Below are 138362 nucleotides of genomic sequence, written 5' to 3'. Positions count from 1 at the left end.
GCAAGCAGTGGAGGGAGCCCTCATCCCATAGCTCACGTGACAGGTCAAACAGTTGCCCTCACACTGAAAGCAGTTGCTTTGGGCCGGTGCGGGCTGCAGCAAGTCTCTGGAGGGCCACAGGCTCATTGGAGACTGGGAGCTCCCTGAGGGCCACATTGGGAGTCCTCAAGGGCCGCAAGTGGCCCCAGGGCCAGGGTTTGGGCACCCCTGCTCTATGCCATCTGAATTTTTTTTATTTCTCACCTATGCAAACTAGTTTGACTCCAGTTATTAAAAATTCAGGGTTCCTATCTGCAGGTATATCTACCCACCACTCCGGCATAGCTTCTCTATAGCTTATTGAAGCCAGCTACCCAAGACGTTCATATGTTGGGTAGTATGAATGCCATATTGTAATATATGTGTCTTCACTCCTAGCAATTGACATTTTGCAAATTATGCAAGTTCTCATTTTTCTCCCAAATTTATTCTGAAATTTCTATTGCAGTAACCAAACTTACCATTGAGAAACAAGCTCAAGCTGAAGCTCCACCCCACGTACCGGCAATCTTCAGCCACACCTCTGGCTTTGACAAGCCACATCCCTAGCTTTGGCAGGGATTTCCCATGTGCTTTTGACTATGGAACCGTAAGGACTAGCACATCACATCACCTTTGAAAACTGACCACATACAGACTAAGGCCTTGCTAGGCTAGGAAGTTGCCGTTTTGCTATTCCCATTACTGAAAGCCTTTCATTGCAGCCATAAGGACTAGAACACTATTTTTTTTTTAATTGAAAGCTGAGATGCGCAGGAATTTGAATGCTGCTCCATGCCTTATTTTGCCTGCCTGTGGCATATAGGCATGAACATGGCCCTGATGGTATAGAACAGAAGACAGAGCTCCCAGTGAAATTCTGGGTTCGCCTCTAATGTTAGAAGCACATGACCCCTTTCCCCTTTTGGACTTCTCTGGCCACAGGATATGGCTGTGTGCAAACCACCAGCCCACCCACATATCCCTGTTGTAGCCTAGGCTCCAGATTCCCCATGAGAAGCATTTCACAGCTTTTTCCCAAAATGTCTTCTGAAAACAGATGGGTTGGTGTCACGCTGCCTTTGCAAAAAGAAACTTAGAAATCTCAGGATACGCCTGCTTCTCTTTAGTGTGGTCAGCCCCTCCCCCTTGATAACATTGAAATGATTTCACTCCCACCCATTCTTTTTTTTCCCACATGCCCAAAATATTCAGTGTCATCACTGTGACAAGTAACAGGTAAGCCTAGTGCCTGAAACGTCTGCATTGGAAGTAAAAAACTGATGCCTGCCACAATATGACTTTCCTGCAACACAAAATCAAAAGGAGAACGTATATGTGGGTTCAGTTGCGCCCGTCAACCTGGAACATTTATACATAAGAAATGTGTTTTTCCAGCTGTAGGAGTCACTTGAGGTGACCCTGAGTGTGACACCTGGGGCGGCCTGTACTCCCCTTCCCCCCCACACACACACAAACACTTGTACTGTGACACTACTGGTAGTTGCTCTGAAATGTGCGCCTGGGAACGCGTCCTGAGTTCACACAGCCCCTTACTGCAGTGGTGATTGTGCAGGTTGACCAATGGATCGGAAAACAAGGGCTTGGGCTTCTCTTGTGCCTTTTATCATCAGGTTAAGGCAGGGGTGTCCAAAGTTTTTGGCAGGAGGGCCACATCGTCTCTCTGACACTGTGTCGGGGGCCAGGGGGAAAAAAGAATTAATTTACATTTAAAATTTGAATAAATTTGCATAAGTTTACATAAATGAATATATTAAAGATGAACTTATATGCATGAATGAAGGTCTTGCAATAGCTCAAGACCCATAAAAGGCCTTGCACAAAGCAAGACTGGCCTTTCCTTTGCTGCCACTACTGCATCAGCAAGCAATGGAGGAAGCCCTCATCCCACAGCTCACGCAAGAGGTCAAACAGTTGCTCTCATGCTGAGAGCAGTTGCGTCGGGCCAGTATGGGCTCCAACAAATCTCCAGTGGGCCAGAGGCTCATTGGAGACTGGGGGCTCCCTGAGGGCCGCACTGGGAGGCCTCGAGGGCCGCAAGTGGCCCCAGGGCCAGGGTTTGGGCACCCCTGGGTTAAGGCACAGAAAACAGCAGACAAAAATGTTCACTGCACTGGTAAGCATTGTCACAGATTGAACACAGAAAGCTGTCTAATATACACAGGGCCCAATCCAATCTAACATTGCAGCACCACTGCAGCCATGCCAAGGAGATATGTGCTGCATCCTGGGGTGGGGCGGCAGTCATTGAGGTCTCCTCAAGGGAAGGGAACATTTGTTCAGTGCTGCATTGTGGCTGCATCGGCACCGGAAAGTTGGATAGCATCAGTGGCGACACTAGGGTTTGCGTCACCCCATATGGGAGGCCAGCATGTTACCCCATGAAGGACCTCCTCCCATTCAGTGGCCCGGGCAATGCCTTGGGCAGGGGGTGTGGTGATGTACCCGGGGCCTCTGAGAGGAATTTTATCAGGGGGTACAAAGTTTCTTTTGGGCCCTTTTGCAAAGGGGGGGGGCGAGTGAAACAGCATGGTGGAGGGTGGTGATAGGCAAGCAGAATAGGGATAGGGAGGGGAGAAACAGGGTACAAGGAAGGTAGAGACAGCTGGAAAAGTCTTTGACGCCCAGGTCTACCAACCCATGTGGCATCAGTAGTGTCCCCAGCATCCCCAGTCATGGTAGTGTCCCCAGCAAACAGCAAGTCTGAGTAGATAGGAAAACGTAAGATCCCAGGAAATTTCTGGGCCCCCTCCTTTGGCTTCAGGGCCCCCCCTTTCGACCCTGGGCCCGGGTACAAATTACCCCTTTTACTCCCCTCTCCTAGGCCCTGAATGTACCATAACCCCACCTCTGCTGGGTTTTTTGGCTATAACTTTTGATAGACTAGAGATATATCAGTGTGGTTTGTTGCATTGCATTCTGCATGAAATTACACATCAAATGATACATAACATGATGATGTTGTTCAAAAATACCAAGATTTAAAAATTTTTGACCAGTAGTGGTGTCACCCCCCCTCCCCCCATGCGTGTCACCCTAGCGTGCGGGCTGCGCTGAGTGACGCGCACAGGGGGATGACACATTACTGGCCAAAATTTTGGGCCCTAAGGCTGCAATCCTATAACACTTTCCTAGGAGTAAGCCTCATTGAACTTACAATGGGACTTACTAGTAGACATGCATCCAATTGTACAGAAAGGGCCCAGTCCTAACCAGCTTTTCAGCACCGATGTAGCCACAATACAGCCCCAAAGAAAGGGAAGACATGTTCCTTTACCTCGAGGAGGCCTCCGTGACTGCCCCCCACCACAGGATGCAGTGCATGACTGCATCAGTGCTGGAATGTTGGATAGGATGGGACTTAAGTCTGCAAGTTACATGCTGGCTCTGTTCCGGAGGTTCCCTGCTTTTCTACAGAGGTCCCAGGTTCAATCTGTGGTATGTCCATGTATGGTGGGGGGAAATGCCACCCTGAAACCCTGGGGCAGCTTTCAAAAGACACTGAATTTCTTCTGGGGGAGGAACCAACTGGCACTCTTCAATTTCCTCTCTCTCCATTCCTCTCTGCTCCATTAATGAGGCCTAGATTGTGTGACACCCTTTGGCACAAACGTAACACGGAGAGTAAAATGCAACATTTATTATCTGGAAAAACCCTCGCCCTCCCCTGAGGGCTTCTTCCACAGCAGCTGGCAGACGGTGACTTCATTCGGCCTACCGAAGCGCATCATGCTACACTGTCAGCACCAGTAGTAGCGGATCAAGCGACTGGTCCCTCCTTGGAAGGCCTTCAGCCACCTCTGAATGAGGGCAGTGGTTCTCATTGGCTCTTGGCAGTCCTAGCCCATTTAGGCTGCAATCCTATTCACACTTACCTGGGAATAAGCCCTATTGACTATAATGGGACTTACTTCTGAGTAATACATAGGACGGGGCTCTCAAAAGTCTTTGTGGAGAGGCAGTGGTGTAGTTAAGGTATTTGGCATCTGGGGGCACAAAATTTTTTAACACCCCCCCCATAGTAGTGGAGCTAAGGGGATTAAGGGGGTACATTAGTCCAGGTACCACATCTTGACGGGGTGTCTTAGAGCAGTGGTTCTCAAATGTTTTTGCACCCACTTTTTAGAATGATAATCTGTTGGGGCCCACCAGAAGTGATGTCATTAATTTGGAAGTGATGTCATGGCCAAAGGTGACATCATCAAGGAGGAAAATTTTTGACACCTCCATATGACAAAATCAAATCCATTAAGTAAATTAAAAGCTTATAGTAAGTATAAGCTTAAAAATTTATTTAAAATAAAGAACACTCCAAACTCTCCAAAGCAGTTACTGATCTGTTTTTTTAAAAAAGTCCCCAAACATTCCAAAGGATGCAATCCTATCCACACTTACCTGGGAGTTAAGCCCCACTGACTACCATTGTTAAAAATCTATACATAGTAGCCCATGAAAAGTACAGATCTGTAACATTTCCCCAAATACAGTCACATACCATGGCAGCAACAAGTCTAATATATTACATTGAAATGAATGGGAACCCACCTGAAATTGGCTTGTGACCCACCTAGTGGGTCCCAGTCCACAGTTTGAGAAACACCGTAGAGGTCTCCAAAAAGCACTTCTGGTTTTCACCAAAAAATCATAAGTGGTTTTCGGAGGCCTATAACACACATCCTCGAGGCATGGAACCCAGGGCAATGTACCCACCTGCCCCCTCTTAGCTATGCCACTGTGGGGATGGGAGATGTGTGTGATCACCCAGCACAAAACTAGCATGAGACACCATGTCTCATACGCATTTTATTGTACTGTGATCTCATATGAGGGATACAGTCAGCCAGTCTTGTGGAATCAAAGGAAAAAGCACGTGGCAATCTCACTCCGTGATCCCTATCAGTGATCTCACACGCCACCTGGGGCTGCAGGTTTGGGAAGCAGGGAAGCAATTGGTAACTTTGCCAGCAACAAAAAAAAAGTTAGGGGTGCCAAGATTTGGAGCCTGCCTTGTCAGCCACGTGCAGTTTGAGCTGTAGGGAGGACATCGAAGATGACAAGTTGGCAAGACGAGACGGAATAGGAAAGGATAGGATGGAAGAGTCACCAGCCTAAAACCGCAAATAGGACTCCACAAATACACACTCCCCACTGGCAAGCTGTATAGTATCCTACAATCAGGTGAACACAAAGTCAGAGGCGGGGGGAGCGCAACATTTCACAGCAACATTTCAAAGGTACCCACAATGAAGTCCAAAGTGACTGTAGGCATAAGCCCAAGCAGAATTGAGAGCCAGGGTGATGTAGTGGTTCGGGCTGAGACTTGGAAGATCCAGGTTCAAATCCCCGTTTGGCCATGAAGCTTCCTGGGTGACCTTGGGCTGATCACTCTCTCTCTCTCTCTCTCTCAGCCTCACCTGCTCACAGGGTTGCTGTGAGGACAAAAGGAAGAGAGGGACTATATAACTCACCCTGAGCTTCTTGGAGAAGAATAATGCCCTTCTGCCAGGGTCAGGAGAGATGACTGCAGGTTTAGGAGGCCATCAGCAGATTGCCCACCATGGCCCCCCTCTCTGAGAGAGTTTGGAGATCACTCACTAGTCTTTGCTGTAGGCCCCTGACTACTGCCCAGTGATGATGCCCTCTTAGCTCCAGCCTCAGTGAGAAGAGTAGACCATTCCATCTTCACAGCCATGCTTGGCGGGGAAGCAACCACACTTCTCATCATTGAGGCTCTGTACTTTTCCCACATCCAGGTTGACGGCAGGGCCTGCAGTACAAAATGCTACTCGGGGTCGGTCCATCCATGAGGTCGACTGAAGAGGTTGCCTCAGGCTGCAGGTGGGGGACACTCCTGTAGCCTGTGTGCCCATTGCTGTTGTTGATCCCCACTCCTTGGATTCATAGAGATGGGTACAGAGCAGAAGAGGAAGTATGGACACTCTAGCCCAACACTCTCACTCCTCCGCACTCTCTTCCTGTTTGAGAGTGAAGGGATAGGCATAAAGGCAGCATCTGATACACCAGAGCTTCTTGGGCTAACCTTGATATCAGTCCCCTCCCTGGTACTCTCTTGTACCCAATCTGCACATCTGCCAGCAATGCTCAAATTACAAGGAGGCCAGAGGGGGCCTGACCTCTGAGCTGCAGTTTTTAGAAGGATTCTGGGATTATTTGGCTAAAATTGACAGGAAGGAACTAAGAAGACTTGTGGATATTGCTGGCACGTGTATCTCACCCCCCCCCCCTTCCAGCCCTGTCCTGGAAACTCAATACCTATTTGCACATTATGCTATACAAACATGCGCATGGGTTTTCTTGTTATTTTGCGCCATCGCCTGTGCATGTGTGATGAGCTCACTTTAAAAGTGAACTAGGATATCAGAGCCCTTGAACATAGGGTACAGACTGCCCGTGAGTGGGCATCCTGGATCACTTTGGGTGCCACATTTCTGAGTGGTCCTGCTTTGCACATTTGTAAAGATGTGCACCAAGTCGTGGGGGGTGGTGGTACTGGTGGTTCAAACCGGTTCCTCCACCCATCCTGCTCAATGGGAGGGATAAGCTTTGCTAACTAGGCACCTTTTTAAGCAGGGGAGAGCAGCTATACCTCTGCACCCCAGCATGGCATCTTTTCTGGTGGCTTTTCTAGGTGTCTCTTCTGTTTTTTTTGTTTTTTTTTTAAGATTGTAAGCCCTTTGGGGCAGGGACCAAAGATTGATTGATTTCACTATGTAAACAGCTTTGAGAACTGCTCCTGTTGAAAAGCGGTATATAAATACCGTATTGACAACAACAAAGAAGAAGAAGAAACTGCTCTTCATAAAATCCCCACTTCATAAAGTCCCAAGAGGCACCTGAGAGGGGACACGACTGAGATGTACAAAATTACACAGGGGATGGATAGAATGGATAGAGAGACGCTCCTTTCCCTCTCACACAACATCAGAACCAGGGGACATTCACTAAAGCTGAGTGCTGGGAGAGTTAGGACAGACAAAAGTAAATACTTCTGTTCCCAGCATGAAATTCATCTGTGGAACTCCTTGCCACTGGATGCGGTGATGGCATCTGACCTCAATGTCTTCGAAAGGGGATTGGACAGATTTCTGGAGGAAAACTCCATCACAGCTTGCAAGCCATGATGGGTATGTGCAACCTCCTGGTTTTATAGGTAGGCTGCCTCTGAATGCCAGGTGCAAGAGAGTGGCACCAGGATGCAGGTCTCTTGTTGTCTTGTGTGCTCCTTTGGGCCACCATGAGATCTAGGAGGAGGCTGGACTAGATGGGCCTTTGGCCTGATCCAGCAGGGCTCTTCTTATAAGAGGGTGTGTGAGGAGTGCCTCTGAGCATGGTCAGAAAAGAGGGTGTGTGAGGAGTGCCTCTGAGCATGGTCAGAAAAGAGGGTGTGTGAGGAGTGCCTCTGAGCATGGACAGAAAAGAGGGTGCGTGTGAAGAGTGTCTCTGAACATGGACAGAAAAGGGAGTGTGAACTGCTCTCAGCATGGACAGAAAGGGGTGTGTGAAGAGTGCCTCTGAGCATTGACAGAAAGGGGGCGTGTGAAAAGTGCCTCTGAGCATGGACAGAAAAGGGTGTGTGTGAAGAGTGCCTCTGAACATGGACAGAAAGGGGGTGTGTGGAGAGTGCCTCTGAACATGGACAGAAAGGGGTGTGTGAAGAGTGCCTCTGAGCATGGACAGAAAGGGGGCGTGTGAAGAGTGCCTCTGAGCATGGACAGAAATGGGGCGTGTGAAGAGTGCCTCTGAGCATGGACAGAGAGACGGGCTCCCCGAAGCCTTCCCAAGAGGATGGGGCTGGAGGGGCAGCCCGCGAAGGTGCTGGGACGCCCCCACCCGCCGCACCAGCCTCCGCCCGCCCGCCCGCCGCTCCGGCCGGGCTCCTCCCTGCGGGGCGCTACGTCGCCGCTATTGTGGCTGCAGGCAGAGCGGAGGGCGGGGAGAGGCGAGCGGAGGAGGGGCCGGCAGGGGCGGGCGGGCGCGCAGGCAGGCTGGTGGCGGCGGCTGCAGCCGGGGAGCGGCGGCGGGGCGGCGGGCAGCGGCTCCTGTCACAGCCCAGCTGGGAGCCGCAGCGCTTGCTCGGAGCCGGTGCCGCAGCCGCGTCCCTCCGACGGTGCGATCGCGCCCGCGGCTCCTTCCTCCACCATCCCCGCGGCCAGCAGCGGAGCGGGCGAGCCGTGGCCATGGCCCGGCCGGCGCGATGCTGCCTCCTCTGCCTCCTCCTGGCGCCCCTGCTCCTGCTCAGCCCCGGATCCGCAGCCAACACCCAGGTGAGCCTTCCGCGGAGGAGGGGGGTCGCCTGCGACAGCCTCTGCGGAGCCTGGCTGGGGAGGGGGCTGCCCGAGGGGACCACCCCAGGCAGGGACCTGCTTTTCACCCTCCACCCACCCCTAGTATGGAGGAGGGGAGGGGGCGTCCTTCAGCCACGGCCAGGCAAGGGGGGGCTGGCTGTCCAAGGTGGAGAGAGCGAGCCCACCTCCCCACCCACCCACCTCCTCGGGCAGCCATCTTCAGCATCTTCCCATCCTCCCATCCTGCAGCCAAGTCTGGAGAGTAGCAGGCATCTTTTTTTTTTTCGTTGTAAGGCTGCCACCCTAGCCACACTTTCCTGGGAGTAAGCCCATTGACTCTAATGGGACTGACTTCTGAGTAGACATGCCTAGGGTTGGGCTGTAAGGCTGGCAAAGGCAGGCACGGATCTGCTCTGCTGGGCGTTGGGGCAGCTCCAAGATAGTGCGAGAGGGGGGGGTGTACCAGTGGAGAGGGGGGGTCTCCTCTGGACCCCAGACGTTGCCAGCTGTAGTTCTGCAGGGGCCAAGATTTGGTGAAGGACCCCATCCACCGACTTGGGGCATTGTGGAAGCAGTCTCTTGGTCTCCTTGGGGGGGGGGGGTGCTGTGAGCTTCCCTCTTGGAGGCTCTGGTCTTGTTTGCTTGCCTGCAAGCTGCCCTCCCATGGAGACAAATGTTCCACCACCCCCCACCCAGGTTGACAGTCCCCTGTGGCACTTCAGCAAGACGCATCCTTGTACCCAGAGACAAGGCACAGCCTTGAGAGCAGAGCTGGCATTGCCGAGTACCTAATGCAAGATGAGATGCCCTCCATCCCAGAAGGATGGGGCCTGCAGCCTCCCCCGACTTCATAGCAGCTACAGCCTTGCAGGTGCCCATTGGAGTCATCCATCTTACACCCGTCTAGGCTGTCAACTTGCTGTGCTCTTTGGGGAACAGCCTACCTTCCCACCCACCCACCCACATTATCAAAGCTAGATCATGCCATGTCTTCCCTGTCCAGGACGCAGTAATGGGTCACTGCCCTTCTGGAGTCTTCTGCCCCTGTATTTCCCCCCCCCCCATGATGATGAAACCAATAGTATCTTTGGAGGGGGACAGATTAAACAGCCCCCCCTCCCAGTGCATTTGCACTGATCAAATTTGGAGTCCCTGTGCCTGTTCTGGGTCTTCATTTTAGGTTGCTAAATCTCCCCTGTCACATGTGGCTTGGTCCTTTGTCATCAAATCATAGCTGCCTTCTCCTTAGTCGGCCCACTTAGTTCTGGATACTGACCTGGCGAGGGCTTTGAGAGCCTCAGACAGGGGTCCTTCCCAACCCTACCTGGAGCTGCCAGAACTGAATCTAGGACCATGAACATTGAAAGCATTTGCTGCTGAGCTAAGGCCCCCTCCTCAAAATGATTGTGGATCACAGCATCTAGCTTCTTCTCAGCCCAAAACCGCTTCATCCTAGGTTGCTCTGAAATGATGTTCTAGGGTCTGTTGGTTGTGAGGCTGCAGCTCTGTCAGTAGCAAAAGAGCCCCGCAAAAGTCCGTTGTATTTTTTCCCCATGTCCCGCTTGGGATGTGATTCAGGAGTGGGGACTCCTGCATGGGTCTAGTTCATAGAATTAGAGAGTTGGGACCCATAAGGTCATCTAGTACAACCCCCTAGTTAAAGTACCGCACCTGGTCCTCTTGGTACCATAAGGTCTCTATCCAAACAAGAGCTGTTGTCTCCTTGCTGCTGGCGCTTTTGTGACAGAGGAGACTTTCAGCACAATCCTAGGCGTGTCTACTTGGAAGTAAGTCCCACTGTTGCTCCCAGGAAAGAGTGTTGAGGGTTGCAGTTCTTTCCTGGCTTGGCTCCTTAGGAACGTGAACTGAGGCTTCTGCCATTGCATCAGAGAAGTCCTGATTGTGTTTGCAATTGTGGTGAAATTTACAATGCTAAATAGCCTCCTTCACCCCCCCCACCCGCTGGCCCCCAGCAAATTGGTCATCTTTTCTCCTACTCTGTAGCAGATTTCAGGTGTGGAGGGACATTTCAAAAGTGGGTGGATGTCAGTGAAGGAAGATGTGAATTATTTATCTGAGACATGAAATGCCCTGCTCTCTGAGCAGACTGGCCTGTGTCCATGCATCAGCTAACCTCTATTCCCAAGGGAGTCTGGTACTTATTGCATCTGTAGAGTGGTGAGGGCCTCCAGGGCAGATGTCTTTGGAAAAAACAAATTTAGATTGCTTCAGATAGGCCTTTGGAAGAGCATTAGTCATGAGAAGCTTGACGGAGCCTCCCTGTTTAGAGGCAGTGTACCTCAGTGGCAGAAGCCAGGCACAAACAACAGAGCATGTCAATTACATCATGCGCTCCAAAGCGCAGCTGGCCATGGTCAGAGAGAGAGAGAGAGAATGCTGCACTAGAGGGCCCCTTGGTCTGATCCAGCAAAACCCATGCTCTGTTCTTATTAGAGGGGAAGGAGACCAGATGGGCCTCTTGCCTTTTTTCCCCCTATCCCGGGAGAATCAGGGGAGATTAGCAGGCAGGATCAGCAGGGGCTTTGCCCAGAGCATCCCGCCCACCAGGGTCCAGCCCTTGCTTGGTTTGGGGTCTAATCTTGTTTTCAAGGGGGGGGGGGAGGGAATTGTCTGCAGCTTAGACTAAGTGGCTCTATTAAAAAAGAAAACACACATGCCACTACCCTGTCCTTATTATTTTAGATTCAAGTTTGTTACCATTTTTCTTGCATAGTTTGGGGTATTTAGAACACAAGCCATTTCGAATAGCTCTCCCCCTCCCCATACACAGAACAGCCTACATCAGGGCTACAGGGATTCATCTGTCTATAGCAGTGGTATTGAACCTTTTTTGGTGTGTGCCATGACCCCAATAAATAAATAAAGTATGAGAAGGGGGACCCACTGCAGATCCTGCCCCCTCCTGGGGCCCAATCCACCCACCCCAACCCCCGTCTGCCCCATTTCCCCTTCCCTCTTGTGTCTTCACAATGACCCTATGAAGCAGCAACCTAAGCAGGGTCAACCTTAGGAGCTGTGGGGCAAGACAGCGAGAAGAGGCTGTGCAGGATTAGATCAAGAACTCAGTTTTGAGAAGGCACTGCCATTATTGGATTGGATCCAAGCCCTCTCTTGGACAGGCTTTGAAAGGTTGCCATGACCTCCCCAAATGAGGCTTTGCGACCCCATTGGGGTTACGACCCACAAGTTGGTCTGTAGGATTCACCGCTTTCTGGACACTGCTGGGGTTACGGCTATATGGTCAGAGAAAGCGGAACTTCTCCCTCCCGCTGAACAGGCCTTGCTGGGGCCGAAGCAAACATGCCATATGGATGCTTCCACACACCCCCAGGAGGGGCTGTAACTTAGTGGTACAGCCCCTGCTTTGGCATCCATCTGGCTGCCAGGCTGCATGGATCCCAGTCACTCTCTCTAGTCTGTTTTGGTGGAGAGCAACACACGACTGGTGTGTGATTCTCCAGAAATGTGGGGTGCTTCCCATCATCTCCGATTCCTTCAGCTGCCAGAAGTCAAGGATGGCAATGCTGGCCGTGCACACTTCTTCTGGGTTTGGCGACAAGCCCACCCTTCCTCCATCTCGGCACAGCCAGCTGGTGCTGTGATGCACTCAGCAGCCTGAATCATCTGGAGAGGACAGAGGGATGAAACTCAGAGGGGGGAAGGGGGGGGAAAGACAAACCTTTTCCCTTGTCTTCCTCTCTGTGCCTCCATCCCAGGGCTGGTGCCATCATTAGGCCAACTAGGCGGCCACCCAAGGTACAGACCCCAGTGGTGACTTTTGAGGGGCACAGTTGAATACAGATTAGTATTTTTAACCCATGTAAAAATGCAACTGACAATTTATATTTTTTTTAAATTTCATTTTTATTTTTTCCACGAGACGTCTGTTTTTGAAAATTGAAATTGGCAATATTTGGGAGGGGAGGGGTGCAAGTAGGTAGCTTTGCCTAGGGTGCAAAATAGCCTGGCACCCGCCCCGCTACTCCCCCAGCCCCCCAACATCTCTGCTCCTTTGCTTCTCCAGGGTTACGTTCCTCCCTTGCTTTCCTGGCAGTCTCCTTCTGCAAGAGGCTGGCTTGGGCTGGCCATGATCCCCTGCCCACCCTCCCTTCCACCTTGCATTTTTTTATTCCTGCAGCATTTCCCATTTCTGAGATTCTGTGGTGTGGTGTGTGTGTGTGTGTGTGTGTGTGTGTCGGGAGGGGGGGCAAACAGGTGGAGGCTTCCTCTCCCCTCCATCTCATCTCGCTAAGTGCTGCGCAGGGGGGGGGAAGCAGGAGAGGGGATTAGTTTGGTGTTTATTAATTCCGGTGCCAATTAACCACTTCCCTGCCACTCCAGTTTCCATCTTCCAGCTCCCCCTTTGCCATCATTCCCCACCTCCCCTCCCATGTAGAAGATTCTGGGGCAGGTAGCAGTTGGGGAGGCTGGTCAACCCTCTTTGTTCCCCCTTCCCTTTTTTATCAGGATGTCTGACCCCGCTCCACCCTGGCCTGGAGGGAGGTCAACCTGCAACCAAACTCCAACAGCTGTTTAATGGCTCAGAGCAGCGGCTTAGCCAGAGGATCCAACTTAATCCGGGCCTGGCTTCTCCATTGTCCTCCCCCCTTACTCTGATGCACACCCGCCCATGCAATTTTTCCCAGCCCAATGGGAAAGTGCAGCCCCCCCCACGGGCATTGCACATGCCCCCCTTGCTCTTGTTCCCTATCCCCTCTTCTCCCACCTTGTGTTTTCAGGCCGGATAAGGGATTCCTCATTTCCAGCCATTGCCTCCTGTTCTCATTTTTGCCCCATGGCACTAGCAGGATTCTGACAGCCTTAGTTCAATCCCAGAAGAACCAAGACTGCAGGGGAAGTGGGAGTGGCATGAACCATCTTGGAAGCTAAGCAGAGTCAGGCCTGGTTAGTACTTGGATGGGAGACCGCCTGGGAATACCAGGTGCTGTAGGGTTATGCCATAGTCTTTCGAGACTGAAGGTTGCCAACCAACCATTCTGCCAGCCTGATCCACATCCATCCTGGGCCTCTCCTGTGTCCCTCCCCACCTCCCGTCATTGGGTGCTGCTGCTGCAGCCACCACCCTCAAAACTAATTCTCCAGCCACCTTGTCTTTTCTCAGCCCATGCTCTGGCTGGTTCTCATCTTTGGCTTTGAGCCACCCCTGGCGCGGCCACTGCTTGTTTCTCAAGCTTTGCACTCCCATTAGTGCCCTTGCCTTCAAATGCTCTGCCTAGCACCAGCTGGAGTTCCCTTCTGCATTCTGGGTGCTTCCTGGTCTGTGGCCCTTGAGCACCAGCTCCTGTAGACATGCAGCGTGGAGCAGCAGCATCGCTAAGAGGGGCAGAGGGGTGCACTATCCTGGGTACCACGCCTTGAGGGGGTGTCAGAGGCCTCCAGTTTTCAGTAAAAACTGGAAGTGGCCTCTAAGACACCCCCTCAAGGCATGGTACCCTCCTGCCCCTGTCGGTGCACCGCTGATATAGGGGATGTTAAAATTTGGAAGGGGCATGGGTTGCAATGGGGGGCATGGCGGTATTAAGACTTTTTGTGCCCCTGAATGCCAGGTACCTTAGCTTACACCACCGGCATCGAGAGCTTCTTATTGCTGTTCTTTTGGTCAGGCTGGGTGAAGTCGTGAAAACCATTTTGATTCCAGAGCTGGGCAGTGGCATTGCAGGGGCCACAGACCGGGACCCCTTGGCAGGTTGGGAATCAGGAGTCTGGGACAGTACCTGCTTCTCAGCCCTGATGCTGGCAGGTTGAGCTGCTCACTGCCAGATGTGGAGGCCCCATCTGGACTTGCCCTGAGGGATGATGTCCTGGGAAGAGGCGGAGATGCTCTGAGACACTAGGACTCATTAAGATGGGAGGGATAGATCCAAGATGAGAGGGGTGCTGGGAAAAGAACAGAGGGGAAGGCCGGAGAGGGGAGGGAGAGGAAGATAGAAGGTGAAGCAGGGTGGGGGGGGAGAAAAGGAGGTACCCGGCTAGTGGGAGTGGGCCCAAGCCGAGCAATGGCTAAGGGAGGGGCTGGTGATGCAGTATTCATTTCCATCTGGGAGCTGGTCTCCATGGCAACAGAGAAGATCTGGCAACTCCGTGGGGAGTGGTTACCACAGCAACAACATCCCCGTGGTTGCCGAGGAGCAAAGACAGACCAAGTGATGGCGGTGCAAACAAAGAGGGGGAGGGGAAGGGAGGAGAAAGAGTGGAACGGCAGGTGGAGGTGGAGATTTGGGTTGGCGGGGGGGGGGAGCAACAGCAGGAGAGGCCTTTTCATCCTTGCTCTTGCCAGGCATCGGACTCTCCTGGCACTTGCAAACACACCCACGTGTGCCAGGGAGCGCAACAGGAGGAGGGGGCGTCAAGACATGAGCGATGAGCGTTTTGGATTTTTGAAACGTGTTGGCCTCTTTCCCCTCCCTTTTGTGTGTTGCAGGGGATGGGAGCGGGACTCAGGCCAGCGCTCGGGGACCCCCAAGTGGCCATGTTCTGTGGGAAACTGGTCTTGCATCTCAACGTCCAGACGGGGCACTGGGAGCCCGACGCCTTTGGGACCCACACTTGTTTCCGCACCAATGAGGAGATCCGCAGCTACTGCCAAGAGGTACATCAGCACCACACACCCAGCTGGACTCCCAAAGCTCACTCAGACCCTCTTCCCCTCGTCCCTTTTCAAATCCTGCTCCCCGTACCTTTGCCTCCACCTGCACACCTGGCCTTGTCTCCTTTTGCTGCTGCTATGATGATGATGATGATGATGAATACTGCTTTTCAACAGTTAGTTGAAAGTGGTTCAGGTAGCAAAATAAATCAAGAAATGATTTCCTGTCACCAAAGCGCTCACCGTCTTAAAAAAAATACGGAAGAGACACCAGCAATAGCCACTGGAGAAGATGCCATGCTGGGGTGAAGAGGGACAGTTGCTCTCCCCCTGCTAAATACAAGAGGACACCCCTTTGAAAGCTGCCTCTTTGCCCAGTTAGCAGGGTTAGCTGTTCTGACTCAGCCCTAAGGTTCCACCAGCACGGAATCCCCACTTTGTCCCTCTCGTCCCAACAACGGCTGTTTCTCTCTCTCCTTCCCACGTGTGCCATTGGATCTGTCCAGATCTCTGTGGGTTCAAAACAAGGGTCTGATGGCACTGATACAGCTGAATATAGGTGCCCCCCTGAAGCTTAGCAGGTTGGGTAACCTGGGCGAGGGACCAACTGGAAACCCCACATCCACTGAGCTGAGCACCTTGAAGGAAAGACAAGCTGCAACGGACCCAGTTGTAAAATAAAGAAGCACAGTTGATCTGTGGCGTTGTTCTTGTTTTGCAAGCCTGTTGGAATGCCACAGTGGTCCACATTATGAGATTGGGGCAACTGGGCTATACAAGACTTGCTGGCATACAGAGCTTGGGTCAGGTGTTCCCAGACACCACACTTGGGTCAGGTGTTAGCAGTGCGCACTTCCAGTCTCACACGCATTGATATGAACCCCCTCCAAGCATGCAAACATCTCAAGCTGTTGCCACCTGGTTACACACACACAGAGTAGTGATGCTTTGGTGTACTATTCCTGCACAAGGGAAAACCACTCCCCCTTTATTCACAACCCACGTGTTACACCCTTCTCACAGCCCGTGCTTATTCCCATGAGTGTCAGACCAGCACATGAGCACCACCCCATATGAGCATTACTGGCAATGCTACCCCTTCTTGAGGCACATACTCTCTGCAAGGCACATCAGAGCCTGCTCATCAGCCATTTGTCCTAAGGCAGGGTCCTCTGTCTGGAAGGCCTTGATCCTTTTTCTCCTACTCCTGTTTATCCCACCCATTTAGCTGCACTCTCTGCGGTGTCTCACTGTCTTTGCACAGTTCAGTGCTCTCCTTGAGCACGCATACTCTCTTACCCCACAAATGCGTATGTATTATATGCGCATGCTGAGTGCTTCCTTTAGGAATCCCATTCATGGATACCCATAATATTTCACTTTGATCCCACCCTCCCACCAAGTAGCTCACTAAATAACTCCAGGTAGCAATACGTAGCTTCACAGCAATCATGTGAAGTGGGGTATGACTAAAAGTAGCCCGAGGTCACCCAGTGAGTTTCATTGCTGTGTAGGAATTGGAATCCAGATCTCCCCTGGTCCTGGTTTGACACCACACCTGTTAAGTTGCTTCTCATTCTGGAAGTCCAATCAACCTCATTCGATAGCACTGAGCCCAATGTGTAGCCTGCAGGAGCCGGAGTTACTTCCATCTCTGAAACTGAGCAGGTCTGGACTTGTCCAGTTTCTGACTGGTAAACTGTTTAGGGCAGTGGTTGTCAACCTTTTTCATCTAATGGCACACAAACATGTGCTAACATTTCAAGGCGCACCATTGATTTTTGGGCAATTGACAAGGCACACCATGCTGTTGGATGGAGGCTCACATCACCCAATGGCCATACCAATAAATGCCCCTTCCCCAAACTCCCACAGTATACCTGCAGAACTTTCGTAGCACCCCAGTGTTGAAAATGCTACATGAAAATCACTGATTTAGGTGATCCAGGTATGCTGCTCTGAGTCACTTTGGAGCAAGGAAGGTCAGCGTACAAATGTAACCTTGTTCCTTGTCACGCGTAGCGGAAAGGGACAAGAGAGAGGGTTAAGGGACAGGGAGCCATTAGTTATTTGATTTTTTTTTTCTGTAAACCGCTTTGTGAACTTTTTGTTGAAAAGTGGTATATAAATACTGTTAGTAATAATAATAATTGATAATTAAGGGGCACCCATTTGACCCCTCCCCATTCCTCAATTTCCTGCTGTGATGATTATCCTCTTTTCCATCAGGTGTATCCTGAGTTGCAAATCACGAACGCCGTGGAGGGGACCCAGCCAGTCACAATTGACAACTGGTGCAAGAAGGGGAGGCCCAACTGCAAGGGTCATCAGCACATTGTAGTGCCCTATCGATGCCTGGGTAGGTGCCTCTGATGCAGAATGGACCCCTTGTGGTCCAGAGGACAGTGAAATCTGGATTCTTATTCCCTGCCCACTCTGTGGGATCCTTAGTCTCTCAGTTTGTAAAATGGGCATGAAGATGAACTTTGGTGCTATGCGGATAAAGGTAGTTACTTTCAGGGTGCTGCAAGTGTTTGTGCCTTATGGGGCAATTCTGCACATCCCTTATGGGGCAATTCTGCATGTTTTTGACTCTGAAGGAAGTCCTGCTGAGTTCAGTGAGGTTCACTTCTAAGTATGGAGGCATAGGGTTGCAACCTGAAATTGCAAGACTACCCATATTAACTCAGAAGTGAGTCCTACTTTGCCCAGGGGGGGTTGCTCCTGGTTGCATGTGTGTAGGAGTGCAGGTTGAGGCTGCAATCCTAACCACACTTTCCTGAGAGTAAGTCCCATTGAACAAAATAGAACTTACTTCTGAGTAGACCCGGTTAGGATTGTGCCCTAAGTCCCTTTAATGTGGACAGCTGTGAAATCACTTCTGAGGAGTATTTCTGATGTATAGAGCTTCTCTTGCAAAAATGGTTGTGTATTTCCTGTTGACAAATTGGTACTGATGGCTGTGTGCCATCTTACATTATATTCTGGATGGTGGTAGCTTTCTTATGGGGCAATTTTACACATGCCTTACGGGGCAATTCTACACATCTTTCTAAGGCCTTTGGTAGCTTTCTTATGGGGCAATTTTACACATGCCTTACGGGGCAATTCCACACATCTTTCTAAGGCCTTTGGTAGCTTTCTTATGGGGCAATTTTACACATGCCTTACGGGGCAATTCTACACATCTTTCTAAGGCCTTTGGTAGCTTTCTTATGGGGCAATTTTACACATGCCTTATGGATCAATTCCACACATCTTTCTAAGGCCTTTGGTAGCTTTCTTATGGGGCAATTTTACACATGCCTTATGGGGCAATTCTACACATCTTTCTAAGGCCTTTGGCCTTCTAATCCTATTTTTCTAAGGCCTGGGCAGAGACACTCTAGGCTACCACGCTCTTATCTTCCACACTTCTGCTCTGTTCCCCATTTCCTTTTTGAATCTCGGGAGCGGACAAAGGCGTAGCAGAGCTGGGTTGATGTGCACCTTGCCACCCCTTACCAGTCCACAACCTGAAGCATCCATCTCAGCTGGCCTCGTGGATGGGCCAGCCCTGTCCTCTGTCACAGAGCCTTGAAGGAGACAACAGCTCTGTCTCTTGCTTTCTCTCTTCCCCAGTGGGCGAATTTGTGAGCGAAGCCCTCCTTGTGCCCGACAGGTGCAAATTCCTGCACCAGGAGAAGATGGACTCATGCGAGAGCTACTTGTATTGGCACAGTGTGGCCAAAGAGGTGAGTGGTCTTGATTTTCTTTGTGAAGGACGGTGGGTGTCTACCCATCAAGCAAACTCTGCTGGGGGCGGGGTGTGTGTGTTTGTGAAGAGCCTCCAAGTCTGTTAAAAGATGCTGAGAGCACAGCACAGATGGCCCTGCCGGCATGGAAGTGATTTCAGCTGACTGAACTCACAGCTTCCTTTGAATCAGGTGCCAGAAACAGTGATTTGCTGAGAGTTTCCTGTTAAAAATCCCTGAAAGGTGCCACAATGCTCCATGTGTGCGTGCCTGCCTGACATCAGGAAAGCAACAGAATGTGGTGTTAGTTGTGCAATTCCAATGAAGAACATCAGTTTTGATTTATTTTTTTTTAAAGCAAGTTTCTGGCCCTTAACGAAGGCTAAGATACCATTGGAACAATGCCTGGAACCTAGAAAGGGAGGGCAGCGTATCAGTGGCACTGGTCAGAAGGGTGGAGGGTCTGTATAGCTCCTTGCCCTTCCCCATTAGTGGCAGAACCATCACCACATCCTGTGGCAAGGAGTTCCACAGACCAACCACACGCTGAGTAAAGAAATATTAACTCTGCCAGCGAGTTAAAATGTCAAATATAACATGCGCAGATGACACTTTGGGGGCTTGAACCTGGGGCTTTTTGTGTGTAGAGCACACACTAAGTGTACGGTCTTTTTTTTCTTTTAGTGCTCAAAGAGATAAAGCATGTGTAAACTATGCAGGTGGAACAATTCAGCACAGTTTGTGTTATGTTGATGCACAGTTGTTTTTTTAAATTTGATTTTATTTGTCTTTTGAGCATAGAGTGTGCGCCACCCAGGTGGCCAAAACCAGTGTTGCTCTGCGAGGGTTCTGATGTTGTCCTCCAATTCCTAGGCCTGCAGCAGAGAGGAGCTGGAGCTTCACAGCTATGGGATGCTACTGCCCTGCGGGGCTGACCACTTCCGAGGGGTGGAATATGTCTGCTGCCCCGCTCGTCCTTCACCGGTCAGAGTGGAGCAATCCACCGAGGCCCCCCCGAGCCTTGCTCACCTGAGGGAAGAGGCCTTGCACAGGTGAGCATCTGTCTCGCTGTTGTGACAGCCCCTTGCAGGGGTTTGCCAGGTACAGGCTACTTCTTGATTTGGAGCTGGGGAGAAGCTTTGCACCTGCTAGGAGAAACACAACCACATTTGCCCAAACGTCCTTCACAAATGTGTTTGCTTAAAGGGCTGGCTCGTGACATTCAAATTCTTGTTTGTTCTTGTGTTCCAAATGGTGAGACCTGGAAACTGTTCCTGCATTTCAAGATAACTCCAGCGCTACTGGATTCTCTCCCCCTCCCCCTGCCACTCATAGTTCAAGGCACTGCCCTAGTGCATTTGCTTTCACCCTGGTAGGATTCGCACCAGAGTCTTGCCAAAAGGAAATCTCCTGCCTTGTTCTACATGATGCCTCCCCTGTGCGTTCCTTCCTTGATCTCAGTGCTTCTTTCAACAGCAACAAGGTTCCGACTGGGCAGATCCCAACAGAGGAGAGCTTGGAGATGGAGGAAGAAAGGGACCTGGAGGATGAGGAAGAGGTGGACGAGGAAGAAGAGGAAGAGGAAGAGAGCCCGGGAGATAGTGCCTCTGACCCGGATCCTTTCCCTGCCGCCTGGGATGACTATTACGTGGAGCCAGGTTACTATGACGATAGCATCACTCAGACAACCATCACCACAACAACGCAGACCACTGAGGAGGATGTCAAAGGTAAGCTGGTGAGGTCACCGCGACCGGTTCGGGGCAGCTCGAAAGGAAGAAGTTGGTGGAATCCCCGCTGCAGACAAGTGGTTCTTGGCACATGGGATGCACGGAGCCAGCAACTGCCGGGGGGGAGGGGGGAGAGGAGGAAATGCTCAGCTTTGCCCAGCTCGATCACGTCTCCTGCTCCTCACAATGGAGCATCTGTCTCCAGGCAGCTTGGAACCTGGCTCTCCCTGACACAACAAGGACGGGCACATCCAGCCAACACATCCCTCGGCCAACAGCTTGGAGAGGGAGCACGAGGAGGCACTCCTGCTTCAGCCGCACTGCGTTATGCTGGGGGGGGGAGGCTGGGTTGTGAGGCACTGGGGACATTCTTGACTTGTTTCCGCAATGTGGAGCTGTTCCGGGTTGACACATTCCCAGTTCGGTGACCCCCCCCATCCTGTGGGGCACACCTGTCTATGGGTTGAGACGTGGGGCTTGCCTAAACCATCTCCACCTGCCCCTTGCAGTGACCCCAACCCCACGGCCCACTGATGGGGTGGACGTTTACTTTGAAATGCCCGGAGATGGGAGCGAGCACGCCAACTTCCTGCGGGCCAAGATGGACCTGGAGGAGCGACGCATGAGGCAGATCAATGAGGTGTTTATGAGTTTGTTTCTCCCCTATCTGGTGGCCCTGTCAAAGTATGGCTTTGAACCCCTGTAATCCAGCACCGTATCTCACTGCTTCCCAAACAGGGAGTGCCAGAGCATCGTTTCCTACTTCTTATCTTAGATGTAAAATGTCTGTTCCACCTTTCTACCCAAAATGCCACAGGTCTTGTCCCCCAAGAAACAAAAATGAAATACAAAGGGTTAACTAAATGGGAGCCACAGATAGCCTGATCCGATGCAATCCATTTTCAGGCTGCAATCTTACACACACTTACCTAGGAGTAAGTTCCACTGAACTCAGTGGGGCCTACTTCTGAGTAGATGTGCCTCGGATTGCTGCTGTAAAGGCCCTGGCAAATCAATGTGTGGTCTGACAGCCGAAGGTGGTCTGAGAGCCTGACGGGCCTCGCTTGGTAGGGATGCTCCACAACCAGAATACAGGCACGCCTGCCTCTCAGCCAAGCACAGCTGTGGAGGTATCATCACAACCTCATAAGAAGAGCCCCACTGGATCAGGCCAAAGGCCCATCTAGTCCAGCTTCCTGTAGCTCACAGTGGCCCACCAGATGCCTCGGGGAGCACACAAGGTAGCAAGATACCTGCATCATGTTGCCATCCCTTGCGCTGCTCAGAGACAGCCTTCTTCTAAAACCAGGAGGTAGCGCAGACCCATCATGGCTTCTAACCCATGATGGGTTTTTCTTCCAGAAATCTGTCCAGCCCCCTTTTAAAGGAATCTAGGGTTCCACAGACTAATTACAACCTCATTGCTTTGTTCCCGTTGACAGGTGATGAAGGAATGGGCTGAGGCCGACAACCAGGCGAAGAACTTGCCCAAGACGGACCGACAGGCACTCAATGAGGTGAGATTGGAATGAGGTGGACCGGCTGCCCATCCATGCACCTGTTCTCTCTCTTGCCCATTTGTGGCAAGTGTGGCTGGAGCTATCCTTGTGCCTTTGTGTTTGGGTCTTCTTTGTGTCCACTGATGACTGTCAGTTCCCAGACTTGCCTGTTCCCTGACCCGCCATTGCCCTGTTAATAACTCCCATATGTCGAGTGCTTCTGGAAAGGTCTTGCTGATTTACGCTCCCCCAGTCCTACATCACATTGTTAATTTTTGCACCTGCAAATGTGGGCTTTAAATGGGTGTTTTTTAAGACTGTAAGCTACCCCAATGCTTGGAAGAGATGGCGGATAAACCAACTCCGATATGAACCTCACTGTCCACAAGGTCATTTTCAGGCACCCCCAATAGCTGCAGCAAGAAAAGGACCTTCTCGGTGGTAGCACCCCAGTTGTACAATGTTTCCTATCATAGAAGTGCCTGGCAGGGCCTATGAGAGGAATTTTATCAGGGGGTACAAAGTTTTTTCTGGGCCCCTTCCCAAAGGGGGAGGGGTGCAATGGGGGCAGCAGAATGGGGGGGGCAAAATAGGATAGGGGGGAGGGTTCTGACAGCCACAATAGTCTTTGAAGCCCAGGTCTACTAGCCTTCTTGATGCAGGGCCTCAAGAACTCACCTCAGCAAGTTCATGTGAGATAGGAAAATGTCAGATCCCAGGAAATTTCTGGGCCCCCTCCTTTGGCTCCTGGGCCCCCTTTCTGACCCTGGGCCCCGGTACAAATTACCCCCTTTACCCCCCCCTCCTAGGCCCTGGTGCCTGGCACCAACCTCGAGATCTTTTTGGTGCCAGTCAAAGACCTGTGTATCTTCCCCAGTCTTTTAACTCAAGTTGAAGTTTTAATTCTAGTTCTAATTTTAATCCTAGTTCTAAGTTTTAATTTAAGTTCTAGTTTTAATGCTGCTTTCATTGCTCTTTTGAACTGTTTTTGCTATTTAGGAGAGGGGCCATAGCTCAATGAGAGAGCTGATGGTTTGCATGCAGAAGGCAGTGACACTACTACTGGCTACAATGTTTTAAATCTTGGTGTTTTCGAATAACACCAACATGTTATATATCATTCGATGCGTAATTTTATGCAGAATGCAGTGCAACAAACAGCATTGAAATAGCTCTATTCTATCAAAAGTTGTAGCCAAAAAACTAACGGGGGTGGGGTGATGGGGCATTGCCCCCCCTAATGCATGGGAGGAGGTCCTTCATGGGGGTGACACGCTGGCCTCCCGCAGCAGGTGACACAAACCCTAGTTACACCACTGGCAGAAGGTTCCAGATTCAGTCCCTTTTACCTCTGAGTTTACCGGTCTGATGGCTTTTCTTTTGGCAGTGCTGCAGTATTAGCACTGGGTCCCAGCATGTACATCAACTTATTGTACCTCTTCCCCCTTGGCTTTTGCTGTCCCAGCATTTCCAGTCTATCCTTCAGACGCTGGAAGAACAGGTGGCCAGGGAGCGACAGAGACTGGTGGAGACTCACTTGGCCCGGGTGGTGGCCCTCCTCAACGACAACCGCCGGGCAGCATTGGAGAGCTACTTGACTGCTGTGCAGAGTGATAATCCCCAGGTAAGCAAAGGAATTGCTCTCCTGGATTGAGAACTGGTTGAAGACCAGGAAACAGAGAGTGGGTGTCAATGGGCAATTTTCACAGTGGAGAGAGGTGAAAAGCAGTGTGCCCCAAGGATCTGCCCTGGGACCGGTGCTCTTCAGCCTCTTCATAAATGACCTGGAGACAGGGTTGAGCAGTGAGGTGGCTAAGTTTGCAGATAACACCAAACTTTTCCGAGTGGTGAAGACCAGAAGTGATTGTGAGGAGCTCCAGAAGGATCTCTCCAAACTGGCAGAATGGGTAGCAAAATGGCAGATGCGCTTCAGTGTCAGTAAGTGTAAAGTCATGCACATTGGGACAAAAAATCAAAACTTTAGATATAGGCTGATGGGTTCTGAGCTGTCTGTGACAGATCAGGAGAGAGATCTTGGGGTGGTGGTGGACAGGTCGATGAAAGTGTCGACCCAATGTGCGGCGGCAGTAAAGAAGGCCAATTCTATGCTTGGGATCATTAGAAAAGGTATTGAGAACAAAGCAGCTAATATTATAATGCCGTTGTATAAATTGATGGTAAGGCCACACCTGGAGTATTGTATCCAGTTCTGGTCGCCGCATCTCAAAAAGGACTTAGTGGAAATGGAAAAGGTGCAAAAGAGAGCAACTAAGATGATTACGGGGCTGGGGCACCTTCCTTATGAGGAAAGGCTACAGCGTTTGGGCCTCTTCAGCCTAGAAAAGAGGCGCCTGAGGGGGGACATGATTGAGACATACAAAATTATGCAGGGGTGGACAGAGTGGATAGAGAGATGCTCTTTACACTCTCACATAACACCAGAACCAGGGGACATCCACTAAAACTGAGCGTAGGGAGAGTTAGGACAGACAAAAGAAAGTATTTCTTTACTCAGCATGTGGTCGGTCTGTGGAACTCCTTGCCACAGGATGTGGTGATGGCGTCTGGCCTGGACGCCTTTAAAAGGGAATTGGACAAGTTTCTGGAGGAAAAATCCATTACGGGTTACAAGCCATGATGCGTATGTGCAACCTTCTGATTTTAGAAATGGGCTATGTCAGAATGCCAGTGCAAGGGAGGGCACCAGGATGAGGTCTCTTGTTATCTGGTGTGCTCCCTGGGGCATTTGGTGGGCCGCTGTGAGATACAGGAAGCTGGACTAGATGGGCCTATGGCCTGATCCAGTGGGCTTATGTTCTTATGAAAGGGGCTTGGATGAGCGAATGGAGAAGTTGTCCACTGGAACTCCTGGACACCATCTTCTCCTCTGTCTCAGGAAGTTCTTCCTTCTCCCTCACCCAAGCATGGTGGCATCTCAGTTAAAGTCTCAGACCAGGATTGGAGAGACCCAAATTCAAGTCTCCATTTTGACTCTGAAGCTCAGTGGATGAGCTTGGGGCTTATTCATGCCCTCTTGGCCTAACCTACTTTGCAAGGTTGTTACGAGGATAGAGCAAGGACCACTCATGCTGCCGTGAGCCCCTTTAGAGGCAGGACAGGATAAAAGTAGCATTAAAATAGGGCCAGGGGCCAAAGGCAATTCTGAACACCCTTCACTAACACCCTAAGAAAAGATGTGGGGAACCCTTGGGCCTGTGAAGTGTGGGAGGAAGACTTACAGGCAGTAAACCATTGCCTACAAAGGCATGGCAACAAAATAGATACAAAGGCAAGTGCTCTCTTGGCACTTTAGGACCTGCAGGTGTGGCCACCACCCATGGAAACATGGCAAAAAAATGTTTTTTTTAAAAAAGGAAAAGACAAGACCTCATTGCTGCTCTCGCCAGCGAGAATAAATAAGTACACACACACACACACCCAGCAAATGACCAAGTATTTTTGCAGGTGAGGAGATTTGAGGGGCTTCAGAAGCCCTGATATCGCTGCAGGTGCCCACAAAGCTATGGCAGAACATTCCCTTTAACCAAAAAGTCAAATGCCCTCCAACAGTCACTTGTCCGACCAGGTGAGTGGTTAAAGATGAGAGTAGTACAGTAGGTTTGGTAGGTAGATACCTTACAACAGTGGCTGTCAAACAAATTGCCACCGGGACCCATTTTTTAGAATGACAATCTGTCGGGACCCACCAGAAGTGATGTCATTAACCTGGAAGCGATGTCATGGCCAGAGGTGACATCATCGACGTAGGCTTCAAACCTAAGCCACAATCAGCCAAAGGCCCCTTTACACAGCCTCACGTGCTGTTATTTTGCGTAGAATTCGAACATTCCAGCATGGAAGTCAAAGAAGAACGCGGACTAGGGTCCTTCTCCAACCACACAACCCTCCCCCCTTTCCAGCATCCCACCTATTCAGGGCAAAACCTCCCTCCCACCGGGAGCCTGTCCTGCTCAGCAGCTCTGGACCCTGTATGAAATTGGCTCGCGACCCACCTAGCGGGTCCCAAACCACAGTTGGAGAAATGCTGTTGTAAAGCAAAGAGAGGACACTTGGTTTCCTGTGGACTCAAATCTGCTTTTGTTTTAGGATGAATGTGAAATGCGCTCTTGTGGAAATCTACTTTGCGGGACGGAGTTTGTGCCTTCCCCCTCCCTTCAAAATGCACCTTCTTTCCCCCTCCCCAGCCACATTTATTTTCTGTTGCAGCATTTGCCGGAAATGACCGAGTGACAGATGTTGAAAGATTAAAATTGCAGCCCAGTTCATGCTCTCGTTCATTGTATTGTTTTTATTCTATGCGCTGCTCGGCGCACGGGAAGGGTGGGGGCCTTGTTTAAACAAGCCGTTGGGCAGCTATGAGCTGCTTTCCCCTTTGCGCAAAGTCCCTTCCTGGCACCTGTTTGCTCAGCCAAGCCTTTCTCATCCCCGCTGCCTCCTGCTACGCAGCCTCCAACCCCAGGCTCTGCTTTCTGTCTTGTTTGTCAAAAAGAGAACGTCAGTCCTCTGGATGGGGCTTGAGTCACTCCGATGTTCTGCCACTGCATCAGTGTTGTGATGCTGAGTGAATGGCGAACAAGCGGCAGGCGGGTGGTTGAGGATCATGAATGCACATTTCAGCAGCGCTTAGGCACTGAAACGGAGGTTGACGGAGGAGGAGAACAGACAAGCCCTGGCCGATGTGTTCTGAGCAGAGGAGGATGGAGTAACCTGGAGTACGTAGCCTGGAATCACCCAAGGCAGGTGCACAGGAGAGGAGATGCACAGCCCTGTTGTTCTGTAGGACATAAATGACGCAAAGGTGAACTTGCTTTAAGTAATATAGGCCAACACTGCAACCCAGTGCTGGTGTTACCATATGGAATGAGCTCCACCTTACAGGGCCCCCAAATGTTCAAATTCAGGAGACAGGAAAAGCAAGAGAGTGGCATCTAAGGCCTGGCTTGCAAGGCTGGCGTTCAAAGCAAGTGACCCCCCCTGGGGCTCATGGGACAGGGTACGGCCCCGTTGCTGACTCTCTACCCATCTCTTTACTCAGCAGCTGCAACTGCTTGTACAAACAGCTCCTTTTCACAGCCAGCAGGCATCCCATTTATGCTCTCCTGTTTTGACGCAGCCGGAACGGGTCTTATCAGCTCTAAAGAGGTACGTGCGGGCCGAACAGAAGGACCAGCGTCACACCCTCCGCCATTATCAGCACGTGGCTGCCGCCGACCCTGAGAAGGCAGAGCAAATGAAGTTCCAGGTGATATGGCTTCCCCTCCCCTCCTTCCTTTCTCCGGTTGGCTCCCACAGCCATCTTGGGTGGTTGTCTATGACCACGTCTCTAGTGGGGAGCGACCATGGAACTCATAGTGAATTCTTCCCCCTAGGTGTACACCCACCTCCACGTCATTGAAGAGCGGATGAACCAGAGCTTGGCGTTGCTCTACAAGAACCCCCAGCTTGCTCAGGAGCTTCGAGGAGACATCGGTGTGTACCCCAAAGCCTTCATGGCCCAGATCATCCATTCATTCCATTCATTCATTTTATTTAATCTACAGTAAGTCCTCACTTAAAATTGTTGATAGGTTTCTTGGGAACTGCAACTTTAAGCAAAATGGCTTATAACAAAACCAGTTTTACCATAGTTCCAGTTTGTATTTTCATGGCTTCTTTAGGCCAGGTTTTACCATAGCTTCTGTTACCCTGCACATGCCTGATCTCGTCTGATCTCGGAAGCTAAGAGGGTCAGGCCTGTTTAGTACTTGGATGGGAGACCGTCTGGGAATACCGGATGCTGTAGGCTTATACCATAGTCTTTCGAGACTGAAGGCTGCCAACCATTTTTTTACCATAGCTTAATAACACTCTCTCAAGTGGCAGATTCTCTGTGCGCTTTCCTGTTGCGAACAAAGCCTTGTCATGGCCCAGAATGCCTTGCAGAGGCCAGGCATTCTGGGGCACAACCAGACCAAGAAAGTGATTTGTGGGCCCAGTGCAACCCAGAAGTGGCTTCCAGTAGCTCTAAAATGTGCCGCTGCGGAGGGCGCAGAGGTCAGAAGGCTGAGAACCGCTGAACAACTTTTAATCGGAACAATGTTAAATGAAACAACTTTAAGTGAGGACTTGCTGTGTGTGCACTACCTTTCTGGTTTAGAAAATGGAAGCTCTGAAGAGGGTGTACTTGGGAAGCATCTCCCATCTCCTCTTCAGTCTGTCTCCTCCGTTCTTCCAGAACAATCTATACTTCATGTCCACTTTCCTCCCCATCCCATTTCATGTGCCGTTTCCATGTATCCATGCAAGCCCTGCACATGCCCAATCTTGTCTGATCTTGGAAGCTAAGCAGGGTCAGGCCTGGTTAGTACTTGGATGGGAGACCGCCTGGGAATACCGGGTGCTGTAGGCTTATACCATAGTCTTTCGAGACTGAAGGTTGCCAACCATGCAAGCCCTTTTCATTCAGCAGACTAAATCATTGGTTGCTCATTGATCACCTGAGAAAACAGGTATTTCAAGGGGACCATGGGCTAGTTTTTCCCCCCTGTTTGGTACTGGGGCAAAGAGGACTAGCCTCCGTTCTAGGCCAACGGCCCCACTAGGATTTGCGTCACCCAGTGCAGGAGGTCCACGTGTCACTCCCATGACGGACCTCGTCCCATACTGTGGGCAGGGCAGTGCCCCAGGTGGTGGGCATGGTGATGCACCATTGCTCACTGTTAACTTTTTTGGCTGTTAACTTTTGATAGAATAGAGCAATTCCAGCATGGCTTGTTTCATTGCATTCTGAATCGAATTACACATCGAATTACGCATCGATACGTAACATGATGGTATTATTCAAAAACACTAAGGTTTTTTTTAAAAATTTTGGCCAGTAGTGGTGTCATCCCTCCTGTAGGGTATCACCCAGTGTGGGCCTGCACCTCCCACACCCCTAGCGACGCCATTAGTCTAGGCTCTTGTGACTCATGCCGTGCTCTTGCAGAGGAGCTTCTGAGATCAGAGCGGATAGCTACCAACGACCTACTCACCACATCCATCTCGGAGACCCGCACCACGGAGGAGTTCCTGCCGATGGACAGTAGTGAGGACCTGGTCGCTGAGAGCCATTCATATCCCCGCGATGGAGAAGGTGAGCAAGGCTGTGGCAACAGGAGAGGGAGCCTGGCCGAAGCGGCTGACAGGATTCTTTGACTCTTCCCCCCTCCCCACTTCTGTCAAATTCGCAAATCTTTATCCTGACCAAAGCTCCAAGTGCCAAACCCTTCACTGAATCCCAGGCTTGGGAATTCTCGGGAGGCGGCAAAAGCACCCAGAGGCAGGCCTGAAGAGAGGGGGGCAGGCAAAATCCACAGGGCCAGAGCCATGACAAAACTATATAGTGGGCTCCGCATTCACAGATTCCATATCCATGGATGCTGCGTCTGTGACTGAAGGCCTCAGAGGATCTCCCAGACCTGACCAGAAGGTCCTCTGAGGCCCTCTACCCACAGACTTTAATTACCTGCTGAATTTGGTATCTGTGCGGGGGTCCTGGAACGGATCCCCCACAGATACCAAAGGCCCACTGTAGTACAAAACAAATTTACAAAGGGACGGCCCAATCGGACATCTTGTCCTGGGCCCAATGCCAGCTCTCAGCAGCCCTGCCTAGAGGGGACCTCTGTTTAGATTGGAACAATAGCAATTGGAGGGCACTTTCAACAATAGCAGCTCCCCATGGCACTTTCCTGCTGAAAATCCCCTGCCCCACAATACTGTTTGGGGCACCAGCACAGGGTGGATTTGGGTTAACTCCTACCTCATGGTCAGGGTCTGGATCGGTCCCACTCCACAGCTTGTGGTGGTGGGAGAAAGGGCACCTTGGGGAATCCCAACCGTGGGATTTAATAACTCTTTCTGTATCGCCTCTCACTTGTCCCAAAACCTTTTTGATTTTTAGACCTGTGTTTGCAAAGCTGTGCTGTACAATTGTGTGTGTGTGTGTGTGTGTGTGTGAGAGAGAGAGATAGAGAGAGAGAGAGAGAGAGAGAGAGAGAGAGAGAGAGAGAGAGAGAGAACAGATGCTTCAGGGAGAGAGGCCTGATGGCCTTTCTGTTTTAAAACCTCATGCACGGAATAGTCATCCATTCTGATCCTTTCCTTTCAGCCCCTCGTGGGTGAAGTAGCAATAGGGGAGCTTTTTCAGCCCCTTTCCCCCCAAAACTTGAATGAGTCCATTAAATTTTAAAACCAGGTCAAATGAAGAAAAATGGAAAGCATTTATGATTTCACGATATCTGGTCATCTTGAAGTGCAAGCTTGCAAGGATGGTCTCTCCTGTAATGTAGTCTTTGCTTGGAAGCTGATGTTGGTGTGGTGTTACCCCGTCAATCTCTTGACCACCTTTTGCAAAAAGGATCTTCTTGATGTGTGCGCTTGGGGACGTTACTGAGACTGAATGCTTGTGGTGCTTGTTCTCTTACCCTTCTCTTACCCTCCTTCCCACCCCTCTACTAGCTCACTCTTTTCTCCCCTTTTTGAATCTGGATTGTACTCCCCACCTTCCTGGAAACCCTTTCAATTGGGGTCACTGATGCAGTGTGCTTTGATGGATTCGTCTGTGTGGCTTTGATGAAGGTTTTCTGTAAGAAACAGACAAAAAATGAATTCAAAAATGCACCTGCCCAATATCCCTAAGAACCTGGATGGTGTAGCAGAATGGCTAAAAGACCAAGCCTAGAGATTAGGTCAGGGCTCCACAGCTGAGTCTCACCTCAACCCAACACTTGGGTTGTCCCAAATACGTTAAGCCTCCAATTTAGGGGCCAGTTCCATTCCAAAGGTCTGTACGGAACTCAGAAAGTAGTATAAGTACCTCAAAACAGTCAGTTCTTTCCAGCCCAAAGCTATCACATGAAGGACTTGCTGCACGTGAGTGAAACATGGACATCTATAACTGGGGCATCCATCACTCGGGAGGGGGGCCAGTGTGCCCTTTAGTTTACAGAGACCGACAGAGGTATCCCAACATTGCAAAGGTTCCAGATCTTGCAATTTAATAATGATGGTGATGGTGGTTGTTCTACTTATCAAGCACTTGAGAGACTTCGGGCGCAATCCTGCCCTGCGCTTGGGCCGATGCAGGTCCCTTGTACTGGCCTGAAAGTGTCGCAAAAGTACCTCCCTTTGCCAGTGCGGGCCCTGGAGGAAGGGTGAGTTGTGTTGGCCAAGATCGGCCAATGCAGGGGTCTTGGGGAGGTGTGGGGAGGAGGCAGGAAGGAGGCATTTTGGGGTGGGGGAGGGTGGGCAGGGAGGGGAGGTGGTTAGCACTCTGGCCTGGATGCCTTTAAAAGGGGATTGGACAAGTTTCTGGAGGAAAAATCCATTATGGGTTACAAGCCATGATGTGTATGTGCAGCCTCCTGATTTTAGAAATGGGCTACGTCAGAATGCCAGATGCAAGGGAGGGCACCAGGATGAGGTCTCTTGTGATCTGGTGTGCTCCCTGGGGCATTTGGTGGGCCGCTGTGAGATACAGGAAGCTGGACTAGATGGGCCTATGGCCTGATCCAGTGGGGCTGTTCTTATGTTCTTAACTACAATTCCCAGGAAGCCTTGCAGGTCTCTTGTTATCTGGTGTGCTCCCTGGGGTATTTGGTGGGCCGCTGTGAGATACAGGAAGCTGGACTAGATGGGCCTATGGCCTGATCCAGTGGGGCTGTTCGTATGTTCTTATGTTCACCTCTCCCATCCCAGGGAGCAAAACACCAAAATGAGATCAACCTTTTCATTGTGGATCACTCAACATTCAACCATTGAGATTTTTCTTCCGTAGTGGCAAGCGGCGCATCCTTTATTGAGTGAGATCGTAATTAGCCTGCTGAAGGAATATTTTAATCCTTTCTTCAATGAATGAAATGATGAGAATGTGAGAGAGAGGGAAGCTATAAAAAGCAGCAAATCCTCTCCTTCAGAGACCAGTGAATGATTTAGCAGGAAGAGGGGTTGGGAGAACATAAGAACCACCATGCTGGGTCCAACAAACGTACCGCCTCATCTGACAAGTCCGATCATTGGTCAGTCGGACTCCCCAGGAGGTTTAGGATGGGAAGTCATAAGTTGCGACTCTAGTGCTCTTCCCAGTCTGCTGCAGTGGTGAGACCGGGAATTGGGTCCCATCAGATTTGCCACTGCCCGAGGGCCCAATCCTATCCAATTTTCCAGTGCCGGTGCAACTGTGCCTATGGGGTGTGCACTGCATCCTGTGGCGGGGAGGCAGTCCCAGAAGCCTTCTTAAGGTAAGCGAACATTTGTTCCCTTTCCTCAGGGCTGCATTGAGGCTGCACCGGTGCTGGAAGGTTGGATAGGATTGGGCCCTGAGGCTCAGTACTATGGCAGCTGTGTTCCTCAGTACTTTGGTAGTCAAAGATATACTGCCACAAAACATGGAGGTTCCATTAGGTACCATGTCTAGAAGTTCCTAGTAGATCTAGACTCTGTGGATGTAACAATCCCTTTCTATAAAGCCCATCTGTCCTTATAGCCATAATTGCATCCTGTGACAGTGAATTGCCCAACACTGTCATGCCTTGTGCAAAGGGGTCCTTCCTCTTGTTTGTCTGAAATTTCATTTATAAACAGCCCACAGTCTGCGTGTGTGTGTGTGAATGACTGCACAGTCCTAAGCAGGTCTACAAAATGTATTGTGTTCAGTGGAGCTTGCTCCCAGGAAAGTGTGTGTAGGAGTACAGCTTGAGAGAGATTCTCTCAATCTTTCCCTGCACGTCAGCTGTGGAATCCTTGTGTGCTGTGTATGGTTCAGGTGCTTGTTCTAAAGCTTGGCTCTGGTCAAGTCTTCCTATGTGCACTAGGCCTCCTGCTTGGAGCAGTGGTATAGCTGCCTCCTCTGGAATCTGGGGCCAGTATTCTCCATGCCCCCCTCCCGAAGTGCCTGATCCAGAAGTAATTGTGGCAGCATGATGAGGTCACCGCCAGTAACTTCTGGGTTACGGCACTTGAAGTGGTTGCAAGCTGCTTTGAGCAGCTGACCAGGTGTGTTTTTTTTGGGGGGGTGGGTGGCAGCAAGGAGGCATACTCCCTACCGCAGTACCTTTTCCTGCACCCCCTTCCCCCCCACCATGGGTAGGGAGACACGGCGGGCAGGCCAGCTCCAGCTCCATCTCAGGATCCACTGTCGGGGGTGTGGGTTGGCACCACAACAAGGCATCGTACCTGGGGCAATGTACCCCCCCCGCCGTCCTTAAGTTATGCCACTGGCTTGATTGTCCTCTCTTACAGAAGATCTCCTTGAGGAACCCCTGATTTAAGCATCCAGCATGGCTGGAAAACCACTGGTGCCTGAAGCCTACTTTATCAGACCACTGTGCCCTAGCTGCAACCTTGTCTACGTTCTGAGATGCCCGACTCGGGTCTCTTCTGGTGCTATTCAGGGAAATCAAGGATAGAGCCTGGGACACACAGAGCAGGGGCTCCACCACCAAGCCCTTCCCCAAAGTTACTGAGCCACGATGGTTCAGGAGTTGGACTTCAACCTGGAAAGTCCAGGTTCAAATCCCTGCTCGACCATGAAGCTTCCTGGGTGACTTTGGACCAATCTCTCCCTCCCTCAGCCTCGTCTACCTCATAGGGTTGCTTGGCTACATCCCTAGTTGCCAGCGTGTCTCCTACTTCCTCAGTGCCATGTTGTTCTGGTGTTTTGCTTGTCTTCCTTTTGAACTCAAAACTTTCTTTTTCTGCTCTCTTTCTGCCGTGCTTTCTCTCCCTCTCTCCTTCGGGTGCTCTGTGGGGGATGGGCAGATTCCGAACAAGTGGACAAGAAAGGTGAGTGCCCAGCTCCACGCTCGGGGTCTCCTTCTTCTAGTGTTCTCCGGGTTGGGAGGGAGGAGAACGTGGGCAGAGGTGTGGGCAGCCCCAAGTGGGTAGGCCTATTCATATTCACTTCTTTTCAGAGAGGCCTTTAGAGTTGTCTGCCTTTCGAATAAGGACATCTGAATTTTATAGGCTCTGTCTTTTCATATAAGGCTTCTGCTCTGCTTGTGTGTTTTATTGTAATTGTTTTTAAAGTTGTGCTTTGTGAATTTTTAGGGTCTTTTTATTTGTGACTTTATGATTTCTTGTATTTTTTTTTAATGATCTTTTGTAAGCTGCTTTCGGGTTCCCACCTGAGGATTAAAAAGTACAGTAAATAAATAAATACTGAATGCTTGAGAATTGGGGCTTCTATCCCTTCGTCATTCACTCGAGCTTCATTTCTCAACAGCTTCGGGGCTGGCCGAGTATGACTACCCTACCAGCGACAAGGCCCTGCTATATGAGTATGAACGCAAGGTAGGTTTGGGGGGGGGGGCTTGTTTGATGCTTGATGTTTTATGAATGGCAACAAGGTCATAAGGATACAGCCGTGCATGGCTGTGTTCACACCATTTGTAAATTCCGCAGTTGCTCTTGAGTAGAACTGGGAGGGTGAGTTCAGGCTGCCTGTCAAACTCTCGCCTTCTGTTGTAAGGAGTCATGATGCACCACTTTTCAACAGCAAGTTCACAGAGCAAAAGCTATGAGAAAATGGTGCGCTGCCCCAAAGGGGCTCACAGTCTAAAAAGAAACATCAGGAAGAAGCCAGAAACAGCCGTGGGGGTGATGAGAGATGGCTGCTCTCCCTGCTAAATATAAGGGAATCGCTATAGATTGAACCTCGGTGTCCATGGGGGATCGGTTCCTGGACCATTCACAGATACTGAAACCCATGGATAATGGAATCCGTGGGTGGGGTTCAGCAGGACCTCTGGAAGGTGCTTCTGGTTGCCTCCAGGAGGTCCTCTGTGGGTCCTCCAGGCGTGGGTTCAGAACCTGTGGTGGATCAAATTTGCGGGTTCCAAAGCTGTGGATAAAGAGGGCCCACTGTACTGGAAAGGTGCCCCTAAGCTCAGTTGGCAGGGATCAGATCTCTGATCTGTTAGCTTTACACTTGCGGCGCTTTCAAATAAGCTTCTCCATGTGAATTCTGGAGTGTGGCTGTTGTGTAGAGGACGATACCACGTTTGCGCCTGTGTCTTTGAACCGGGTCCATCAGGCTCCAAAGGGGAAATCCTGGCTGCTTACTTTCTGTCTCTAGGAAGGGAAGGACAGCAAAGCTGACCTCTGCTCTGTGCGGCTGGGGTGGTGTTTTGATGACAGAGAAGAGGTGACTTCCCTCCCCCAGAGTGTCCTGCTGCCTTCCCCTTGTGGCTGTCCCTAGCTCTGAAATTATTTCCTCTGCCCTGCCCTAGGTTAACGTGTCTGCCTCCGACGTCAAAGGCATGGTGTACAAGTCCCAAGAGATCCAACGTGACGAGCTGGTAAGTGGCTCTGAAGCCAGCCACAAACAACTGCACCTCGCCCTCCCACCTGGTCAGGTGTGCATCCAACCCCAAACCTTCCCTTGTCTGCGTTGTCTGCCCCTCCATCCCTTCCATACTCATCCCTCCAAACTCAACCTGCACATGCCTGATCTTGTCTGATCTCGGAAGCTAAGCAGGGTCAGGCCTGGTTAGTACTTGGATGGGAGACCGCCTGGGAATACCGGGTGCTGTAGGCTTCTACCATGATCTCGGAAGCTAAGCAGGGTCAGGCCTGGTTAGTACTTGGATGGGAGACCGCCTGGGAATACCGGGTGCTGTAGGCTTCTACCATAGTCTTTCCAGGCTGAAGGTTGCCAACCAAACTCAACCTTCTCTTATCATGACCTGAGAACTGCAGTTTATTGTCCTTCTCCTTCTCTCCATTTCCAACACATGCTTCGCATTACACACACCCAACCCTCCCTTTCGTTCAGCTGTTGTGTTGCATGTTGTGTACGTGTGTGTATCTGAGAAGGGCGTGAGGGTGGAAACTTCAGCATGTCCCTGAAGGCATTGTGCATTTGAATGATGAGCCACCTAGAGCCCATAACTGGCTTTTCAACAAGGAAGCTGGGCCCCGATACCTGGGTGTAAATCTCATTGATCTCAATGGGCCTTACTTCTGAACAGGCCTGCGTAGGTTTGTGTCTGTAATGTCTTATATTCCAAGGTTCCACATCGAAAAGTCAAATCAGTGAGAATAGTCTGGATGGGTAAATGTTGTCATTAAAGTTCTTATTCCAGTAATTTATAAGGAGCACCCATTCCTGGGGAAACTTAAGTATTGCGTTGTCTTTTCTTGCGATTCCATAATATTTAGTCTTTTATCATGTGAATCTTATTCCACACCTGTTTCAACCAATCCACAAGAGCAGGTGATTTGGATCTCTTTGCGTGACTGTCATCCTGTTTGATACTATCAGCTTTGAGAGTACTAATTGCCCCTTTTGGGTGTGGGGGGAGTGCTTAGATTCAGCCCTCTCCTGCCCTAAAAAGAAAGTTAGCTATTTTGTGTATGTGTTGCACACACTGCTGGGTTTTTAAGCATTTGGTGGTGGCCTGGTGAAAATTATAGCAGTAATATTTCGTTCTATGTATTTTTCTTCCGCCCTTCCTCCTAGGAGCTCAGGGTGGTGTATGTAGTTCCTTCCTTTTGCCCTCACAACAACCCTGTGAGATAGGTGAGGCTGAGAGACAGCGACTGGGCCAAGGTCACCCTGGAAGCTTCCTGGCTGAGTGAGGATTTGAACCTGGATCTTCCTGGTCTGAGTCCAACTCTCAAACCGCTACACCTTCAAGTTGCTTCATGCCAAATAGGTTGCCACAAGCAGCGTTTGCCATGCAGCCGTTTTAAGGGACGGCCCACTGTTCATGTAATGTGAATCAGTGGCAGTTCCAATGCCTGGGTGTTGCAACACAGCTCCATCCCAAGATGGCTTCTGCCTGGTTGGGGCCCTCTGTGGCTGGTGCAATGTCTGCATAGGATTTTTCCCATGTGAGCTCCCAACCTACGCCCCACTGTCCCCAGTGCAGAAATCATTGTTTGTTTGGCCTGAGACTTCCAGGCTCACATCTAGGTACTTTTATAAGTTCAAGTTGACCCTTGGTATCCTCAGGAGTTCTGTTTGCAGAACCCCTGCAGATACCAAAAACCATGGGTGCCTGAGTTCAGCATCTGATGACTTATCTGAGGCCTCCAGCGGCCATTTCCTTGGCTTTCACAGGCCTGGTGCAGGGGCAAGGTGAACCCTTAGCATCCGGGGGTCCTATGTCCACGGTGAGTCATATCCACCGATATGGGACCGCAGATGCAAAGGTCCACTCTGCTAGAGAATCTCGACAGCCTCTGATAGAAGCATGGAGGCACTGATCCACAGACTAGCAGGACACATAGATGAGGCTCCCTACCAAACAGATGTTTGGTACTGTCAACTTTGACGTGATAGATTGCCTCTAGGGGGAAGGGGAGCGCCCCCCCATCTCCACTCCCACAAGGTAATGAATGCTGTCATCACGGGCAGTGCAAAGCATCTGTCTGCAAGGTGCGTGCAAGATCCCTCCCCAGCAATAAGACAATGCACGGCGCATAATTTTTGTGCTGTGCCCAGCATCCCATTTGCCTGCAGTCAGCATTCAGCAAGGCAATCCTCCTGAAGAATCTGGGCTTCGGAGCACAGCTTGCTCTTGCTAGCTCCAGGTGCTAATGTTGCAGTTATTTCATTTCTTCCTTTTTTTAAAAATTTTTTTTTAAAATTTTTAGTTCCTTTAGAACTCTTTGGGAGAATTCCATCTGCTCCGGCTGATTTATGAGTTTAATCTCTCCGTTTGCTCTCAAATGTCCTCTGAAGACGATTTGGTCAGTGTCATTCCTTCAGATTTATCGCCTGCCCGAGAAACAGTTCGGGTGTCTCTTTCCAGCCTTGTCTTTGTCTGAGACAGATGCAAAGCACTCATTTAACTTCTTTGCAATATTTCTGTCTTCCTTAAGTGTTCTTTTTACATCTTGATGGTCTAATGACCCCAGCAAATTTGCCCTGGCAGTCTTCCTGCTTCTAATGCAATCCTTTAAAAATTATTTTCCTTGGCTTTAATGTCTCTCTCTCTCTCAGTGCTTCTCATCTCTTTCACCCCCACCCTCTTCAGTTCAAGCCTATTAAGCTTTTTATTACGTTAAAACCGATAGAATTTCAGCCCTTTTTTTCCTTCCTTCCTCTTTTAGAAAGGGCTCTTCTGAATTCTGTTGATGGTACGTGCAAATTCTGGATCATTATTATGACAGCGCTTTTAAAATTGGGCCTCTGTACAGCTTTCAAGCACGTCCCCTGACGAATTGCTCTTTTTAAATTATCCTTTGGAATTTATTTCTGGATCATTCTCTTTTGTTCATTGAGCTAGGCAACGAGAGAGCTAGCATCGGGGCAACCCATCCATGAAGGGGGGGCCTTTTCCCTTTTCTGGGAAGGGGGTTGGGGGGGCTTCTTCCTTTTCTGCTGCTGCTGCTCCTCCCTCTCTCAGCATTTGGAAAGAGGGAAATGAAGCAGAAGAGGAAATGGGCTAGAGAGTGGTGGGCTAGAGTGTCCCCGATACTCTAGCTCACCCCTCTCCTTTTCTCCACACTAACTCTTCCTTCCCCTTTTCCTTTTTGAATCCAGAGAGGACGAGGAGGGATAGTGGAGATCGTGTCTGGCACATGACTGGGAAGGGGGAAAGCATTTACACAAGAGTGATGGTGAGCATTTGGGCCCCAATCCTAGCCAACTTTCCAGTGCCGGCGCAGCTGCAGTGCAGCCTGGAGGTAAGGGAACAAATGTTCCCTTACTTTGAGGAGACGTCCGTGACTACCCTTCCACAACAGGATGCAGCACATACCCCATTGGCACAGCTACGCTAGGTCTGGAAAGTTGGAATAGGATTTGGCCCTTAGTCATTGTCTCAGCCACCAGGAGATCTTGGGCACCCCTTGCTAACACATGTTACAAATAAATCAGGGCTACACCATTTAGGCTCCAATCCTAAGCACACATTCCTGGGAATAAGTTCTGTAGAATACAGTGGAACTTACTTCTGAGTAAATGTGCACAAGATTGCTCTATTAATTTAAAGGGAGTAATAATAGCAAGAATATTTTATCATTATATATAATGAATCATTACTATATATCATGTAAGTATGCTTACTAATAATAATTCTGAGGGTGTAATCCTAACCAACTTTCAGCACCAAGGGCAATGGAGTTCCAAAGTAAGGGACTGAATATTCCCTTACCTTGAGGAGGCCTCTGTGACTGCCACCCAACTGCAAGATGCAACACATGCCCCATTGACACAGCTATGCCAGTGTGGAAAAGTTGGTTAGGATTTGGGCCTTAATAATATATGGGAGGGGGGGGCCTGTATCCGCAGATTCACTTTTCTGCGGATCAGGTCCATGGGGCCTCCCTGCACACCTCCCCCCCCCCCAGCGTGAGCCCCATCTAGAGGCTTGGGGAGCTCTGCAGTGCCCTCCGGAGTGTTCACTGAGGCCAGCAGAGGCTACGGTCGTCCGGGACTTCCCCAGGCACCCTAATGCCTTTTAAGGCATTAAAAACGTCATTTCTGGTTTTATGAAAAAAAAAAACAAACATCTGGAAGTGACATTTTTCCCCTCTAAGGGGAAAGAACAGCCCCTTTTTCCTGAACCCGGCAGAGTCTGAGCCTGGCAGAGACTGCAGTGGAGTTCATGGCCTTTCCTGGGCTCAGAGGACCCATATTAGCCGCCCTGGGTCCCTTTAGGGAGAAGGGTGGGATACAAATAAAGTTGTTTATTATTATTATTATTATTATTATTATTATTATTATTATTATTATTATTATTTCTGGAGGGTTGGGGAAGGAGTCCTCTCATATTCTCAGATTCAGGTATCCACGGAGGGTTCCAGAACTCCAGTGGATACAGGGCCATGAATTGGTACTTTGAATTGGTGTAGCACTTTTTGAGTCCAACATCCTGCAAGTATCATTATTCCACCATTGCAGATTGAAGGGTTGAGACTGAGCAGGAACAACTTGCCTGGAAGCTGCCTTCTGAGCTCTCATCAGAGATTGGAACTGGGGACAGTGGCATAGTTAAGGTGGCAGGGGGGGCACATTGCCCCAGGTGCAACACCTTCAGGGGGTTCCAACCCACACCTGCAACGGCAGATACCGAGGGGCAGGGGGTGCAAGAGAAGGATGCCTCCTCACCACCAGAGTACTTTCTCCTGCACCCCCCCAACCCCCGTGGGCACTTTGCAAGCGCTTTTTCTTGGCAAAAAAAAAGCAAAAAAGCCATTGGCTGCAACCTCTCTGAACATGCAGTAAACACGGAAGTAATCGGCAGTGACATCATCACATTTCTGCAATTACTTCCACTTCTTGGTGGGGGGGGAGGTGGCATCATGATTGAGAGACTTGTTCTCTTAACCTCCTTTTTGGATGAAATCATTTTGTTGGCTCAAGTGCTCCCAGCTGAGAGCAGATTGAAAAGATATCTACAGTATTTGTAATGATAGAGTTCGTGCAAACCGTCAATGGCAAGCATCACCTTAATCGGCATTCTCCGTTCTCTCTCACGCATGCACACGCAGGGGAAAGAATGCCTCTCCGTCTGTCACGCACATGCATGCTCACAAAACAAAGAAGGCATGCCTTTGGCTGTATATACCTTTTCTTTGCCTGAAAGACGCTTTTGGGGTTAAAAAAATGAATTGCTCGTACTGGTGGGCCCTTCTTATCCATGAGTTCGGAACCCACCAATTTGACTCACCACAGGTTCTGAACCCACACTGGAGGGCCCCACCTGACCTCCTGAATGTGACTGGATACACCTTCCAGACATGTCTGGGAGGCATTTTGAGGCCCTGGGGGGCCGTGCACATGCCTCAGAAAGCCCCCCAGAGGTGTCAAAAAGGCACTTCCAGTTTTCACCCAAAAAAACGGAAGTGTTTTTCCAAAGTGACACCTCTGGGGTCCAGAAAGACCATGTGGATCTTCTCCGGGCCTCAGAGCACCTCCAGATGTGACCTGAGAGGCACATCTGGTTGCATCCTGAGGTCAGCTGAGGGCCCTGACCTGCGGATTCAGTTATCCGCGGGTTTTGGCATCCATGGGAGTTCCGGGAACGGAACCCCCACAGATACTGAGTGCCAACTGTATTTATTCCTCGACTTGCCTTACTAACATAATTGTGTCTGCCGTTGAAAGCCAGGATTTCATTTCCCAGCATCTTTGCTGCTTCAGTTATCCACTTGAGCACGTCCTTTTGGTGCTGCCATTTTTATCAGCACCTTCAGAGAAGGTGGGGTTGTCGGGTATAATTCCCCAGGGCCCTGGTATTAAATAGGTACCCAAGTAGGGTTGCCACCCGTCCTTCAGCGGGGTCTGGGAGTGGACTTACCCAATGGCAGTGGTTCCCAAACAGTGCAGTGTGGAGGCCAAGAATGCCACAGTGAACTCACAGGATGTCTCCAGCAGCCTCTTCTTACCAGCACTCCCGGGCACCGCCGTTGAATTGCGGGAGATGGCTGTAGGTCTTGTGCGATTCAAGATGGTGGTGTGCCATGACCGTGGTAAGTTTGGGAACCAGTGCCCTATAGGAACCAAACTGGAACAACCCACATGGCTCCCAAACTCCCTGAAGAGCGTCAAGGTTGCCGAAACAACAGGGATGCTTCATCTGGGAGCAGGAAGGATGGAGGAGGATCAACTGTGCATGTGTCAAAGGGCCCCTGTTAAAAACCTTCTCGGTGGCCCACCTAACCACTCTGTGGCCTTAGAGAGAGTGTTGGCAACCTTCAGTCTCGAAAGACTATGGTATCGCGCTCTGAAAGGTGGTTCTGGAACAGTGTCTAGTGTGGCTGAAAAGGCCAATCCGGGAGTGACAATCCCTTCCACACCGGGAGCAAGTGCAGTCTGTCCCTGGTCTGTCTCCCTGGCTATGGGCCTTCCTTCTTTGCCTCTTTGCCTCAGTCTGTTGGCCAAGTGTCTCTTCAAACTGGGAAAAGCCATGCTGCACAGCCTGCCTCCAAGCAGGCCGCTCAGAGGCCAGGGTTTCCCACCTGTTGAGGTCCACTCCTAAGGCCTTCAGATCCCTCTTTCAGATTTCCTTGTATCGCAGCTGTGGTCTACCTGTAAGGCACTTTCCTTGCACGAGTTCTCCATAGAGGAGATTCTTTGGGATCCGGCCATCATCCATTCTCACGACATGACTGAGCCAACGCAGGCGTCTCTGTTTCAGCAGTGAATACATGCTAGGGATTCCAGCACGTTCCAGGACTGTGTTGTTTGGAACTTTGTCCTGCCAGGTGATGCTGAGGATGCGTCGGAGGCAGCGCATGTGGAAAGCACTCAGTTTCCTCTCCTGTTGTGAGCTTCTGTGGCCTTAGACTTCAAATATATAAATGCCCAGTGCTGGATTCTGTCTTTGTCTCATTCTAGTCAAGAAATATAACCCAAAGCTGAGACTGCAGCTGAGAGCCAGCTGGGTGCACAGGGATACCTATTAAGTTACAGGGAGAACAAAGCAGAGCGAGGCTAAATTGGCAAGACATGGAAGAGGGAAATGGCTAGATCTTTTTTTTTTAACATCCCGGGATTTATTGGGGAACATTAAGAATGTGTTCTTAAGGGCATTAACAATTAACAGTTTTATAAGAAGTCATATTAAATGTCCCCCTTGCTGTCTGATTACTTTGTTCCAAATTCTGGAAATTCTATACTATCTCTTTAAAAGCTAATAAAGTTATGGGAAGCTTTCGTATTGGGGCTAAATGACACATTGTGTTGGAGTTCTGTAATTGAAATTCCCAATGTACTGATTTGCTTTTTCGGTAGAGAAAATCACTCCAATCAGGGCGGTTGAGGGGCAGTCAGAGTCCGATCCATTTTTTTTCTGTACCGATTCCATCACTTCAGACGTGCCTATCGGTTTTCTCCTCCACAGCGCCAGCTTCCAGGTGGGAGTGATCTGGTTTAGGACGGCTGGGTTAGATTCAGTGTTAAATGACGTTTAGCCTGTGTTTAAAGTAACCGTTTATCCAAAGTCTCTAACTGAATTTACCTCAGTAGGTAAAATGGTGGCAGGGGAATCTAATGGATTCCGCAATCACCAACTCAGTTTTGATGGTGGTTAGGCTTAACCTTGAAATGCATTTTGTGTTTCAAGGGAATAATTTATTCTCAGCTGTCTCTGAAAGTAGAACCAATGGTACAAACTGCAAGAGAGGAGATTTCAAATAGACATCAGGAAAAAAATTCCTGACAGTTAGGGTGGTTCGGCAGTGGAACAGATTGCCGAGAGAGGTGGTGGATTCTCCCTCACTGGAGACATTCAAGCAGAGGCTCGACAAGCACCTGTTGGAGATGCTCTAAGAGGATTTCCTGCCTAAGGCAGGGGGTTGGACTAGATGACCTATGAGGTCCCTTCCAACTCTATGATTCATGATTTTTTTCTTTTTTTCATTGCAAAAGCTGAGTATGATGCTTGAATGAAGAAAAAAGAAAAAAAACCGTGGCTGGCGGTCAGCAACCCAAAATTTGAAACCATGGTTTGAAGGGAATTTTCAGAACAGCGACCTGTGCTAACTCCGGTTACAGCGTGATTCCTAAAACATGGTTGTGGCCACTGTTCCACCTTCAAAGGCCGTTGCCCCTAGAGATTGATGTGCTGAGCAGGTGGAACAGAAAAGCACTTTGAAACCATGGTTTGCCCACACATTTTTGAACCTCAAACCGTAATCTGGGCTCTTAACTACGTTAAGCACAAATCAAGGTTAAGTGTGATGCCTAAATAGAGTCCTAACAATGAGTCCCAATAGTTTCAAATATTGATCATTAGCAATTGATAATGAGTTTTCTGGGGCTTAGGCCTGGGCTTTTTTTTTTCCTCCATTGCCAGTGGTCAGTAATGGACCATGTGATGAAGTGTCAGAGATAACTTCTGAGCATGTGCAAAGGTGTCTTTCCTCAAAGAGCCACACTCACTTGATTTTCTTTAGGCTTAGAACGCATGATTTTATTTATTCGTGCCTCTTAGCCCATCCAATTCTTACTTAAGTTTGTCTCTTGGTTCTATACAAAATTCCCTCTCCCCACAGAAATCTTTTGACTGTGCAACCCACACGTACATCTGTTGTAACATAACACTCCAACTACACCTTGGCCTCTTTCTTTTTCCCCTTTTGTTGAGGGCTGTTAGTTCAGCTCTCTCTCTTCTTTCCCCCCCCCCCCCAGTGGTTAGCTGGCATCAGATTACTCGGCAGGAAGCTGAGAAGTTGCAGCCATCGGCTGCTTCCCTGCAAAATCCCATCGCAAAGTCAATTTATCCCGGGGGAGCTGCATTTCTCTTTATAATGGGTATCCTCATTTCTTTGACTGAGGTCACCCTCTGCTTCATGTCACATTTCACTTCCTCGCTTCTGTTTTTTGGGAATTGCGATGCAAGGACAGGTCGTTTCTGCTTCGTTTCTTGGCTTTCTGGTCCCTGGCGGGCTTGGAAAAATCAGAGGCTGAAGCCGCTCAGGAACGGCACAACTGGAAAGAGTCTTCCAGTTCAGTTGGCCACCGATATATCTTGTTCTCTGTAAGAGCAGGTGACGACAAGCTCCAAGCTCAGGCTGTTTTGACAGGTGATGCTCAGAACGTGCTCCTCTGAAGAGCTTTCGAAACACAGTGGAATGGAACAGAAAGCGGAGATGCTGTTTTTGAACTCAGATGTCTGCTTGAGCCCTTGTACGTTTTACAGTCTGAATTGTGGAGGCAAGGACTGGAAACATTGGCTTAAGTATCATTTTGTGCAGAAGGCCTTGGGCATGTGAACAAATCCAGTTTCATTTCTGCAGTGAAGGCCTGACGAATGCTGCGGGGATCAAAAGCTTACTGAGCTGTCTTGAACTTTTGCAATAGGTGATGTAATCTTTCCGTAATCCATTTGCCTTCTAAGTCGCACCTTTTGTGTGCAGATTCCTCACTAGTCTTTATCCTTGCAACAGCCTTGTGAACTAGGTCACAATTCTCACTTTTCCAGAGGAGAGGGTGAGTTACTTGTCCCTGACTTCATTGTCCCTACCATGACGTGCATGACTGGCAGGCATTTATTTTATTTAGTTATAGTCCTTTTCTTAACTACATCAAACTGGTGCCACTCCCAGGAAGGCCCTGCTGTAGTGGAGGCCAGTTGGACCTCATTCAACGGCCATTTGATTAAGGCAGCCATTTTCAACCTTTATCATCTCGCAGCGCACGGACAAGGTGCTAAAATTGTCAAGGCGCACCATCTGCTTTGTGACAGTTGGCAAGGCATACTGTGCTACCGGTAGAGGGCTCGTATCCCCGACAGCCCTACTAATAAGTGACCCTCTCTCAAACTCCCGTGGCAAACCAGCGGACCATTTGAAGCACACCAATGTGCCATAGCACACTGGTTGAAAATTGCTGGATCCAAGGCAAGGCTTTAGCTGTTGAAGAGGAACATAAGAACAGCCCTGCTGGATCAGGCCATAGGCCCATCTAGTCCAGCTTCCTGTGTCTCACAGTGGCCCACCAAATGCCCCAGAGAGCACACAAGACAACAAGAAACCTGCAACCTGGTGCCCTCCCTTGCATCTGACATAGCCCATTTCTAAAACCAGGAGGTTGCACATACACATCATGGCTTGTAACCTGTGATGGATTTTTCCTCCAGAAATTTGTCCAATCCCCTTTTTAAAGGCATCTAGGCCAGATGCCATCACCACATCCTGTGGCAAGGAGTTCCACAGACCAACCACACGCTGAGTAAAGAAATATTTTCTTTTGTCTTTCCTAACTCGATTTTTTTCTCTAGTCACCAAACATACGGGAAAAGGTGGTCCATCCATAAACCAGGTCCCAAGCGAAGTGCTGTCCGCAATCAGAATGTACTTGATGAATATTGAGTATTATTCTTATTAGTTCATCAGCACTTGGACAGAATATCACCCGCATTTTTCCATTTATCTCCAATAAGAAAAAGGAGTGGAGTCTTCTTTTGTAATGAAAGCTTGAAACATTCAGGGAAGGGACCTGGAATGGTCATGCAAGGCCCACCCCACCACGATATCCTTCACACGAGGTTTTTTTATGATGTGTAAAATTATTGTACATGTATCCATAAAAGTAATGACCGAACCCAAACTTGGTCAGCATTCCAAACGGAAGAAAATGGTCTTTCTCTCTCTCTCTCTCTCTCTCTCTCTCTCTCTCCCACGCACGCACACAAGCAGAGAGAGAGAGAGAGCAAAATGGCCGTCACCCTATTGCTGCTTCCAATTATGGATAACCCACCTTGTTCCGGGATTGGCCACAAAGCACCGTCCCCCTATAGCTGTAGACATGCTCACAGCTGTTTCTCTTTTCTTTCATGGGCTCCAGACATCTTCCCTCAAGGCCACACTCCTGCTACAGGGATGTTGCCATTTTCTCCACGCTCCGTGCAGCCAATTCTGATCACGAGGTGGGGAGAACGCAGCCTGTTCCCCCCTCCCATTTGTTGCTAGAGAGTTTAGCTGAAAGCAGTTGTGTTGGGAAGTCCCCTTGGATCGTTCCTGGGATATCACTAACCCCAAGCAGTGCATGTTTTGCGACCTTTTCTGACGTTCTGAATTCTCGTTTTTTTAAAAATAATATCCTTGGTCTGGGGCGCATGTATGCTCCCCAGGTTATTGGGGGCCCAGAACCAGGGGGCATCCACTAAAATTGAGTGTTGGGAGAGTTAAAACAGACGAAAGAAAATATTTCTTTACTCAGCGTGTGGTCGGTCTGTGGAACTCCTTGCCACAGGATGTGGTGATGGCGTCTAGCCTGGACGCCTTTAAAAGGGGATTGGACAAGTTTCTGGAGGAAAAATCCATTACAGGGTACAAGCCATGATGTGTATGCGCAACCTCCTGATTTTAGAAATGGGATTATGTCAGAATGCCAGATGCAAGGGAGGGGCACCAGGATGAGGTCTCTTGTTATCTGGTGTGCTCCTTGGGGCATTTGGTGGGCCGCTGTGAGATACAGGAAGCTGGACTAGATGGGCCTATGGCCTGATCCAGTGGGGCTGTTCTTATGTTCTTATGTAAGTACATCCTGCACTCAGCATCCCACATCACCCCTTGCCCATCTGTGATGGCCCAACTATGTTGGCCCAACTATGTGGTGTCCCTGAGGCGTCCCTGGGTTCCTGAGCTTGCAAAGAGTTCCAAAAGCAACATAGCTAACCACTCCTATAGAAACTTACTGCTTCCAAAAGCACTGTCTCCCCCCCCCCCAAATCATTTTAGGTACAAGGGGTGCCCTCTCTAACTTTGTGAGCACTTGGAGTCGATAAAGGGGGGAGATGATACGGCTCTATTAAGATTGACTCTCTTCTTTCACAGGAGCCAGACACTTTGGTCACCATCAACAGGGGTGCTTTAATTGGCCTCCTTGTAGTGGCAGTGGCCGTTGCCATGGTGATCATCATCAGCCTCCTGATGGTTCGCCGGAAGCCCTACGGGACCATCAGCCACGGGATTGTTGAGGTACGATTGGAAAGGACCATCCAAATCCAACCTCTGTTTGAGAGTCCAGCCGTGGATTAGATAGCCTACACAAGGCAGGTTACAAAGCACAGGGCAGTTCAACCACCCGGAAAGCTCTTGCAAGACAGAAGGCTCAAGCTAGCGAGTCAAGCTGCAAATTGCATGGGGGGAGGGAAAGGGGGAAGGCAAGACATGAACAGAGAGTGCAAAGTTTCTAGCCAAAATGACCCGAGGAAAGATTTTATTCTGATTCCCCTGCCCCCAAGTATAGCAATTGAACGGATCCTGACTGTAAATAGTCCCATGTGCCAAGAGAAAAAAAAAGGGTGCTTTCTGTAGGACTGTTGTGACATGTGAAGCTGCCTAGAAGAAATGTGTATTGTGTTAAACTTTCTTAAAAAAAATTCATGGCTTCCCCCAAAGATATTTGGGAGTTGTAGTTTTGTGACGGTCCTGAGAATTCTGTTAGACTCCGTTCCCCCTACCCAAAAATTCACAGCATTCATTGATCTCTGAAGAGAGAAAATGTCTTTAAATTCTGAATCAGGGTAGGCGCATCCATTTATTTTATTTATTTTTCACATTTTTATTCTTCTTCCTCCAAGGAGCTCAGGGGGGCATACATAGCTCCTTCTCTCCTTTTTCCCTTACAACAACCCTGCAGGCTAGGTTAGGCTGAGAGAGAGTGAACCGGCCCGAGGTCACCCAGGCAGCTTCATGGCTGAGTGGGGATTTGAACCTGGATCTTCCAGGTCTGAGTCCACCTTCCAGACCACTACACCATCCTGATTCTCATTTAGCCGAGTGCAGTGGTCACTGAGGCAGCAGATTGGTGGGGAGCACACACCTCCAATGATTGCTTCATTGAAACTGCTGGTCGTCCTCCAACACGCCCTAGCTTGGAAAAGAGAGGGGAGGAAACAAGAGAAAGTGTGGCAGTGAAGAGAGTGGTGGGCTCAGGAGACTCTCTAGCCCACTACTCTCCTGTCCTCCCTGCTTCCTCTTCTGCTCCACCAACCTCTTCCTTTTCAGGGAGTTCAGGGTTTATTTTTTCAGGGTTCAGGGAGTGGGAGGAGCAGAAACTGGCCCATCCTATCACCAGATATGGACAGGGGGGCACTGTTTGGTGCACTGTCTCCAGTGTCGAGAAGTTTTGAGCCAGTCCCACCCTTGGCAACTCCCTCTTCGTGGGTTTGGTGGTCCTCCTACTGCAATTATGGCGAACTCCAATGTTGTGCTTTTAACCCCTTCTTCTCCCTCTTCCCACGGTAGGTGGACCCCATGGTCAGCCCAGAGGAGCGGCAGCTGAACAAGATGCAGAACCATGGCTACGAGAACCCCACCTACAAATTCTTTGAAGAGATGAACTGAGTTCCTCGATGCTAAGGGAGGGGGGCGAGGAATTCGGGTGTCACCGGGGAGGAGGGCGTGGCCATGCAGCTTGGGGGGGCGGTATCTACAGAGGGAGAGGGGGGTAAGTTCTACAAGCAGCTTCACACTGAACCCCTCTCCCTCTACCCTGACTGAGCCTCGCCCCCCCCGTCCCCTCCTCCTCTTTTTGTTCTTCCATTTGCCATATTCCCTTCTGGTCTCACAGCTCTGATCACTGGCCTGCTATTGACCATTCCTCCCCCCCCCATCACTGTCCTGTCCCAATTTCTAGAGTCTCCCCCCCCCCCAGAGCTGCTGGAATCTGGTGCCATCTCTGGGTACCTCGACCACGGTCATCTGGAACCCTCTAGGCTATGCGCAGGTGGAGGGTCTGTGGCCTCTGCAGCACTGTCACACAAGAGACTGGGAAGTGGCACCTAGACCCCACCCTCCCATGCAACCCTCAAAACTCCACAGGTGCACATCACTAACCCAATGCTCTGCCACGTGGGACTCTCCTGTGCGCACCATCCTTAACCCTCCACAGGGCTGACCGTAGTTTTGGAGTCTCTGCCCACACCCCGACCCGTGTGCGTTGCTTCAAGACTAGACAAGCGCCTAGCGCACTCTCCCCCAGAGCTGCCTCCTCCGCACATTCCGTCCACTGCAAGCACCTATTTGCAACCTCTCTTTTTGCAGGATTTTTTTTTTTTAAACGCCTGTCACTTCCGTGTGAGACAAGAGAGCCATGCACCTGCACATTGCTATAACCTCGCCTGCCTCCAGCGTAGGACTCGAAAAGGGCCATCTCAGCTTGCTTGCCATTTTTGTATGTTACGCTTCCTTTTTAAACCTCCTTCACTAGTTGCACTTAATTTATTGGAAAGCCAGCTAAGAGGGTGGCCTGGAATGGACAAAAACCCTCTTCTTCCCTTGACCCAGTTTAATGTTCATCAGCACCTTACTTACTAGTTTGGAGAGGGGAGAAGCAAGGATCCCAGCTCTTCCCTCCTCCTGCCTGTTCCTCCCTCTCTCCAACCTTGCAGGATGTAAGGAGATACCAGTGGAGGGCTAGTCTTTGTTTTGTCCATCCCAGCAAGACCTAGACTGGGAGCTCAGCAATGCTTGGGGGAAGCGGGGTGGGTCTGTTACTGGACTAGACTAGCAGGCATAACACCTCTTATTTTGCCAGCTACAGTGGGACATTTTTCTTACAGGAGAATTTTGTCAATTCCAAAGGGAGGGCGCGGGAGGGGGGGGCCATATGACCCCATCGCCAAAAAAGCAAAGCAATTTTGGGAAAGAGCCATCCTAGGGTCTGGAATCGGGGAAGGGGGGCAGCGAGCCACTTGGGGTAGGTTCTTTTGCCGCCTGGAACAGTTTGCGCCAAGTTCCTTCCTCTTTCATTCATTTTTGCAACTGGGGTGAAGCGCATTCCTGCCATAATGGTTCTCAAAGAGGGTTCACAATGGGGGGGAAAAAGCCAGATGTATGGGTAGGCAATATTGCCCTTCCAATAACAGATCCAGATTTCTCAGCTGCTGTTGCAGATGGGGCAGAGCAATGCTTTCTTGTGGCTTCTGGCTCTGATGGCAGTAAAGGCAGTGGTGTTGTGAGGGTTTGCGCCACCCGGTGCGGGAGACCAGTGCATCACCTCCTCCCGTACAGTTCTCTCACTGGTTTTTTGGCTATAACTTTGGACAGAACAGAGACATCTCAACATGGTTTGTTTCATTGCATTCTGCATGAAACTACACATCGAATGATATATGGTGGTATTATTTAAAAATACTAAAGTTTTAAAAATTTTGGCCAGTAGTGGTATCACCCCACTCCCCCATGCGCGTCACCCAGTGCAGCCCATATCCCCCCTAGCAACGCCACTAAGTAAAGGTATGTTTGGGGGGGGGGGGTGGCGGCAGGTGTTCTTTAGAATCCTCTCTCCAGTCCTCCAGCTCCTCTTGCCACTACTGGGGAGGGGGGTAGCTTCCTTGGGACTGTACCATTCTACTCGTATAGAGTTGCAGTCAAGTGAGTGGTTGCTGGCATCTATTCATAAGGATATTGGGATCGATTGGAAGGAAAGTCCATGGGGCTGATTTTGGTGGGGGTCCCCCTCTCAGATAGAGTCCCACTGGACAGTCATGGAAGCCTCAGCATTGAGGAGTGACCAGATCCCACCTCACACAGGGTGCATGTCTCTTTCCAAGTTGCATGGGAGGGAGAAGTTTGGCAAGTGCAAGTTCTGCCTTTTCCACGCTACAGTGGGAGTCTGTGCACCTGCAGAATCTCTTCCTGACTTGGAGAAACTTGATTCTTGTCCTGTGGAATCGCACAGTCCCACAGGTGGGCCAGTTCCCCCCCCCAACCCACCTGCCCACAACCCTCCCCAAGTCCCATCCACACTGTATTTTGGGAAAGAAGAATGTCTGGTTCTGCACCTTGACCGCACCTCTGCTCTGTCGTCCTGCTCTTGCTGATTCACTCCCTGCCCTTCCTTGCCCCAGTTCTGTTTTAGTTTGTGTTCCTTTTTAAGCTGACACTCTTGAAATCAAGATGCAAATGTCAATACAAGACAAACCAGGAGATGGATTTCAATTGCCAGCCCTCCCACCAAACTAATAAAATATTGTCACTTCTCTAACCCTAGTTCTGGGCTTGGACTCCTCTGTACGTGGGTGAGGACTATGGGGAGGGTCATAGGAAAAAATATGCTAAAAATGGAGTTGGTTGCCATTCTTTGCAAGAACTGTGTGAACCCTGGAAGGAAGGGGTGTGAGAGGGCCTAGTCAAGGAGGCTGGTTTAGGTCAGCCAAACTCTTCAGCCTGCATTGGATAAAAGCTTAAACCAGGGGTGTCCAAACTTTTGGCAGGAGGGCCACATCATCTCTCTGACACTGTGTTGGGGGCTGAATTAATTTACATTTCAAATGCGAATAAATTTACATAAATGAATATATTAGAGATGGAACTTGTATGAATGAATGGAGGTCTTGCAATAGATCAAGGCCTATAAAAGTCCTTGCACAAAGCAAGGCTAGCCTTTCCTTCACTGCCTTTGCTGCATCACAGATGTGAAACAGCAAGCAGTGGAGGGAACACTTGTCCCACAGCTCATGCAAGAGGTCAAACAGTCATCTTCACGCTGAGAGCAGTTGCATCAGGCCAGCATGGTCTCCAGCAAGTCTTCGAAGGGCCAGATGCTCATTGGAGACTGGGGGCTCCCCGTGGGCCGGATTGTGAGTCCCTGAGGGCCACAAGTGGCCCCCGGGCCGGGGTTTGGGTACCCCTGGCTTAAACCATGGTTTGGCCATTTGTGAACAGGCTTTCAGCTTCCAAACCCACCTAGTCTCAAATCTTTCAATTCTCATTTCCTGGTCTGAAAAAGGCATAGTTTGCTGTGGCATCCTCATTAGGCAAAATGCAGTTTACCCAAACCTGTGTTTGACCAATTCATACATCAGGGTCAGCTGTGAATTATGCAAGACAATGGCTTCCACTGTCAACAATAAAATTCTAGCAGTTGCTCTCACAAGATACCCATGTACCTTGGGATTAGTTGTGCCCTAGTCTTGGAAATGTTATGCCATGTTACTTTCAATTTTGCACGTCCTTGCTGCATGCTAAGGGAGTCAGGAAAGCAGGTGGCTCTGTCCAGGGATTGTCTGTTATGTGTTCTTTCAGCTGGGTGGATCAATTGTGTGGTTTTCTGTGACAAATGCCCAGAGGAAGGGACAAGCTGGTTGTGTTACAGGAATTCTGGATGTCTTTCTCAAAAAGTGACTGGGGAGAATGGGATTGGGGCCACAGTGGGTAGGGAAGGGAATGTAACCTCTCCCCCCCCCCGTACCAGAGCTATCCTATCGATTGCGAGGGATCCCCAATGATGTGCTTGAAGATGTCCAGCTGCCCAAAGTCCTGCAGGTTTAGAAGGTAGTATTATATGGACAAGACCAAGATGGAGAGAAAGGCCAGGTAACCAATGAAATGTGGAGCTGAGAAAAGTGGCAAACATACCCAACAAGTGAGACTGTTTAATCGGATCTTTTTCCACTGATAAATCAGATGATTTCATTGCTCAGGCCATTGGTCAGGGCAAAACCCACCCGCCCTATATGGTTCCAGACTTTGCACGTACAGCTCAACCTAAGGTTCTAAATGGATTTTCTCCACAGAGAGGGGATTACAGGATCTGTTGCATCAACTTGCAAATAATCCCAGCAATTGAGCATTTCCAACATTTTCACCGAAAGTTGTCACGGGGTAGCTGCATTGGTCTGTTAGGAAAACAAAACAAAAATCTCAAAGCCATATTCTGGAGGATACTTTGATCTCCAGCAGCTCATGGATCGTTTTAGCAAGGCCTGCCAAGATTTTGGACTGACAATCAGCCTGAAGAAAACACAGGTCATGGTTCAGGATGTGGACTCACCTCCCTGCATTACAATCTCTGAGCATGAACTGGAGGTTGTCCATGACTTTGTGTACCTTGGCTCAACGATCTCCGACACTCTTTCTCTCGATACCGAGCTAAACAAGCGCATCGGTAAAGCAGCTACCACGTTTTTCAGACTCACAAAGAGAGTCTGGTCCAACAAGAAGCTGACGGAACATACCAAGATCCAGGTCTACAGAGCTTGCGTCCTGAGTACACTTCTGTACTGCAGCGAGTCATGGACTCTTCGCTCACAACAGGAGAGGAAACTGAGCGCTTTCCACATGCGCTGCCTCCGACGCATCCTCGGCATCACCTGGCAGGACAAAGTTCCAAACAACACAGTCCTGGAACGTGCTGGAATCCCTAGCATGTATTCACTGCTGAAACAGAGACGCCTGCATTGGCTTGGTCATGTCGTGAGAATGGATGATGGTCGGATCCCAAAGGATCTCCTCTATGGAGAACTCGTGCAAGGAAAGCGCCCTACAGGTAGACCACAGCTGCGATACAAGGACATCTGCAAGAGGGATCTGAAGGCCTTAGGGATGGACCTCAACAAGTGGGAAACCCTGGCCTCTGAGCGGCCCGCTTGGAGGCAGGCTGTGCAGCATGGCCTTTCCCAGTTTGAAGAGACACTTTGCCAACAGTCTGAGGCTAAGAGGCAAAGAAGGAAGGCCCATAGCCAGGGAGACAGACCAGGGACAGACTGCACTTGCTCCCGGTGTGGAAGGGATTGTCACTCCCGGATTGGCCTTTTCAGCCACACTAGACGCTGTGCCAGAACCACCTTTCAGAGCGCGATACCATAGTCTTTCGAGACTGAAGGTTGCCAATACCAACTTTGATGAGGCGGACCAATCACAAAGTACTGAGTTCTCCAAAATGCTGGATGTATTGGATCCAGGTTGCAAAGCAAACATTGGGAATGGGGGTGATGGGGGGGTGCAGAAAGCAGGACACTTAGCCCCAAAATCTATCGCAGGGATGTCAAACTCATTTCACACAGAGTGCTGAAGTTACCATTCATGGTGCCTGCTGAGAGCTGGAAGTGACATCATTAAACAGAAAGTGACATCATTAAGCAGACAATGGCCAGAAATAAGCACTTTACTCTCCTATAGAAACTCATTAGCTTCAAATGACAGAAGAGAAAATGTGCAAATCTTGTTCTTATTTTCAAGATATGAGAGAATCAAATTATCATGCTGGGAAAATCCAGTTATAACAGGGGCTGGATTCGGCCCACAGGCCTTATGTTTGACACCCCTGATCTATAGCATGACTTTGTCAAGTTTTTTTTTCCCTTTCCCATTTTTTTTCTTTGCTTAATGCACAAAGCCCCAATTTAACAAATGAATGGGGGGGGGGGAAGGGCTGTCCATTAATGATGACATTGCATTAAATCTGAATGCATTTATGACAATGCACACATCACATGTCAGGACATGCACAAAACCTAGGACTACTTTTTAAAGGACATCTGTTTATTTCCAAAGTTTGTTAATGGAGAGATCACTGTATCCAGCCTGATCAACTCCAGATTTTTTTTTCCTTTCCGCTCCTCCAGTGGCACTGCCTGGGACCTTTGCATACATGAGAGTAAAGGAAAGAGCTATGTTGGCCCAGACCCTCTCAGAATCAGCATCTATCTCCAGGCACTGCTGCTCCAGCTTTTGGGGGGGGGGAGCTTTGGACAAAAGCGCTGCAAGCCTCTCTCTGCATAGTGCACTCAAAGATGCCCAACTGGGAGAGCTAAGCAGACAGCTGCAGGAGTGTCTCTGACCCTCTAGCCTACCACTCTCCTCTCCACACTTCCTCTTCTGCTCCAGTCCTTCTTCCTTTTCCAATCCAGGGGCTGCCACATCATTTGGTAAGGGGAGGAGCCTTTGTCCTGCTACCTCTGGCACCAGGAGGTCTTGGGTTCAAGTCTCCCTATTCTTTTCTCCTCCTGGTCACCTCACCTTGCAGGTTTCCAACAAACCTCCAAAAGCAAAATTCCTGTCCCCAGGTAACCATCTAGTTCCTACAATGCTAAGCAGGACGACCTCTGCTATGTCAAGGTATTCCTGGGTGGGGCATGACCTGGCTGACTGGGAGATAAAAGAAGGAGACTAATCCCTCCATGCTGGTCCTTCCAGATTCCAATTCTGAAAATCCAGTCCAGCTTTCTACCCCCATCATCCCCCCCCCCACCTGAGTAACATGTATAAAGGACAACCTGAAGCACAGTTGCAAAGCAGGTTGTGGTTGGCTTGCATGTGTGGCTAACAGGTGAGTAAAGGGTCCTCTGGGGATGGTGGCTTACTGCTTCTCAGAGCTGCTTGTTCTCACCTGTGTGTCATTCTTTGTGATGAGGTCCTTTCTAAGATGACTTAAGAGGCTTCTTTGTAGACTCTCTCCTCTCCTTGGGCTGGTATGAAGCCACTGTCTTAAGCATCTGCACAAACTTTGGCTGAATTCCATCTTTTCTGGTTTGTTCTTCTGATGGTCTACCAACAACTGTCCTCTAGGTGGATGGGATGGTTGTGCAAAGCTAGTGGAGAACAGCTGGGATGGAGGGTTGAAGAGCAACACCAGCTGTGTTGAAAATAGTGTTAACTTGGAAAAGGTGAAAGACATGCTGATGCTTAAACATAGGTAGAAGTTCCATGGATGTGCTTTGGTCTGTCCCAACCCTTCCCCAATTTGCAAAGCAGTGTAGACCTGAGAAAAGACAACAATCCTAACCAACTTTCCAGCACTGAGGTAAGGGCAATGCAGCTCCAGGGTAAAGGAACAAACATTCCCTTACCTTGAGGAGGGCTCTGTGACTGCCACCCAAATGCAGGATGCAGCATGTGCTATGTTGGGTTGCAAATACAGATGCAAATTTCTGAGACTGCCATGATCTTAAAATCTCTTTTGTAAACCCAACTGTGGGTGGATTCAGATTACCTGTTCTGTTCTCCTAACCCCAGTAGCCAAGTGGTTGGAACTGGGTGAAAGGCTGCAATCCTATACACAGTGACCTAGGAGTAAGCCCCCTTGAATACAATGAAAATTAACTCTGAGTAGACACATATAGAATTGTACTGTTTGTGTGTCTAAGGGTAGCCCTTGTTAGCATTGGCCTTGGTGGCTCCCACTGGCACAGTTATGTGTTTAGAGGAAATTATTAGTATCTGGATTGAGGATGTGCCTGATTTTGGCTTCTTGCCACTGGAATAAAAATGTGCATCAAGGTCTTGTGATCCCAGGTATTGTCTGAAGGTAAAGAATGCAGTCCCCTTGCTGAAGCTGAATAAGTTGGAGTTTGGTGGATGAGAGACCGCCTGTAAACCCCATATATTCCACCTTGAGTTCCATGATAGAATTTCCTACATATAGAAAGAGATGCACTTCTGACTATGGAGACACAGCTGGGCAGAAATACCAAGAAAATACCCCCTAAGTGGCTATTTGAGTGGTGGGTGGTTGAGTATGACTTTCCTTCCTCTAGGAAAATACAGAAAGGGAAAGAGCTCACTTCTCATAATCCCAGTTGAGCTTTTCCTTCCCCTACATGTTGGGCTGCCTTTTCTTTAATGAAAGAGGCCTTCTGGTTGTATACTCTGAACATGATTATGTAAACAGTTAAAACATTCTTCTTAAAAAGCTTAGCCCATTTTTGCCCCACCCACAGGTGTACACATTTGGTCTCTGTTATGTATATGCAACTTTGGGCAGAAATGGCTTAAACTCCTCCACTATATGGCTATGCTTTGTCAAGGGCTGGGCTGCATAAGAACATAAGAACAGCCCCACTGGATCAGGCCATAGGCCCATCTAGTCCAGCTTCCTGGATCTCACAGCGGCCCACCAAATGTCCCAGGGAGCACACCAGATAACAAGAGACCTCATCCTGGTGCCCTCCCTTGCATCTGGCATTCTGACATAGCCCATTTCTAAAATCAGGAGGTTGCACCTACACATCATGGCTTGTAACCCGTATTTTTCCTCCAGAAACTTGTCCAATCCCCTTTTAAAGGCATCCAGGCCAGATGCCATCACCACATTCTGTGGCAAGGAGTTCCACAGACCGACCACATGCTGAGTAAAGAAATATTTTCTTTTGTCTGTCCTAACTCTCCCAACGCTCAATTTTAGTGGCTGTCCCCTGGTTCTGGTGTTATGTGAGAGTGTAAAGAGCATCTCCCTATCCACTCTGTTCATCCCCTGCATAATTTTGTATGTCTCAATCATGTCCCCCCTCAGGCGTCTCTTTTCTAGGCTGAAGAGGCCCAAACGCCATAGCCTTTCCTCATAAGGAAGGTGCCCCAGCCCAGTAATCATCTTAGTCGCTCTCTTTTGCACCTTTTCCATTTCCACTATGTCTTTTTTGAGTTGCTTCCTCCTGTTGGCAGACTTGGTGCCAGTAGCTGCTTACTGGGCCACTGAGTTGGCTCCCCTACCTGCACCGGATTGTATATTGGGTGCTCCCATGGCCACCAGCTCTGAGAGTTCAGGGGTGGCTTGGCCAGCTGCACCCTCAGATAGGTGTAGGCCTTCTACCAATGTCTGGCCTGGCCTGACCAACCACTGGCACCACCCTTGGAGTTTGGTTTTGGGAGCATTAGCTGGGCTGTGTATATGAGTTGGGGTTAACTGGGTGCTATACACTTAGGGCACAAGCCTAACTGGGTCTACTCAGAAGTAAGTCCTATTTTGTTCAGTGGGGTTTACTCTCAGGAAAGTGTGGTTAGGATTGCAGCCTTCAATGTGTTTGTGGGAGAAACTGGTAAAGCTATCTTTCAGGGGTTTTTCACGTCCTGCTGTTTTGTTTTGAGGAACTCCTGGCCTTGTTGAAGGTCACTTCTGGTCTTGAACCTCCTGTTCTACCTGTTCCGGAACAGGTCTGTCATTGCATTATCCTCCAACCAAACCAGATGTTGTCTAAATGTGCTTGTTTCTTATGCTGTAAAGACTGACCAGACTGGGAGTATAACAAGCGGAGAGGGGGTGCTTAACCCTCTGCCATGTTTATGATCCATGTCTTCCCCCCCCCATTACTATTATGGGAGAGAAAATTCCCACTGGTTGTGGCCCCTGATCCAGCTTCCAATCTGCAGGGTAGGTGGGGGCAATTGGGAATAATGAATTTCTTATTTCAGTCCAATCACTTAAGAACATAAGAACAGCCCCACTGGATCAGGCCATAGGCCCATCTAGTCCAGCTTCCTGTATCTCACAGCGGCCCACCAAATGCCCCAGGGAGCACACCAGATAACAAGGGACCTCATCCTGGTGCCCTCCCTTGCATCTGGCATTCTGACATAACCCATTTCTAAAATCAGGAGGTTGCGCATACACATCATGGCTTGTAACTTGTAATGGATTTTTCCTCCAGAAACGTGTCCAATCCCCTTTTAAAGGTGTCCAGGCTAGACACCATCACCACATCCTGTGGCAAGGAGTTCCACAGACCGACCACAGGCTGAGTAAAGAAATATTTTCTTTTGTCTGTTCTAACTCTCCCAACACTCAATTTTAGTGGATGTCCCCTGGTTCTGGTGTTATGTGACTTGTCAACAGTCTAGTTTGGTAGTTCACGTTTTGTGTTCTGGAGCAATACCCAAAAGACCCTCTTATGCCAGAAATTTGGTGACACTAGTGGGAGGGAGCCTGCATGCGATAAGAAAACTGGTGTTCCCTGGAAAGTAGGGTGTGGCTGAACATGCAACATGAACTCCACTGGACAGGTGTGTGTCGCCAGAATGCTCTGGCTCAGTCCTCTTTCTCCCACATCTTGCAATCCAGACCCCCCCAGGAATCCCTGTAATGCTGTCTTCATAGGTGTATCCAACCTGACAGGTTAAACCTGTCCCTTGTTGAATCAACTGGGCAAGAATTGGCGTCTGGTTGGGGTAGAGCCAATCCCCTGCCGGAGACAGTTGTAGTAGACCCAGCCAGCAACTTTCCCGTCCCTTCTGGGGTCAGCAACACTGCTTGTTCTGTTTATATATCCTGCTTTAGCCACAGGTTTAGGCGGTGGCATCATTAGGGCGGGTGTCACCCTGTGTGTGGTCATGGTGTCACCTCCAAAGGGCAAGACTCTAGGAAAATGGTGCGAGAAGGTGTGGTGTTTCGGCCTGTCTGCTCCCAGTAGTCATTAACTGGGCTACTCCTCTGCCTGCTCTTGCAGCGGGCAGAAGCAACTGCAACATGGAAGCCCAGAATGCAGCAACTGTTACCCTGCACATGCCTGATCTCGTCTGATCTAGGAAGCTAAGCAGGGTCAGGCCTGGTTAGTCCTTGGATGGGAGACCGCCTGGGAATACTGGGTGCTGTTGCCATTGTTGGCAACCTTCAGTCTCGGAAGACTATGGTATCGCGCTCTAAAAGGTGGTTCTGGAACAGCGTCTAGTGTGGCTGAAAAGGCCGATGCGGGAGTGACAATCCCTTCCACACCGGGAGCAAGTGCAGTCTGTCCCTGGTCTGTCTCCCTGGCTATGGGCCTTCCTTCTTTGCCTCTTTGCCTCAGTCTGTTGGCCTAGTGTCTCTTCAAACTGGGAAAGGCCATGCTGCACAGCCTGCCTCCAAGCGGGCCGCTCAGAGGCCAGGGTTTCCCACCTGTTTCGGTCCACTCCTAAGGCCTTCAGATCCCTCTTGCAGATGTCCTTGTATCGCAGCTGTGGTCTACCCGTAGGGCGCTTTCCTTGCACAAGTTCACCATAGAAGAGATCCTTTGGGATCCGGTCATCATCCATTCTCACAACATGACTGAGCCAACATGGGTGCTGTAGGCTTATACCATAGTCTTTCAAGACTGAAGGTTGCCAACCAACCAATGGAAGCCCAGAGCCAGAGAAGGCTCCTTTCACCAACAAGGCCTCCTTCCTTTTGTTCTGCCTCATACTCCCCACTCTGCCAGCCACCAGTATCGGCAACCAGCTCCCGCCGCCTAGTCTCTCTCTTTCTCTCCTTGGTCACCTCCCACCATGTTCACTTCCCGCACACAGATCTCACCTGGCCGCCTCACCAGGAACAGTTTTAACAATCCTAGGTTGTAATCCTACCCACACTCACCCAAGAGTAAGCCCCATTGACTATCATTGTTAAAAGTATTTACATAGTAGCCTGTTAAAAGCACAGATCTGTAACATTTCCCCAGATGCAGTCACATCCCATGGTGGCATCAAGTGTAACCGATTAAAAATAAAGCATTGAAATGAATGGGGACCCACCTGAAATTGGCTTGCGATCCACCCAGTGGGTCCCGACTCACAGTTTGAGAAACACTGAGGTAGAGAGCACTGACCAAGACAGACTAATGGGCTGACTGTCTAAGGCAGGGGTGTCCAAAGTTTTTGGCAGGAGGGCCACATCAGCTCTCTGACACTGTGTCGGGGGCCGGGGGGGGAAGAATTAATTTACATTTAAAATTTGAATAAATTTACATAAGTTTACATAAATGAATATATTAAAGATGAACTTATATGAATGAATGAAGGTCTTGCAATAGCTCAATGCCTATAAAAGGCCTTGCACAAAGCAAGGCTGGCCTTTCCTTTGCTGCCACTGCTGCATCACAGATGTGAAAGAGCAAGCAGTGGAGGGAGCTCTCATCCCACAGCTCACACGAGAGGTCAAACAGTCACCCTCATGCTGTAAGCAGTTGCGTTGGGCCAGTGTGGGCTCCAACAATCTCTGGAGGGCCAGAGGCTCATTGGAGACAGTAGGCTCCCTGAGGGCCGCATAGAGAAACCTCAAGGGCCGCAAGAGGCCCTCGGGCCGGGGTTTGGGCACCCATGGTCTAAAGAATCTTTTTCTGCAATTTTTAAATGGTGTGCCCTGGCACACTGGTGTGGCCTGAATGGTCTGCAGCTGTGCCGTGGGAGTTTAGGGAGGATCATTTGTTTGTAGGGCCCTTGGGGATGTGAGCTCCCTGCCGGCAGCATGGTGTGCCTTGTCAATTGTCAAAAACTGTGATGGTGTGCCCTGAAAATTATAACGCGTGGTCAAGTGCGCCATGAGTTGGGAAAGGTGGAAAATAATTGTGGTACGTGCTCCTGCTCACAGCCAACACTCCCAGCTGGTCTTCTGCGTCTCAACAGATGCTTGGGTATGGGATGCCGGGGACGTAGAAGACCACGGTTTTGATCAAGCCGGCGTGCCCAGGCATCTTCTCCTCTAGCTGGGACAGAAAGATGCACAGTACTAAGTCCTCCTTGCTTGGTGGGATGAGCTCTGCTCCCACGCACAATTTGCCCTCATCCCATTGCTTTTTTCTTTCCTGCAGGATCTAAGCAGCTGGAGAGGAGCTAGGAAACATGGCCGAGAAAGGATCCTCATTCGTGGTGGGGTTGCTGGTGCTGGGTAACATTGTGATCATGGTGAGAGTCCTGAACAGGAGGTGAACATGACGATGTACCTCCCCTTAGAGATGGAAGGGGACTCCTGGATTTTGTCTGAGAAACCTGGGTGAGGGGTGGGGGTGACCTGATTCACCCATTGTCTCACTGGCAACTGTTACCCTGCACATGCCTGATCTTGTCTGATCTCAGAAGCTAAGCAGGGTCAGGCCTGGTTAGTACTTGGATGGGAGACCGCCTGGGAATACCAGGTGCTGTAGGCTTATACCATAGTCTTTCGAGACTGAAGGTTGCCAACCATCTCCCTATACTGAACACTATCTCCCGATCTCGTCTGATCTCAGAAGCTAAGCAGGGTCAGGCCTGGTTAGTACTTGGATGGGAGACCGCCTGGGAATACCGGGTGCTGTAGGCTTATACCATGATCTCGGAAGCTAAGCAGGGTCAGGCCTGGTTAGTACTTGGATGGGAGACCGCCTGGGAATACCGGGTGCTGTAGGCTTATACCATAGTCTTTCGAGACTGAAGGTTACCAACCAACCAACCCTTCTAATGTATGTGCAGCTTGCAGGGCTGGCGCTTTATGCCGAGTCTATCTGGGTCACAGCTGATCCGTACAAAGTGTATCCCATCATGGGAGTGACTGGGAAGGATGATGTCTACGCAGGAGCCTGGATCTCCATCTTCACTGGGTTTGCTTTCTTCTGTGTCTGTGTCTTCGGTATAATCAGCCTGGTGAACAACAACCGCCTCATGGTGTTATTGGTAAGTAACTCAAAGGGGAAGTGTAGATGTGTTTGGACAGTTTTTCCTTTAAGGGATCTTTTTAGTCCCTCACTGGGAGGTGCCAATGAATAGCTTTGATGCTTTCCACCACCTTGCAGAAATCCAAAAACATTTTCCCTTTCTCATGCAAAGATAAGGTCACTGTGGCTGGAGAAAAGGAAAGGTGAAGGCCATTTGAAAGAGAGGAAGCTGCCTAAGATAGACAGTGGACCCTCAATAGCCGTGGGGGATCCATTCCACGACCCTCTGCAGATACTGATTTACGTGGATAATCAAGTCTGCTGAAGGGCCTCAGAGGACCTCCCAGATGTGACCAGAAGATCTTTCTAGGGATAAGAAGACCCTTATGGTCATGTCCCAGAGGTCCTCTGTGGTTCTCCAGCTGTGGGCTTGGCCTCCGTGGATATTCAGATCCACAGATGCAGAGTCCTCTAAGGAGGGTAAACATACATCCTGCTGCACAACAGAATGATGATCTCCAACCTTGGTTTTCCTAATTGGAGAAGGCCTGGTTGTCTTGCTATATCTTTCATAGTTTGACATTACCCGCTCTCTTTCCATATCCTCAGTACCTGGTGCTGATCCTGGTTGTCTACCTGTTTGAGTGTGCCTCTTGCATCACCTCCTACACACACCGGGACTTTGTAAGTATGGCTAGGGCCCTCTTCAGTCTCCAGCTAGCAGAGTCTTTGGATCCCTTCAACATGGGGATAGGAATATGAATCTGAGCCGTATTCCAGCCTGCCTGGTCTTTGCCATCCCAGGGAAGGCAATCACATCTGATAAAACTTGTCACCTGTCCCAAACCATGACCTGAACAACATTTAGGATGCCTTGGGAGAAACATGCTGGACTAACTTCCATTTCATGGCTCTGGCCTTGGCATAGAGCCAAGGTGGTGTAGTGGTTTGGGAGGTGGATTCAGACCTGGAAGATCCAGGTTCAAATCCCGCCTCAGCCATGAAGGACCCTGGGTGACCTTGGGCCAGTCACTTTCTCTCAGCCTCACCTACCTCACAGGGTTGTTGTGAGGAAAAAAGGGAGCAGCTATGTACACCACCCTGATCTCTTTGGAGGAAGGGCGGTATAAAAATGTGATAAATAAATATCATCATTCTCATCTAGCATAAGGGACTTGAGCAACCATTATCCACCTGGGGGCCTATCAAATCTCTTGTGGCATCACCAGTGATGTGGAGAGCTGTGTATGGAGCATCTCCCAAACTCTATGGGGTTGTGGGAGTGTTTGTTCCTCCACATGGTTTTAGGCTACAGATGGCCACCTCTTTGTGGCTACTGCAATAAAACATTAAATTGATGTCTTTCTACAAGTGCTTGGCATGGTGTCCCTTATGGGACTAACTAGTTAACTCACCAAGCGTTTGAGCCTTACAAGGTGGTCCCTCAGATAAGGAAGTTTTGAGGCAAAGGAGATATATTTACTAGAGATATATTTTGCGTGTTTGAATTGAACCACACTTTCAAGGACCAATGTTCTCTATTGTTACAGAAGCTCACCTAAAGTTCACAGGGTTGTTTACCTTTAGAAAAATCTGCCCTAATGAATGAGACTCCTTTAGAATCTCATTCTGAAGGACAAAACTGAGAAATATGCTGGATATTTGTCTTTCTCTAGAACCACAATGGAAGGCGACATAGCCGCTCTTGGCTTTATGTTTTTAGGAGGAAAAAAAACACTGAATTCCTATATTTGGGATTAATTGTGCAAAATTAATGGTATAATTATGCAATTTATACAGTCTGGGGTTTTTTTTGGCATGTACAGGTAGGGCCTCTTTTTTAGTTCAAAGATTTGGCACCTGTGGACTTGACTTGGCGTGGGTGCCAGAGGCCCTCACCTGACCTCCTAGATGTGATGAAAAGTTCCTTTCTGGCACCCCTTGGGCTCCAGAAAGCCCTTCAGAGGTGACCTGAAAGCACTTCTACTCATATCTGCAAGTACTATGATGTTTTCACCTGTAGATTCCATTATCCGTGGTTTACAGTATCCAAGGGGAGTTGGGAAACAGACCCCCACCCCGAGGCTACAGAGATTCACCTGTATTTCCAGAATGTATGGGACTTGCAAAGATATTGCTATGGGGGGGGGGGAGGAATGTGACTGACCAATGTCTTTCTCCTCCTTTCCCCACCCCAGATCTCTTCAAATTCCAGGTTAATAACCAAACAGATGTTGTCCTTCTACTCTCGTGACACAGACCAAGGCCAAGAACTTACCCGTATGTGGGATCGCTTCATGATGGAGGTACTGTAGTACACCCCAGCCCAACAATGGGTAAGGTAGGGCCTCGGTCTGTTCCAACAAAACCAGATGGTCTATGGGGCTGCCAGGATGGGAGGTGGGAGGGATTCCAATAAGGTTCTGTGGTGGTACATGCGGTGTATTTTGCTATTAGCTTGTCAACAGTGAGGCTGCAATCTGGGTTGAGCATTTGCTTGAGAGACTCTTATTTAATTCTAAATCAGTAGTTCCCAAACTGTGGGTTGGGTCCATTGGTGGGTCGTGGCCTGATTTTTTTTTTATGGGTCCCATAGTAGCTGAGCAGAGTCTCCAGTGAAAACACGGATGAAATGAGGATCAGATAACTAAATTTCCTCAAGCCCTGACACTTCTCAAAAATCAGAATTGCGCTGCAAAGAGGTCCTGCAGTTTACAAGCATGTGTAAATACAGGGAGATGAATGTTGGAGCATCTATTTATGGTAGTTATTACTTGTTAATAAGTAAAAATATTATTTTTCTAGATTTTTTAAGTCTTGTAAACCTAGGTGGGTCCCGCGAGAGTGTTATTTTAAAAAGTGAGTCCCAGTGCTGAAAAGTTTGGGAACCACTGTTCTAAATGCATGCTCCCAGAATTTGTCTCTAGCTATAGTTGGTCAATCTTGGGGAGGGGTGAGTTGATGAAATAAAATAAAAAAATTAGGCACATTCATGTGCCTGAGGTTCGTCCAGCCCTAGCAGAACCTAAACAAGGTACCTTTTGAGCAGGGTAGAGATGAGCTTTGTATCTCCCTGTTGAAAGAGCTAGCAGGCGTATTCACACCTCCTCTTCTCTCTCATCACTAGCAACAATGCTGTGGCACCAATAATCCCATGGACTGGGTGAACTACACTTCAGTCTTTCGTAGCAGGTACCCAGAAGTGGTGGCCCCCTGGCCCTTCTACTGTTGCAAGCGTGACCCAAACTTCATCATCATCAATGAAGAAGGCTGTAGGCTGGGGCATGTTAACTACATCAATACAAAGGTACTGGAATCCTACACTCTTGCTTGCTGTATCTGGCCCATCTTTGTTAGATAGATTGAACTGGTTTTGCTGTGGGCCAAAACGGCGGCCTTTGGGGTCCTCTAGCTGGAACTCTAGAGGAGATAGCAGTGCCTCCACCATCTCCTTTTCTGAAAGGTCTCGCTGATTCTTTCTTTCTCCTCTTTAGGGTTGCTTTGAGCATATCAAAAACGCAGTTGACAGCTACGCTTGGGGAGTCTCCTGGTTCGGCTTTGCGATTCTTATGTTCACAGTGAGTCTTGGCTTATAGAGCTTCTTAGGAGGCAATGATGATTGACTGGATCAACAGCCAGGGCCCATGAGATCCAGGGGGTAAATGGTACCTGAGCCCAAGAGCCAAAGGAGAGGGCCTGAAAATTTCCTGGAATCTCAGAAAATCTTTGCATATATTGTATGAAGACAAGCATGCACATTTTGTGGAAGCCTATGGAGGAGAAGCCTTTGCCTATGGAGAAAACAGTTATATATAACCTAATTCAGTGATTTCCAAACTGTGGGTTGGGACCCTAGTGGGTCACGAGCTGATTTTTGGTGGGTTGTGAAAAGTTTCTGAAATACTAAAAAAAAACATTTGCAACCACCCTTGCCTGGTTGGTACAAGAAAATTGCAACACCGAGCAATCTAGATGGAGAGACTGGTCTCATGGCTGGAATGCTACCCTGTGGTATGAGGTCATCTTCATGCCCCAAAATCAACATTTTTTTGTCTAGTAAAGCTAGGTGGATCCCGATAGAGTGTCCTTTTAAAAAATGGGTCCTGGTGCTAAAAAGTTTGGGAGCCACTTTTCTAGTTCATAGAAATTATCATCATGATATGAAATTATGATCCAATGGAACATAAGAACAGCCCCACTGGATCAGGCCATAGGCCCATCTAGTCCAGCTTCCTGTATCTCACAGCAGCCCACCAAATGCCCCAGGGAGCACACCAGATAACAAGAGACGTGCCCTCCCTTGCATCTGGCATTCTGACACAGCCCATTTCTAAAATCAGGAGGTTGCACATACACATCATGCCTTGTACCCCGTAATGGATTTTTCCTCCAGAAACTTGTCCAATCCCCTTTTAAAGGCATCCAGGCCAGATGCCATCACCACATCCTGTGGCAAGGAGTTCCACAGACCAACCATACGCTGAGTAAAGAAATATTTTCTTTTGTCTGTTCCAACTCTCCCAATGGGAAGAGTGGGAATGTTCTAACTCTCTGGAAATGGGAAGGGGGGCCCCAAAGAAATTGTGTACCCCCTGATAAAGCTGCTCTCAGCTAGTGTGGTATAGAAGCTAGAACCTTTAATTATGGGGAGTGGGGTGAGACCTGGGACCAAATCCCCACTTAGCAACCAGCCCAAGGCAACTTGGTATCTCTCAACCTAATGTATTTTACAAGGTTGTTGTGAGCAGACTATTAAAAACTATTAATACTAGAAATTTCTGCCATCTCTCCCAATGGTGGCTGTTGTTGGTGTTGCCTTGTGTCTTTTGAAGAGCAGTGTATATGCATTTCATTTTTGCTGTTAAAGCAGTATTTTGAAATAATAAGAGTACAGAGCAATTCACAATGGAAAAACTTCTGGAAATGGGGGATCCTTTAATTTTTATGCTAAAAAATACTGGATTTGGGAGGGGATTATTTTGAATACATTACTGTCAAGCGTCTTAGATACAACTCTTGTAGAAAGGCAGCTCATCAATTTTTGTAACAAAATTATGTGGCTCTGATTTTCTTGGAGAAAACCAGGATTGAAACTTTGAGTTTTGGCTCTGATGTGGAATTTTATCTGATGAGGTTTTCTTTCTGTTCTGTGTCTTTCTCTCTCCCTTCCCCTCCCCTCCCCCCCACACCAGTGTCCTGTGGTCCTTCTGGCCATTTACCATTACACTACAATGTGAGGAACCCCAGCTGGTGAAGGTGTCTGTGCTGTGAAGGGGGAAGGAGGGTCCTCTTTGCGATTCCAGGCAAAAAAATTCTGGCCCATCTCTCCCTCCATACCTCCCTCCTCTACGGTGGTGTGTGCACCACGGCTGACCAGCGCCCTTGATGTGGCTGACCTGTAGCACTTGAGTCCCCTATGGAGGAAATTTCCCAACCTGTTGATGCATTTTTTTTTTTTTAAACACAGAATAAAAACTGTTTGAAAACCATTAAAAAAGACCCTTTGTGAATTTTACTCTGAATTTTTCCCAATTGTGCTGCAACTGAACTATCTGGTGAATACCATGAGTACAATATTGGCAAACAGGAAGCTGTTCCCTCTGTTTGGCTACTGGTGCTGGGGAACCATCATAGATGCAAGAGATGCTGGAGGGATCCAGCAGCTCTTGGACTTATCTTAATGACTTTTCCTGATGCTTCACTGGGTTCCCTAGCCTGCGTTTTTTTTTCTTCCTGCATTATGGAGCCCTCTACAGGAGAAACAGCTCAATTTAGGATGAGCACTTTAAAAATGATGTGGCAGGTTAGGGCAGTGGTTCCCAAACTGTGAGCTGTGGCTTCCCCATGGAGCTGTGGAAACCAGCCAGGGTAGCCACAGAATCCTTGCAAAAAATCTGCCACCCTATACGATGTAGGACTGTAGCCCTCTAATGGAGATCAGTGGCCAATGGCGCACTAGGTCAAGGGAGCCACCAGTCCAAAAAGTTTGGGAAGCACTGGTTTATAGAGAGCCCAGTGAAGGGGTTGGGAGTATTTGATGGGACGGAGTCAAGACAATATCCTAAGTGCAAACAAACCTGGTATAAAATTGTTCCTAAAAGTTTATAGGCTGTGGTAGAATAAAATCATTTTAACCTCCTGTAGAACATATGGTGCAAACTGGGCCTTGAATGGATTTCAAGCAGAGACAAATGTTAGCAACCGCTAGTCACTGTTACACCACTGGTGTACTGGGGCGACAGGGTCAGTGGGTGCAAGTGAGGGTGGCACAGTTGGGGGAGGGCTGCCATGCCCTCCCTAGGACCACCAGTGCCTGCTGCTGCATTTGGGGCAGAGAGACTGAGGATAGCTTTCCCCTGAAAATGTCATTTTAAGGCCAAGACCATGCGGTGCCTGGTAGAGAGAAGTGCGGGTGCCAGTCTGCTGCCTGAGGCGACTGCTTCAGTTGCCCTCATTCATGGGCCGGCCCTGAAGCTCAAAACCTTTGCCTGAGTTACTCTCTGTATTTCAGCAACTGAAATGTAAGAACATGGCCCTTGTTGTCCTTTTGGGGTGAACTGAACCCGGCTCGCTTTTACTTATCTGCCCCTGATTGACGGGGGTTACGTGTCTTATTTTTATGAAGCCGCGGCTGAGCAGCCAAGCTGGGAACTGTACCCATATGGCTCCTATTTATTATTTTAAACTGGTAATTCCCCTTTCAGCCAGGTGTGTGCTTTTTCTACCTGGATCAAAGCAAATGTTCCAAGATTTCTCCTGGAAATCTTGTGTCCTAATTGTCCTAGTTGAGGTCCTAAATAGGCGAGCCCATGAACAGTAATGGCTACGAACTGGGAATAATTTCATAGCATGCCCTCAATACTGATAAAGGAAAATTCTGTCTCCCATAATAATGAGGTAGCATGCTGAGCTGTTGCATTGAGAACTGCCGACAGGTCTTTTTTTTTTTTAGTCCATGCAGTGTCTTTCAGCCAATTATTTGTGAGGGTTCTCTTCTCTTCCCCCCCCCCCCATGATAATGTAGTCAAGCAAGGTCTCTGTTCAATGGTTGGCAACCTTCAGTCTCAAAAGACTATGTGGTATAAGCCTACAGCACCCAGTATTCCCAGGTGGTCTCCCATCCAAGTACTAACCAGGCCTGACCCTGCTTAGCTTCCGAGATCATGGTATAAGCCTACAGCGCCCGGTATTCCCAGGCGGTCTCCCATCCAAATACTAACCAGGCCTGACCCTGCTTAGATCAGACAAGATCAGGTATCTGTTCATCTCTTCTAAAAATTGTAGAGATGGCTACCTCAGCCTATTGGGAAGGGTGGGAGAGTCCCTTGCAGTGCATATGTTGAGAGCCAGGATGATGTAGTGACTGGGAGTTACACCTGGAAGATCCAGGTTCAAATCCTTACACAGCCATGGAGCTACCTGGGTGAGCTTGGGCCACTCACTCACTACCTTTTAGCCTCACCTACCTCACAGGGTTTTGTTGTGAGGACAAAAAGGAGGGAAGGAGCCATGCACACCACCTGGAGGAAGGACAGTATAAAAAAATGTGAAAAGATAAATAGTACGTGACTTCCTGGCTAGTGTCCAGCCATCCATATAGAAGGGCCCTTCTGTAGGGTGCAGTCCCTCTTAAAGATATACCTGTCATAATCTGTGATTGATGTGATCATGCGCTTTGTTGAATGCTCTCCACCCACCAACCCATCAGGAATCAGATGGAGTAAATCATTATTGCTATACACAAGCAATAGTAGCATTTACTCTTCCTACAATTAGCAACAACCATTAGGAGACTAAACGTCAGAGGTATGTAAGGTACCACACCCAGTCCAGTTCCTATCTCTTATCTTCCCCATCTTTTAAACTATTTGCCAGAGGGCTAGCTATGCTGCTGTAGTAACTATCTCCTGAGCATAAATGTGTGTGCACTATTGTTTTAAGAAGTCCCCAGTGGTCTCCCCACCTAAATCACCCTAGGCTGGTTTACGTCTATGGCACAAAATGTTCCTGTTGATGTTTCATTGTGGCAGAGCTAAAGGCCATGTGCCGCAGATGTTATTGCACCAAGAACAACAGACACTAGAATGCAAGAGTACTGATTGCATCACCAGTCTGTATACATGTGGGGTGGGCACATAGCAGGTTTTTCCAGCATGGGAGCATTGCTAGGTCTCCCCTCTGACAGGCCAATGCTCCCTTTGGGCAAATCTGGAACGTGGCACTGGATTCCACATCTGAAAAAGATGGAGCCAGACAAGCCTCACTTAGCAAAGTGGAAATGGAGATGGATCAACTTAGCAGGGCTGCTGAGAGCTGGCATTGGGCCCTGGGCAAGATGCTGATTCCACCCCCCCCCCCTTCCTAATTTTCTTACAAACCAGATACTACATTTTTAAAAATGGTTGGCAACCTTCAGTCTGGAAAGACTATGGTATAAGCCTACAGCACCCAGTATTCCCAAGCGGTCTCCCATCCAAGTACTAACCAGGCCTGACCCTGCTTAGCTTCCAAGATCAGACAAGATCAGGCATGTAAAACAATTCGTAATTGACAGTACAGGCATGCCCCCATAGCCATGGATATGAGGGGATGCCTAACCCCACCCTCCGGAGGCAAGGGGAGCTTATGCAAAAGACCTGGGCTGCATTTCCACCGCAACTCTAATCCACTTTCAGTGCACTTCTATTCCCCCATGGCATTCTGGAGGGAACGTAGTTTGTTAAGGAATCTGAGAGCCCTTGAAACCCTTAACGAATTACAGTCTCCAAAATGCATTGGGGGGAACACCAGCTTGGGCTGTGACACATTTGCATCCAACCCTCCAATGCAGCGGGGGCCAGGTGTAAGCCAATTGGACCAATTGGTTCCAATTGAGCCCCTTGCCTAAGGGCCCCCCTACTGGAGGGCAATCTAGTCTTGTGTGCAGTAAAATGTGCTTAGATCAATTTGGTCCATTAATGGGCGTGACCTTTTTCAACACATTTTGATTGCTTTTAACATAAGAACAGCCCCACTGGATCAGGCCATAGGCCCATCTAGTCCAGCTTCCTGAATCTCACAGCAGTCCACCAAATGCCCCAGGGAGCACACCAGATAACAAGAGACCTGCATCCTGGTGCCCTCCCTTGCATCTGGCATAGCCCATTTCTAAAATCAGGAGGTTGCACATATGCATCATGGCTTGTAACCTGTAATGGATTTTTCGCCAGAAACTTGTCCAATCCCCTTTTAAAGGCATCCAGGCCAGACGCCATCACCACATCCTGTGGCAAGGAGTTCCACAGACCAACCACACACTGAGTAAAGAGATACTTTCTTTTGTCTGTCCTAACTCTACCTACACTCAGTTTTAGTGGATGTCCCCTGGTTCTGGTGTTATGTGAGAGTGTAAAGAGCATCTCTCTAGACACTCTGTCCATCCCCTGCAAAATTTTGTATGTCTCAATCATGTCCCCCCTGAGGCGCCTCTTTTCTAGGCTGAAGAGGCCCAAACGCCGTAGCCTTTCCTCATAAGGAAGGTGCCCCAGCCCAGTAATCATCTTAGTTGCTCTCTTTTGCACCTTTTCCATTTCCACTATGTCTTTTTTGAGACGCGGCAACCAGAACTGGACACAATACTCCAGGTGTGGCCTTACCATCGATTTGTACAACGGCATTATAATATTAGCCGTTTTGTTCTCAATGCCTTTTCTAATGATCCCAAGCATAGAATTGGCCTTCTTTACTTCCGCCACACATTGGGTCAACACTTCCATCGACCTGTCCACCACCACCCCAAGATCTCTCTCCTGATCTGTCACAGATCTTCTCATTCTACCAGAAAGATATAAAGTCTATAATATATTCTGTTTAGATTTCTAAGATTCTACAGACCTTGGCTGTGAATCTGGGGCCCTGCAGCTTCCTAGGTGGGCCCCAAATGCCATTTTTCCCCCACTGAAAGTACCTCCCTCCTCTGTTGAATTTGCAGTGGGTCCTGAAGTGCCACTGCAGCTAATAAAACCTTAAGAGTTCCATAGCAGCTTTGAAGGTGTGAGAAAACCACCATGGAAGCAAGAGGTTCAACACCTTATGTAGTCCCAATCACGGCTAGCAGTTTTAAGATTTGAAAGTGGCGCACTTTAAAGTGGCTCACAACTAGCTTAGCTCTAACTTTTGTTGGAATGCACAGCCAGGTTTTCAGGATGCAAGAGCTACCTGAGGGGCAGGAGGTGTGGTCTGGAGGTTGAGCATCTTCGGGAGCATGCCTGAAGATGTTAAGCAGGATCAACCTCGGATGGGAGACTGGTAGTCACTGACAAGAGGTCGTAGAGGGATGTGAAGTGTGTGGTGTCAGCCAATGGTGAGAACTTTCAAGTGGTGATCTGTGGCTGCCTTGCGAAAGCTCAGAAGACGTGAGACTGCAGCCAGGATGAAGACCACATCTGTAGAAAGTGAATTGTATATTCAGGCAGGAGGCCTGGTCTAGAGGGGCAGGAGGTCTTGTCTAGAGGGTTGAGCCTCCATTTGCCTGAAGATAACATCCGAAGGTCGCCAGTTTGAGGCCACCGGCACCATGCGACCTTGAAGCAGCTGACAAGCTGAGCTGAGTTATTCCATCTGCTCTGAGCGTGGGAGGATGGAGGCCAGAATGTGCGACCAGATCAAGAAAGAAACATCTGTGGTTTCTTGAAAGATAGAAACCTTCTTTCAAATTGTAAAAATTCCTACGGGGATTTAGATTGCCTGCCTATGTAAACCGCCTTGAATAAAGTCTAAGGAGAAATCTGAGGACCAAGAAAGGTGGTATAGAAATACCTGTATTATTATTATTATTATTATTATTATTATTATTATTATTATTATATAGAATAATAATTGTAAAAACCCCATTTGGAAAAATGGAGTTTATGACCAGCCTGCCAATGTCAACCACCTTGTGTCTGAGAAAGGCAGTATAAAAATCCCTTAAATAAATCAGTTTGAGGCTGTGGTAAAAACTCTTAAGCACCTTAGGTATAGGAAAAACCATCACCCCCCACATTTTTATTCCATCCTCTCCTTCCAACCAGTGAGACACAGGCCCAAGCTGCCAGTTTGCCTTTATTTGTTAATTGGATTTTGTTTTAAGCCATTTAGTACAAGAGTCCAGGAAGAAAGGAAGGTCAATTCATCTCCAAAAATTAAGGGTGCAGCACATCAGGGGCACGAGGAAACATTGGCCTTGAGAAACACAGGCACAGACAGACAGACACGTGTGGCAGTGAGAGCTTCACAGCATCAGAGGATGTGGCAGTGGTTCCTCCACCACTTCACCCCCCACCCTCCCACCCACCCACCACCACCAAGTGTTGCCTTTGATATCAGACCCTGGGAGACATCACTCAAAAGACACCATAGGAAGGAAGACCTCTGCATGTAAGCAGGATAAAGTGGGTGAAAAATCTAGTGGTGGCAGAACAGACTATACCGCTTCCCATTGTGTGGGTGATACCACACAATATACCACCGTTGAGTGCTTCCTCATCCAGACAAGCAGAAAAGCAGCACATCAGGGAAAGAGTTCTAGACCAGTCTGCTCCCTGGGTGCTAGATTGGGGATTTTTCTTTTTTAAACATAGGGAAGCAGCGAGTCCATTCAACTCAGCTGGGAGAGGTAGACCAATCCATACCCAGTTCCTTGCCAGCACACAAGTGCTGATCGCATGAGATCTGTTCCAGTCTGTCTCCCAGGTCAGAATCGTCTCAGGATGCACAAGACGTGCGATTCCAAAGGCACAGAGAGCCTGCCCGGAAACTTGTACCCATGCCTAAAAATTGGATCAAGCATAATGTCAGAATGGCACAATATGCTTTGGCTCTCCATGAGAAGATATAGGTAGTCAGGTTGTGTTGCTGCAAATGGCCAAAACTTTGATGGCTATTGACATGAACAATCCCAGTCAAAATCTGTGTCAGTTGATAGATGCCTGCATGGGTGGTTGGCAACCTTCAGTCTTGAAAGACTATGGTGTAAGCCTACAGTACCCGGTATTCCCGGGCGGTCTCCCATCCAAGTACTAACCAGGCCTGACCCTGCTTAGCTTCCGAGATCATGGTATAAGCCTACAGCACCCAGTATTCCCAGGCGGTCTCCCATCCAAGTACTAACCAGGCCTGACCCTGCTTAGCTTCCGAGATCATGGTATAAGTCTACAGCACCCAGTATTCCTAGGTGGTCTCCCATCCAAATACTAGCCAGGCCTGACCCTGCTTAGCTTCTGAGATAATGGTATAAGCCTACAGCGCCCGGTATTCCCAGGCGGTCTCCCATCCAAGTACTAACCAGGCCTGACCCTGCTTAGCTTCCGAGATCATGGTATAAGCCTACAGCACCCGGTATTCCCAGGCGGTCTCCCATCCAAGTACTAACCAGGCCTGACCCTGCTTAGCTTCTGAGATCATGGTATAAGCCTACAGCACCCGGTATTCCCGGGCGGTCTCCCATCCAAGTACTAACCAGGCCTGACCCTGCTTAGCTTCTGAGATCCGACATGTGCAGGGTAACAGCTGACAGGATTTGACGCATACAGATCAGTAAAGTGACCAGTGCCAGACCAAGACCTCCCAGCGCCATGCCAACTGATGCTAGCCCCCCCCCCACCTTAAATCAGGTGCTGTGCCAACCTTTGCTTCTCCTGGTTTGTGAATTGGAAAAGGAAGTGGAGGCAGAGTGGGCATATGGAGGAAAGGAGAGTAGAAGACTAGAATGTCACAGCCCCTCTGGCCCACTACATTCTTCTTCTCCACACTTCCTCTTCTGCTGTGCCCCCCCCTCTTCTTTTTTCTAACCCAGGGAAGTGGTGGGGGGGGAGGAATGGAGGTAAGTGAGCAGATGGATGTGGGTGCCTCTAACTCAGGGGTGGGCAAACTTTCAACTTGAGGGCTCCTGGACCTTTAGTAATTGTGTAGGAGAGAGAATTTCAGGAGGTGCAGCTTGTCATCTAAGAGATGACAAGCTGCACCTCATGAAATGCCCTCTTCTGCACGATTGTTAAAGGTCCAGGATCTCTAAAGTTGAAAGTTTGCCCACTCCTGCTCTAACTCATCTGCTGCCTGATGCAACTAAATCAGTGGGTCTCCTGGGTGGGTTGGCCCTGTTAGTGAGGAAATCTAATTCACAAGAACTCAGTTAGGTTGGCTGGCAAGAATGCGGATATTCTTCATATTTTGGCCATTCACTGCAACACATATAAATGGGTAGCAAAACACTCAAAGAGATGGCGATGAAAGTCTCCCCCGCCCTATAGAAGTGCCCCAATTTGGTGAGGCGCATAGCCACAGAACCCAGTTCCAACATTATGGGTGACCTAGATTTTTAGATTTGTCGGTCTTTCTGTGCATACTCTCCACGTCTTTGAAAGGCAACATAAAAGGATGACACCTCCACCATTCCACTTCAGGGAAGCCAAGGAATGTAAGAGGGTAGAGATTTGGGGGAAACGGGGAAAGCAGCCTGGAAGTCATTGCCACAGTTGTAGTACAAAAACGCAGTGAAGTTAGTGCAATTTCTGCAGGTAAAAAGAAATATCAAAGGTGCCCACCTATGGGGCAGTAGCACAGGGGAAGGGAGAGCAAGCCACCTGGTTCTCACCGAGCTCCATATCGGAGCTGTCGATCTGTGGGGTGAGTTGCATATTCTTTTTCCACATAATGAACTTCGTTTGCATGCAGGTAGTCTATGCCTGGCTGGAGCAGACAGTGATCCTGGATCTCACCACAAGGAGACTTCCAGCCAGCTGGGGGTGGCCAAGATCCAAGTACTGCCTGGTCCTAAATAGTCAAACTCAGGAGCGATTCAGCCTCTTAAAATGAAAGGGGGGAAAAAAATCAAGTGGCAGGCGTGGAAATCATGAGATTAAGGCTGCAATCCGAAACACTCTTACTAGAGGGCCTTAAACTGCATTGAACACCACAGGGTTGACTTCTGAGCAAATGTGCATTGGATTGTGCTGAAAGGCTGCACTCCTGCGGGCATGTGCTCGGGGATCAGTCCCGGCGTCAGGCTGATTTCCGAGGAAACGTGCATTGTAAGAAAAAGGCGTGAGCCAGGCCGAATCAAACTCTTTGAGCTGCTACTGATTTCAGTGGGCAGGCACTGAGCATGTGTGCAGCCCTCTCACAGCGACATCAGTAGGACATCTGTTTATATTTGTCTAGATCAGGGGTGTCAAACATAAGGCCCACAAGCCAGCTGCGGCCCACAGACGCTCTTTATCCGGCTTGCATGATAGTTGGGCCTAAGTGAGAAAAAAAAAATGCTGGTCATCACCTGCATTTCCTGGTCATCACCTGCTTAATGATGTCATCACCTGCTTAATGATGTCATCACCTATTTCATGACATCAGTTCCAGCCCTCAGCAGGTGCCATGTTTGCTGTTAGGCCTGCTCTATGAAGCACGTTTGACACCCTTGGTTCTAGATAATATGCAAATAAAGCATCATTTTTGCAGCAATGGGAGCCAGGCCCCTCCATTGCTGTTCCTTTTTTCTTTTTCCTAATGAAATTTGAGGCTTCCAAAGTAGCCCAAGGGCCATATAAAAGTGCTTTAGGAGGGGAAGAGCTGGCTGGGTGCCCACCCCTGTCCTTTAGTGTCCAGGTGGGGTTGAGACAGCAGAGGCTGCCTGCTCAAGGGGAATAAGGCATAGATTCCCCTCCCTCCTTCCCTCTCCCCCTACATAAAATACTGTCTGTGAAATACACACACAAATACCTTCACACATGCATACCAAAGCACACGTCAAGTCCAGACACAAACACACATCCCAAATAGACATAGATCGCCGGCTCTTATCCTCCCAACCGCACGCAATCCCTGATTCCCAACCATACATTTACACAAATTTCCCATGCCAGGCATACATGCATCATACAAAAAAGGGGGGGGGAATACACCCTCCACACACACACACACACACACACACATGTACAAAGACCCTCCAATCCTAAATGGGACACACAAATGTGTTACCCCTCCCTCGCACCCACCCCCAAAAATTCCTCTGAACGCACCAGACTCTGTCCAGGTCTAATGCCACAAGCAGGAAGTTGGATGATAGAAGTCTGGTTCTGGGAAGGTCAAGTGTCCCTTATGCCTCCTGAGACATGGGAAAGAGGGGTCCCTCTGCCCCACTCTTTGCTGACTCTCTAGGAAGGTAGGAGAAAGGGAGGGCGCTGTTAATGTTTTAATTGGGTTAAAAACAATGGTTAAAAAAATTAGAAACTCTTCCTTGTGCAAAGTTGAAGGAATATTTTTGAATGGGAGTGGCGACTGCAACATTAAATCCTGTCCCCTCCCCCTTAGTAAAGCCCCCCCCCCAAGACTTCAGTGGTATCACACAGTGATGTAACTCGCGAGCAGAGCAATGTCAAGGGCACCCCACATAGAATTTCTGGGGGCGCAGCCATTAGCAGCCAGGGGATGTCACAGACATCAACTGAGATGGCTATCTTGAAGGACAGGGTTGACACCCAAGCAAACCAGGTGAGAGCGCCAGAGAGAGCCGTGTCACTGTGCCCTTGGCATTGCAACCAGAAGATCTCCTCTGAGGGTGCCAGGAATCCCTTGCTGGCAGGCAGAAATGCACCATGGGACACAGCTGCCAGGCAAAGAGGCGTGCGATGGTGGTGCAGTTACGGCACGGAGGCAGCGGAAGTGATGCAAGCAAAACGCTCTACTCCGACGTTGAGCTGGACGAGCTTCCTGGGTGGGGCATCGTGCTTGAGGCAGAGGTTCATGTGCTCTTAAAAACAACCACAGGTGAGTCATCAAACAGGCAGGTTCAGCAGCCAACGAGGGCCCCCAGGGGTGACATCACTGGGAGCAGCAGTAACACCTCCTTTCCCCCAAACCCCCACTTTTTCACAGCAAACAGTCACAAGAGAGTTCCATGAACACTGGAGGGAAGTGGGAAAAGAGAGGAGGGCAGGAACCCGGAGCCCAGCCCCGAGAATCCAAGGTGCACGCCCACGACAAGGCATTGTGTCTCAGCAGTAGCTGTGCGTTTGGCCCTCTGTGTACACTGTCCAGCTGGGGCCCAGGTAGCAGCCTGGCGGGGACCCTTCCCTCCTTTCCACGTTGCCGTACTGGGGAGGAGAGGGAGAGCACTCCTCCAGCTTCCGGAGAGACACCTGTGGGGCTGAGGTTTGGCTCCCTGGGCGGGCAGCAGGGGGTCCATCATAGGTGATGATCGGCTCCGGCCCGTAGGGGGGGCGGCCCCAGCACGCTGGCGGCGGGCGGTAGAACTGCAAGACGGTGCGGCTGCAGGGCAAGGCGTCCATGAGCTGGCGGTACGGGCCAGTGGGGGGGTACCCCCAGCCAAGCCTCTGCTTTTGAGGCAATGGAGGTCTGCTGAGGTGCGACAGAGGCTGGGCGGCCCCGGGGTCAGAATGACTGCGGGGGTGCACCGTTTCAGGGGGAGGAGAGGGAGTGGGGGTGACAGAGGGGGGCTCTGGGAAGGGCACGTTGACGTAGATGGGTTCCTGCCGGGTCACTGAGGCTGGCAGGGGGTGGTGGTGGTGAGACCGGCTGTTCTTCAAGATGGGCTGGAGAGAGGAGGAAGCGGCAGGCGGGAGGTAGGGCTGGCGCCAGGGCCGCTCAAACACCCCATAGGAGGCATTGAAGGTGGCCAAGTACTCGGGGGGTGGGCAGGATGGCCAGGGCCGGGCCATGCCTGGGTAAGCGGGGGGCTCCCCCACAATCTCATAATAGAGATTCTCGTGCTCCAGCTGGGAAGGGGGTGGCGTCCCATTGACCCCCGCCCGCGCGGAGACCGGGAAGCGGCTGTGTTGCTGGAGCTGGTGATCGGGGAGGTAGGACTGGAAAGTGGGGAGTCGGCTTTTCAGGGGTGCGTGGCTGGGAACCAGAGGAAAGTGGAGAGGGGGTGGAGGTTTAGGCGGGGCAGGAGACTGGCTGGACAGAGGGTAGGGGTCTTGGGGCTGGCGAGGAGACGAATACATGGCCGGTTGGTGGTGAAAACCGTAGGATGTTGGCGAGGCAGGAGACTTGCAGGACAGGCGATAGGCGTCGGATAAGGAATGTGGCTGAGGGTCCCTCTGGGGTAAATCGGCCAGGGCCCTCCGGTAGGGGGAAAAGGAATCTGAGCTGCCCGGGGCAGAGGCCTGGCTGAATGGCACCTGCGGAACAACAAGGGAAGAGAGAAGAATAAGGCGGGGACTTGTGAAGAAGCCCTAGTTGATTGACACACACGACTCCTGTTCACCCCGCCCTGGCAACCTCCCCTGGGGTAGCAGAAACAGTGACTATGGGTGCCAGGGCCAGGCCAGAGGGTGAGCAAATGGCTCTTCTCCTGCCCCCCCCCCAAAAGACACCTTTCAGCTCAGTCTTGCTTCTAACCATACTCCAAACCTGCTGCCTAAGTTGGGCCATCTCACCCTACCTAACGGGAGGCCCCGCCCAGCCCCTTCCATGCAAATTCCCACTCCACGCAAACCACCTTCCAACCCCTTACCTGGTTTCCTCCCTGGCGGTCGCGGCACTGGCTGCCGACACTCCTGCCCCTGGCCCGGCTTTGCAGTGAGGAGGGGCCAGGGGCCTTGGGGCTGGGCCGCACCATGGAGTAGAGCGCCCGCGCTCCACTCGATAGCTCGCCCGCCTTGCACTCCAGCGACAGGGAGCGTCGGAAATGCGTCCGTGGTTCCCTCTGCCCGAGGCTGGCCTGTTCTTTCTGCTGCAGTGCAGCCTGGTGGGCGCTCTCTGCTAGCGCCAGGGCCATCAGCCGAGCCGGATTCTTGGGGGGAGGTGGCGGCGGGATGTGCGGCAGCACAGACAGCGTGCCTGGGGATGTGGGAGCAGTGCTGGCCTTTGGACCTGAATAGGCGAGAGCGAGAGAGAGGTGTGAGCACCAACAGACCTACCATGAGATAAGCAAGGCAGTTGATCCAGGAGAAGGATAGAGTGGTTTTGGCTTCTCTTAGAGGAGGCTGTCCCTCCCAGTAGGGAACTCTACAGTTGGGAGGGTCCCCCCTAGAGATATCTGTATTGACAGTCATCTCTTTATTGACTGATATTTTGATACATTTCTTACATTTTATTCCGCCCTTCCTCTAAGGCAGTGTTTCTCAAACTGTGGGTCGAGACCCACTAGGTGGGTCGCAAGCCAATTTCAGCTGCGTCCCCATTCATTTCAACATTTTACTTTTAATAAATTAGACTTGATGCTACCATGGTATGCGACTGCATTTGGGGAAACGTTACAGAACTGTAATTTTAACACGCCGCTGTGTATGTTCTTTTAACAATAGTCAATGGGACTTACTCCCAGGTAAGTGTGGGTCGGATTGCAGCCTAGGATTGTTACAAAATTTCCTGCTTGATGATGTCACTTCCGTCATGACATCACTTCCGGTGGGTCCTGACAGATTCGCATTCTAAAAAGGGGTTCCCGGTGCTTAAATGTATGAAAACCACTGCTCTAAGGAGCTCAAGGTTTCATACATGGTCTTGGTTTTTAACTGATCCTTTTATACTCGTTGGCAAAGTAGTTGAGACAATAGAGGTCCACAATCGGATCTCCTGTTCGTTTCAGTTTTGGTGAGAAGCAGAAATGGGGTTCAGATCGTGGCATAGAGGAAGAAATGAGGTTAGTTTATTTCCCCCTATGCTCTTTTCTCAATGAAAAATTTTCACTTCCCTAGGGGTAGCAAAAGTTATCCCTAGTAAATTTTACTTAATGGAGCAAATTGCTCCATTAAGGAACCCAAAGGGGACAGGATGGGACCCTTGTTGTCAGGAAAATGGCAGGCTGAAGGGTTAAGGGTGCAATCCTGTACAATTTTCCAGCGCTGGTGCAGCTGTGCCAATGGGATGTGCACTGCATCCTGTGGTGGGGAGGCAGTCACAGAGGCCTCTTCAAGACATAGGAGCATTTGTTCCCTTACCTCGGGGCTGCATTGTGGCTGCACCGGTGCGGGAAAGATGGATAGGATTGGGCCCTAACTCCCTCCATATTCCCCAGTCCCAATCCTAAATTGCCTCCAACTGCTTTTTGACCAAAGTGTTCAGAGGTGGGAGAGCCTTCCATGGGACTCCACAATTTCACCTGGTTTGGCATTCATGGTCTGGGGCAGGGGTGTCCAAAGTTTTTGGCAGGAGGGCCACATCAGCTCTCTGACACTGTGTCGGGGGCCGGGGAAAATAAGAATTAATTTACACTTAAAATTCGAATAAATTTACATAAGTTTACATAAATGAACATATTAAAGATGAACTTATATGAATGAATGAAGGTCTTGCGATAGGTCAAGGCCTATAAAAGGCCTTGCACAAAGCAAGGACGGCCTTTCCTTTGCTGCCGCTGCTGCATCACAGACATGAAACAGCAAGCAGTGGAGGGAGCCCTCATCCCACAGCTCACCTGAGAGGGCAAAGTCACCCCCACACTGAGATCCATTGCATCAGGCCAGAGTGGGCGCCAACAAATCTCAGGAGGGCCAGAGGCTCATTGGAGACCGGGGGCTCCCTGAGGGCCACATTGAGAGGCCTCGAGGGCCGTAAGTGGCCCCAGGGCCGGGGTTTGGGCACCCCTGGTCTGGGGGAAAACTTCCCCTTCTGTTAGCACACGCTTAGAGCTCAAGTGGGGATTGACAGGCAGAGCATTACAAATTTCTTCCTAATCAATGAATGCAACGTACAAGGATGTGATCTTGCAAATACATGCGCAGGTCACAGTGAACGTGAAGGGTACTCACTGAGCGGTGACGTGCGGCCTTTGGCTTGCGTGAGCTTGCGGTGGACTTCCTGTTTACAACTGTCGCTGAGCTGTCCGCCAGCGGCACAAAGCAGCATGGAGATCATCTGGGGTGGAGAGGCATGTGCATTCAGCCCCCTGGCCTCACCCCCTGCAAACATTTCCAGCACCTTGTCAGGCAGGGAGACGGGCAGTGGCTCTGATGTGTCCTTGCCCATTGACGGAGCTGAGCAGGGCGAAAGGGCCCCAGCGGGACTTGGTGAACTTGAGTCGTCAGACAGTGAGGGCTTCGGCGCAGGGGGGCTGCACTGGAAAGTGAGGGGGTCAAAGTCCAGGCCGCGGAGGCCGGGAGGGCTCAGCTCCAGCTCCGAGTCCAGCTCCGAGTCACCCTCCAGCCAGGACGAACGGCGCCGCGCAGCCATGTCTCCAGCTCCGGCCAGACCCTCGCCCCGGCCCGACACAGATGAGCCCAGAGAGGAGCAAGAGCGGCAAGGCTTCAGGCCTGGGAAAGCATCACTGCTGGAGTGTGGCCGTCGTAGGCAGGGCAGCTTGGGGAGGCCTAGGCCAAAGAAAGAGAGAGGGGAGTTAGTTATACAAAGTCAGAACATTGGCCAGTCTAAGTCAATCCTGTTTCCACTGATGGGCAGCAACTCTCAAGTGTTTTAGAGAGGGTTGCCTTCCCAGCCCTGGAGATGCCAGGGACTGATGTTGGCAACCTTCAGTCTCGAAAGACTCTGGTATCGCGCTCTGAATGGTGGTTCTGGAACAGCGTCTAGTGTGGCTGAAAAGGCCGATTCGGGAGTGACAATCCCTTCCACACTGGGAGCAAGTGCAGTCTGTCCCTGGTCTGTCTCCCTGGCTATGTGCCCTCCTTCTTTGCCTCTTTGCCTCAGTCTGTTGGCCAAGTGTCTCTTCAAACTGGGAAAGGCCATGCTGCACAGCCTGCCTCCAAGCGGGCCGCTCAGAGGCCAGGGTTTCCCACTTGTTGAGGTCTATCCTAAGGCCTTCAGATCCCTCTTGCAGATGTCCTTGTATCGCAGCTGTGGTCTACCTGTAGGGCGCTTTCCTTGCACGAGTTCTCCATAGAGGAGATCCTTTGGGATCCGGCCATCATCCATTCTCACAACATGACTGAGCCAACGCAGGCGTCTCTGTTTCAGCAGTGCATACATGCTAAGGACTGTGCTGTTTGGAACTTTGTCCTGCCAGGTGATGCCGAGAATGCATCGGAGGCAGCGCATGTGGAAAGCATTCAGTTTCCTCTCCTGTTGTGAGCACGGGTTAAGTCTGTACTGGACTGACCCGAGCCAGGGAGCAGCCTGCCCAGTGGGCACACCCCCAGATACAGGGGAGGGCAGGCTGGAAAGGCCTCAGTGTGGCAGGGCATCGGCAGGGCATGAGAGCAGACCTGCACCGGCTGGAACAGAAGGAGCTGGAAGGTGTGGCAAGTGGTTGCAGAAGCCTTTTCATCCCTGAGGTGAGGAGGACCCAGAAAATGATTACGCAGGAAGAGTAGGACCAGGAAGGGGGGAGTGACCAGCCAGGGAAATATAATGAGGGACCCAGAGATGAGAAAGGCCTGGCTGAGGGCTGGAGGTGAGTCTCCAGACCAGCTGAAGGGGTGCTCTAAACACCCTCATCCTCCCTGCCTCTGCTCTGAGCCCCAAGAGAAGAAAAGAATACTAGCCCAGAAGAAGAGACAAGCCAGGTGGGCATGGCCCTGGAGGCCCTACATAGGCTGCTGCCCATGTGGGGACCCCAGTGTTAGGTAGGAGCCGAAGGCACCCCCCTGACAACGGGGGGTGTGTGTATGCAACATGTGCGTGCCAGTATTAAGTCATGCTGGGACAGGGCATACAGCTGCATATTTGAGTGTGAGAGACATGAGCCACCACTGCGCAGAATCTGCATTGGGAACGCAGCTGCCTCTGGGGATTGGCAGCCTGGGTGCTGCTTCTACAGACAGATGGCCCAGAAAGTGCTCCGTGTGCATCGGAGGCACTCCTGACCCTTGAGGCTTTAATGCGTTGGTCCTTATTGGCTCTCAAGGGCAAGAAAAGGGCTGCCGCAGGACTCCCGGGGGCTGAGCACTTCCGGTGGGTGGCCCCTTGTACTGCTGAAGCAATGGCCTGGGATCAACAGAAGATGGGCATGAGGTTCTGCACTGAGGATGCTCATCTCTATGGCACCTCTCTTACCAGTGTAATTCATTTTCACAGGGAAACGTCACCACAAAGAGGGCAAAGCCTAAGCCCCTTCTGTCCTCTTTACCGCACCTTCCCAACCCCAGTTACCTGCCATGCTGGCCTGCGACGTCAAGGACTCTTCACTCTTGGCTGATCGTAGGGTGACGGTCTCCGCCTGTCCCCCTGCAGCAAAAGAGGCCCCCCAGTTATGATCCATTTGAAAAAGTCTTAGACCAAGAGTCCAGCTGTTACGTGAAAATCCCCTTCTCTCCTTTTAGCTGTGATTTTCTCTCTATATCTGGTTATGTTGCTATATATGTTTCTCTCTATATCTGGTTATGTTGGACTAGAATATCATGCAGGCTGAACTTCTCCCAGCATACAGGCCACAATCAAGTCACATCACAAGCTCATGGTTACACAACCTCCACCTCCCTGGGGTCACACATTATGGGAGGAAGTCTGGTGTCTTAAGTCACTGTTTAAGTGTCTCCTACATTACTGTATTCATTGTATTGTTTTAACCCAATCACTGTTTAAGTACCATATGCAAACTCGAACTGCCTTCTTGGGTTGCTGATTCATTGTCTTGTGTAAGCCAGCCATTGACCCATTGAATTTTGCTGATAACTGATCCTTTCAATGTTTTTACACAATCCTGCTGGGGGGTAGTAAGCAAGCTACAATCCAGCTTAGCTCTGTCTGAAAACCCCTTTTTAAGAGAGGGCTTCCTCCCACATGCTCTCTCTGGCTCTCTATCCAAGGACCAACACATCTGTGTTGTGTCAGAGGGTCCTCCTCCCAGGACTCTCCCCCCCCCCATCCAACTGCTCTACAGGACAGGTAACTATCATGCGCCTGGAACTCTTTCCCTTCTCACCCCGTTTTTCTCCCCTTCTCTCCCCATCTTTAGTTAGCAACTGGGATTCGCAGATCAGGGACCCCTAAAATCCTTCCCTACAACCTTTCCTTTTTCTAATTTCCTCGGATGCACCAAATACTCTTTACATGCAACCACCATGAAAGCTAGGTACATTGGATTCAAGTACTAGGACCAAGAAACATATACTTATAATAATAATAATAATAATAATAATAAAACTTTATTTTTATCCCGCCCTTCTCCCTAACGGGACCCAAGGCGGCTAACAACATATTAAAAACAATAAAATTTAAAAAACATTAATACTTATCATTTTTCCATGTGCATTATGTTTACCTTTGTGCTTTTGTAATAAAACTATAATCTTTTATTAAAAGTTATCTTTATCTCAGTCTCCTCTTTAAGCTAAAGGGAATTTCTCTGCATTGCGCTGTCTTGTTATCCAGCCTGCGATCCTAAAGTTCCAATAAGGGCAGTATAATAATTCCCCTAAACAGCCCTTTTGGTAACACAGCCAGCCCTCTCCCACATCCAAACCTTCATCCACGATCCATCCAAGCCTCAATTTCACTTATTAACAGATCTAATGATGCACAGAGGCCAGATGATTGGACAAGTGGCTCCAGGATCCCATTGAGTGCATTCTTGCACATTGACATCACACAAGCATGAAATGTATTATCTGGTGAAAACAGTACTTGAATTATTGGGGGGGATAGAGGGGGCCTACCTTTCTGCCTCTTGTGATGGAACCCTACTGTGTTTCAAAGGGGACCAGAGGGACATAATTTAGCTAACATTGGGGTGAATCAAGGAGGCGGGCTTCTGGATTTCAGTAAGTGCCCTACTTTTTACAATCTAAACATTGCTGGAATTCAGTTCCTGAATATCAAAACTTCCATTTTAAAAAAAACAAAAAAAAGAAAGCAAGTTTCTAGTCCATGTGACTGAAGATAAGTTTGAAAGTGTATGTTAATTGCTTCACAAAATTCTCAGAAGCCTGAGAAGATAAGGCTTCATTGCTCCACAGGTTATTAGGAGTAGAACAGGTTATGTAAAATACATAGCGATAATGCACGGCTGATTTTTTTGTTTTGCATAATTTATTCAAGGCAAAATCCAGATTTTCCTGGCACAGATTTGGGCTTTCAAGCAGCAAAAGGCCACACCTCAGAGGTAGTAAAGAACAAAGCACTCTAACAGGGGGTTGTAGATTTGCTGATGAATTTCCAATTAAATGCACTTCAACACATGATCGAATGCTGAAAAGGCAGTCTGAATGGAAGCAGATCAAGTTTATGAAGCCTTCTGAGTTGGATTTGAGTTACTTTTGTAGTTTTTTTTTCAAAACATATTAGGACTTTTGAAATGTCATCAACAGATATTCACGCACTTGCTATTTACTTTTTTAATCACACTATTAAGGAGTTCAAGGCAGCCTGAACAATTCTGCCTCCCACTTATTCTCACAGTGAACCTGTGGGGTAGGCTAGGCTGGGAGACTGCGATGACCCAAGGCCACCCAGTAAGCCTCATGGTTGCATTGGGGAATTAAGCTCAGATCTCCCCAGGGAGAGTTCAACACTGTAACTACTACACCCCTCTGTCTCGCAAATTAGACTCCTACTTTAGCTTATCTTGCAAAGATAGTTGCAAGATCTTGATGGAGAATTGGAAGTGGAGAGAATCTACAGAGCTGTCTCATACTTGAACGGACAACAGACTAGAACCACATGGCTATAATTTGATTAAGCCATTTCTGTTGCATATACACAACAGAAACCAAATGTATACACCTGTGGGCCAGGCAAAAATGGGTTACGGAGGCGGCAGCATGATGGCATGGGGTTGTAGTGCAACCTCAAGCAGCACACTCAGGTATCAGTGCCAGCATCTCACCTGGCAGCGACTCCCCAAGACCAAAGAGTTCCCCAAGCCGATGAGATTTCTTACGGAACGTGACTGGCGCTTTGCCAATGGCGAAAAAGGCCTTCCAGCTTGGACCAGACGTCTTGCGCAGTCTCCCATTGCTTTCTGCCTTTTGCCTACAGAGGGAGAGAGAGAGGGGTTAGCTCAGGACCATTGGCCCTGGAAGCTCAGTTTGCATCTGGTTGCTTATCATCCCTCAAAAAGCACATTTAGGATTGCAGCTAGAAAGCAACCCCCTTTGACACCTCCACTGTGACAAGATAACTGCACAGTGATCCAGTGGCATAGTTAAGGAACGTTTCAGCCAGGGGCACAAAAATTTTTCACACCTCCCACAGCCAATACCCCCATAACACCCTACCAAATTTTAACACCCCCATATGACATCTTAAAGGCCTCCAAAAGGCCTTTCAGAGACCTTCAGAGGCCTGGGTGGTACTGGGTACCACACCTTGAGAGGGTGTCTTAGACACCACCGAAAGGCACTTCTTTTGCCAAAACCAGACGTGTTTTTCAGAGGCTTCCCCCCTCAAGGTGTGGTACCCGGGGCAATATACCCCCTCTCTCCCCTTAGCTACACCACTGCGCTGATCGTCATAACAACATTATCAGTTACCTGGTGTCAGGGGAGCCCACTACAGAGGAGAGCTTCCCTGGCCCCTGCAGATCTGTGGATTCGTGCCTGGCCTCTGGCTTGGTGATCTTGCAAAGGGCTTGGGTGCGGGCCTGAGCCTCTTCCAGGGACAGCAACCGGGTAGAGGGGCAGCTGACCAGTTGAGATTTGGGTCGGGGAAGGAAGCAGCGCCCTGTGGGGGAGAAGCAGAGAAAGTGCAGAGGGAGTAAGACAGAGAGAGAGAGAGAGAGAGAGAGAGAGAGAGAGATCAAGCAACATGTCCCATGCCGTCAGCACTTAGCCACCGTCCCCTGTTCTCAAAAGCACCCACTTACGGTATATTACATAGATGTCCAGTCATACACCACACCCTTCCCCTACTACAGAATTGGTGGTTCTATAAATGGGCAATTTGAGAAGATAATTCCTTTCCCTCAATTGATGAAAGTGAATACGGGAGTGGGGGAGAGGCCGTATCTATGGATTCAGTTATCTGTGAATCGGATCCAGGGGCCCCTGCATGCCCCTCTGTGTGCAAACCCTCCAGAGGGGCTTCTGAGCTCAGCAGAGGCCAAGAACCTCCAACCCCAGCCTCTGCCAGGCTCAGACCAAGCTTTAAAGCTCAGAACTCATGACTTCCGGTTTCTTCATGAAAGCTCGAAAGCTTTTGAGCGTTAAAGCTCAGTCGGAGTCCAGCAGAGGTCAGGGACGGATGTCCTCGGCCTCTGCTGAGCTCAGAAGCCCATCTGGAGGTGAAGGGAGCAGAGGCCTCCGGAGAGGGGGGTCACCCCCCTCCCAGACCAGAACGGAACTCCTGCAGATAAGGGGGCATGCCTGTATAATGTTCCACCAGAGCTTCTATAACATTACTCTGGAATTCCATGGGTAGAGAAACATGACATGGTATTAATTACTGGGATCGTTAATATTTCACTTGTTCTCCTGGGGCGGAGGGTGGCTGCCCTCTATTATCCTCACAGGAACCTTGTGTGGGAGGTTAGGCTGAAACAATGATTAACCCATGATCACCCAGGGACCCTTCTGATGGGGTAAGGATTTCAAATCTAGCTCTCTCTCTCTCTCTCTCTCTCTCTCTCTCTCCCCTCCCCCCCCCCGTCCAGTTCTAGCCCCAGATATTAAGCACTACACCACACTGGTTCTGGGGCTAAATTACATCCATTCTAATCACATAATTAGGGGATTTCTATCTGCAAATCTTTTTTTTTTTTAAAGGACAGAAATCCAGATCAGATAAAAAACAAGTCTGGACTGGTGATTCCTGAGCTAGAAGATTTTATTTTTCACTACCCTTCCTTCAAGGAGATCAGGGTGGTATACATAGTTCTCTCCCCTCCTTTTGTCCTCACAACAACCCTAAGTAGGTGAGACTCATTGAGAGAGAGAGAGAGAGAGAGAGAGAGAGACTGGTCCAAGGTCACCAAGGAAGCTTTGTGGCTAGTGGGTATTTGAACCTGGATCTTTGAGGTCTGAGTCCAACTCCCGAACCACTACACCATCCTGGCTCTCAACAATCCCCTAAGGAAGCCTCTTCCATGGTTTCTTGCTGAATTTCCAAAAGGCCAAGTATGTCACAGTTGGACTTTCTGTGTCAAGGCAAAAAAAAAAAACTGGCCACAACTCCTTCCTATGACACCATCATATGACACCTGCATGACTAACAAGAGCAAGCTCAACCGTCATGGCTCCCCTGGAATGTTGGGGCATGTCGTCCTGCATGGAGGATGCTGAGAAGTCCTCATGGAAGTATCCTCAAAAAGGTCCAGTTGGGTGAGGTACCTGCGCTGTCCTTGCCAACGGAGGTGAAAGTGTCACTGAAGAGAATCTGGACATTGTTGAGTAGGAACTCGACTACGAGGGACTGGACCCGGACTTCCTGGAAGGCATCTGCTCCACACTGAGCAACAGACTCCAGAACCATTGATCTGCCACAGAAAGAGGGGGAGATGATTAAGCAGACAGAGATTTCCACGAGACTTTAAGAAAGGTTTGGAGAGGGTATAAATATACTCTCTGGCTACCTCTGGACATCATACTTGTTGCCGTAGAGGGGCAATGCATCACCCTGAGGTAATCTGGTTAAGCAGGGCCATAACCAGAAGAAAAAAGCATGGTTCTGGACCATGAAGAACATGGCCAGGGCCCTGGGAGTAGGGAGAGGATGATGTTGGAGAAACCCCAGGGCATTAAGGGTAAGTGCAAGGAAATGGACAGGTCAGGAACAGAGCAGTGGGGAGGAGGAAGAAGGTGGAATAAATGGTCGCAGAAGCACAGGCAGAAGCTCAGATGAAGAGCTAAACTCCCAAGAGGGAAAATCGAGGGCAGAATCCCCACCACAATCTGTATACAAGGGTTTGGGGTGGGTGCCAGGGCTGTGGGAAATCACTGAGTTATGCCCAAGAGTGTTCTTATCCTCGAGGGTTGGTGTCGGGAGGTTTGATGCCCCTCAAGAACTGGGCTGGTGTCAGCATTGGGGGGGGGGCAATGCCAGGGTAGCAGAAACAAGGTTTCCAGAGCAGTGCAGGCAAGAGCTGGAGAGGGTGCCAGGCAGTAGAGGGAGAGTGCCAGTGCGGGGCCATTGGTCTGGGCGTCTCACCGCAGCAGGTTGGGTGCCCAAACGATGGCTAAGTTGCGAATATGCATGCTGGTATTTTGACTGTGCATAGCCATGCGTGCCAGGTGTCGCAGCAGGAATTCCAGGGTCCTGTAGGGACAGAGCAGAGGCAGCTACACCTACGGTCTGCTTTGACGGGCACCCGGCCCCCTCACAGAACCCCAGTCTCCAACCCCTCCCCCCCCCCACAAATACTTTTCATCCATTCACCCTGCCCCTTGGGAAACGTTATCTCTGCTTTGCCCATGCCCTGCACCACCTTGTACCTATAATGGGGTGGAGGCAGCTGCTGGATGACGTCGTGAACACGCACCAGGCGCTCCTCGTTCCCAGAAACTGACACGGCCTCCTACAGAGACAAAGGAGTAAAAAGGAGAGCGTCGGCTTGGCAAGCTGTCAATTGATTTCCCCTCCGCGAATCCCTCTAATCTCCCTCCAAAGCCATCCATTATGCATCGTGTCAAGAAGGACCATCTTTTGTCTGTCCTGAAAAGGTTTTTTGCGGCTCTGCTACCCGGAGAGCCCTTAAGTGGAGATGCTGGAGACCTCCTGCATGCAAAGCACGTGTTCTGCTGCCAATTTATGGCCTGCCTCAGGACTGGCTCATCCATGAGGCCTACTGAGGCAGACTGATGGAAGGGACACCACCACCCACCCTCCTCTGCTCCTTCTCCTCCTCCCTGCATTCAAAAAAGCAGAACAGGAAGTGTGGGAAGGAGAGAGTGATGGGCTAGAGCAACTCGGAGACACTCTAGTCCACTAATCTCTTCTCCTCCACGCTTCCTCTTCCAAACACCTTCTCAAATTCAAGTTGTCAGTTGACCACATGGATGGGACAGTTCTGTAACCAGAAGTTCTGTTTGCTTCCTGTTGGGAGAGTAGGGGCCCAATCCCAGTTGGAGAAGTAGCAGCAGGTGAAGAGTGAATGAATGAAATAAGGAAGCACCCACACTTGCTTGGGTGCTGTTCTAGCCATCAGACAATGTTCTGGGGCCGAGAAACTTATCTTGCTACAGGAACCTTGCTTCCATGTCCACCTTGCAAGTGGACATGAAAAGCTGTTCAAGACCCACAATGAAAGGAGTGCATACATTCAAGCATTGTTTGAGCGTTCATGTTCAGAATTTATCTTTGGGTTTGGCACGCAATCCAAGCCTAGAATCTCTCTTCCAACCATGCCAGCAAACCCTTTCTTTTCCTCCCACTGCGTAAAACTGTGGCCAAACCTTTCCACCGCATCTTAATTAAGATTTGGCAAGGCTGCCAGAGGCGAGATGCAATTTGACTTGAGGGCTGGACGTGGCCTGCGGACAGCCCATTGACCATCTCTGGGATACGCCACTGGCCCCTCTTCGCACACTCATGAGATTGTGGTAGAGGTGGTAGGTTCAGGAAGCTTTTGAGTTATATATTATTCAATATCCTCTGCTTTCCAAGCTCACGGCTGGATGCCTCCTTAATGGCCTGAATATTCCCTTCTGCATAAACATGAGTCATCAACTAGCCAAAATGTGTTTCCCGCTCGTGAAATGCCTGAGCAACCAATAAGAAAGGAGCTTCTTATTTTGTTACAGGGAAAACTATACTCGACTTATGATGGATTGGGTGGCTGAGCAGAAACTGGCTTCCCCCCACCCCCTCCCCAACAGCACCCCATGTGAATTGCACATACCTACCCATTTCTCCCCATTGTATTATGACTATTTACATAGTGCAGTGTTTCTCAGACTATGGGTTGGGACCCACTAGGTGGGTCACAAGCCAATTTGAGGTGGGTCCCATTCATTCCAATATTTTATTTTAATATATTAGACTTGATGCTACCATGGTATGTGATTACATCTGGAGAAATGTTCTGTACTTTTAACAGGCTACTATGCATATGCTTTTAACAATGATCGTCAATGGGACTTACTCCTGGGTAAGGGTGGGCAGGATTGCAGTCTAGGATTGTTCAAAATTTTCCTGCTTGATGATGTCACTTCTGGTCATGACATCATTTCCAGTGGGTCCTGACAGATTCTCATTCTAATAAAGTGGGTCCCAGTGCTAAACATCTGAGAACCACTGACATAGTGCAACCAATGAACTCTCTACATAAAATGAAAACAGAGGTCTCTGCCCTGAGAGGTCTACAATCTATTGACCAATCAGTGAGAACATGGCGGGATCTTTGCACTTCCTTCCTTTGTCAATGACTACAATCATCTCGCTCCAGTTAGCCATGCTGCATTTATTTGTTTGGCAGGGTGGGAATTCATGCATTTATTTTCTTTGGGCTTGAAGACATATCCATTGTCACTTAATGCTTTTTTTTTTTTAACTGAAGACTCTGTTGCAAAACATAAGAACGTAAAGTTATTTAAATTCTTTAATAACTTGAAACTCTGATGCTTTGCAACAGATTCTGATGTTATGCAATAGATACTTATGTTTAGATTGCTGGGGTTTCACAACAGTCTTCGTTGGAACCTGCAGGCTAGCCTGAGGTCCCATCGCAACCTTTTTGGCAATGTGTTTCAGAGCCCAATGTGTTTTCAGAGCCCAAACTCAGAAGTAAGTCCCATGAGTGTCTATGGGGCTTACTCCCAGGTAAGTATGGATAGGATTTGGCTGTCAATCGCATGTCATGCGTGAAAGCAGCTGGAGGAGGATCGCTGTTCCAGGGCCACTTACTAGGGATGGGAACTGGAGTCAGGTGCCTCGAATCCCAGTTGCATAAACATGTTTTTTTACTGATTTGTGTACGGTCGAGTCAGGTGTGTCAATGACTCCGATACTGACTCGAGTCTGGGCCACTGACTCAGCACTTGTTCCCCACACATGCAGACTTGAGGCTGGGTGTGCTTGCTCACATTTCTCGCAGTGTGAAAGACCTCGTGGGGCCATCATTCAGAACGGTTGAGCAGCAGGAAAGTTCCAACCGCGAGGCGGGGAAGGTTTAATGTTTTGCTTTAGCTTTGAACAGGAGGCAGGGAGGGGAGGCGAGAGCAAGCTCTCTTGTCCATCTCCTGATGATCATGGGATGAAGGTGTTTTTCCCTGGATGAGTGAGAGGAGAAGGCGAAGGGAAGGGCAGTTACTAGCCATCCAGGAGAAATGGCATGGCTCCAGCAGGCTCATCCAGTAGGACTACTACTGAACTGGCCACAACGGGACTACTACTGAGCAGAACTGCAAAGGATTGTGTCATACTGGGTAAGCCTCACAGCAGCTGTGTGTGACCCTCTTGCCGTTTCTGTCCCAGCTCGCTTGCAGTCCCTCCCACCCCCTCCTGCCTTGTTTACAAATGGGATGGGGACATCAGGGGAGTGTTAAATGAGAACACCGACACACACACACACACACACACACACACACACACACACGGGCAGCAGCTCTGTTTTTTCCACGGAGCCGCGGCTGACTTTTTTACGGAAAAGATTTGAGACTTTCGAGTCCCCAAAACGCTCTGGGCAACTTTGGAAAGGGTGTCCTTTTGGACTCGTTTTCGAGTCGAGTTAAAAGGGGCGGAGGCTCAGGACTCGACTCAAGTCAAATGGTGCCGGATTTGCCGATCTCTGCCACTTACAGAGGTGGCATGAGAACAGCCACCTTTCGTGGCTTGGCTGACCATGAGAGAAAGCCCTTTAGCAAGAAATTTGGTGGCCGAGAAGGGATGGGGAAATCATTGCAGAAACTAAATACACATAGCCTATTTCACTATATTTATTAATATCACTTAATTTTTTCAGTAAGGGTCTGGCTGTCATCACTGCCCCACTGGCAAGAACACTGGTGCAGCTTCACAACTTAGGAATCAATTTAGTAAAATCCCATCTCTACTCTTTAAGTTTCCAAAAGCAAAAGAGCTGAAGACCTGAAAAGTGAAAAATTTGAGAAGGGGCTAGCATATCGCAAAGGGGAGGCCAGGCCCACGTAGGCCACTCTGTGTCAATGACCCATATTGAATGGATCTGGCAGGACACACAGGATTCAGCATTTCTTTTATTGCTTGCACTAGAAGCTAGATGGCTACCTGCCAAGGATTCTGCAGCAGTTGGGGCTGGTCTAGATTACCTCCAAACCCCTTTGTGGCTATGACCCATATTGGAACAAGAGACAAAAACCATTATTTTTTTAGTCCTCGCATCAACCCCATGAAGTTAGGTTGAAAGATTACAACAGCTGCAGAGCTACTTGTGCTTTCTGTGCTTCTCCTCTGAGGTTCTCACCACTATACTACACTGCCACTCTTACTTGGTCTTTAAAAATTATGTCTTTCATGGGAGCGACTGGCTCTTCTCCTGTGCTACACCTGGCCACCCTGGATGTCACAAATGCGAATCAAAAACAATGTGAGTGGAATGAGGATTGAAAAAGAGCAGTCAGCCGAGCTGAAAATAGCACAGCACAAAGAGCAGGTAACACAAAAGAATAAGGAAGGAGGAGGAACTGCTTTACAGATCATTATGTAGGCTCAGCGTTGGAGGATGCTGTGCTTGTATCCTGTTCCTCCACTCCTTTTTCCTTTGTTCTACAGCTCCCACCCCCATTGTTCAGGCCTGAGAATCTGCACATAGTCAACAAGGGGTTGGGCAGGGTGTCCTCTGGGCCAGCTCTTTCTTGATGCCTTGAGCCTATGGCGGCTGCCATTTGAAGTTGGCCTGTGCCAGCTTTCAGCTCTCTGATGAAATATCAAAAGTGATGGCCCTGGTCTTCAACATGCAGAAAAAGGAAATGGAGATGGGTGTGTGCATGAGAGAGAGAGAGAGATGGGGGGGGGGAGGCAGGATGATAGAATTTAGGAAGCACAGACTGTACCATTTCAGATTGCAGGAGAAATTCCATTTTTAAACTTCTATGTAAAAAAACTCCCTGCATGTAGAAAGCTAGCAGATCAATGGGAAGAAAAGGGAGAACTTTTCTCTCTGAAGTAGCTTGCAGTAGGGAAGCATTTTGTTTAATTCAAAAGGGCATTTTAAAATGCTGCTCGCCACCTGAAGTGGTACAGTCCCCTCTACCACTTCAGGATTCTACCACCTCATTCTGTCTATAGACCAGGCCTGAGTTCTGGCATGTGACTTCACATCGAGTGCAGAAATGGTAACTGGCAGATAGCCAGATGGATCTGGCAGATGGATCTAGCAGGGTGGAGGAGGGTTTCTTGTGATCAGCATTTTTACAGCATGCACATTATTATAGCATGCATATATTTTATAGGCTGGATGGACACCTGTCAGGGATACTGTAGCAGTTGCCTGCACAGAGCAAGAGGCTGGACTGGATGACCTCCAAAGTTGCTTTTGCATTCTGTGATACTACTGTTGTATGTTGTTGGTCATACAATGCTTTGAGAAGCAGAATACAGTATAAACGCAACACTGATCCTTCATCCAGCCAGCTCAGACTTTGGTCATGGGTGCTTGAAAGACTCTGTAGCCAAAACCGCATTGTCTCCGAGTCAAAAAGGTCATGCGAATTGACCCTCCCCAGACCAGCACATTCACACAACTGCACATGTAGGTGAATAGCGGGATCAGACCATCCCACCATATCCAGGATTGTCTATGTTGACTGGCAGTGGTGGCTCTCCAGGGTTTCAGATGCATTTTGGGCAGGAGGTCTGGTCTAGAGGGTAGAGCCTCCGTTAGCCTGAAGATAACATCAGAAGGTCACCAGTTCACCAGCAGCTCCCTGAACGGCTGAGAATGGCGAGACCTTGAAGCAGCTGGCAAGCCAAGTCGAGTGCTTCCACCTGCTCTTGGTGTGAGTAAGAAGCGTCTTGGCTGCCCTCCATGTGAGAGATGGAGCCACCTGCCAGCCTGCATGGGAGAACTAGAGGCCAGAAGTGAGACCAAACCAGGAAGATCTATTCTGAAATGTTGTTGGTTCTTGAAAGAGAGGACCTCTATGATTGTAAAAATCCCCTGAAGGGATTTAGAAATGCCTGCCTATGTAAACCGCCTTGAATAAAGTCAGAGGAGTAATCCGACGACCAGAAAGGTGGTATATAAATACCGAGTTATTATTATTATTATTTTGTCCAAATGTGTCTAACATCAAGAATTGAATACAGGACCTTCTGTGTGGAAAACAGGTGCTCTTCCACTGAGCTACGGCCCCAATTTATACACTCAGAAGACGATTTCCTGTTCTGGTTGCTGCAAATCCAGCAGAACCCTCAACAGGAGACTGAGCTGGCATCAGCTCAGGACAGCTATTTTCAACCAGTGTGCCCAGGCACATTTGTGTACCATGACATGTGTACAATTGTGTACCATGACATGTGTACCATGACATTGTGTACAATGGCATGCTGCGGGGGTTTGAAGCACAGTGATTGAAAATTGCTGAAAACCTCTTCCAAGTTCTGTTTCTAGGGCAACTGTCTGTAGTAAAAAATTACTGCCAGTGGAGGAAAAGGGACAGATATTATTATAGACTGTTGCCCTCCACACAGAACCCAGACAAGTCTCCTGGAAGCCAAAAGTGACAAGAGGCGAAGACCATAGAGTTCAGTGTGCCGTGAAAAGAAAAATACTGAAAATTGCTGAGCTAGCATGAAGAGGAAGCAGTTGCTGGCTGATGGGACAGAAGCTATCAAAAGGGGGCATGTCTCCCGACTGTTGCAAGACTCACAGCAAACTTGTTATAGAGCTGGTAGGTGAGCAACGGATTCGGCAGCTCCCGAAAATAGAGCTTGCAGAGAGAGCTGACGGAGTGGATGTCCTGCAAGTAGACGTCCTTGGAGAGCTCCGGCACTCGCTCACTGTCAAACTCGTGCCTGGAGAAAGAGAGGAAAGAGGGGAACTTTACGGAAAGCAACACAAGTGTCTCAGACCCGTAGCTGGGGTTCTTTCCCACTTTGCCTACTCAGTCCCGCCTTTCGTTTTGGGACTTCCTGTCCTAGCTGAGGGCCTGTCCCACAAATTCTACTCCGCATCAGGGCTCACCGTAACCTCTGGATGTTGGAGGAGACCCCAGAGAGGCGATAGATGCCGTCCACAATGCCATGCTTCTCAATGAAATCAGAGCAGGAGCGCAGCACCTGCGGGACTGGGACGACATCGATAACAATCAACACAGCAGGTTAACTCAATCAGCTGCACAACAACCCTGCAAGGGAGCCCAGTGTTACTGCCATCACTTCTTAATGTTTGTTGATATTCTGTCTGTGTGTCAGCACTGATGGCCCACAATCGAAATGTTACACTAAGCCCACTGTTAAGAGAGGGGCTTTAAATAGGAGGTGCCTTTTTTGTCAAAAAAGAACTGCAACAGGAAGGTATGTGGGAGGGAGGGAGGAATCAGGATCATGGTGCATGGGGCAGACTAACACATTCCCCTGGGCGGGGGAGGGAAGGAATCAGGATCATGGTGCATGGGCAGGCTAACACACACCCCTGGAGCGGGGTGGGGGAAGGAATCAGGATCATGGTGCATGGGACGGGCTAACACGTTCCCCTGGGGCCAGTTTACCACTGAAAATTCCCCTCCCAAGAAATGGCTCTCCACCCCAGAAGTGGCTGCAAATTAGCCACACTTCCAAATATTTCATAATAAAGCTTTGTGCAGTTTGGCCCTGACGAGTGTCTGAAGAACCCCCATCTCTACAAGCCGCTCCCTCCACTTCTTAAGGTGAGACCACAGGGTTTGGGTCAGGGAGCTCACCGTCACTGCCCGCGTTCTTGAGGTGCTCCCCCAAGTCACAGCCGAAGACCCTCTCCCGGAGGATGCCACGCTGCTTCAAGCGCTGTTTGGTGGGCCTGGACTTCATGAAGGTGCGAAGGAACCCAATGAGTTTGCCGTGTTTCTTGGACACTGGAATCAAAGGAGAAAAGCAGGCTGAGGAGGAGGTTTCTGAGCAGAACCGAGCACAGGAGCAGGGAAGGAAAGGTTGCCAACTCCAGATTGTAAGGGAGCTCCTGTGTCTCCCTTGACTTAACGATGGTATTTTATGAGTGGAGGAGCATTAGCTCCTCAATGTCTTCTAGTCACACAGAAATTAAAGTACAGGGGCTGGCTTTCAGGATTTGGAGCAACCTTAAGTACATACCCACAACCAAACTTGGGAGTGTTCCCCTCTGAGGAAACACCTCTAAGACTAGGCTCCAAAGCTCCCAGGTCAATACTGCCACAATATGAAGGCAACTGACACTACAGGCTCCCAAAATACTGCATTTCCTCAGACCAGCACATCTGCGGCATCAAGGGGTGACTTCTGATTTTGAGAGGAAGAATGTTTGTAGGGGAGAATCAGCAGGTGGCTGGTAAGGGAGTGGGGCTGAAGTCCTCTGGCAGCCACCAGTCCCGTCCCGTCCCCATGAATGTCTCTCCCCTCAGACATCTTCCCTAAGATGGGCTTATATTTGGTTCTGAAGCCTAAGAGGCATTTGCAGGAGGGGGGGAATTGGTGGGTGAGTTAAACAGCCACCCACACACCACTGTCGTCCCCCCGTTCCTCCGTTCTTATGACTTTCCCCATCATGTGCTTTGAGTCCCCCTTGAGACTGTTACCCTGCACATGCCTGATCTCATCTCTCAGATCTCAGAAGCTAAGCAGTGTCAGGCCTGGTTAGTACTTGGATGGGAGACCGCCCGGGAATACCAGGTGCTGTAGGCTTATACCAGGTGTGCCCAAACCCTGGCCCTGGAGCCACTTGAGGCCCTTGAGGCCTCTCAATGTGGCCCTCAGGTAGCTCCCAGTCTTCAATGAGCCTCTGGCCCTCTGGTGATTTGTTGGAGCCCACATTGGCCTGATGCAACTGCTCTCAGCGTGAAGACAACTGTTTGACCTCTCACGTGAGCTGTGGGATGAGGGCTCCCTCCACTGGTTGCTGTTTCACATCTGTGATGCAGTGGTGGCAGCAAACGAAAGGCCAGCCTTGCTTTATGCAAGGCCTTTTATAGACCTTGAGCTATTACAAGACCTTCATTCATTCATATAAGTTCATCTTTAATATATTCATTTATGTAAATGTATGTAAATTTATTCAAATTTGAAATGTAAATTAATTCTTTTTTCCCCTGGCCCCCGACACAGTGTCAGAGAGACAATGTGGCCCTCCTGCCAAAAACTTTGGACACCCCTGGCTTATACCATAGTCTTCTGAGACTGAAGGTTGCCAACCAAACCAAACTGGCCTGTCTTAGCATCAAACTAGATGTTACACTGAGAGCACAATTAAGAGACAGGCTTAAAATGGGAAGTTTGTGTGCATGCGTGTGTGTAAGAGAGAGACCCACATCAGGCTTGGCAGGTGGGGAAGGGAAGGGTAAAACTTTTTCCCCTCTCATTTTCCTCCCCCCTCTAAGCAGCTATGTGCTTTACAGTGCAACCCTATACTGTTCCTGTTCATTCAGAAGTACGTTCCCCCTATATGCAGTGGGGCTCACTTCCAGGTAAACAGGTTTAGGATTTCAGCCTCAGGGAGGCAATTTTTGACAGGAAGACGGCATAGGGGGGGAAATATTGTTCACCCACGCCCCTGTCCTTGGGCACTACTGTCTCAGGCTGGATAAGTGCTTCCTGCGGCTATTTTTCTTAATAAACAAAACAGAGGCATTTCCTGTTTTAACCCATCATTTAATGACAGTTTTTAATGCAACGTGTAGTTTGGCCCTAAGAAAGGGAGCAGATTTGCCCCCCCCCCCCCCCCACACACACACACACACACACACACAGAAGGCAGGGATAGAGAGGTTTACAGGACTGGCTCACACATGGCCTCTTCCGTGTTCTCAGGGAGGAGCTGCAATTGACATGGACTCAGAGGAGCAGCACTGAGCTGTTGTTGTTTTTTTTCAACAGTGCTACCTTGTTTACTCTGCTATCAGCTGCTCTCCTTTTACTCTTGAGTAGAAACAGCTGTGGCCAGGCCTGACATGAGAGCCCTATGGGCAGCAGCAACTAACCAGGGCATAGCCAGGGCATCAATAGCCACATTTTTTTCTGTCCAGAGCCCTGACCCTTCTGGGAAATGTGAAACTTTGGGCCTTAGAGGTCTCATTTCTGCATGGCGAGGTTCTTTCTCACAGGCCGCCTCGACAGGGTCATCAAAGGACAGAGCCAATTTGACATCACCACTTCGGGGGTGACGTCACAAAGATGAGGGCTCTCCTCCTCCCGCCATTATTCACAGAGCTTTAGTTTCCCCCATTTATCCTTGCTTCCACCTGCACTTTCCTTCTTCTGTTGTTTCTCTGTGGCTCTTCTAGACTGCAAGCTCCTTGGAGACAGTAAATGCTCACAATTCTTCCTTTTGGAAATGCTGTATGCTCTGAGAACATGTCATTTAAAAGTAGTATATTAATGAATGAATGAATGAATGAATGAATGAATACAGCAAGCAAGGTAAGGTTTTTCTGAAATGAATGGATTAGGCTCTGCAAATGGGCTGTCATGTAACCATTCTTGCCCCCAAATGTAGCTGGCAGAGGTGGGCCGCCACAGGTACCACCCCATAGCATCATGTGAGGGGATGCCATATGAGGTCAGCCAAAATGGCAGCCACCACCTTGTCAGTGAGCCACTACAAACCTCTGAGCACAGCACTGTACTCAGAGGCCTGAGGTTCGACAGATAGCCATAAGTTGGCAGGGAAGCTACTGGAGAAGGATCACAGGGTGGCAGCCACATTGCAAAACCGTTGCCACTCTCCTCCAAACCCTGAAGTGACATCACGGTGCCACATGACATCATGATGTTGCATGACATCATGACATCACCGCCCCAGGTGGTGCTGCCCCTGGCTACACTGCTGGTTCTTGCTCACATCCAAAGACGTACCCAGAACAGACTTCCGGTTAGGGAGACATGGCGGGCTGACGGCTGCTGGAAGCTCTGCTTATCAGCAGATACGTCTGTCGGATTTAATCTAAGCACCTCTGGACTGAAAGGGGCTACGGTGTAAGATTAACCACAATTAACTCCAGACACTCCTGTTTTATCTCCCTGGGGCGAAGGCTCTGGGTGTAAAACAGTTTCAGAGCGAAGGAGTTGGAGGCTATCGAGCTCAGCCACGGAGGTAAACGTAAGCCTGAACCCCCTTCCTACAGCTTTATTTTTCTGGGGCACGTAGCGGAGAACAGAGTCGGAAAAGAGAAAGAAATATTTGGACCTGAAAGACAAGAGGGACTAACAGCAACAAGATAAGAAATAATTAAAGGACTAAGAATTAAGAGTTAAAAGGAAAGAAATTACGGGATCTGGTATAAATGCCCTGCTGGGTGGATTTTCAAGCTGGGATTCAGATTGTTAAGAAGAGTTAAGAGTTTTTATAAAAACCCTTTTGGAGTTTATTCCTTTGAATTTTTTTTTTTTTATAAAACTCTGCAGCGTGCGGTACAGAAGGAAGACTGTCTCGCTTTTTTGTCGTGTTGATAAAGTTTTTTTTCGAGTTTATCAGTTTTGTTTACCATTTCTTCTGGGAAGTGAGAAGCTTGTAATGGTTATAATACTTTGTTTAAGTTACCAACATTAATAACAGAAGGTAATAAAGTCAAAACAATAGGCTGTTTGCTGAGGTATTTGCATAAAGGAATATACTGACATCCGGTGGCAAATTAAGACAACTACTTGTGAAGGGTTACAGATTCGAACACCTGTGGAAATTTAAGATAATTACCTGTGGATTGTGATAGACTGAGATTTTTAAAGGGTTAATGGCCACCACTAGGAGACGTAAGACGTTGCAACAGATACATAAAGAGAAATCCCCACCAAGATCATCAGGGAAAGAGCTGAATCTGGAAGCTATTCAAGATTTACTAATGAAGATGGAAAATCGTTTGCAGAAAAAAATAGAAGGGATGGATGGGAAATTCGAAACATTACATCAAGAAATGTAGGAGATGAAATTACAGATGCAAACAAACATGTCACGTTGGGATACAATCTGGGAAGAAACAGAGACAAAGATAGAAGGGATAAATGACACAATAAAAGTTCATGAGACAAAATTTGAGGATTTGGAAGTCAGAGAGGATAGGAATCAATATAGGTTGGCATTGATGGAACGGGCGCAAAAAGAAAATATTTTAAGATTCAGAGCTATACCAGAAAAGGAAGGAGAGGAGATAAGAGCCAGGATGAGAGAAATTTTGGCAATTTTCTTACAAAGTGATCCTATTGAGATGGAGATTATCAATCTATAATAGAGTAAATACAAGGATTGTGAGTCTACAGAGTAAATACAAGGATTGCAAGGCTGAGAAAACTTCCAAGAGATATATTAGTGCATTCCACAAGAAGAAGGATAAGAGATATGGTTCTACAGCAACATGCAAAGATAAAGCTCACAGTAGAAGGAGTACAGATAATTGTGATGAAGGAGGTTCCACTTAGAATTCTAAAGAAAAGGAAAGACTATGGCTTTCTGGTGAATGTTTTGAAACAGAAGAAAATTATCTTCAGATGGTGTGAATTGGAAGGAGTTACTTTTAGATTTCAGAGTAGAAACTATAGAATAGATGCAGTTCAGAAATCTAAAGACTTTATGAAGGAATTCAAAGGAGGAGGAGAAGAAAGAAGAGGAGAATCAAAAGGACATTCAACAAGCCCAAAAAGACTTTCAAACAACTAGTTCAGAAGGTTAGCTATGGAGTATAAGTTTCTATCTTGGAACATTAATGGAGCTAATGCTCCAAATAAGAGGAAAAAAGAATTTTATTATTTGAAGAAAGTTAAAAAAAGATGTGATTTGCCTTTTAGAGACTCACATTAAAAAAGGTCATACAAATTACTTAATACAGAAAAAATTAGGACAAGAATTTTTTCAACAAATTCAAAGAAGAAAAATGGAGTGGTTATGTATGTTAAAGATTATTTAAAACCAAAATTTGTGTTTGCAGATTAAAAAGGCAGGTGGTTGGCTGTGGAAGTTATAATTTCGGGAGTAAGACTTTTTTTAGGCAATTATTGGAAGTACTCTTAAATTACTCATACCCAAGTTATTGTTTGATGGGAGAGTGGAATGCAGTTGTGCCACCACAAAGGGACAAAAAACCTGAGAAAGAGATTAAGATTTCCCAAGGGAAATTACCAAAAACTTTTTTTGATTTGGTAAAAGCTTTAGGGGTTGTAGACATTTGGTGACAAATGAATGGAAACACAAAAGAGTTTACCTATTATTCAGAAAGACACAGATCATTTTCAAGAATAGATATGTTTTGGGTGACAAAGGACATTGCAGTAAAAACTTCTAAAACAGAAATTCTATCAAAGACTTTTTCAGATCATAATCCAATAACTATGACTATTAAGAAGAAACCTATAACATATAGATGGAGACTGAATGAATTGTTGTTACAAAAAGAGGTCATAATAAAGGATGCCAAGCAGAAATTAAGGGAATTTTTCTATCTGAATTTAAATAAGGGAACAGAAATGAGGATAGTTTGGGATGCTAGTAAAGACTTTATGAGAGGATACTTTATTCAGAAAAGCATAGAATGGAAAAAAGACAGACAAAGTAAGTTTCAGAAAATTGAAGAGGCAATTAAAAAGAAAGAAAATGAGCTAATACAAGTTCCAGGATATATAAAAAAAAATAGTACAGCAAATAAAAGATTTACAGCATCAACTATCTTTGATGACAGTGAAACAAATGGAAATTAAAGTTTTTTAAACAAAGATATTTTGAGCATGCTAACAAACCAGGAAAATGGTTGGCTTACAAATTGAGGAAGGAGAGAGAAAAGAACAATTTTAAAATTGCAGGAGGCAGAAAAAATTTATACTGATCAGGAGGATATAAATAAAATAATTACAAATTATTATGCTAACTTATACAAAAGTTAGAAAATAGATCAAGTAGAAGTAAAGAGCTACTTGGATAAACAAAAGTTAACAAAAATGTCTGAAGAACAAAGAAAAATTCTATATAATAGAATAACTCCATGTGAAGTTGTAGAGGCAATAAAGAAGATTAATACAGATAAAGCTCCAGGTCCAGATGGCCTAACAGGTAGATTTATAAATGTTTAGAAGTAAGTCTACCATTGCTTAACACGATGAATGATTTTTTGCAGACTGGGAAAATGCCAGTTTCATGGAAAGCAGCAAATATAACTTTGATTCCTAAAGAAGGACAGGATTTGATGGACATAAAAAATTACAGACCTATTTCCTTGTTGAATAATGATTGTAAAATATTTACAGCAATTTCAGCAACTAGAATGAAGAAGATTCAGAATGAAGAGAGCCAGGGTGGTGTAGTGGTTTGGGAGGTGGACTTAGACCTGGAAGATCAAGGTTCAAATCCCCCCTTAGCCACAAAGCTTCCTGGGTGACCTTAGGCCACTCACTTTCTCTCAGCCTCACCTACCTCACAGGGTTGTTGTAAGGACAAAAGGAGGGGAGCAGCTGTGTACACTGCCCTGAGCTCTTTGGAGAAAGGGCGGTATAAAAATGTGGATAAATAAATAAATAAATAAAAATAAGATATTACAAAATCTTAATACAAGATCAATGTGGTTTTTTTTTACCAAAAAGACACATGAGTGATAATATCAGAATAGTATTGGATTTGTTGGAGTACTATGATAAAAGAATAGAGAAACAATTAGCATTGATTTTTTTTAGACTTTGAAAAGGCGTTTGACAATTTGAGCTGGACTTTCTTGATTATCGTCTTAGAGAAGATGAATTTTGGAGGGAATTTTATTCAATGGATAAAATCAATCTACACAGCACAAACTGTGCAGGTAGTGGTAAATGGAGAACTATCAACAGTGTTCGAGATCCAAAAGGGAACACGACAAGGATGTCCACTGTCACCACTTTTATTTATACTTGCCTTAGAAGTGTTGTGTAGAGATATCAGACAAGATGAAAGACTACAAGGCGCAAAGATTAAAAAATGCATGCTTCAAATTAAGAGCGTTTTCAGATGATATGGTTTTGATCTTAGAAAGACCTTTAAAAGACATCGAGTTGTTGATGGTTAAGTTGAAGAAATCTGAATTATTAGCAGGATTTAAGATAAACAGAAAACTAAAATTTTATCCAAAAATATGAACATACAAGACCAATCAAAGTTGATGAATAAAACCGGGTTCAAAGTGGAAAAAAAGATTAAGTATGTAGGTATTATTTTGACTAATATGAATTGTATGTTATTTCAAAATAATTATGTTAAAGTTTGGTGTGAAATCAAAAAAGATTTTGTAAGATGGGAAAGGTTGAAATTATCTTTTTTGGGAAGGATATCCGTAATCAAAATGAATGTATTACCAAAAATGCTTTTTCTTTTCCAGAATATACCAGTATTACTTTCTGATAAACCTTTTAAAAGAATGGCAGAATGACAGGTTTTATATAGCAAGGGAAAAAACGAAGAGTGAAATTTAAGATTTTGCAAGATGCAAAAGAAAGAGGAGGTTTAGGACTGCCAGACCTGAAGACTTATGCATCGTGTTGTTTTCTGTGGCTTAAAGAATGGATATTGCTGCGAAATAAAAAATTGTTGAAGTTAGAAGGATATGATTTAAGATTTGGTTGGCACAGATATCTTTGACATGATAAGTTGAAAGTGAATATGGAATTTAAGAATCATTATGTTAGACGTGCACTGTGGAAGATATGGAATCATTATAAAAAGAGGTTTTGTAATAAAATCCCACTCTCAACCTCACCACAAGAAGCACATTTTGGTTTGGGAATAGCACAAAGAGACAAATGGTTATTGTAAAAGAATATATTGAATTTTAACCAAGATCAATGTATGTTGAAGTCTAGAGAAGAATTGATTGCAGAGGGTTTTGACTGCCAATGGTTTATGTATCTACAATTATTAGAAAAATTTAAAACTGATAAAAAATTATATGGCTTTGAAGAGGGAGAGACAATATTGGAGAAACAATTAAGATCAGATGAGCAAGTAATATCTAAAATATATACATTGCTTTTGAAATTTGAAACAGAAGATGAACAGGTCAAAGAATGCATGATCCAGTGGGCAAAAAATGTGGGCCATGAACTCTCAATGGACAGATGGGAGAAACTATGGATAAAACAGATAAGATTTACTCTAAATGTTCATTAAGGAAAACATATATAAGATGATTTATCGATGGTACGTGACACCAAGTAAACTAGCCAAAATGTATGAAAGTATGTCCAATAGGGCAGGAGGTCTGGTCTAGAGGGTAGAGCCTCCGTCTGCCTGAAGATAACATCCACAAGGTCGCCAGTTCGAGGCCACCGGCACCGTGCGAACTTGGAGCAGCTGACAAGCTGAAGCCGAGCTATTTCCATCTGCTCCGAGCGTGGGAGGATGGAGGCCAGAATGTGAAGCCAGATCGGAATGAAACACCTTGAATGTAGTGGCTCTTGAAAGAAAGAACCTTCTTTCAAATTGTAAAAATCCCTATTTAATAAGGGATTTAAATAAAAGCCTGCCTATGTAAACTGCCTTGAATAAAGTCTTGAATAAAGACCAAGAAAGGCGGTATATAAATACCTGTTGTTGTTGTTGTTATTATTATTATTAGTTGTTGGAAATGTAAGAAACAAGAGGGAACCTTTTACCACATGTGGTGGACATGTTCGAAAGTAAAAAAATATTGGTTACAAATTCATGTACAGATACAGTTGATCTTAAAAACAAATGTACAGTTGAAGCCAGAGGTATTTTTATTAGGTATGACAGATGTGGAAAGAAAAAGTGAAGTTTTATTTTTGTACATGATAAGCGCTGCCAGAACACTCTATGCTCAATATTGGAAGACTATAAACATACCCTCGATAGAAGAATGGTGGACAAAACTTATGAACTTTGCTGAGATGGACAAACTCACAACTTTACTGAAAGAGAACTCAACAAAAAACTTCTTGAAAAATTGGAAACCAATTACTGACTTTTTGAAACAGAGAGAAAATAATAATTTAATGTATTATGGATCTGAAGTTTAGTTTTAAAGGATTAGGTAATACTATAGAGTAACATTTGTTAATGTTTTGACTTTATATATATAAAATATAAGTAGTTAGAATTTTTTGGCTTCGCTCTTGCTACACCATTAGAGTATACATAGTTTTTTTTTTCTTTTTTCCCCTTTCTTATCTTTTTTTTTGTTTATGTATTTGTTTATGTATTTTTATTATAGTTGTTTATTGTTCTTTTTTCAATGTAAATGTGTCATGTTTGACAAACTAAATTAAAAAAAAGATGTACCCAGAACAGACATGGAGCCAAACATGAGTCTTCCCTCATGAGGAGGCTACCATGTGAGCCAGCCCAAGACGGAAGTCAGATTCTCAGAGTTAATGAATTGGAGCACAGAACAGTTGGCTCTCCAAGTGCCACAGCCCATATCAGCTCTCCTTGTTAATTAGGCCATGTCTCACCTGAGGTTGGGGAGAGGAAGCCAGGGGTCCTGGGGATGCCACAGCTCATCCCTTCTGCATCTAAAGGGAAAACACACAGACTGTGAGATGGTCAGGAGAGAGAAATAAACAAAACTCCCATCAACTTCTGCTCACTTCTCTCCAAGCTATCGACAGACATCACCATCCACAGTTCCAAACAGGACTCCAAACAGACTCTTCCAAACAGGGTTCTTTTCTAAAGCCAATGGGAGCACATATGGTTGGTTGGCGCTTTTTCAGTCATAGGCATGCCTGAAGCTCACTCACCACTAGACGGCCTTTGGGAAGGACCCAGCACCTACAGCGCTGGGTGCTGTAAATGTGCCATAAAGCACGTTTATGGTACCTGGCAAGTAAATAGTGCTGCCTCTGGACCCGCACCAGTCAGGTGCTAGGCCCAGCTCTGGCAGGAATAGGACATGCCACCGCCGTAAGTTCAACTGCCAGGCAGCAGTGAGACCTCTGGGGGGCGTGTGGGATGAAGGGAGGAACCTGGGCAGGAGGAGAGTGGGATCGGGGCAGCTTTGTTGTAACCTGCAAACAGGCAAACTTTATACCTTTACTCATGCATCATTCATATATGGAACTCCTTGTCACAGGACAGCCGGTCTAGATGCCTTTAAAAAGGGGATTGCACAGATTGATGGAGGAAAAGCCCACCACAGGTTACAAGTCATGATGACTGTTAAGCATATTCTGGGTTTTTGAGGTAGCCTATCTCTGAATGTCAGGCACAAGGGAGTGGCAACAGTGGCTTCCATCATGTGGTCTTGAATGCTCTCAGAGGTTTTTGTTGGGCCACTGTGAGCTACAGGAAATTGGACTAGATGGGTCCTTGGCGTGACCCAGCAGCATTCTTATGCGCCAAGAATTTTGGAGGTCATGTATCTGGATCATACTCAGATAAGACGTGGTAATACCTTTTCAGCCACAGGAGTTACTTACAGAACAAATACAACACTAGAAGCAACCTAGGAGGACTTGGTTGTTTCTAGGACTGACATGTGCCCACACACTTTGAAATCCAAGGGTCTTGCCCCATTTTTTCCTAGTTATTATTTCCCACCATGCGCACAGACACATCTGTGAAAGGATCCATTCCAACAACACATCTAGGACTACCAGGTAGACCAAAAAGCTGGTTTTGGCTAGCTTATGGATGCCACAACCCTTCCAGCTTCCTGAAGCACAGCGTTCAGAAAACCAGCAACTGTACAGAGTAATAGAAGGAGGAGAGTGTTACCAGGTTTGAGTCCTGGGCTGGGACGCTCCGAGAACAGTTCCACACACTCACTGGGAAAGAAACCCACCTAGAAATAAAAGGCAGGTAGACAGAAGTTACAACAGAGACAGATAAGAAAACAAGATCACTCAGCTTTCTACATCGTATCTACATTGGTCATTCACTTATCACACCAACTGATGGAAATGGTCTTATTTGGCAATTTCCAAGACTTCCCTGTCAGCCCAGAGTGTTAATAACTTTGTTTTATAATCTCTTTTTTGGGGGGGAGGTTGGAAGAAGACTCTGGTTGTGAAGAGACAACTGATAAGAGCCATTTGAGAGGCATCCTAACCTACAGGGGCCACAGATGACTTTGGCCCACTGTTGCTTTTGACTGGACGGGTCGTCCAGTGCCTGATAATGACACAAAACTCTAGTTGATCAGAGGCACAAAAGTGTGCATGAATCGAGAGCAGCACAATCTCTTGCGAGCCTCCTACAACCCTCTGAAAATGCGCCAGCTGTCACCAGCCCTTGTTTGTTTCAACCAAGCATCTGTGTGTTTTCTAAGTGCAACTCACTATCTGCCAACAGCAGAGGTAAGTGAATTCCACCATCGCATGTGTGACATGTCCGTGCCAAGAGCACTGCCATGCACTCAGCCTCTGTCTCCTTGAGGTTGCGGTGCCAGGAGAAAAGGATGACTGCCGAGATGCTCCTTCCGGCACAACATTTGAACCCTTTTGCTAATCCGACAGCACTACAGGTCAGAATGACAGGTTACACAAAATTGGATATCAAAAGTCCAGTGCAATCGTGCACAGAAAAAGAGGAAAGCAGACTGGATTTAAGGAGGGGGGGGATTCACTATAAAAAATGTATCTCTAGGTTGAATGTGATACAGGAAATGCCTCCTTCTGGGGCACAAGGAAATTCCTATCCTCAGTGTGGATGCTTTGCAGCAGAGAAGTAGTGGGGGAGGAAGGCTTAACCCCCCCCCCCCACAAGTTATTTTCCTCCCCTTGTAGCTCTTCCACACACACCACTTCTACCAAGTACCGGGTCTATGTTTGGAAAGAAGCACAGGACTACAAGCCCAACCAGGAAGAAAGCAGGAGAAAGATGAGTTGCAGGGAGAAAATAATGAGCTGGAAAGGGTTCAGCAACCTAGTCCCCTAAATCCAACCTGGAATCCATGCTTCCCACGCCACCAGCTCCTGTCCTCCTTGGGCGGCATATCTATCACAGAGATGATGTCTCCAACCTATACCAGGCAGATGAAAAAAACGACAAATGTCAGCGCACAAAGACATGCTGTGCCCTGGTCTGCCCGCAGCTGAATTCAGAGATGTCACCTTCCTATAAAGCAGGGGTGCCCAAATCCCAGCCCTGGGGCCACTTGTGGCCCTCGAAGGCTCCCAATCCGGCCCTCAGAGAGGCCCCAGTCTCCAATGAGCCTGTGGCCCTCCGGAGACTTGCTGGAGCCCGTGCTGGCCTGATGCAACTGCTCTCAGTGTGACGGCCAACTGTTCAACCTCTTGTGTGAGCTGTGGGACGAGGGCTTCCTCCACTGCTTCCTGTTTCACATCTGTGATGCAGCAAAGGAAAGGCTGACCTTGCTTTGTGCAGGGCCTTTTATAGGTCTTGAGCTATTGCAAGACCTTCATTCATTCATATAAGTTCCATCTCTAATAATAATAATAATAATAATAATAATAATAATAATAATAATAATAATAATAATAATAATAATAAACTTTATTTGTATCCCGCCCTTCTCCCTGAAAGGGACCCAGGGCGGCTATAATATATTCCTTTAATATGAATGAATATTAAATATATTATATTTAATATAGCTCCCCTATATTCATAATATATTCATTTATGTAAATTTATACAAATTTGAAATGTAAATTAATTCTTTTTTTCCCCGGCCCCTGACACAGTGTCAGAGAGATGATGTGGCCCTCCTGCCAAAAAGTTTGGACACCCCTGCTATAAAGTCAGTGCTGCAAATTAATATACTGAATATTTAAACAGTGCTTTCTCAAAGCGCATCACATACAGGATCATACATATGAAACCGCCTTCTATGGAGTGAGATCATAGGTCCATTTACACTGGTAGCAGACCTTCAGAGTTTTGAGGCAGTGGGGCCTTCCTCCGAGATCCTGAAGACTGTACCTGGGATCTTCTACATGTAAATCAGCTGTTTGGCCACTGAGGTATGGTACCATTATCACATTAACTTTCCTAACAGCCCCGTAAGGTAGGTCAGCATAAATCACCCTATGTAACAGAAACCACAGCAATTATATTGACTAATTAGCTTGCTTTTAACTTGGGTCACTGCTTCAACTAAAGCCAAATTAGACTTGCAGTTTTGAAAAATCACACATATAAGATCAGGGCCAGCCTTCCCAATGCTTGAATGCTAAATGCTGCCAGCCTCTGCTTCTGCCCCTCTCCAGCATTCTGGCTTCGCACTCCCTTCCCTCCACATTTTCTCTTCCTCTCTTCCTTCCCCTCTTTCCGTTTCCAATCCATGGAGCTGAAGGACAAATTGAGGCAAGTAGGAAGACGGAGAAGGCAGCGAGCTGCTGCCTGAGGCAACAGCTTCAGTTGGCTTCATGGATGGGCCGGCCTGAACAAGATGTATCTCAAGACACTCCAAGTATAACGTAACTGAACGCTTTCCACATGCGCTGCCTCCGACGCATTCTCGGCATCACCTGGCAGGACAAAGTTCCAAACAACACAGTCCTGGAACGAGCTGGAATCCCTAGCATGTATGCACTGCTGAAACAGAGACGCCTGCGTTGGCTCGGTCATGTCGTGAGAATGGATGATGACCGGATTCCAAAGGATCTCCTCTATGGAGAACTCGTGCAAGGAAAGCGCCCTACAGGTAGACCACAGCTGCGATATAAGGACATCTGCAAAAGGGATCTGAAGGCCTTAGGAGTGGACCTCAACAAGTGGGAAACCCTGGCCTCTGAGCAGCCCGCTTGGAGGCAGGCTGTGCAGCATGGCCTTTCCCAGCCTGAAGAGACACTTGGCCAACAGTCTGAGGCTAAGAGACAAAGAAGGAAGGCCCACAGCCAGGGAGACAGACCAGGGACACACTACACTTGCTCCCGGTGTGGAAGGGGTTGTCATTCCCGAATCGGCCTTTTCAGCCACGCTAGACGCTGTTCCAGAACCACCTTTCAGAGTGCGATACCATAGTCTTTCGAGACTGAAGGTTGCCAACAACAATGTACAGCCACATCTTTATAGGCATATATTCAGTGTGTTGCACGTATCCTGTAAAAATGTGCATGTAGATGAAGACGGTGGTTGTCAAACCATTTAGCACCAGGATCCACTTTTTAGAAGCAATCTGTCAGGACCCACTGAAAGATGCCATTGACCTGGAAGTGATGTCACGGCCAGAAGTGACATCAGTAATTTAGATTTCAAATTTTAGCCGCAATCAGACAAAGATCCCCTTACCCAGTGCGCTCGTGCTGTTATTTTGCATAGTTCGGAATTCAAACATTCCAGCTTGGAAGTCAATGCAGAATGCAGACTTGGGTCCTCCCTCCAACCACTCAGTCCCGCCCCCTTTCCAGCACCCCACCTATTCAGGCTCTCTCCCACCAGGAGCCTGCCCTGCCCGTCCGCATCCAGTACTTAGGGCCCAATTCTTTCCAATTTTTCAGTGCCAATGATGTAGCCATGCCAACGGGGTATACACTGCATCCTGATGTGGAGGGGCAGTCATGGAGGCCTCCTCAAGACAAGGGAATGTTTGTTCCCTCACCATGGGGCTACACTGAGGTTACATCAGCCCTGGGAAGTTGGATAGGATTGGGCCCTCAGTGAATTTCCTCCCGAACCCAGCATATATACCATAACAACGTACGTTATGAAAATGCTCTCAGTCACCAGAGCACCTAAGGTCATGATAAGGTCCAGCAAACCTAGCCAGCACTGAACCAACATAATGCCCAAGCATCTGCCCCAGAATCCTTTGCAATAAGCAATGGAATTTTGTGGCAGACATATAGGGGCCTTCGGTAGTCAAGTCGATGGAGAAAAGAGCCCCCTGAATGCACAAAGTTAAGAGAGAAGTAACTCTTTGTCTACCCAAGCAACGATTCAGCTGGGAAAAGGGATGGAAATATCACTTATGGGACATGTCACGTGCATGCAAAGATCGGAAAAGCATGCATCACGGGGGGGCTCACCTCAAAGGAGAGCTCATCGGGTGCTTGGGCTGTGTACCGTTTGACAACATGAGCGGCCGCAATTGCCGGAACATTTATAGAGGCTTCCTCATTCACCAGCAGACGGTTGCCATGATTATCAATCTGAAATGAAATGGGGAAGGAGAGGAAGTGCAGACAAAAGAGGAAGAGCCCTAGAATGTTCTGGGGGGGGGGGTCATCTGGGCATGGATGGGAAGCAGTGACGGTTGCCTAAGCAAGCAAGAAACATAAGACGTGGACTCCAACCATGGCCTCACTGAACTCAGCATTGCCCAAACTGACTGACAAAAGGGTTTCACAGCCAGGGATTTGCTCTGCCCAACTTGGAGATGACGGGGATTTAAGCTGGGACTTTCCACATGCCGAAGGTGCATCCCCCCCTCCCTGGAGCTCCCAAGCTTGATGCCATAATGCTAGACAGGCTCCGTTGCATTCCACGGCAATGTTGCTTACCTCCATCCAGGTGAGAGCAGGTCCACAGTTGATGTTGCTGTCGACAATGGCCGAGAGCTTCTCCAGGTACTGGGAAAGCTGGGGCACAAGAAGCTGGGGAGAAGGGGGGGCAAAGAGCACGTTTGGCCCTCTCCTGGATCCAAGGGAGCCAGCAGAAATCAGCAACTACACGAGAGTACTTTGGCTCCAAACCGGGATTCTTAAACACAGCCAAATTGGATCACCTGCTCTTCAAACCCATTCCAAATCACCAGACATAAGAACATAAGAACAGCCCCACTGGATCAGGCCATAGGCCCATCTAGTCCAGCTTCCTGTATCTCACAGCGGCCCACCAAATGCCCCAGGGAGCACACCAGATAACAAGAGACCTCATCCTGGTGCTCTCCCCTACATCTGGCATTCTGACTTAACCCATTCCTAAAATCAGGAGGTTGCGCATACACATCATGGCTTGTACCCCATAATGGATTTTTCCTCCAGAAACTTGTCCAATCCCCTTTTAAAGGTGTCTAGGCTAGACGCCAGCACCACATCCTGTGGCAAGGAGTTCCACAGACCAACCACACGCTGAGTAAAGAAATATTTTCTTTTGTCTGTCCTAACCCACCCAACACTCAATTTTAGTGGATGTCCCCTGGTTCTGGTATTATGTGAAAGTGTAAAGAGCATCTCCCTATTCACTCTGTCCATCCCCTGCATAATTTTGTATGTCTCAATCATGTCCCCCCTCAGGCGTCTCTTTTCTAGGCTGAAGAGGCCCAAACGCTGTAGCCTTTCCTCATAAGGAAAGTGCCCCAGCCCAGTAATCATCTTAGTCGCTCTCTTTTGTACCTTTTCCATTTCCGCTATGTCTTTTTTGAGATGTGGCGACCAGAACTGGACACAATACTCCAGGTGTGGCCTTACCATAGATTTGTACAACGGCATTATAATACTAGCCGTTTTGTTCTCAATACCCTTCCTAATGATCCCAAGCATAGAATTGGCCTTCTTCACTGCCGCCGCACATTGGATTGACACTTTCATCGACCTGTCCACCACCACCCCAAGATCTCTCTCCTGATCTGTCACAGACAGCTCAGAACCCATCAGCCTATATCTAAAGTTTTGATTTTTTGCCCCAATGTGCATGACTTTACACTTACTGACAGTTCAACAGCTCTGCTTCCTTTCCATCAGGAATGTTATGGCTTTGTTGCTATTGCTTCATATCAGGAATAGAACCTGCGCCATGCCCTCTTGCCCCCACTCCAGAAAGCCACTGCTGAAGAAATAAGGAAGCTCAAGCCCTTGTAGGAAATCCGTAAAAGGGTGTAGCATCCTTTCATTCCAGCAGGCTTCGAGTTCACCTGATGGTTGGGGTTTGACACCGGACATGGCCTTACACACCAGTTCTGATCAGTGGCCCATCTTTAACAAAGGGCTCAAGGAAAGGGAGGGCACCAGGATGCAGGTCTCTTGTTATCTGGTGCGCTCCCTGGAGCATTTGGTGTGCCGCTGTGAGATACAGGAAGCTGGACTAGATGGGCCTATGGCCTGATCCAGTGGGGCTGTTCTTATGTTCTTAACTACAATTCCCAGGAAGCCTTGCAGGTCTCTTGTTATCTAGTGCGCTCCCTGGGGAATTTGGTGGGCCGCTGTGAGATACAGGAAGCTGGACTAGATGGGCCTATGGCCTGATCCAGTGGGGCTGTTCTTATGTTCTTAACTACAATTCCCAGGAAGCCTTGCAGGTCTCTTGTTATCTAGTGCGCTCCCTGGGGAATTTGGTGGGCCGCTGTGAGATACAGGAAGCTGGACTAGATGGGCCTATGGCCTGATCCAGTGGGGCTGTTCTTATGTTCTTAACTACAATTCCCAGGAAGCCTTGCAGGTCTCTTGTTATCTAGTGCGCTCCCTGGGGAATTTGGTGGGCCGCTGTGAGATACAGGAAGCTGGACTAGATGGGCCTATGGCCTGATCCAGTGGGGCTGTTCTTATGTTCTTAACTACAATTCCCAGGAGGCCTTGCAGGTCTTCTTGTTATCTGGTGTGCTCCCTGGGGCATTTGGTGGGCCGCTGTGAGATACAGGAAGCTGGACTAGATGGGCCTATGGCCTGATCCAGCGGGGCTGTTCTTATGTTCTTAAAGTTTTGAAACAAAGGACGTTGCCTCACCTGACAGCCATAATAACCTGTCGCACACGCACTTAAACTTGATCTTGTTGCTTGCAAAACAACCAAATATGGACTGGTGGCAGGAAGGGACGGACTAACACAGGGAAGGCTCTATTCCTCTTTCAATGCAGGTTTGTGAATTTGCTTCCAGCCGAGTCAGACATTGGTCAATCCTAATCAGTGGCATAGCTGGGCGGGGGGCTGGGGGGTACAGGGCCCTGGGTACCATGCCTTGAGGGGTGTCAAAAGACTCCTCTGCTCTTGGGGGTGGGTGAAGCCAGCTGGGTGCCTGTGAGGGATCACGCTGGGGGATGCAAGAGAGGGTACTGTGGCAGTGAGGAGGCCTCCTCACCACAGTAGTACCTTCTCCTGCAGCCCCCCTCACAGGCATTCAGTTGTTGCATGCTGCTCTGAGCGGCCAACCTTTTTTTTTTTTTTTGCTAGAAAAGCCATCAGCCGCTCAGATCCGCATGCAACCACTCTGAGCATGCCATAACCCAAAAGCAATTGGCAGTGACACCATCACGTCACCACAATTACTTCCGGGTCAGCCACTTCCAGGGCTAATATCAAGAGTCATGTCCCCAGCTGCCAGTGGGGCCATCTTTGCCAGTGATCCTAATCAGTATGGTCTGCACTGACTGGCAGTTTCTCTCTAGGGTTTCAAAGCAAGGTCTTCCCCAGGCCTAACTGCAGATGACAGGGATTCAATCTGGGGGTCCGTGAATTCAAAGCAGGGGTGGCTACAGCCTGTCCCCTCCCTGCAGAGCTGCCTCCCCGTCTAGGCCCAACGCAGCTCTCCAACAGTCACCTCAGGGTGAGCCCGCACGTGGCTGACGGGCAGCAGCTCGGGAAGCTGAGAGAAGCGCCGGTCGAAGATGCAACAGTGGAGGTGGGCGTCCAGGGTGCGGAATTCCTCATAGCTGCGCTGCACCTGCCAGCTCTTCCCCTGCAGGAAGGAAAACAAAGTTGAGGCACAAATAGACACGGTAACCAGGCAGAACGTCCTGATCAGGCCACCTGTCATGAATATGTACAGTTTAGGCCTAGTAGCATGTAAAGCCTGAACCAAGCTAAACCAGTAACAGAGAAGTGACTTGTAGTTCCTAGCTGCAAGGAATTTACAACTCAGTGGAAGGTGATAATGTAGCACCTACGCAGACAGAAAGGCTTCGAGAAGATTCTGTCCCCAAGAGTTCTGATTGGGCAGTTTAAATGAGTACAGAGTCACCCCATCCTGTTAGCATGAAAAGTATAAGAACAAAGCCCAAGGGGTGTGGGGGAGTCATAGTCTTTGTCTTTTTGGTGGAAAAGTTGTGGGTGCAACATCCTGCAGGGAGAGCCTGCCCCGCCAGGACCATGTGGCCTCATAGGTAACTGGGAGCTGAAGATCTACAAAAGAAAGCTGATCAGGTGAGAGTTAGAGATAGCCAGTTAGCTTAGTTATTTTAATGCTGATATGTTTCTTAGAAGTTTTATGCCTCTAGCATTTGCTGCCTTTTGTAACTTTATGTAACCCTATGTATTTAATAAAGTAAAAAATCCTTTTACTAAGTTGTTTCATTGTCTGTTGGGGACAAAAGTTCAGAATCCTGCCTAGCCGTTCAGCAAGCTACCAATTACTCATTGAGGACTAGTAACTTGAGGACTGAGGCTTTAATTAAAGAAAGTGCTCAGTGCCTGCAAGGGATAGAATTAAGCCTAGAGGGTCTCAGTGTCCCTGGACTGAGACACTGGCACATACAGGGTGGTGGCAGTACTACTGAACAGGGGTCCTTGAGGGCTCTAGGGTTCGAGAACCAAGAACTCTGAGCACCCCAAAACCCTGGGAATGTACGAAGTGTACGACAACCACCAAAGCTGTGGTCAATGAACATCTGGAAGCCACACCTGCTGGCCAACTCATTGCTTGTTTTTCTCCTCCATACCTGGCAGGTGACTTGTACAGCAAACAGGAGCTCTCCCTCCTCCAAGCTGCCGAGGTTCTCGTTCTGCTCAGGTGTGAACTGCAGCTGTGGGAAAAGAGAACATGAAAAGCACGCCCCAGCTCGCCACATGGCCTCTGGCATCCTAGGCAAGAGCTCCTCCATCTCCGGGCCCCATGGAAAGGCAGGGAAGCCAACACACCTGGATATGTCCAAAGTCCACCGCTTCGTAGTGGAAATGGGCGCATTCGGTCAGTTTGGGGAAGTGGCCTCGTGTGATGGAAAGTCTGCAAGGAGGGAGGGAGAGGGGAGAGTAGGGCACATTGCCATGCGCAACAAGAGAGGCTCAAAGCTATAAATGGTTCTGAGGCATTCAGGCAAAATTTGGAAAGACAGTTCCCTCTTGCCCCAAACTCTCCCACCCCACATAGTGAAGCAGAGGCAGAATGCACTGCCCCAGCAGGAGAAGAAAGGAATGGATTGAGCAAAGCCACCAGTGTCCTCCATAACTAGGGCAGAGCCTGGGGGGCAGTCATGCACCCTCTCTTGGTGTAGCAGGTGCCACTCAGGCTCTGCCCTAGCTAAGCCTCTGTAGCGAAGTGAGCTGCAAGGTCTCCGGCACTAAGAAACTCTTCTCCTTCTCCAAGTTAGTACACTCCATTCTAACACTCTTGCCAAGAAGGCCTCTTACACCCCTACACACCCCCATCCCAGCCTTTCACTGAGAGCTACTGCATTGAGCCCTGAAAGGCAGCTTCCCCCCCCCCCCACAACCATACCCAGCGGTGCCACCTTAAGGATCGCCCTACCCAGCACCAATTCTAGGTTCAACCCACAGCTACGTCCCTCCCTCTCATGCTAAAATGCATGCCCACCTTACCATGAAAGTGCTAGGCGCCAAACAAACCTGCAGTCCCTCTGCCACTAGCTTAGGGGTGCCAACTGACCAAAAAAGAACAGCTGGCCTGATCTGGCGCCTTTAAGAGCAGTGTGTTTGAGCAAAGCTGTTTGTGGTAGTGGAGATAAACGTGGTCACCCGCTAAGGGCTCCACATTAGACAGAGCTACAGGGAGATGGTTCAGAGGTTGGGAACTCTCCCCTACACTACATCCTAGTCCTGGGCAATAGAATCTAGCATGATAACATGATTGGGACTATATCCACTCCCTCCCTCCATCCTGATTTTACCTTTTGGTCGGCTTCCCTTTGATGTTACTGGTTGCATTCCCCAACAGGCGCACTTGTCCCTCTCCGGTTGTATCAATGCTGTCCGTGCTCCGGGCCTGTACGGGCAACACAAGGGAGTTGTGGGTAAAAATTTAGGGTTGGCAACTCAGACTAAAGTAGTTCCTGGAGAATTCTTCTTCCCACCATGATGCAAGGTCATTAAGCCTGTTCAGATCTCCAGGATGACTTTCAGCAGTATTCTGGCGATCAATGCAGCTGCTTCCCGGAGACTCCAGGCCAATCCTAGAGGGTTGGCAATCCTAAGAATGGGGCCACTACCACCGCAAGAGAGTGATGTATAAAGGTCGCCTACATATCACTCCCTAAACTCAAGGCTGTCCTGAGACAATCCCACCTTACATCCAGTCACCCTGCCCCATACATCTTTCATGGTACTCACAGATAACCCTTGCTTCCCAACATTGGCCTCTCTAGCTCAGTCCTTTCCACAATGACCACAGTGGCTCGTCAAGAGTTTCAAACAAGGGTAATTCCCAACCCATTTGGAAACATCAGCAATTGAGCTTGGGAACTTCTGCATGCAAATGACATGCTCAATCATTGAGCAATAGTCACACACATGCCTCCAAGTTGCAAACAGTGGGTGAATTTCCTATCTAGTCCCCACCCCTGAAGCGGGATGTTCCACATCAAATCTCCCTTAAAAGCCTGTCCAACATTTTTTTCTCTTTGGCTGATGTCCTACCTAGCCCACCTCCTCAATTTATCCTCTACACAACTTGCAGTTTTTTTTCCAAAGCTGGATCCTCATAATCAGTTTACTAAGAGGTAGTAGTGTTACTCCTTGACAATAGTGCCACTATTATTACCTGTAGTCCACTATCTGCATAACTGGTACCACTAAAATTTAGTGTCAGGATAGTTAGAACAGACAAGAGAAAATATTTCTCTACCAGCATCTAATTAATCTGAGGAATTCCTTGACACAGGATGGCATCTGACCTAGATGCCTTTAAAAGGGGATTGGACAGATTTCTGGAGGAAAAGTCCATCATAGGTTACGAGCCATGATAGGTATGTGCAGTATCCTGGTTTTAGAAGTAGGCTACCTCAGAATGCCTGGTGCAAGGGCACCAGGATGCCGGTCTCTTGTTGTGTGCTCCCTGAAGTGTCTGCTGTGTCACTGTGAGTTATAGGAAGCTGGACTAGATGGGCCTTTGACCTGATCCAGCAGGGCTATTAAGAATATGTATATACCAACATTCACAAAATGATTTGCATACAAAATGAAATAACTAAAGGGCTCCCTGTCCCAAAAGGGCTCAGAATCTAAAAAATGCATACCACCACCATCAAACAGCTGCTAGAAAAGACAGTGTGCTGGGGTGAAAAGGGACTCTCCCCCTGATAAATATAAAAGATTAGCACTAAACGAAAAAGTGCCTTCTTGCCCAGTTAGCAGCTATTTAGCCAAGCACAAACAGACAATCCGGATATGAGCATCCACTCACAGACAGACCACAGATATGTGGCCCAAAAGCTGCCACCTTCAGTTGCCACCTCTCATCCATTGGTGGCCAAAAGAACTGGGAATTATTAAATGCAGGTGATGTGCTACTGTTCTCTGTAAGCCAGGTGGGACTTGGAAGGCTCTTGGTAGAATGTGAGGACCATTGCAAGAGAGAGCAGCTCTCTGTAAGCTACATCAAAACAAAGGTGATGGTATTTGGGGAGCAGGACCTGAGATCTAAACGGACATGAAATTGAACAGCGACGGTTCTTCAAATATATGGGAGTCAATTTCAGCGAGCACACATCAAGAAAGCCTCATTAAGCTGCCATGAAATTATCTGTCTCTAAATCCTCTGGAGTGATTTCTCCAAATACACACTACTCGATACTGCTTAGGTTCCTTTAAAAAGAACGAACGAATGAAAGAAAGAACCCACAAGGGAAGCCAATCTTGGCAGATACCAACATACACACCCACACACACACCAACAGTTATGGAAAATTCATCCATAACAGGAGCACACAGCCCCAAACAAGGTGGCCTTTGAAATCTCACAGGTCAGCAGCTAGGGCTGGAGCCAGAATAAACCTTTTGAGTATATCAAAGGCTCAGTGGCCCTCTGAATTTTACAGAAGCTATACGTCTGCTATTAGTCTATTGGGTGTTCACTGCTCACTGGGAGCGCATGCAGACATAATGTGCATCAGGACTATGGTGGCTGAGCCACAAGGCTTGCCACTTTCGCTGTCATAACTAGGCAGTGTAGCCTACTCAGGGCTAGCGCCAGCTGGGATCCCCAATGACACATTGAGACCTACCACTTCCAGTAGTGTTCCTAGCTACTGTGGTGCCCAGGTCCATACCTCCAGAGGTGCCACTCCCACCTGGAGGTTCCAACCCCCATGCCCCCTGCCTTCCCCTAGAGGCATTCTGAGGGCCAGAAAGACCGCCTGTAAAGTCTGCCAAAAACCAGTATTTTTGGCCCTCAGAATGTCTCTGGAGAGAGGGCCTCAGGGGTGGCTCTCAGACCAGCACACTGATATATAGGTGGCTGACTGAGTGCCACAGGGGGGCGCTGTGAGGGGAATGGATGGCGGTGTGGCAGCGCCCAAGCATTTGTCCCCCTTGCCCCCCTCAGGTATGCCACTGACAACTGCAACTGGTTCAAAGAATTCAGGAACTGACCCACCTGGGTGAGCCATCTGACAGCCGTAATCCCAGAGCCAGTGTCCCATCTGGCAAACCCCGATACCACCTATGGGTCTAGTCATTAGGGTCTAGGGCTACACGACCACACAGGACCAAGTTCAACTGTCCATTTGCCTCCATGGCACTCCCTAGATAACTTTGGGTCACTGTCTCCGTAACACAGGCCTGCAAAATTGAGGGCCAGAAAAACTTTTTTAAAAAATTTATGGCGGTTTCTTACAAATTCGGGGTGCTAATTCCAAAAACGGCATCAGTTTTGCCCTATCGGACCTAGTTTTGGATATACAGCATAGTCTCATTAGTGAATTGTCCAAGCAGCTTTCTCGTGAGGAAGGCACAGTGCAGGTTTTCTCACAAGGAAGCTGCTTGAACCATTCACTAATGAGGATATGTTGTATACCCAAAACTAGAAAGAGAAATTGGTGCCATTTTTGGAATCAGCGCCCCAAATACCAGGCCCACTCTACGTCACAGGGTTGTTGTGAGCATAAAAAAGGAAGGAGAGCACCAGTGTAAGCTCCGCGGAAGAAAGAGCAGGATCCTAACAGAACAAAAGACATTCCAAAATGGATCTAGACACGGCATTCACAGCGTGAATCCAAGCCAGAAACTGCAGTGCTCCTTCTCCCCGGGTAACATGTAGTAAAATAAAAACAGTGTCCTGCTGTCATCGTGGCCCTGAGTCTTCTTCCTCAGCTTCACCAGCTGCTAGTTGTAGGAGCCAGGGAGATGCTAAGCAAGATGACGTCATGTCATATGTTCTGTTTTACTACACGATATGGGGCGGGACAGAGAAGAGGAGGTGACACAGAGCTGATGTGAGTGACAGCCATGTGGCTCCTGTAATATTCGATTCCAGAATTCGGCAGAGTCAACAGGTGCCTGCTCAACAATAACCAGGAATACAATGGACAAGCCAACGTGGCCTCTGCTGGAGGAAATTAACTGATGCTCCAACATGGAAATTTCCATGTAGAGGTGTCATAAGGAGCCGCAGCAAGCAGAGCATTGCTGCTGGATGGCTTGTCCTCCCATCTGCCCCTGGGTTCAATTGGCTTGAAATCCTCACCCTGGAACTCTGGGGATGACACCACAGTGGCACCATGGGAGAGTGCCTCACTGTAGCCACTGATTGTGGCGAGTAAAAGGCTGTATGGATGGGTGGGTGTATAGAGATAGAGATAGATAGCATTGGACCCCGCAGCTTTTATGACTGGCCCTGATTGACTCTCAATAATTTCCCAGGTGTAGTTCACCTGGGTTTGCTCTATAACTCCAGGTCCAGGACATCTAAAGGACCACCTTCCCCCTTGGGGGCATGGGGGAACGTGGTCCTTTAGATATCCTGGATACCAAACTTTCAGTCACCAGGGCCATATCACTGGAGAAGGTCCATTACAGAAACATAAGAAGATAAGAAGAGCCCCCCATCTAGTCCAGCTTCCTGTATCTCACAGCGGCCCCACCAAATGCTCCAGGGAGCACACAAGACAACCGGAGACCTGCATTCTGGTGCCCTCCCTTGCACCTGGCATTCTGAGGTAGCCTACTTCTAAAATCAGGAGGTTGCACATACCCATCCTGGCTTGTAACCTGTAATAGACTTCTCCTCCATAAACTATATACATCCCATACATAACTTCTAAGAATTTTCACAAGAGAGGGAAAAAATGCGCAAAATATTTACAGCTCTGGGGTTCTGCTCTGTCTCTCTCCTAATCATGCTCATCTTGGCCTGGCTCCAGTTTGTCCAGATCTCATTTAAACAATGGCTGGACAAACAGTTCTGGACAAAACATCCCACTTAAAATAAACCATTTCTTACAAATCTTTATTGGCCACAGTTATTACTTTGTGCCTCCACTTCTCTGTGGTAGATTACCTTGAGCATAAATGGAGGAAGGGTTGGTTGGTTAAGAATTTAAACAGCCCATAAAATGATACATACTACCATTGCAGAGGTCCAAGCCTGTTTTCAGTCCAGTAGGTGCAGGTATCTGGCCATGACTTGCCTGCTCATGGCTCTGACTTGCTCTGCAGAATTAAGGGCAGGCCTGAGTCAGATCGATACCCTAACCTGTTCTTGAGGTTTGCAGGATCTACAATTCCCACCTGTTCTCGTTCTTCTGGCTTGCAGCCTGCCATTGCCGGCCAAGTAAACCAAGCTGTGGCAGTGTGTACAAAACGTCATCCAGTGAACGGCAAAGGCGACACACAGCTGGTTGACCATAGGCAGGAAGCCAGGATGGTGCAGTGGTTTGGGAGTTGGATTTAGACCTGGAAGACCAAGGTTCAAATCCCTGCTCAGCCATGACGCTTCCTGGGTGGCCTGGGACCAGTCACTATCTCTCAGCCTCACCGACCTCACAGGGTTGTTGTGATGATCAAATGAGGAGAGCAACTATGTACACCACCCCAAGCTATGGACAGTCTAAAACTAGATTAGATTAGATTAGATTAGATTAGATTAGATTAGATTAGATTAGATTAGATTAGGATAGATAGATAGATAGATAGATAGACAGATAGATAGATAGATAGATAGATAGATAGATACCTCATCACTCTGCACAAAAACACACTCATTCTCAGTGATGTTGCTAGGTTTGGTGCGGGAGGTGTGGTTCGCACCAGGCAACACGCACGGGGGTGTGACACCACCACTGGCCAAAATGTTTAAAATCATTTTCAAATAATGCCATCATGTTATATGTCATCCAATGCTTAATTTCATGCAAAATGCAATGAAGCAAACTGGGTTGAAATATCTCTATTCTATCAAAAGTTATAGCCAAAAAACCAGCAAGGCGGAGCAATGGGCATCGCCACGCCCACCGCTCAGGGCGTTTCCCCGCCCACTGCATGGGGAGGTCCATCATGGAGGTGACACGCTGGCTTCCTGCACCAGGTGACACAAACCCTAGTGTCACCACTGCTCGTTCTCCATCCGATGTCTCTTCCCACTTTATTTTGATGTCCATAGAACCCCCTGCTTAAAAACGATTTTGGATCCCTTTAAAATGCACGTGTGGTCAGAGGTGGGATCGAGAGGAGGACGCATATTTCATCTTTTTCTCATGCTTATAACATAAAAATAGCACGTTTCATATAATCATAGAATGTTAGAGTTGAGAGGGATCACGGAGGTCATCTAGTCCAACCCCCAGCTCTGTGTAGGCAACTGCTACAGCATCACTGGCAGGCAGCTGATCAGCCTCGACTTGAAAACTTCCAGTGTGAGAGAGCCCACTACTTCCAGAGGAAGGCTGTTCCAGTGCTGGACAGCACTTCTCCTGCAGTTAGGAAATTCACGTCTAGTCTCAATTTACTTCCCTCCCATTTCAGTGGTGACGAAAGCAGATTCATTGTCATAAGGGGTCATAAGGAAAAGTATCAAGTATAATCCTGCTTGTATTATATTGCCCCTATAAATCAATGGTGTGGTCTCATATGGAATACTGTGTACATTCTGGTCATTATACCACAAGAAGAATATGGTAGACCTGGAAAAGGTATAGAACAGGGCAACTCAAATGATCAGAGGGCTGGAACAGCTTTTCCAGGAAAGGAGAGAGTGCTTGAGGCTGGTTAGCTGGGGGGGGGGGGAATAAGGGGGATGACACACACACACTATATAGACCTTTAAAATGGCATTGGAAGTAGCTTTTCTCCCTCCCTTCCAACACTAGAACCAGGTGTCATTCATTGAAATTAACTGGTGGGAGATTCAGAATGGGCAAGAAAAGGTGCTTTTCCACCCAGTGCATAATTAGTCTGTGGAACTCATTGCCACAAGATGTTTATTTTGAAAGATTTTTATTGTGCCTTCTCCTCATTGCAATGTGGGGTGCCCAAGATGTGGAAATGGCTACCTCTGGATGGCCTTAAAGGACAATTGGACCAATTCACAGTGGGCAGTTTTATTTAAAATGTTTATGCCACACCTTCCCCCCCTCCCAACATTGGGTGCTCAAGGCAGCTTAAAACATTAAGGTAAGAAAATAATAAATGCAATTATATAAAAGCAGTAACCATAAATACATCAGAGGAAAGCCACACACACAAAAAATAAGCAGGATAAATAAGGGTAACTGAATTACAATCCTATGCATGTCTACTCAGAAGTAAGTCTCATTGAAGTCCATGGGGCTTACTCCCAGGAAAGTGTGGATAGGATTGGGCCGTTAGGCCTTAAACAGAAGCAAGCAAACACATGCTATATATCATTCGATGCGTATTTTCACGCTGAATGCAATGGAACAAACCGCGTTGACATATCTCTATTCTATCAAGACTTATAACCAAAAAACCAGAGGGGACAGGAAAATGGTGCATCACCATGCCCACCGCCAGGGGTGTTGCCCCATCCACTGAATGGGAAGAGGTCCATCATGGAGGTGGTGCACTGGCCTCCCACACAGGCTGCCGTAAACTCTAGTGACGCCACTGAGGAAAGGCTACAGCGTTTGGGCCTCTTCAGCCTAGAAAAGTGGCGCCTGAAGGGGGACATGATTGAGACATACAAAATTATGCATGGGAAGGATAAAGTGGATAGAGAGATGGTCTTTACACTCTCACATAACACCAGAACCAGGGGACATCCACTAAAATTGAGTGTTGGGAGAGTTAGGACAGACAAAAGAAAATATTTCTTTACTCAGCATGTGGTTGGTCTGTGGAACTCCTTGCCGCAGGATGTGGTGATGGCGTCTGGCCTGGACGCCTTTAAAAGGGGATTGAACAAGTTTCTGGAGGAAAAATCCATTATGGGTTACAAGCCATGATGTGTATGTGCAACCTCCTGATTTTAGAAATGGGCTATGTCAGAATGCCAGATGCAAGGGAGGGCACCAGGATGAGGTCTCTCGTTATCTGGTGTGCTCCCTGGGGCATTTGGTGGGCCTCTGTGAGATACAGGAAGCTGGACTAGATGGGCCTATGGCCTGATCCAGTGGGGCTGTTCTTATGTTCACTGCCCAAACTATAACTAATCGTGCATAACACCTCATCTCTGAACCTGGGCCAAACTGAGAAGTCAATATTAGTTCAGGCAGGAATGTGCAAGGCTTGTCTCAAGCAGGAACCTGGGTGACTTTGGCTGCAATCCTAAGCACACTTTCCTGAGAGTAAGCCCCATTGAACAAAATAGGAGTTACTTCTGAGTAGACCTGGTTAGGCTTGTGCCCTTTGTCCTTTCTCAGCGATCAGCACACTCTAGGGCACCAGATAAGTGTTAAGCAGGATCCATAGCTGCCAATTTTCCTCAAGCTTGCTAGAAAATTAGGCAGGGGACAGATCCTGGCTAGCTGAAGGGCCAAACTTCAGTTTCTGATTTGCTGTGTCAAAATCTTCACATGACTTGTTGGTTGGCAACCTTCAGTCTCGAAAGAGTATGGTATAAGCCTACAGCACCTGGTACTCCTAGGTAGTCTCCCATCCAAGTACTAACCAGGCCTGACCCTGCTTAGCTTCCAAGATCAGACAAGATCAGGCATGTGCAGGAGCTTAAACACATTTTTAGACCACATTACCTGATCCAAACCTGACCATTTCTGGACTGGAACATTTGCAGAACTTGCTAAGGCCCAGGGTGGTTTGGTATGGACATCTCAGAGTTCAGAAGGTTGTGTTGCTGGATTTAGTTAACTCTCTAACCCAGTGTTTCTCAAACTGTGGATCGGTACACACTAGGTGAGTCACGAGCCAATTTCAGGTGGGTCCTCTGAAATTTCAATATTTTATTTTTTATATACAGTAGAACCTCTTTAAGTTGACCACCCAAGGGACTGGAGCAGGGGTGTCCAAAGTTTTTGGTTGGGGGGCCACATCATCTCTCTGACAATGTGTTGGGGGCTTGGGGGGGAAGAATTAATTTACATTTAAAATTTGAATGAATTTGCATAAGTTTACATAAATGAATATATTAAAGATGGACTTATATGAATGAATGAAGGTCTTGCAATAATTCAATGCCTATAAAAGGCCTTGCAGAAAGCAAGGTTGGCCTTTCCTTTGCTGCCTCTGCTGCATCACAGACTTGAAACAGCAAACAGTGGAGGGAGCCCTTGTCCCATAGCTCATGCGAGAGGTCAAACAGTCGCCCTCATGCTGAGAGCACTTGCGTTGGGCCACTGCAGGCTCCAACAAATCTCCGGAGGGCCAGAGGCTCATCGGAACTGGGGGCTCCCTGAGGGCCGCATTGGGAAGCCTCAAGGGCCGCATGTGGCTCCAGGGCCGGGGTTTGGGCACCCCTGGACTGGAAGAATTGGTCAACATAGGAAGGTGGTCAACATACAGAAAAAAAGGCTCTAGCAAATTAGGTCTAGAAAAACCCAAGGCTCTAGAAAATTAGGTCAACTTAAGGAGGTGGTCATTATAGAGAGGTGGTCAACTTTGGAGGCTCCACTGTATTAGACTTGATGCTACCATGGTATGTGACTGCATTTGGGGAAATGTTACAGACCTGTACTATTAACGTTACTATGTATATTCTTTTAACAAGGATAGTAAATGGGACTTACTCCTGGGTAAGTGTGGGTAGGATTGCAGCCTAGGATTGTTAAAAATTGTCCTGCTTGATGAGGTCACTTCTGGTCATGACATCACTTCCGTTGTGTCCTGACAGATTTTCACTCTAAAAAGTGGGTCCTGGTGCTAACTGTGTGAGAACCACTGCTCTAACCCCTTCCCCAAAGTTTTACCCACCTCTCTGTCGCCCTACAGATCTGAAGTACATGGGGGTCATGGCATTTTCTGCTCACAACAGCCCTGAAAGGCAGGCTGGGTTGAGAGACGGTGAACATCTCAAGATCATGCAGTAAAGCTTAGTGGCTGACTGGGGCTTGGAACCCAGAACGCCCTCATCTAAGACCAAAGAAGACCAAAGCTCAAACCACTACACCATACTGTCTCTCTGGATGGATCCTAACAACATATTTGATGGTTTTTTCCTGCTTACAAAATCTTCCTCCTTTTTTTAAAGTACAGAATTCTATATCTGATTATGACACTCTGGAGCACCTGTGAAAACCGCCTAAGGTGTTTCTTTGCCACAAAGCGCAGCAAGTCTTAACTTCTTGCTCAGATTTCAGTATTGCCTAAGAACTAGGAAGGGGAGGTCTGGTACCCTGTAGGGGAAGGGTGCTGCCAGGGAATCTGCCCTCCTTCAAATCCCATTCCACCCCAAACTTTTCCTAGGAGAAGAGCCACATTGCAAGGGATGCAAATGTTATTTTTAAACTTGTTAAAAATATAGTTTTATTATCAGGAGCCTCCCTTGGGGAGTTGAAAGGTGAGCTATAAATCCCTATAGATAGAAAGTTTTATCAACCCTTCTACTTCACCCCACCTTAGAAACAACAGATCAAGAAAAGCTATTGCCAGCTTTAGGAGATCAAGTTGCCACTTCCTTTCAAAAGCTTTCTCCCTGATTTCAAGGAAGTACCCTTGACTTAGCTCTGCGCTTAATAGCAAAACTTGCTCCATCAGCAATTTTTTTTTTCAAAATCTTTCGCTGTTTCAAAATCCCCAGAAGGCTTTTGACTCAGAGAGCAAAAGGCTTAGGACTGTTTCCTGCTAGGAGAGTAGATCTGCTCTCAGACACAGTATCAGGCTAAGTAGATCACTGCTCCAACCCAGTTAGGTAGTTCCTTAAGTCTCTTTTTTCCAGTAGGAGTGGTGGAGAAAATTCCAGTCTGAAACCCTGCTGAGCCAATGGTGTGACTGGGTATAAGGGACACACAGTGCTAGAATGGGCTATTCACGTGTTATATTGCATACACTGATGCATATTGATGAAACCATGCTTTCTTGTGAATTAGAGTACTGGCTAGGGCTGTACAAATGTACTTGGAAGTAAACCTCATAATTAGAGGTGTTTGTTACTTTGGTGAGTAAGATAAGTTTACAGCCTAAGACTTACCAAACACAATGGGCTAAGCAGGGATGTGCCAGAGTCACTGCACCAAGTCATGAGTCTCAGACCCCCTGACTTGAGCAGACTCACAAGTCATAATGGGCAGCTGAGTCATTTTTAACTCAAGTCCAAATCATTACAAGAAACAACAAGTTGTGGCGTGAATCAGCTGCGGCCCCCCAAAACGTAAGTAAGCAAGCACAAAGCAGAGTTGCAAGCACACATAAAAGTGAATCAGGACTCGAGACAAATCGAGTCATGATTCTTTTTCAAGTCACTGGCCCCGAGTCACGAGTCGGGTCCGAGTCAGTGACATCCATGACTCGAGCTAACACGAGTTGCAAAAAACATGTGTTTTCATGACTCGAGTCAAGTCTTTATGAATCAAGTTTCCGTTCCTGCTTTAAAGTAAAATAAATAACACAGTTTTCAAACACCTCTGCCCATAACACAGGCCTAAACACATTTTGTTCTCAAAAGTTAGACCTATTTTGGGGTCTAATTGGGGTGCTGACTCCAAGAATGGCATTGGTTTTGCCTGATTGGTTCTAGTTGTGGGGGTATGACATAGCAGCCTTATATGCTTCCTCATGAGGAAGCCAAGGTGTCAGTTCCTCACAAGGAAGCTGGTTGAATCAGCATATAAGATGACTATGCCAAACCCTCACAACTAAAGTCGATAGGGCAAAACCAGTGCCATTTTTTTATTCAGCACCCCCAAAAAGTCCCAAATTAATTCAAACATCCTTAGCAACTAAAAAAAGGGGGGGATTTGTAGGCCCTGGTAATTGAATTCACCAGGGTTTACTTCTGAGTAGGCATGCCTAGGACTGCACTGTAAGAGAGTGGACTATGACTCAGGGCTTCCTCAGCTCAAGTGTCACTTCTGCCATGAACTCAATGGGTGTGGCTTAGGCAAGTCTCTCCCTCTCTCAGCCTCAGTCTTCCCCATCTGCAGTTTGGGGATAATGATACATAGGCTATCTTACAGAGTTGTAAGGACAACATCAAGTTAATACATCGGAAGCACTTTTTACCCTCAAAGATCTATGCAACACCAATGATGATGATTAAAGATCAACCTGGAAACTGAGCCTTTCAAAAACGCAGAACAGCAACTGCATAATTTGTGAATAACTACATGCTCATAGCAATCAACAATCCGATCTAAACTGTACAACGTATCGCACGTGTGCGGAACCTCACATGTGCATTGACTGTCTGGAATTTGGAGAATGCCCATGTTCACAAGTGAGCGTGATACAGTATCCCTTTTCAGGCATTCACAAAATCCACCTGGGCTTATCTTGTCCACCCAATTTTGAACCTTCCCTGTAACATACGCAGAAGACTCAGCCCATCTGCTAAGCTAGGCTCTGGCCTCCAAACACCACGTGCCACAAGAAATGTGCTAAGTCTGTCGGGTGCCCACGATATTCTTTGTTGGCATGAGTAGTGTTTCTCAATTATGTTTTATTAAGATGGCAACATTAACGTCTATGGCACTTTAAAGAATACGATATTGACTGATGCTCTCAGGAGTGTATCACAAGGATAAGGGTGGAGGATGGAACTGCGGCTTTGTGACAGAGCATCTTGCGGTTCCAGGATCGATCCCTTAGCATCTTCTGGCAGAGCTGAGAAAGATCCCAAAACTCTGGGGAGTCAGTGACTAGATAATGCTGAGCTAGATGACCATACGCAATGCAAGACAATGTCCTATGTTCAATTCAAGATTCAAGCACACCACTTAGAAACCTGGAATTTGGCCCCTTCGTAGGTGACGCACTACTTCTGAGAACGAGAAAATAATATTAAGTGCCTAATCAATTAGCTGCTGTAATTCCAATGGCTAGCAGTGGGAGAAAATGGTTTTATTTTTAGCAGATTTTCCAAAAATGAGAAGCGCAGAAAGCAATGTTATGTGTGTTTTTATTCCATTTTTTAAAAATAAATTATAATCACTTTAAAAGTGTACTGGGTAGGTGACAGAGGTGGTATGGTGTCAGTAGATGCAGCCACCATCATTACCAATTTGTAGGGGAATAAGAAAGTTGTGGGGTTTTTTTGCAGTGTTTGGGGTTTTTTGCTTTTAAAAACAATGTAGAAAGTGGTGTTGTGTTTTTATTTCATGATCACTGAAAAAATCCATCTCTTCCAATGGCTTACAAAGGAGGGGTGATTTTGGATTTCTCATCCCCCAAAAGATACTTCTAAAGCAACGCAGAAATTTTATGCACACATTGCATGGAAGATAAGACACCAAAGAAAACAAGGGAAGGAGACCATGCTGCATCTTTGCCTTGAAACAGGAGTCATGAAGGAGAAAGCAGTCAAGATTCTCCAGCACTACCTCGAAAACTCGGACGGAAGAGGCACGTCGCCAATGCCAACCGATCTGAAAAAATGGGGCACTTTTGACATCTGGCCGTCAAAACGGATGACATAAAGTTTAGCTCATTGCTGAATTGGCTCAGCCACATGTTGGCCCCTGGCAGTTCCAATCTCCTGGCACGCTTTCAGCAGCCTCCGATTTTTGAGATTGTGTAGACAGAGCAGTCGCTGTGCATTCCAACGGCACAGAAATAAAAAAATTGAACATATATCCATCATGGCTGCCCCGAGGGGAGCAAGCCAGTGTGTCCTTCTGCCCTCCCCATGCCTATCCCAGGTTGTCTTTGTCTCCCTCGACTAGCAAAACAGTGACTCACTATACAGGTGAGTTGATCCTCCATTATTTGCATTTTTCGAGCTTTTACTTGTTCCCAGAGTGAACACGCAAGAGATTTTTTTTTTATTTGCTGTTGCACAACTTCCCTTTTCCAAATGATTTTGTTTTTTTAATTCAACATTATTTGCAAAAAGATGAACAAAGCCAAGGGGCATTGGAGGTTAACTGTCTGGCAAACTCTGGGACTAGTCACAATGACAGCTGAGGACTTAGCACTAAATACCAGATACTCTTCAAATTACAGGAATAAGACCGGAGGTAGACTTCAATGAACATCTGAAGGCTGTTTGGGAGAGGGGACTGCGGTGCGTGTGGTGTGTATACACTCATCCTACTTTCACTTTTAGTCGGACAGGTCTTGCAGGTATTTTGATGGGTTACAAAGCCTACCAAACCTGTTGGGCCAGAGGCCGCAAGAGGACAAAACAAACATCGCAGTGTGCTTCATGTGAAGCTAAAGCCTCTCTCCGTTCCAGTTCTCTTAGAAACTATTGTCCTTCTCCAGACTCGGAGGGCCAAGATGGAAAGCTTCACTAGAGCGGCACTAACCAAACGTCACCAAGACCAGAGTTCCATCACAGGCTGGGTTTTACACAAAAAAAAAAAACAACCTTTGGGCTCCAAACTTGACCGGGTCACGTTTTTCCCTCTCTCTCATCCTGGGGCAGTCCGAACAACCATTCCATGGTCCTAAACAATCCAACAAGAGAAGCTGTCCTCATTGGCCAGCACTCTATAAATCCAGTCCAGTGCCATTTATGATAGTATATCCCTAGATCCCACCCAGCCCAGTTTTATCCTAAGCCTGATCCTGGCTGATCTCCTGATTCAACGCTTTCACCAGCCCTGCTTCCTGATTTCAACCTCTGTCCTGGTTATCCCAGCAAATCCAGATGCTCAGGCAGGCCTGACCCTCTCCTATGGGGGGTGGGGCAGAAGGAACAACTGCCCCCTTCACAATCTAGAAGATGCTCAGCCATTCTCATTACAGTGGGTGAAGCGTGAAGGCGACCCTAATGATCTAGGGTTGCGGTGGGGGTGGCTGGCTGGTCCATTTATAGTTGGTTTGTTTCTTAATGGCTCTCGAAGGGATATTAGGATGTGTATTAGGATATGATCCTTGATCCCTGGTGCTTGAGGGGCTGCTTGGGTTTTGTTCTCCGATACCTCCTTTGGGTCTTGATCCCCCCCCCAAGCCAGGAAATAATATATATACACGATAGATAGACATTGTGTGTGTGTATGTGTGTACACACATTGTGTGTGTGTGTGTGTGTGTGTGTGTGTGTGTGTGAGACACACACATGCATTGCAAAACGAGAAACTAGGAAGGGAGGCAATGGAGGGACCCGATTCCTTTGGAAATGTCCAGGCTCCTGGAGACAAGGGTGGCTTTTAGAGACCCCCACCCCATGCAGAGGGTGGAGGGGCAAGCGCACGATGATGGGGGGGGTCGCGTTCATCTTTCCCCCCCTCCCCACGCCCCACCCCCCCAGTCTGGGGTGGGGTCTTGCTTGTGGGGCTGGGTTTCGATGGTAACAGGTGCATCATGGCTGGAGAGAGAGAGGAGGGGGCTCAGTAGCAAGACCCCCCAGCCCGGCAGCACCCACCCAGCCAGCCCAGCCCGGGGGGAGAGCGCCCCCTCCCCAGCCTCCACTCACCACCATGGCGCCGCGATCCCGGTGCACCGCGGGGCTGGCAGCTGCAGGAGCGGCGGCCGCAGCCCGAGCCAGTCCCGGGCAGGGCGCAGACAATAGGGGAGGGAGCAGGGCTGCTGCCGCCGCCAGCCGCTCCCCTCCGGCCCGGCCCCTTCGCGGCTGGCCCGTCCTCCGCTCCCTCCTCCTCCCCAGCCTGCGAGCCGATCAGGCGGGCAGCGGAGCCGAGCCAGCCGGGCAGCCGTTCGCTCGAGGCTGGCTGGCTGGCTGGCTGGCGGGGGCGGGCGCAGAGGAAGAGGAGGGGGCGGCAGAGGAGGGGGCTGGGGGCGGCCGCCCAGGAGGCTTGGCTTGCAACAAAAAGGGTGCAAGGGAATGAGAGGAGGGGAGGGGGAGAGAGGGGGCAAGAAGGGGGCTCAGAAAGCCCCCCTTCCTTTTTCCCCCCCCCTTTTCCCTGTTGTGGTGTGATCGCAGGGAAGCCGGTTCACACACACACACACACGCGCACACACACAAAGACAAAAGGGGCACCCGGCGAGGCAGCTGGAAGGGACAGCACAAAGGGGCTTCTGTTAGCCCAGCCGGCCGCCCCCCCCCCCCCCAGCAACCTTGAGCTAGGCATAGATGGGAGGGACCCAGCCACCCTGCTGCTGGTTCTCCATCTCCCCCTCCCCATTGATACACACACACACACACACACACACACAGGCCTTCAATCATTGCCTCCCATCCACAAATGGGGAGGGGGGCTTGCTGGCTGTAAGGCATTAAATCAGGAGCCCCCTTCCTACAGGAACTGCAAATAAGAGGACCCAGGAGTCCGAGGCGTTTTCTCTTCCACCCCCCCCCTGCAAATCAGCCACCTCCCTTTCCAGGTCTGGGATCAGAGGTACAAAAGACCTGGCGTGGGGCTCAAGAGAATCACCTCCAAGGAGACAAGCCAGGCCCTTGCTGAGCTCTTCCCTTCTAGACAGGTATGAGCCTTTTTTGTACCATGGGTGAACCCAGGATACAGCTCTGTCCTAAGGCGCACAGGTGGGATTGAAGAGCCTTCACCTTCGCTCCAATGGGGACACCTCTCTGTAGGGCTGGGAAAGGGTGAGTGACGCTCCTCTCCTCACCTTGAGTCAGGAATCAACTTCAGCCCTACAGCAACCCCTGTTGGGGTCAGGACAACGCAAGAGTAGAACATAAACAGGGCCCAGGTATGGCACCCCAAAGCCTTGTTGATTAGAAATGCACACATCAGTGCATTTCTGGAATTAGAGGGTAAGCGCCGCACTGAGCTCTCCCATCCACAAACCAGCCCTGATCTGACATCAGCCAGCCCCGATGTGACAAAACCAGGGACCGTGTTACATAACGGTCAACGTTGTTCTTAGAGGAGGACGCAGCTCTTGTCCATCGTCGTGCATCCCCCACAGGTATCCAACCCTGGGAGGTCAGGCGACGCTGTTGACAACAGAATCCAGACAGGAGGGCCCTAGGGAGTCATGCTAACTGTCTGCTCCTATGGATGGCTCATGTTCTCTTTTGTGGACACAAGAGACAAAACAAGAGCAGGAGGCTTCTGTGCACAGTGGGGATGGGGGGGGAGTTACTGAGCGTCCCTCCCCAAACATCAGCTATAAGGTAACATATGTTAACCACTGCAAGCATGGCATGCAACGAGTGGCTAAGAAAACCCACAAAGGGGGAAGTGGTACATTTTCACAGCCAACTTCCCCCTCCCAGCTGTCTCTGGATGGATACCCTTCCTGTTCCATTTCAAATGATCCCTTCATGGGGACCCAACAGGAAGACACAGCAAGGGGTAATACAAGGAGTGTGTATTACCCTGGGTGTAATAACTAAGCATCCCATACAGCCAACAAAATTCCCCTGCAAGCTCAGTGCTGGTGCCTGTATGGTACCCTCTGCTATCAAGATATTCCTGCCTGGGGTAAGGGTTTGTTTCCCTCCCCAGGGAAAGAGAGGTCACTCTGACCCCTGTTCTATAAGGATACCATTCCTTCTTCCCACTGAGACGTGCATGTGTAACCCCACTGTGCACTGGCCCTGGGAGCCTGAGACCAGTGAACATAAGAACAGCCCCACTGGATAAGGCCATAGGCCCATCTAGTCCAGCTTCCTGTATCTCACAGCGGCCCACCAAATGCCCCAGGGAGCACACCAGATAACAAGAGACCTGCAAGGCTTCCTGGGAATTGTAGTTAAGAACATAAGAACAGCCCCACTGGATCAGGCCATAGGCCCATCTAGTCCATTTCCTGTATCTCACAGTGGCCCACCAAATGCCCCAGGGAGCACACCAGGTAACAAGAGACGTCGTTCTGGTGCCCTCCCTTGCCTCTGGCACTCTGACAAAATCCATTTCTAAAATCAGGAGGTTGCACATACACATCATGGCTTGTACCCCGTAATGGATTTTTCCTCCAGAAACTTGTCCAATCCCCTTTTAAAGGCGTCCAGGCCAGATGCCGTCACCACATCCTGTGGCAAGGAGTTCCACAGACCAACCACACACTGAGTAAAGAAATATTTTCTTTTGTCTGTCCTAAGCCTCCCAACACTCAATTTTAGTGGATGTCCCCTGGTTCTGGTATTATGTGAGAGTGTAAAGAGCATCTCTCTATCTACTTTATCCTTCCCATGCATAATTTTGTATGTCTCAATCATGTCCCCCCTCAGACATCTCTTTTCTAGGCTGAAGAGGCCGAAACGCCGTAGCCTTTCCTCATAAGGAAGGTGCCCCAGCCCAGTAATCATCTTAGTTGTCCTCTTTTGCACCTTTTCCAGCTCCACTATAACAAGATGTGGTGACCAGAACTGGACGCAATACTCCAGGTGTGGCCTTACCATAGATTTGTACAACGGCATTATAATATTAGCTGTTTTGTTCTCAATACCTTTCCTAATGATCCCAAGCATAGAATTGGCCTTCTTTACTGCCGCCGCACACTGGGTCGACACTTTCATCAACTTGTCCACCACCACCCCAAGATCTCTCTCCTGATCTGTCACAGACAGCTCAGAACCCATTAGCCTATATGTGAAGTTTTGATTTTTTTCCCTAATATGCATGACTTTACACTTACTTACATTGAAACGCATCTGCCACTTTGCTGCCCATTCTGCCAGTTTGATCCTTCTGGAGCTCCTCACAATCACTTCTGGTCTTCACCACTCGTAAAAGTTTGGTGTCGTCTGCAAACTTAGCCACCTCATTGCTCAACCCTGTCTCCAGGTCATTTATGAAGAGGTTGAAGAGCACTGGTGCCAGGACAGATCCTTGGGGCACACCACTTTTCACCTCTCTCCACTGTGAAAACTGCCCATTGACACCCACTCTCTGTTTCCTGGTCTTCAACCAGGTCTCAATCCAGGAGAGGACCTGCCCTCTAATTCCCTGACTGTGGAGTTTTTTCAGTAGCCTTTGGTGAGGTACCATGTCGAACGCCTTCTGAAAGTCCAGATAATGTCCACTGGTTCTCCTGCATCCACATACCTGTTGACCTTTTCAAAGAATTCTAAAAGGTTTGTGAGGCAAGACTTACCCTTACAGAAGCCATGCTGATTCTCCCTCAGCAAGGCCTGTTCGTCTATGTGTTTTGAGATTGTATCTTTGATGAGGCATTCCACCATCTTACCCGGTATAGATGTTAGGTTGACCGGCCTATAGTTTCCCAGGTCCCCCCTTTCCCTTTTTAAAGATCGGTGTGACATTTGCTATCCTCCAATCTTCTGGCACCGTGGCCATTTTGAGGGACAAGTTGCATATTTTAGTCAAGAGATCAGCAACTTCATTCTTCAATTCCTTAATAAATCTTGGGTGGATGCCATCAGGGCCTGGTGACTTATTGATCTTTAATTTATCAATGAGGTCTGAAACATCTTCTCTTTTAACCTCTATCTGACTTAATTCCTTAGTCAGGAGGGGCAGTTCGGGCAGCGGTATCTGCCAGAGGTCTTCTGCCATGAAGACAGATGCAAAGAACTCATTCAATTTCTCTGCCACCTCTAAGTCTCCCTATATCTCCCCTTTCCCTCTCACCATCCAGAGGGCCAACCGCTTCTCTGGTGGGTTCCCTGCTTCTAACATATTTGAAGAAGCTTTTATTATTCCCCTTAATGCTGCTGGCCATGCGTTCCTCATAGTCTTGCTTGGCCTCCTGTATCACCTTCTCACATTTCTTTTGCCACAGTTTATGTTCCTTTTTATTCTCATTAGGGCAAGACTTCCATTTACAGAAGGAAGCTTCCTCGCCCTTTATGGTCTCTCTAACTTGGCTGGTTAGCCATGCGGGCACCCTCCTGGACTTAGTGGAGCCCTTCTTCCTTTGCGGTATACACTTCTGCTGGGCCTCTATTACTATTGATTTGAGCAACCTCCATGCACTCTGGAGAGACTCTTTTTACCTTCCCTTTCAACCTCCTTCTAACCAGCCTCTTCATTTGAGAGAAGTCCGCTCGTCGGAAGTCAAGGGTTTTTGTGAGAGATTTGCCCCGTATTCTTCCCCCGACATGCATGTCAAAACGGATCGCAGCATGATCACTGTTCCCCAATGGCT

General features: G+C 48.5%; 3 protein-coding genes and 3 pseudogenes across 5 annotated transcripts; 5 read left to right on the top strand and 1 right to left on the bottom strand.

Moving 5' to 3' along the window:
• Positions 1-8092: 8092 nt before the first annotated feature.
• On the top strand, positions 8093-51367 carry APLP1 (amyloid beta precursor like protein 1). 3 transcript variants are annotated; one of them, XM_066638272.1, is made up of 17 exons: positions 8093-8324; positions 14809-14976; positions 17203-17332; positions 18595-18707; positions 19581-19759; positions 20184-20437; positions 20947-21077; positions 21880-21954; positions 23402-23560; positions 27071-27199; positions 27327-27426; positions 28925-29071; positions 33739-33762; positions 34202-34269; positions 35208-35276; positions 47215-47358; positions 48631-51367. In XM_066638272.1, exons 1-17 carry the CDS (start codon positions 8238-8240, stop codon positions 48727-48729), a joined length of 2076 nt encoding a protein of 691 aa, XP_066494369.1. In that variant the 5' UTR covers positions 8093-8237; the 3' UTR covers positions 48730-51367. The 3 variants fall into 3 exon arrangements, with proteins under 3 accessions (XP_066494369.1, XP_066494367.1, XP_066494368.1); XM_066638270.1 differs by having other exon boundaries at positions 35208-35333; XM_066638271.1 differs by lacking the exon at positions 33739-33762 and having other exon boundaries at positions 35208-35333.
• LOC136661922 (5S ribosomal RNA) lies at positions 28226-28345 on the top strand (annotated as a pseudogene).
• A 10088-nt stretch (positions 51368-61455) lies between the features above and the next one.
• Positions 61456-67480, top strand: UPK1A (uroplakin 1A). The gene is made up of 7 exons (XM_066638968.1): positions 61456-61518; positions 62062-62262; positions 62853-62927; positions 64442-64549; positions 65371-65550; positions 65738-65821; positions 67436-67480. Exons 1-7 carry the CDS (start codon positions 61456-61458, stop codon positions 67478-67480), a joined length of 756 nt encoding a protein of 251 aa, XP_066495065.1.
• Positions 61644-61760, top strand: LOC136661788 (5S ribosomal RNA; annotated as a pseudogene).
• LOC136661999 (5S ribosomal RNA) lies at positions 61790-61912 on the top strand (annotated as a pseudogene).
• A 10270-nt stretch (positions 67481-77750) lies between the features above and the next one.
• ARHGAP33 (Rho GTPase activating protein 33) lies at positions 77751-133875 on the bottom strand. Its single transcript, XM_066638598.1, has 22 exons — positions 133801-133875; positions 118772-118866; positions 117786-117870; positions 117587-117670; positions 116470-116607; positions 113499-113591; positions 113025-113147; positions 109979-110056; positions 108811-108877; positions 107547-107606; positions 97868-98017; positions 97150-97252; positions 96836-96980; positions 90482-90564; positions 90198-90305; positions 89381-89526; positions 87587-87776; positions 86941-87086; positions 84267-84341; positions 81974-82531; positions 79735-80093; positions 77751-79399 (listed from the first exon to the last, which is right to left on the bottom strand). Exons 1-22 carry the CDS (start codon positions 133804-133806, stop codon positions 78251-78253), a joined length of 4041 nt encoding a protein of 1346 aa, XP_066494695.1. The 5' UTR covers positions 133807-133875; the 3' UTR covers positions 77751-78250.
• Positions 133876-138362: the final 4487 nt, after the last annotated feature.

Source organism: Tiliqua scincoides, chromosome 10, assembly GCF_035046505.1.
Source record: "Tiliqua scincoides isolate rTilSci1 chromosome 10, rTilSci1.hap2, whole genome shotgun sequence".
In the NCBI taxonomy this organism is placed as follows: Eukaryota; Metazoa; Chordata; class Lepidosauria; order Squamata; family Scincidae; genus Tiliqua; species Tiliqua scincoides.
Note: the sequence above shows the minus strand (reverse complement) of the source record. Positions and strands in the feature narration are given on the sequence as shown.

Coding starts and splice junctions, on each gene's coding strand:
- UPK1A (XM_066638968.1), top strand. CDS start 61,456: ATGGCCGAGAAAGGATCCTCATTCGTGGTGGGGTTGCTGGTGCTGGGT. Junction 62,928..64,441: donor CCTACACACACCGGGACTTT/GTAAGTATGGCT, acceptor TCCCCACCCCAG/ATCTCTTCAAATTCCAGGTT. Junction 65,551..65,737: donor TTAACTACATCAATACAAAG/GTACTGGAATCC, acceptor TCTCCTCTTTAG/GGTTGCTTTGAGCATATCAA.
- ARHGAP33 (XM_066638598.1), bottom strand. Junction 107,607..108,810: donor CAGCCCAGGACTCAAACCTG/GTAACACTCTCC, acceptor TTTTCCCTTTAG/ATGCAGAAGGGATGAGCTGT. Junction 80,094..81,973: donor AGGCCGCACGTCACCGCTCA/GTGAGTACCCTT, acceptor TCGCCTATTCAG/GTCCAAAGGCCAGCACTGCT.
- APLP1 (XM_066638270.1), top strand. CDS start 8,238: ATGGCCCGGCCGGCGCGATGCTGCCTCCTCTGCCTCCTCCTGGCGCCC. Junction 18,708..19,580: donor GGCACAGTGTGGCCAAAGAG/GTGAGTGGTCTT, acceptor TCCAATTCCTAG/GCCTGCAGCAGAGAGGAGCT. Junction 21,955..23,401: donor ACCGACAGGCACTCAATGAG/GTGAGATTGGAA, acceptor TTGCTGTCCCAG/CATTTCCAGTCTATCCTTCA.